The 141415-nt window shown below is 31.4% G+C and overlaps 17 protein-coding genes and 1 non-coding gene across 30 annotated transcripts in view; 6 read left to right on the top strand and 12 right to left on the bottom strand.

Moving 5' to 3' along the window:
* The window catches only part of TUDOR1 (TUDOR-SN protein 1), a 6830-nt gene extending 2177 nt beyond the window's left edge, over window positions 1-4653 (top strand). For all 3 annotated transcript variants that reach the window (XM_020377900.3, XM_020377899.3, XM_020377901.3), the window contains 12 exons: window positions 1-64; window positions 139-351; window positions 435-542; window positions 1248-1418; window positions 1648-1845; window positions 1930-2292; window positions 2375-2605; window positions 2684-2872; window positions 2951-3028; window positions 3116-3310; window positions 3779-4156; window positions 4267-4653. The exon at window positions 1-64 is cut by the window's left edge and continues 143 nt beyond it. In XM_020377900.3, the coding sequence (XP_020233489.1) occupies window positions 1-64; window positions 139-351; window positions 435-542; window positions 1248-1418; window positions 1648-1845; window positions 1930-2292; window positions 2375-2605; window positions 2684-2872; window positions 2951-3028; window positions 3116-3310; window positions 3779-4156; window positions 4267-4455 (2377 nt within the window). In that variant the 3' untranslated portion in view covers window positions 4456-4653. The remainder of the gene's footprint in view (window positions 65-138; window positions 352-434; window positions 543-1247; window positions 1419-1647; window positions 1846-1929; window positions 2293-2374; window positions 2606-2683; window positions 2873-2950; window positions 3029-3115; window positions 3311-3778; window positions 4157-4266) is intronic.
* A 2776-nt stretch (window positions 4654-7429) lies between these two features.
* LOC109813683 (Calreticulin family protein) lies at window positions 7430-11306 on the bottom strand. The gene is made up of 6 exons (XM_020377915.3): window positions 11122-11306; window positions 10935-11004; window positions 8333-9459; window positions 8139-8210; window positions 7943-8059; window positions 7430-7845 (listed from the first exon to the last, which is right to left on the bottom strand). Exons 1-6 carry the CDS (start codon window positions 11224-11226, stop codon window positions 7711-7713), a joined length of 1626 nt encoding a protein of 541 aa, XP_020233504.2. The 5' UTR covers window positions 11227-11306; the 3' UTR covers window positions 7430-7710.
* Window positions 11307-13964: 2658 nt separating this feature from the next.
* On the bottom strand, window positions 13965-14860 carry LOC109813701 (NFU1 iron-sulfur cluster protein). Its single transcript, XM_020377941.3, has 2 exons — window positions 14703-14860; window positions 13965-14600 (listed from the first exon to the last, which is right to left on the bottom strand). Exons 1-2 carry the CDS (start codon window positions 14718-14720, stop codon window positions 14133-14135), a joined length of 486 nt encoding a protein of 161 aa, XP_020233530.1. The 5' UTR covers window positions 14721-14860; the 3' UTR covers window positions 13965-14132.
* Window positions 14861-15643: 783 nt separating this feature from the next.
* LOC109813700 (Pentatricopeptide repeat (PPR) superfamily protein) lies at window positions 15644-17729 on the bottom strand. Its single transcript, XM_020377940.3, has one exon. The coding sequence runs from the start codon at window positions 17503-17505 to the stop codon at window positions 16015-16017; it is 1491 nt and encodes a 496-aa protein (XP_020233529.2). The 5' UTR covers window positions 17506-17729; the 3' UTR covers window positions 15644-16014.
* TRNAS-AGA (transfer RNA serine (anticodon AGA)) lies at window positions 17700-17781 on the bottom strand. Its single transcript has one exon. It is a non-coding gene; the product is annotated as a tRNA-Ser (tRNA).
* Window positions 17782-22471: 4690 nt separating this feature from the next.
* On the bottom strand, window positions 22472-25909 carry APC3 (Mitochondrial substrate carrier family protein). Its single transcript, XM_020377909.3, has 5 exons — window positions 25656-25909; window positions 24913-25515; window positions 23315-24097; window positions 23081-23171; window positions 22472-22908 (listed from the first exon to the last, which is right to left on the bottom strand). The coding sequence occupies exons 2-5, from the start codon at window positions 25346-25348 to the stop codon at window positions 22716-22718; spliced, it is 1503 nt and encodes a 500-aa protein (XP_020233498.1). The 5' UTR covers window positions 25349-25515; window positions 25656-25909; the 3' UTR covers window positions 22472-22715.
* Window positions 25910-32381: 6472 nt separating this feature from the next.
* Window positions 32382-36459, top strand: LOC109813662 (short-chain dehydrogenase/reductase 1). Of its 4 annotated transcripts, XM_083069155.1 has the most exons (8): window positions 32382-32617; window positions 33029-33290; window positions 33383-33577; window positions 33910-34841; window positions 34907-34977; window positions 35103-35125; window positions 35760-35960; window positions 36069-36459. In XM_083069155.1, exons 1-4 carry the CDS (start codon window positions 32526-32528, stop codon window positions 34303-34305), a joined length of 945 nt encoding a protein of 314 aa, XP_082925281.1. In that variant the 5' UTR covers window positions 32382-32525; the 3' UTR covers window positions 34306-34841; window positions 34907-34977; window positions 35103-35125; window positions 35760-35960; window positions 36069-36459. The 4 variants fall into 4 exon arrangements, with proteins under 4 accessions (XP_082925281.1, XP_029130265.1, XP_082925280.1 ...); XM_029274432.2 differs by lacking the exon at window positions 35103-35125; XM_083069154.1 differs by having other exon boundaries at window positions 33910-34977.
* Window positions 34807-36200, top strand: LOC145955205 (succinate dehydrogenase assembly factor 2, mitochondrial). Its single transcript, XM_083069914.1, has 4 exons — window positions 34807-34841; window positions 34897-34977; window positions 35783-35960; window positions 36069-36200. The coding sequence occupies exons 1-4, from the start codon at window positions 34807-34809 to the stop codon at window positions 36198-36200; spliced, it is 426 nt and encodes a 141-aa protein (XP_082926040.1).
* Window positions 36460-37264: 805 nt separating the features above from the next.
* Window positions 37265-41690, top strand: LOC109813684 (uncharacterized protein At4g14100). Of its 4 annotated transcripts, XR_014431821.1 has the most exons (5): window positions 37690-37829; window positions 38192-38604; window positions 39138-39228; window positions 39321-40348; window positions 41202-41341. XR_014431821.1 is itself a non-coding variant. In XM_083069156.1 (3 exons), exons 1-3 carry the CDS (start codon window positions 37749-37751, stop codon window positions 41372-41374), a joined length of 345 nt encoding a protein of 114 aa, XP_082925282.1. In that variant the 5' UTR covers window positions 37697-37748; the 3' UTR covers window positions 41375-41690. The 4 variants fall into 4 exon arrangements, 2 of the variants coding, with proteins under 2 accessions (XP_020233505.1, XP_082925282.1); XR_014431822.1 differs by lacking the exon at window positions 39321-40348 and having other exon boundaries at window positions 41202-41339; XM_083069156.1 differs by lacking the exons at window positions 38192-38604; window positions 39321-40348 and having other exon boundaries at window positions 37697-37829; window positions 41202-41690.
* Window positions 41691-42477: 787 nt separating this feature from the next.
* On the bottom strand, window positions 42478-43795 carry LOC109813697 (uncharacterized). Its single transcript, XM_020377938.3, has 4 exons — window positions 43528-43795; window positions 43390-43448; window positions 42910-43027; window positions 42478-42818 (listed from the first exon to the last, which is right to left on the bottom strand). The coding sequence occupies exons 1-4, from the start codon at window positions 43719-43721 to the stop codon at window positions 42740-42742; spliced, it is 450 nt and encodes a 149-aa protein (XP_020233527.1). The 5' UTR covers window positions 43722-43795; the 3' UTR covers window positions 42478-42739.
* A 965-nt stretch (window positions 43796-44760) lies between these two features.
* On the bottom strand, window positions 44761-47949 carry LOC109813681 (uncharacterized). Of its 2 annotated transcripts, none has more exons than XM_020377914.3 (7): window positions 47819-47949; window positions 47458-47647; window positions 47308-47357; window positions 46510-46810; window positions 46238-46426; window positions 45472-45654; window positions 44761-45333 (listed from the first exon to the last, which is right to left on the bottom strand). In XM_020377914.3, the coding sequence occupies exons 1-7, from the start codon at window positions 47872-47874 to the stop codon at window positions 45082-45084; spliced, it is 1221 nt and encodes a 406-aa protein (XP_020233503.1). In that variant the 5' UTR covers window positions 47875-47949; the 3' UTR covers window positions 44761-45081. The 2 variants fall into 2 exon arrangements, with proteins under 2 accessions (XP_020233503.1, XP_082925279.1); XM_083069153.1 differs by having other exon boundaries at window positions 47458-47641; window positions 47819-47903.
* Window positions 47950-50651: 2702 nt separating this feature from the next.
* LOC109813710 (putative beta-1,4-xylosyltransferase IRX10L) lies at window positions 50652-54368 on the bottom strand. Its single transcript, XM_020377953.3, has 5 exons — window positions 54146-54368; window positions 53849-54039; window positions 52241-52629; window positions 51849-52090; window positions 50652-51365 (listed from the first exon to the last, which is right to left on the bottom strand). The coding sequence occupies exons 2-5, from the start codon at window positions 53985-53987 to the stop codon at window positions 50852-50854; spliced, it is 1284 nt and encodes a 427-aa protein (XP_020233542.1). The 5' UTR covers window positions 53988-54039; window positions 54146-54368; the 3' UTR covers window positions 50652-50851.
* A 12203-nt stretch (window positions 54369-66571) lies between these two features.
* Window positions 66572-75029, top strand: LOC109813695 (sec14 cytosolic factor). The gene is made up of 6 exons (XM_020377936.3): window positions 66572-66857; window positions 73613-73871; window positions 73977-74013; window positions 74123-74228; window positions 74397-74507; window positions 74598-75029. Exons 1-6 carry the CDS (start codon window positions 66714-66716, stop codon window positions 74712-74714), a joined length of 774 nt encoding a protein of 257 aa, XP_020233525.1. The 5' UTR covers window positions 66572-66713; the 3' UTR covers window positions 74715-75029.
* Window positions 75030-81889: 6860 nt separating this feature from the next.
* LOC109813696 (ethylene-responsive transcription factor ERF114) lies at window positions 81890-84899 on the bottom strand. Its single transcript, XM_020377937.3, has 2 exons — window positions 84377-84899; window positions 81890-82512 (listed from the first exon to the last, which is right to left on the bottom strand). Exons 1-2 carry the CDS (start codon window positions 84504-84506, stop codon window positions 82220-82222), a joined length of 423 nt encoding a protein of 140 aa, XP_020233526.1. The 5' UTR covers window positions 84507-84899; the 3' UTR covers window positions 81890-82219.
* A 6281-nt stretch (window positions 84900-91180) lies between these two features.
* On the bottom strand, window positions 91181-98616 carry LOC109813676 (protein BONZAI 1). Of its 2 annotated transcripts, XM_020377907.3 has the most exons (16): window positions 98353-98616; window positions 98186-98233; window positions 96681-96829; window positions 96537-96585; window positions 95771-95827; window positions 95320-95505; window positions 95098-95232; window positions 94116-94177; window positions 93915-94017; window positions 93721-93835; window positions 92707-92783; window positions 92492-92629; window positions 92244-92408; window positions 91692-91805; window positions 91476-91572; window positions 91181-91393 (listed from the first exon to the last, which is right to left on the bottom strand). In XM_020377907.3, exons 1-16 carry the CDS (start codon window positions 98500-98502, stop codon window positions 91299-91301), a joined length of 1740 nt encoding a protein of 579 aa, XP_020233496.1. In that variant the 5' UTR covers window positions 98503-98616; the 3' UTR covers window positions 91181-91298. The 2 variants fall into 2 exon arrangements, with proteins under 2 accessions (XP_020233496.1, XP_020233497.1); XM_020377908.3 differs by lacking the exon at window positions 98353-98616 and having other exon boundaries at window positions 96761-96829.
* Window positions 98617-105555: 6939 nt separating this feature from the next.
* On the top strand, window positions 105556-108024 carry LOC145955204 (uncharacterized). Its single transcript, XM_083069913.1, has one exon. The coding sequence runs from the start codon at window positions 105556-105558 to the stop codon at window positions 108022-108024; it is 2469 nt and encodes an 822-aa protein (XP_082926039.1).
* A 6809-nt stretch (window positions 108025-114833) lies between these two features.
* Window positions 114834-119171, bottom strand: LOC109813667 (uncharacterized). Of its 2 annotated transcripts, XM_029274436.2 has the most exons (7): window positions 118893-119170; window positions 118355-118724; window positions 118083-118239; window positions 117251-117295; window positions 116682-116853; window positions 116201-116568; window positions 114834-115345 (listed from the first exon to the last, which is right to left on the bottom strand). In XM_029274436.2, exons 1-7 carry the CDS (start codon window positions 119151-119153, stop codon window positions 115027-115029), a joined length of 1692 nt encoding a protein of 563 aa, XP_029130269.2. In that variant the 5' UTR covers window positions 119154-119170; the 3' UTR covers window positions 114834-115026. The 2 variants fall into 2 exon arrangements, with proteins under 2 accessions (XP_029130269.2, XP_082925278.1); XM_083069152.1 differs by lacking the exon at window positions 117251-117295 and having other exon boundaries at window positions 118893-119171.
* Window positions 119172-126151: 6980 nt separating this feature from the next.
* On the bottom strand, window positions 126152-134094 carry ML1 (MEI2-like protein 1). Of its 2 annotated transcripts, none has more exons than XM_083069151.1 (15): window positions 133500-134094; window positions 132636-132807; window positions 132354-132405; window positions 131217-131498; window positions 130583-130995; window positions 130316-130474; window positions 130008-130124; window positions 129777-129913; window positions 129366-129445; window positions 128939-129283; window positions 127819-128455; window positions 127394-127478; window positions 127242-127310; window positions 126977-127156; window positions 126152-126827 (listed from the first exon to the last, which is right to left on the bottom strand). In XM_083069151.1, the coding sequence occupies exons 2-15, from the start codon at window positions 132711-132713 to the stop codon at window positions 126687-126689; spliced, it is 2775 nt and encodes a 924-aa protein (XP_082925277.1). In that variant the 5' UTR covers window positions 132714-132807; window positions 133500-134094; the 3' UTR covers window positions 126152-126686. The 2 variants fall into 2 exon arrangements, with proteins under 2 accessions (XP_082925277.1, XP_020233486.1); XM_020377897.3 differs by having other exon boundaries at window positions 128939-129289; window positions 133500-134091.
* Window positions 134095-141415: the final 7321 nt, after the last annotated feature.

The raw sequence follows: 141415 nt of genomic DNA, 5'->3' as shown, positions 1-141415 counted from the left end.
TACCCTGCGTGTCTATTTGCTCCCAGAGTTTCAGTTTGTCCAAGTTTTTGTTGCTGGAATTCAGGTATACATCATGAATGCTGCTGCTATTTCTACCCTTTTCTAAGCATGCAAATAATTGGTTTTCCTCTAAATTAGGCCCCTCAAATGGGAAGAAGAGCTGTATCTGAAAGTGTTGTTGAACCAGAGGTGACAGCTGATGAGACTAATGGAGATGTTCCTGGGGAACCTCGAGCCCCACTTACATCTGCCCAAAGACTTGCAGCCTCAGCATCCGTTGTTGAAACTACTGCTGATCCTTTTGCACCTGAAGCTAAATTCTACACTGAGATGAGAGTATTGAATCGAGATGTGGGTAATCTGCTTCTGTATTCTATAATTTATATTGCTTGTTTCCTTTCTGCATGTTTTGTAAATCCCAAGTGGACATGTAGGTTCGGATTGTCCTGGAAAGTGTTGACAAGTTTAGCAATTTGATTGGGTCAGTGTATTATCCTGATGGTGATTCAGCAAAAGACCTGGCATCGGAGCTTGTGGAAAATGTAAGTGCTTCACTCTTGCAGTGATATTACAGTGGGTTAATTTGTTTATTCTTAATGGACTTCTAATATTTCCCGCAATAATTTTCCACTTTTGCATGATTACACTGGCAACAAACTTGTTGCCACCTAAATACTTAATTTGAGGTGGTGTCCTTTATTAGGATCTATCTGCAATTGACATATATGGTTAACATGATACAGTACATATTGAACCTTCAAAAAAGTATTTTGTTAACTATATACCAACTATGGATTTGACATGAAACATTGTGCTATTATTCGTGCAGGCTTTTGGGTTCATAGTAGTGAGTGGCCCATCAAAAGAAGGCATCAATACTATTTGTATGGGTAGAATATTGTCTCCAAAGATTGGCTAATTTGTCCTTTGTATAAGAAACTAAGATTTAGTAGAGTATATCTGTTTTATTTATTGTCAATTTTAGCTGCTTTATTCTTGTTTATTTTTAATTTAAATGCAATAAGCCAATAACCCTTGTACAATGTCTACTCCCTGACATTTTAATTGGAGTTTCTGTCTGGTTTCTTAGCCAGTAGCTTTGGTAATTGTGCTGAATTGATGTGCAACTATGCATTATAATTCTCTGGAGGGAGATTTGAATGTGTCTCCTTGTCTCTTCATCTGATGAGATATCACTTAAAAGAAGCCTTAAATTCTCTAGCATTTTAATTTCTTCAATCATACAGGGTTTTGCCAAATATGTTGAATGGAGTGCAAATATGATGGAAGAGGAGCCAAAGAGGAAACTGAAGACTTTAGAGCTTCAGGCAAAGAAAGACAGGTTAAGAATTTGGACAAACTATGTACCACCGGCAACAAATTCAAAGGCAATACATGACCAGAATTTTACAGGAAAGGTAAAATTTACTCTAATCATTGGTTTATCATGAATTAAAGGGATCTTGTGGTGAATATATCCCTGCAAATTGGGTTTTTAACCAAGCCCAATGGTGTTGTGTGATCCATATAACCAGTCTCACTCAAAGGGATAAGTCTATTGTTGTTCTTCTTGTCATTATTGTATTAGTTTATCTCAAATATTCAATCTTCATTCAAGTCTATAATTTTGGACTTATCTTTTTCCAGGTGGTTGAGGTTGTTAGTGGAGATTGCATCATTGTTGCCGATGACTCGATTCCGTATGGCAGTCCACTAGCTGAGCGGCGAGTCAACCTTTCAAGTATCAGATGTCCAAAAATGGGCAATCCTCGTCGAGATGAAAAACCAGCTCCATATGCTCGTGAAGCAAAGGAGTTTTTGAGAACACGGCTCATTGGCCGTCAAGTATGGAAATATAATAAATATGTAAGCTTTTATTGATACCATTGGTGAATACGTTTATAATTTGATCGATTACCCCATTTTCAGGTAAGTGTTCAAATGGAGTATTCTAGAAAGGTTGGTCCAGCTGATGGATCTGCTGTTCCATCTGGAGCTCCTGAAGCTAGAGCAATGGATTTTGGATCAGTATTCCTAATCAGCACTGTTAAGGCTGATGGTGATGATGCCCCTTCATCTGTTCCACCAACCGGAAGTCAGCAAAATGGGGCGAATGTTGCTGAGTTGGTAGTTAGCCGTGGCTTTGGAACTGTCATTAGGCATCGTGACTTTGAAGAGAGATCAAACTACTATGATGCTCTTCTTACAGCAGAATCACGTGCTATTTCTGGAAGAAAAGGGATCCATTCTGCCAAGGATTCTCCAGTCATGCACATAACTGACTTGACCACAGTGAGAAAATTGATAATTGTACTAAAATTTACTTTTAATCTAACATATTCTTAAGCTTTTCCTCCCTTTTGATTCATTCTAGGCATCAGCAAAGAAGGCCAAAGATTTCTTGCCTTTCCTGCACAGAAGTAGAAAAATCCCTGCTGTTGTGGAATATGTCCTCAGTGGCCACCGTTTTAAATTGTTAATTCCAAAGGAAACTTGCAGTATTGCTTTCTCATTTTCTGGTGTCAGATGTCCTGGTCGTGATGAGCAATATTCTGATGAAGCCATCGCACTCATGAGGCGGAAAATAATGCAGAGAGATGTTGAGGTAATTAGGTGTTCCTCTCAAACTTAATTTTTCTTCATGTTAATTTTTTTTTCATAATTGTATTTTCATAATTTTCAGATTGAGGTAGAGACTGTAGATAGAACTGGAACCTTCTTGGGTTCCTTATGGGAGTCAAGAACCAATATGGCAGTTACACTGCTTGAATCTGGTCTTGCAAAGCTGCAAACCTCCTTTGGCACTGACAGAATTCCTGATTTTCACCTTCTGGAGCAAGCCGAACAATCTGCAAAGAAGCAAAAACTGAAAGTAAGAAGGGGTCCCAAATCATGCTCGACATTATCACTGTTATTCTTTTTTACTGTTCTAAAGTTATTTATATTACAGATTTGGGAGAATTACGTTGAAGGGGAAGAAGTATCTAATGGTGCACCTGTCGAGAACAAACAGCAAGAAGTGCTCAAGGTTATTATTATACTGTTGTATTATAAATGGCCTTTCTTTTTGTATAAAAAACGCGGAATGATTTGCCCCATTGTTATATGTTCTTAGGTGACAGTAACAGAAGTCTTGGGTGGGGGTAAATTCTATGTCCAGCCTGTTGAGGATCAAAGGATAGCATCCATTCAGCAAAAGCTTTCTTTTCTGAACCTTCAAGAAGCTCCTCTGCTTGGAGCTTTCAATCCTAAGAAGGGTGACACAGTCCTTTGTCTTTTTGGTGCTGATAAATCTTGGTACCGGGCAATGGTAAGTTCTTAATTTTAGTTCTGTACCATACTATTGAGAAGACATTGCCATGCCATGCATGACAAAATTGATTAGAAATATCTTATTTTATAACTCATAGAAACCTATTTCTTCCATTAATCAACCTGTTGATACTTTTAATTGCATAATTAAAGCCAGCTAGAGAGTTTTAAACCCACGTATTACTGTTGAGTGGTTTTATCTCATTAAGCATTATTTCACCTTGAACACAATCCTTTAGATTTTGAACATTCTTTTTTACTGCCAGGATCTGAGGTGTGACTGTATTTGGTCAGATATTTCCTTATATGGCCAGCACTTTGTACACATGCTATTTATCACCGCATTATGTAAACTGTCAGTATTATGAATAAGGTTGATGAGATGCAAATAGTTAAGAACATCACTTGTATCACCTAGTCTGTTCACTCAGACTTACTTCCTTATGAAATGTATGGAATTGTGCAGGTAGTCAATGGACCTCGAGGACCTATTGAATCTCCCAACGATATGTTTGAAGTATTCTACATTGATTATGGAAATCAAGAAGAAGTACCTTACTCTCAGCTACGGCCTATTGATCCATCTGTATCTGCTGCTCCTGGTCTTGCACAATTGTGTAGCCTTGCATATGTCAAGGTTCCAAACTTGGAAGAGGACTTTGGCCAAGAAGCAGCTGAATATTTGAGCGAACTCACTTTAAACAGTGGAAAAGAGTTTAGGGCCAAGATCGAGGAGAAAGATACGTCAGGAGGAAAAATGAAAGGGCAAGGTACTGGGACAGTGCTTGCCGTAACTCTAGTTGCTGCGGATTCTGAGACCAGTGTTAATGCCGCCATACTACAGGTTTTAATTGATACTCACTCCTTTGCTTAAATTGTTTTCAATGCCATATACTTCGATATGTGCATTCAGAGATACTTGTCTGACTTTGTTTTCTTGATGAAAATTTTCAGGAAGGACTTGGTAGGCTAGAAAAGAGAAACAGGCGGGACAGAAAAGAAAGGCAACAGGCCCTTGATACTTTGGAAACATTCCAGGGTGAAGCTCGGACCAGTAGGCGTGGAATGTGGCAGTATGGAGATATCCAATCAGATGATGAGGAAACTTCTCTTCCTGCCAGAAAGGGTGGTAACAGGAAGTGAGTGTAATCTAAGAGAGGAAGTAAATTATAACAGACATTTTCAAAGAAAATGAGCAATTTATAAGCATCAGCGTTTTACTTCAACGTAGAGGGGGAAAATGCCGTATGTAATCCTTATTTTGTTTTAAATTTTGTTGGTAGGCTGAGACAATTTTTTATACAGATCTTACAATAAAACATGCATATGGCAGATGTTTCATACCGTCGGGACAGCAGAGCTTTTGTTTCAAAAAAACGTACTAATAATTTTAAAGATGAAAAACATATTTAAACTTTGTGTAAAACAAATGTAAACTACCGATGGAAAATAAAACCAAATCCTCTCTAAAATTAGTTTTCCTTTCCCCATTTAGCGATTGGTTGTTGGACCATGCTCATTCGTACCTGCAGGCTGCAGTGATATGGGTTAGAATGTTAGATGTTTTTTACAACCTTTGAGTGAGCTACCCTATCCTCTTTGAAGAGAAAACAAATTTTAAATAGTAATTTGACTATTAATAAAAATGTTTCTTTGAAATTTTGATAACCGTAACTAATTTAATTTTGAAATCCTTTTGCTCAAGTTGTGAACCTTGGGAACCCAATTAAGTTTTGTTTGAAGTTTTAACTTGCTTTTAATTTTAGATTTATTATTTGAATTGACGATTTTGTTATAAATTTACCTATTTGACATATTCTAAAATGAAACGAATGACTTAAATGAATTTAATTTATTTTAGCGGTTTTTCAAATATATTATTTTGATTTAAATACCAAGTCAAATCTTATATTTTAAAAATGATTTTAAATGTAGAAATTGATTTTTATAGCCAAACCGATTTCATGCTGATGGTTTCTAATGCGAATGATGGTAGACTACATTCTTAGATATAAAATAATTCTCAGTGTGAAGGTAAAAAATAACATGACTTTTTGTGCCGATTGTAACACGAGTGATAAAATGAGTCAATTTATTTTACAATTGACCTATTTAAAATAGGGCGGGACACACTGCATCATATTGAAAAACTGAGTCAAAATTCTCAATATGTTAATTTTTTTTTATAGAAATGTATTAGAATTTATTTGGATACAAATTTAGAAACACTTCTAAAAATATTTTTTATGGAAAAACAAATTGTAATATTGCTGTGTTTTGACTTTTGACTTACAAAAAAGTCATGCACATGTAATATTGGAGCGTGCCTGCCCCCATTTTCTTGACAGACTAAGAAGTATCGGTCAAAATGATTGTAGGTTAAAATCTCAACTTAGAGCGTGTTTGCCACCACTTTTCACGTTGAATCAGAAATTAATAATTATAACTTTCACATTCTAAGATGAATTACGTGATTTTCATGTTTTTAACTTATTTCCAAACACGCATTTACTCTACCAAAAGAATGAGTTAAAGGGGTTGAGCCGTTGGATTCAACTCGTTTTAATATTTCTAATATTTGAAGTCCAGAAAATAGAATCTGCAAAACCTCTATTTTGCCTCTATTATAATTGAGAGTAAAGATATGGGTCAAGTAGTCAAAAAGAAATTTGTGAAACAAGATGGGTGTTGAGAGTATTGATAATGTAAAGATTGTTAGCCACATTTTTTAATAAAGTTGGTGAAACTCTGTACTAATAATATAATTATAATTTTTTTTGGGAAGATTAGATTGAAAAGGCAATGCTTGAACCACATTTATAATACATGTTTATGCTTCCTCTCAAGTTCTCAACAACTAAAGGAGTTTCCATCTAAGAAATGTAATGCACAATTAAAAATGGAAAATTACATATTGAACTCGTTGCTATTATTAGACTTGGTTATCTTGATTATGCAACCAAACTGGGTGATAGCTAACTGAACAAACTTTGAAATAATATCACGAGTTCCAACCTTAGAGTGAATAAGAAACTACCATGCATATCTAGTGTGGTCTTCAAATATAGTAAGAAAATAACGGCGACGATAAGTAAATAATGGGAAGGGGATCTCAAATGTCCATATGGACTAGATCAAATGCAACAATTGTCTTATGTATTATGCTAAAAAGGAATAATAACTTTTGTTGTTTAGAAAGGTGACAAAAATCACAAATTTTATTAGAATTAGAAGTAACATATCGAAACAATCATATAAGTTAGTTCTATATGGAAAGAGTTTCTTGACTTAAATACGCGCAATATTATCAATGCACATAATTAGTAAATAAAAATTGTGGTATAATTAGAAAAATGTGATAACACATATAAGTTTCATTGAATTCTAGCACAACTAATATTATTGAAGTCCAAAATGAGACAAAGCAAAAGAAGGTTCTACTTGCAATCAAGTGTGGTGTATAGCTTTGTAATAAAAATCAGATTAAATTTGAATCTAAGAATAGAAAAAAGCATAATGTAATAAAAGGAAATCAAAGAAAATTAAGGTTCCAAAATGTGAGTTGATGTAAGAACTTGTTTTGGTATTTTAACATGAATGGGAGAGTTTGGGATAAAAGGAAGAAAAAAACTAACAAATACATATGGTATTTTAATTAATATTTTAAACATTTTTTATTTTTATTTTCTCATAATTAACCAACAAAAGCTTCATCTCGCGAACACAAGTCAGTTTTGATACAGGCATAAACCATTTTCATAAATTAAAAAAATAATAATAAAAGATGTAAACATTCAAAGAGAAACACTTGATCAATACGTTGAACAGAAATATTAAATGAAGAAATTGAAAGCATTTTCCTGTAAGAGTAGTTGCTTATTAATACCCCCAAAGAAGCCACTTAAAAAAATAATGCACTTGAAAAGATAACATGCAAATATTTAAAATAAATCCATAAATGGCATTTCCAAAAGATACGAGTGAAGCTCAAGTCTGACTGATTGCAGTCAAGAATCACACAACAGAAACAAGTTAGATTCGAGGATGGCTACCTATTCTCTATGTATTGGATCATGTGACGCATGTACTCAAATCAGTATTCTAGAAAAACGATGGATTGAAAATGTAACATGTGAATTGATTTCTGTGCTACATTACTAGAAAAATAATTGTACAGCCTCAATTAGCTTAAAATACTCAAGTCTCCAAAGTGACCAACACAACACAACACAAGACAAAATATCTGATTTACACTCCTTATACATATCATCTTTCAAAAGGCGAAGGAGAAAAATGGTAACAAAGTGCTACTACGAAATTGGCCTAATGTCCAACTATGCTCAAAATTTATGTGCGGTAGTGTTCTTCAATGGCCGCCCCTTTCAAGTTTCAATCCCTTCAATTATCTCGCCTTGTTGACCTCCGACGTGGAGGAGCAGCTGCTGATTCGTCCTCTTTGTTTTCCTCATTCTCAGCACTGCCTTGGCTAGTGGAAGTTTCTGCAGGTTCTACGTTTGTCCTCTCCACCCTTGTCTGTAATAGAACATGCAAGGTCCAGAGATGAACATCCATTCGAAGGAAAAGAATATAACAGAATAAGAGTCAGCTATTAAACTGTTTCACTACTTACGGGCTTCTTCTTCCCACCAAATATGATCCTGAAGAAGATCGATACCACCACAACCACAAAGGCTACAAGAATTCCAACAGTGAGATTTGGTTGCTTTTCAAGCTTCTCAATGACATCCTACAGACAAGGATAGAATTCAAGTCATATTCCACCAAGATACTATTCCGAATGAAGAAACATTTGTTTTGATACTTACATATATTTTAAGTTTGTAGTCACTCAGCAAGGGAATGTCTGCGGCCTTGTACAACAGGTCAAATATCTTCTTCTGCAAGGACAAAAAGAAACATTTTAGCATAAGAAAGGAGTGAAGGACATGATACTGGAAAGTAAAATTATGAGAGATGACATTGGGGAGGGAGGGAAAGTTGAAATGAAAAAAGACATTACCTGGAAGCCAGCTAGACCACTTGATCCAGTTTCCAATTCTTCTTCCTTCTGTTTTTCTTTTTCAACGGTAAACTTGGGCTTCCATGTAGTCTCCCGATAGGATGCAGCAATTTTATCATCATTAGCTATCAAGATATTGTCGAACAATATGCCATCTTGCATGGTCCAAATCTCGATACCAATAGCAGCGATAGGCTCGAAATCAGGTTTTTTAAGTTCAAAGTATTCAGGGTTTGGAATATCCCGAGGCTTCCATATACCCTTATAAGCAGGATTTTCAATAAGTGGAGCATGCCATTTTCCTTTATAAGCTGGATTCCTCTTCATTGGCCTCTTCCACTCACCACAACCAGGGGATGCTTCACATTTTGGGTTATCAATCTTTGGGGCTTCCCATTCACCATCCTCCTCATCGTCCCAATCTTCTGGTTTTGTTGCCTCTGGATCATCTATCTCCTCCGGTTCATCATCTAACCATCCTTCAGGTTTCTCCGCTTCCTCATCGAGAATTTCCAAGGGTGCATCCTCATCCCAGTCATCTGGCTTTACGGCATTTGGGTCTGGAATTTTCTCTCTCTCATCCCAGTCCTCTGGTTTCTTATCATCAGGATCTGGGATTGTCTTGGGAGGGATAAGAGGAGGTTCAAAATCATCAGCAGATAAGAAGTTTGCTTTCTTCTTCTGTTCCCCATCAATCAAAATTTGCAATTCATTGTCAGACTTCAAAATGGCCGTGTACACATGAGATAATTTGTCAGATGGGACAGATGGGGGATGCTTCAAATGGTGTTCAACATATTCCCCACTCTTGGGATTCTTGTGTTTGAAAATGAAGTGTACTTTGTTAGTGGCACCGCACTTGTCAGGACCAAACATGATAGAATATGGAGATTCATTATCAAATTCCTTGGGTTTCCATCCAGCCTCTTGTGGTCGGAGATATTTTAGATATGCACCACCACATTCAAGGCCGTTCTGAAGCCGAGTTTCAAACTGAAGAACAACTGTTTCATCCTTGAGTTTCACAGTCTCATCAAGTTCTTTTACTATAGCATATTTCCGTGCTTTGTCGCTGACAAGAAGCCCATAATCATCATGCCCTTCACTCTTGGCATGTTTCCAGACACCTAGAATCCAAAAGACATATCAAATATTATTTCTAATTCCATTGTTGGAAAAATATGTAAAAGGCTACTCAAACCTCTGTTTTCAATGTACTAGCAAAAAAGGTAAAAACTAAAGTATCTATCATCCTCTGATGTAATAGATTTGATTATTAATTTATTATATGCACCGACTTTAATTCTAAATAAATATGGCTACTCTTTACAAGTACCCAAACGGCATTAGTTAAGGAATAAAATTTAATGAATACAGCATATATTTAATATATTGAAAAGCTAAAGGCTTTCACTTTTCAATTTATATATGGTTGTATGACCAATATATGTTCTCTAATACAAATAGTTCTCTCACCTCACTTGATACATTCCTTATACTTCCTCCGTTCCATTTAAATTCACATTTAAAGTTTTGGCACAGGACAATACAATTAATACATCCGATTTCATAAAATAAATCATGTAATTTCTCAATATACCCTTAAATATTATGAATTCTCACCGATAATTATAGATAATATTTAATGTTGCATTGATATTGTAAAGCCACAATCAAATTGGAAAAAAAAAAAAAATCTTAAACCGTCAAACAAAATGGAATGAAGGAAGTACATATATTATACATGTCCTTAATTAGTGACCACGGAACACTTGTTAGCAAAATCCTCATTATTTGCAAGAAAATGCCAATTAGTACCTTAAAAGGTACTACTTAATACTTAATGTTACTGTTTACTGAATGGAAAAGAAAGCATTTATCACAGTAATAACACAATATTATAATTCAACGGGTGATAGATGTCATGTCATGAGCATTAATAATGCAAGGGGAGTTGAATTAAACAATATTATTAACAAGCTAACAAGTGCTTTCTTAATTAAATGTCTTTAATTACTTAAAAAAAAAACAAAAATTGAAAGAAAAAAATTGCTTTGAATACAACAAATGTTCTTTCAATAAAAACTTTCAATTTTTGTTCTCTTAACTGGTGCCCCTCTTTACATCAAGATAAATGCTAACCAACACCCTAGAGGAAATAGATAGTACTAAAACAATAGTAAAAAATAATTACTGGAGAGAAAAAAAATTCATGATATGAAAACATTTTTGAAACTAATTGTAAGAAACTAACTCCTTAACCAGAGCAGTTAGGCCATCATTAGTGGAGCCATCTAATTATTGCTCAAACTAATAAGACCACCACTCTACTAACTTTTCAGGATTCTTTTGCTCGTCCAGAATCATAGATCTAGAAAGATTATCAATTTCGTCCAATTATGTTAATAGATTTTGATTTCCTAGTTATTTGTGATATGTTGAGTGACACTCATCTCCCGTGTGAGTGAGTGATTAAAAATGGACTTGGAATGCGTAAGAAACTCTATTGAAACTAACCACATCAAACAAAGTATAGTATCAATCATCACAAGAGAAACATTTCGATTTCACAAAGAGAGAAAACAGTGAATGTATTAGTTACCAGTATAGTCATCTTTCTGAGACACGATCCAACGGCCTTCAAAAGCCTCGTCAAACGACTCGTAGAAGATCTAAACGACATCCGCAAACAACAATTCGTCAGATACAGTTTGGCGAAAACAGAGATCCATTCATCCAACGCACGCAAAACAAAAACTGAAAGGAACGAAAAGGAGAAGATGAATTACCGCGTCATCGGCGTCTTCGGAAGCGTAGAGAATCTGAAACGCAGAGGTAGAAATCAAAAGGAGGAGCGCGAAGATCCGCAGAGGAATTCGCTTTGGTTCTTCCATGTTTCTCTGTTACGGAGAAACCCTAGCTCCGAAATGGAAGAAAATATTGCTGTGTAGAAAGTGTTTAAATCTCAGTGATGTTCGAAGACGAGGCTACTTATATACACACTTGCCTTGGAGCTGTTTCAACCAATGATTTTATGCGCCACGTGACACTACCCAATAGTATCTCGCCACGTTGTCCTTTAGCATCATAACTCATAACCCTTCCCCCACGGCTTCACCGTAAAAAATCAGAACTTGTAAGACTACCAATACCATAGTTCGGAAGATAAATATATAAAAGAAATGTGATATAAAAATAACATTTAAATATATAAATATGTGAAATTATTAAAAATTTATTCATTTATAGCTTATTATAAATTATTATTCTTAAAGAAAGCTTACTTTAAATCATTTAATGTAAATAATATGTTAAAGATAACGTCCGTATTTTTCTGATAAGATTTATAGTATGAATTGAGAACTTCTTTTACTGAAACTATGGTTGAAAATTAAAATAAACTATAATAATATGTTAAATGTTTCTCTGTTGACTATATATTTAATAAGTTTCAAACTTGAAATATTATAAATAAAATTGGCTGTCAAATAACATTAAATATAACATACAGTCAAAATAAATAATACAATTAAATGTTTAAAATATTATACTTATTAAATACAATATATTTTAATATTTATTATTTGTAATATACATTTAAAATGGATAAATCTAGATATTTATTATTTTGAATATACATATATTTTTGTAAAATAATCATTTTTCAAAATGAGATTCAACATTGATGTAATGACAAAGTTGTTGCTTCAAGATTTGAAGGTCACGGTCAAATTTTTAAAACTGATTATTTGTTTTGGGGAGCTTTACTTGCAAAAGAAGGCTGTTTGCACTTATCTTTCTCAAATTTCATAATTAACTTGTGTATTGTGCTTCTTTAATCAATTTTAAAATAATATTATTCTCAAATGTGTGCTAACTCCATTAACTTTCTCACGGATGACAAATGCTTAATTTACATTTAAATTTAGGAGCCACTTTCACTGAAATTTTTTTATAAAACCTTCAGTTTCGTTAGGTAGACATCGTCTATGCTTGTGATGCAAGTTATACAAAATTATGTTGTTCATATTAGTTTAATTTCAATTACCGTGGATTTTATTTATTTATTTTTTTATAGTAAATAGTATTTGTAACTATTCTTGTACATTAAAGAAGTTTCACATCACTTAAATATTAAAACTAAGGATAGCTTTATAAATATATTTTTTCTTTTTTCTTTAATTTATTAAGGTGCCTAATCGTATGACTTTTTCAAATCAAAATATTTTTATATCATTAATCAATAAAAATTTGTGATGCATATTTAGATTAAGCCGCATAAATTAAAATCATATATCGCTAAAAAAAATCATACTAAACTTAACTTTCCATCTTTTATGTTAGTTATGAATTTGGCATACCCGTTTGTAATCTTTCTTAATAAATGTGGTACGTAGAAATCTAACTCAAGTTCTCTCCTATAAATTTAAAAAAATTAATTATTCTGAATAAAAATCTTATAAAATGGGGAATATCTAGGAAACATTCAAACTTGCATAAAAACCTAAAATTAATTTTATTAATAAAAAATTCAAATAACTTAGAAAATGTTAAATTGAAAAAAGAAAATAATCAAATTTGATCCAATAATTATAAAGTTTATCCTTTTTCTTTTTGGTTGAGTATCCACAGCCGATATAAATAACAGAACTTGCTGGAGACATTATGAGTGATCCTGAAACAAAAGAGTCGTATATAAATTTGACTAGTAGAAATTGAACACCTCCAAGCGAAAAATGAAGGAAATAGCGATACTCTGTGGACACAAATCCTGCAGAAGCTAGTATGCAGTTGTTTTGTCTGATGAACAATGCAATAGCATGATGCAGTTCCTTACCCAAATACTTATGCCACAAGATAAGATACTGGACGCATAATAATGCATATACGAAGAAGACAAATTAAATGACAACGTTACGAGTGAATTTTGCAAACTGATTTCTGCAAAGGTTTTTGGTTGTAAATAAAATTTGGAAACTAAACGGCTTCCGAACCCTCAACCCCCAAGAGCTTCTTACGAAAGAAGAGCAACAGAAATGATTGTATCTGTAGTAGTGAGTATTGAGGGAGAGAGTTCAGAAGACTTTTAATTTCCAAAATTATTGTATTACGGCAGAGCATACAGAGAAACAAATTTAAGCAGTGTGGTCGAGTAGTTGGGGGCTAAGTATTCCATGCATTTGGTACCAGCAAAATTTGGAAGCAACTTAGACTTTCATAATCAAACTTCATTGGAAGCACCGCGTGAACTAGAAGAAGAACCCTCGTGGACATCCAACATTGGAACTACTCTATTTCTTGTGCTGTCCCTAGATCTTGCATAACTTGTGTGTACTAACTTGTGTGTACTAACTATTTTATTTTTACGTACATAAACTTGTACTAATGTATTTACAGTAATTAACGTCCTAAGTGTATTATTATTTATTTTTTCTGTTTATGGTGAATTTAGAAGGTAGTCATGGTCTGAAAGTTTCAGTTTAAGGAGGTGAAGATGGGTAGCGTAGCACGTGGAGACAGAAAGCGTTGCCATCTTGGGCTATCCTCAAAGCCTTTGAGGCGTAAATAACTAACTAACGCAACATTGTTACTCCTTCTCACTCCAATTTACAATAAAACTAGGTGTAGCCGGTGATCCGAATTTAATATTAATAATACATTGATATAATGTAGTGAAAAATAGATTTATACAATACAGATAATTTGTACAATATGTCCTTAACGAGACAGAGTTGAAAAGGTAGCGAGTAGAGTGGTATTTAAAAGCTAGTGTTTATATTAAAAAAGAAAATGATTTAGTTTAGAGATGGGAGGGGTCAACTCCAACGGACTTGAGAGTTTGAAGACGGGGAGTATAAGCATAAGCATCTCTACGGATGGGATTAGGGATTTGGTTGTGATCGGGGTAGCTACGCTCTTGCACGTGCGCCACTTTCCTGAAGAAGGATTGCTTGATGAACTTGTCGGACTCCTCCGCCACGTGGTCGGGCTCCACCACTTCCGGCAGCGTCTCCCTCCGCTGCTTCTTCACGTGCACCCCTGGGGAATTCCTGAGGTGGTGCCACGCAGTGTGCGCACCAAGCCCTGTGGACAAGCCGATCATCCCAATCGCCACGTAAATCGGCACAAAGTCCTGCTTCGCCGACTTCCCATGTTGCTCAACGTGCCCGTAATCACCTGCACCTGCACACGCTTTCATCTTTCCCACCGTTGAGGTTGTGTACGCACCCTTACCTCCGTTTCTTAACACTGCTAACCAATTACCCCTCTGCACCATATCCATATGCATCATACATAAATTATAAATAATAAATAAATAAAATACAAAGGAAAACTCAATTCATAGAGTCTAGAGAAGAAGAAACTCTACCAAAGGCCTCAAAAACATGATTAGTTTGTGTTGGTTGCTTGCTTGATGCTGTCGGTGTTACTCATTTTTCTAGTGCCGCGCTTATATATCTGATGGATAGGATTGCGTTCGAGCTTGTGCAGTAAGAGTGATTAGAGAAAGAAGGTTCCGGAGCCACGTAGCAGAATGTGGAAGCCACGGGACACGTGTCACTTTCTACGTTCGACACGCTACTCGTGGAAGCCTCAGGAAGTGCCACGCTCTGTTTGTAGCCACTAGCCAGCAAATATATGCATACATTAAAATGAATTACTCCAATTTAAGAAATTCATATTCAATAACTAGTAAAATTAAATCTTGAATCGCAGTCAACGAGTCTTCAAATGTAAGAGAATATTTCTAAAGACTCAATTAAATCTTGGTTTCGTCTTTTTCAACTGCTTCACTGCATAACACCGCCTCTATTTTGTGTTCAACTTTTAATGATTTAATTTTTTGTAACTAGAATTAATAGAAACATAAACTCACTGTTTGTATAATTTGTATGGGATTTTAAATTCAAACCTACTCCGTTGCAGCAAGATTGAATGTGAGGATGAAGAAAGTAATTTTGAGTCTTTGACCAGGTTTGATAATGTAATTTTTTTCCTTCCAAACCAAGATAACGTTGTGTATGGGGGGAAGAAAGTGACTCGACTCATGCATCTAACGTCAATTTTAATTAGCCTCAATTAACGCAGAGACTAATTTAGTTGACAGTGTATATTCAGAGATTTTTCATCCTCCCAAGAGTGGAAATAATCGAGACCTAATATCTTCCAAGAACTAATTTACTCGACTGAATTAAGCGACACGTTTATTGTGATGCACTGCCATGAATTACCAAAAGAGGCTCTTGGGTGGCACTCCAGTATCACAAAGTTCTCAAGCTGTTTGCACAACTACAAACTCAAGTGTAAAGATACAATTCCAAACAATAATATTTTATAAGTTACTACTAATAATAAATTATTCACCCAAAAAATATGTAAATGGCAATCAGCCACAATTAAATCTATCATATGTCGTAATCTAACATCCAATTAATCTATACACTTTACTCCCTCTCCATTTCCATTACATTGACCTTCGACATTAGAAGGTTGATTGGCATTAGCTATACAACCAATCATGAAAGATTGATTAGTTGGTAAAGATAGATCTCACATCTCACCAAGAGTTCGAATTTCGCTATTAATGTGAGAACTTGTGAGTGGATAATCTGTAATGCATGAAACCTGTCGTGGCTACGAGGAACGTGAGAACATTAGCTATATAACACCATGATTGGCAACTAGGTATCCTCCGTCAGTCTAATGAAACTACAACCAGTAATCTTCTTGGCCCTCTTGTTAGCACTCAACGATCTCCTAACCATGACTAAATCATCCCATTGCTCAGCGTGAGCATATATATTAGCCAAAACCGAATACACCCCACCATCCTCAGGCTTTATCTCCATCACATGCTGCGCTGCTTCCTTCGCAACCTCGACATTCCCATGAATCCTACACCCTCCAAGCAACCCTCCCCACGCAAACACATCGCCCCCACTCGGCATCCCTTTCACCATCTCCACCGCCTCCTCAATCAACCCAGCCCTCGCCAACATATCAGCCATGCACCCATAATGCTTCCCCTCCCGAGCCACCCCATACACACTTTCCATCTCACGAAAAACCCTCCGAGCTTCACTAACCAAACCCGCATGGCTACACCCCACCAACACCCCCAACAAGGTCACCCCATCAGGCCTAACCCCCTCCGCAATCATTCTAGAGAAATAGCTCATCACCATGGAACCCTCCCCGTGAATCGCAAAGCCAACAAGCATGGCATTCCACGTGAACAGTTTTTTATCCGTGCATGACTCAAACACATCCCTCGCAGTCTCAACACACCCACATTTGGCGTACAAGTCCACCAACCCGGTCGCCAAAAAAGAATCAATTTTTATCCTGTTTCTTCTAATGTAATCATGAACGGTGCTACCTTGTTGTAACTCCCCTAATTGGGCACAGGCAGAGAGAACCGACACCAACGCTGTATTATCAGGTTTAACATTTAACCTCATCATTTGATTAAAGAGTTGAATGGATTGGTTAAAGAGTTTGGAGTGAGTATAGCCGGCTATCATGGTGCCCCAGGAGACTTGATCTCGCAGGGGCATTTCGTCGAAGAGTTGGCGGGCGCGGGGGATGTGGCGGGTTTTGATGAGGCCCTGAAGCAAGGCGTTGTAAGAGACGACGTCTCTGTGAGGGGATTCGGAGAAGAGTTTGTGGGCATCGTTGATGAGGTGGTGGAGGGAGTAAGCGCGGATGAGGGTGTTGAGGGTGAATGTATGGGTTAAAAAACCGAACTTGAGGACTTGGGAGTGGAGGGTTTGGGCGAGGGGGAGGGAGGGGGAGGGGAGTTGGGCGGAGGCTTTGAGGAGGAAGGGGAAGGTGTGGAAGTCTGGGGGGAGGGAGCGGCGGCGGAGGGAGGAGAAGAGGCGGAGGGCGGGGAGGGGGGAGAGGAGGAGGGCGTGGATTCTGATGAGGGTGTTGAAGGTGAATGTGGTGGGGTTTGGGATGGAGCGGAGGAGGGAGAGGGCGTAGGTGGTAATTGAGTGGGGAAAAGGGGTGGTGGTGGTGGTGAGAATGGAGGTGAGGGTGGAGAGAATGTTGTTGAGGATTGGCAGTGTGTGGAGAGGTAAGAGACCGGTGGTGATGCTATGGCCGTGGACTTGGTGAAGTTGGGAAATGGTTTTGCATCGATTTATCACTTGCAAGGTCTTCGGACGCATTGGGTGCTGTAATTTGTCTTGTTAGGAATGGAAACTCCTGGCTTCTTCATACTTGTGTTTGTTAGAAAATGAAGAGAAAACTGAAAAGAATTGGATTTGGAGTTGCAAAGAAAAAAAGGAATCAAAAACTTAAACCCTAACCCTAACCCCTAGAAGTAGAAAGCTTAAAAACTTGAAATGCAAATATTAAAACACGTGAACGGCAGGATTCGAACCTGCGCGGGCAGAGCCCACATGATTTCTAGTCATGCCCGATAACCACTCCGGCACGTCCACCTACTTGTTAGTGTTTTCAATTATATTATATTTAAATAATAATTTCGGATATAAAAGAAACACATTATCATCCATGCGTAGGGATGACAATGGGGTCCTATGGATGGAAAATAGTAAATTCACCCAGTCCCGCTAGATGAAAATTGGCTCCATACCTATCCCATATCTGCGTAGGCATTCATGAATTTCTTAAATACCCACGGATATCCATGGATATTTATAAATTTTTTAAAAAATTAAAAAAATTATATTATAAATAATTTTAAGTCTATATTTAATGTCATTAAAATATTAAGAATAAAAATTCAATGTTAATTTTGAACTTGTATTTAACGTTAATTTTGTTGAAATAATAATAAAAATGTAAAATAATCAATGACTTAAAATATATCAATCTTACAAGTAAGTTAAAGTCTCATCACAAAGCTACAATAATTCAATCTCATAATTCCAAATGAAAGTAAACAACTTAAAATACATAAATTTTATTGATCCAATCAAAGCTAGAAAATTAATCAAATTATATCCAACATAATTCTATAACATGTTTAACACATGTTGATAACTTCATCAACCCCACTTTTGCAAAAAAATAAGACGAGAAAGTGTAGTTTTAGGGTTATGTGGTACAAGAATAATTAGGATATTTAATAAATATTATTAAACGGGTACCTGCGGCTATGAATATCATCATACCCGCCCCCACCCCATTTATAAACGGTAAAAAATTATCCGTCTTTATTATCCGCGGGTACTCAATTAGCCTATCCATTTATTATTCGTAGCAGATTTTACCCGCAGATATCCGCGATTGCGAGTATTTTTGCCATCCCTATCTATGAGTATCGTCTACATGATCTAATTATAATTTTGTGTTTCTTAAAATATTTTTTCAAATTTATTTGCATATACTACACATTAAAAAACATGTTTGTAGGTTATGCCGAATGTTACGTTCCCAAATATTTTCTCATGTATAATTTATTAACTTATATTATTATTCACCAGCAAAAAGAAAGTCACTGCCCGTATTAAACAAGGAAAAATAATAAAAATACTTTTTATTTATGAACGGTTCTAAAATAAAATTACAAAATTACAAAATATAAATAAAAACAAAAAATGTCCATATAAAAGTGGACACAAATAAGGTACTAAAAAAAAGCATCATCTTAATTTATTAATACTATTTTTTTTAACTATAACATAAATACAAGGTGTCTACTGTCGTTACTAATTTGTATCGAAATTTATTAATAGTATAAATTATCTTTTACCTTCTCTATTTTATTTCTCTGCATTCGTTTTTTCCACATTTATTAATAATTATATTATATCATCACCATTTCTTTTTCATATCTCGTTAATCTTTATCCTCTTATTTCACATTTATTATATTTATTCAAGGCGTAATCAGTATTCAATTCCAAACTATTGTTTGTTTACGTTTGTTTTAGCACATTTTTACATATGCACGGTTCATTCATGTTCAACGGGTTGTAACAATAAGACAAATATAATATAGTAAATTTATTAATTTTTATCATAATTATTTTAAAACTTATATTAATGACGGTTTTTTTTTTATTTGATGGAATAAAAACTTTTACATGAAAAATGCATATAAATTGAAGTGACTAAACAAATAACTATCCTTAAATCAGATAGTGACATGATCTCACGAAATTATTCCCATGTTTATATTATTAAACCTCTTATATTGTTTTTTTGCTTAGGACTTGCATGGTATGAAGTATTCGGGTGCAAAGCAAAAGAAAAAGGGACAATAAGAGCATGTTTATCTATACTATTACACATTACTTAACAATTATTTCACGTCCAAAATCTATCGAAGTTTACAGATAAAAAACAAGTGTTTCAAAAAACCAAATAATAGAAATAACTAGAAAATATGTTCTTCTATTTTCTTCAAGTACTCAAGGAGCAAATTCAGAGAAATAATATTTTCAAATATACATTTTAGAAAACAATATATATATATTGAAAATAGTAAACAACAAAACTTAATTTTTTCACCCCTTGTTTATTTGATATGTATTTATAGATGACTAGAGAAACTTAATTTTCATACCGTAGCATAAAACTATGGAAAGAATGACAACCCTAAATAAGAGAGGTGATGCAATAAGGAATACTCAAAAAAGCAAACTCGAGGATCAATGCAATAAGGATTACTATATAGAGAACCATCCATTACCAGAAGTGGCCACCTAACCTTAGGGGAATTATTTTATTATGAGGGGTTCCAATAATTGCTATTCCTCTCCGAACAAAAAGGATGAGGCTAAATTGAACAATATCTATATGTTAATCCTTATGTAATGGCTTGTGCTATCCTATGAGGAAGCCTCCCTCATGCCCTAAAAAGTAATGAGAAAAAGTAGAGCATTGGCTTTCTTTAATTATAGTACACTCACTACTTAATTTAGAAAGCCAAGCCCACTGAACAAGTAGTGCCCATTTGATTTAGCACATATACTCTGAACCATTTGCTCCTCCCACCATCCCCATGCATACGAATCGGATGGTGCCAACCCATTGTGCCACATTTTTTTAAATGCCAAGTGCTTATCCACAACCCTATTCTATCTTTACACTTGGCTCTTTTGTCCCTATAAATTACTTTAACCACCTTTTTATTATTATACCATTTTTTCCACTTCTTTTTACCTCATTTTTCAAAGCCTCCTTCCCCATCTTTAATCTTTTATTATCCCTTGCTTGTTGGTGTGAAACGTGGAATGACAAGGCTCCATGAAAGTATTATGACAAATTGTCTAAAACAGAACAATAATATTCTTGTATGCGTGTGACAGAATACATGCGAGGTTGAAATGTTATTTGATTCTTTCTTTTTTATGCCTATGTGCCTACCTGTTCTCTTCCATGTTTCGTTTTTTCTATTCCCTAATTTGTCGGAATGTGAAGGTAATCCTTCCACGTGTCTGTGCTTTGGAGTGATTATATATGCTTGATGTAAGGTAGCTGCGAAACCACCCTTGTCCATCACTCCAATCTACTAGCCAAGTACATTGTGATATGGAGAAAGAAGAAAGTGAAGAGGAAGGTGACAACAAAGTACACCTCTTGAACACTATGCTACTCTCCTTTTGAAGAGAGGAGTATCAAAAGGCAAATCATAAAGGCTAAGGGAAGGCAAAGCCTTTCTTCCAGGTTCCTTTCATGAAACTGTACCTGCACTGGTCATTTAGCAAGCTAAGCCAGAGACAGACTGCAGTTTCATCTTAAATAGTGTTTGTGTATGTTTCTATGGAACTCATGTACTGTTCTGTTTCTATTTCTTTTCCATCTATTCTTGTCAGTTTGTATGGTTGACTCAGGTAGGACGGTAGCGTTTGATTTGAGATATAGGAAATGTAATGTTTTCCTGTGTTTTTGTTGGAATCCATGAATAAAGTTGCCTACTGTTTGTTGGCATCTAGGAAAAAAATGAATAGCCACATTTACGGATTTACTTTATTCAGTTTATTACCGTATTTTAAATAACCATGATATTAATATAAATAATCAATCACTCCACGTATAAGATAAATATTCATCTCTTAACATAATTTATTTTATATTTAAAATTTAAAACTTGGACAACTTAATTATAGAACATAAGTTATCGACACTTGTATCAACAAGTGCTGGTGTTGTTTATTAGTATATGTATTTGTTCTATCTGTTACATGTGACCATGTTTCAAAAATGCAAACTGTAAGTGTGTAATTTACGCGTAGAAGTACCAATACAGGAGCATCTCCACTATGCTAATGACATGAAGTCATGACAGATCTTGGTGCTGCATATCACATGGGAAGTTTATGCAATCTATAATTCATTCATGTACATCGTAAAACCATGATATTACACCTAACCCAACAACCAAACCTGATGTGATGTCAAAAACAGAAATGAATGCATTATGCATTGCACCGTGCATGCTTCCACAAACTTAGTGACAATAACGGGGTCAGATAAATGACATTAGAACGAGGTTCAATGTATTACGATACTACATAAAAGGTGATTATTCATTTCTAGAAAATACTTGAGAAACAGTAATCTTTCCTCCGCTCTCATCGGTCTAAAAAGATTCTCAAACATGTCTTTAAGGATTTATCTGCCCAATCACCACACAAAACAGTGGCATAATTTTGGGATATAAAAATTGTAGTGATTCATGAAATCCACTAGGCTACAAGCAAGAAATCTTTTTCTCCTCTAGCAGACAAAAACAATCACGAGAGACAAGCTATTACTTTATTCAGCAGCATGAGTTCCTAACTATCAGAGTCCAAGGTTTACTCTATAAGCAATTCTATGTACTGAACTCAAGTACGATAATTATCTTTATTTCGTTTCCAACCCATGTTCCTTAAATTTGCATGTATAGTTAGATACATAGTAATTTCAACAGGATGAAATCTGAACAACCGAATCTTCTTCACTGATGAATTGATAAGTATTCATTTTATCATCATTCAGAATTTTATTCTAGGTATTGCGGTTTCGTAAATGCAGAAGGGATAGCATCTATCAATTTTATTCTCATAAAAATCTATGTCAATTTCAAAGTAAATGGTATTTCAAGTAACGTGAAAATAGAGGAGAAACACAATTATGTACCTTCGCTTTTGACTATAGGAAATAGTGGAAAAAGTACTGATTGAAAATGATAACACCTATTACCTTGGTATAGCTAAAATACAACCTAATTTCTCAATATTTTAGTTCAGATAAGCATGGGGAAAAACTTTCTGACTACAAAATCGTGATTTACGATATCCTCAGAAGAATGACTATTTTTAATAGTGCCTACAGGACTAGTAGGCTCTATTCTTTTTCGTCACCATCAACAATTCAAGACTTTATAATATTTGAAATTAGCTAGTTTTAACTATGACACTCTATTCAAGATCGAGACTCTTCTTCATACTTTCATAAACCATGTATGTAATGCTCGCAGCTGGCACAACTTTGAGGAGATTAGGAATGAGTCCTTTGTAGAAACCTCTGAAGCCTTCATCCTTAAGAGTTTTCCAGAATACGTCAGACATTCCCTTGTAAGCACTAGACTTATTCATAGGTTGTGCCTGCAGTCTGAGAATCATGATAAAGTTGTGTCAACAAAGCATACACACAGTATTAATAACAAAAAAAAAAAAAAAAAAAACTAGCTTAAAAGAACAAAACTTATACCATCCACCACTACGTATTTTCTTTTGGGGAAGGAGAACAGAAAAATAACATTACAACTGACACAACCTTATACCTTGTTCGAATAACCTGCAGCGGATAGACACAAGTAGCCCCAAGAGCACCTGAAACTGTCCCACATCCGAGTTGGACTAGAGGACCAGGATCTGTGTAGGAGAAAAAATAATAAATTGTTTAAAGTTTCAAAGGATGAATGCTTTAGAAGTGTTAATTTATCATTAAAAATAATCATGCTGGAAAAAAAAGATCACTAAGTTCAAGAAATAATGTGGTTGCAATCATATCGTACCACTGTCATAAAGAACATATCTCTTGGATAGATCTTTCAAGGTGTCATATGCAGTGAGATCAATCCCTGCATAAGGAATCATACCAAGAAGCGACGGAACAAGCCCTCTGTAGAAAGCCCGAGGTCCCTCATGGACCCATATATCCTTTGTAAGTGTTCCAAGCTTAGGAACCCTTCCACCATCAGAAGCACAAGTCTGTAGCCTAGTTTTGACAAGATCCATTGGATATATAGCAATCTGTGCAACTGCACCAGCCATACCACCTGCAAAAAGTCTTCCTGCAGTACCAATATCTGCCTTGCCCTCTTCACCACCTCCAATTACATTTTTCAGCATTTCATAAGCATAAAACTTGATGGCACTCTCTGGAGCTACCTTCACAACATTCAATCCATTTCCTCGGAAAAACCCTAATAAACCATCTTGTTGCCATATCTTCATCACTGCTGGCATAATAGAAGCTCGTCCGGTTTGAACTTGTAAGACCACCTTTAGACGATCAAGAGGAGCAGTTGCTGTACGAGAAGCAGCTCCTGCTATCCCCCCTGCAATAAAATATCTGCTCCTGTGCACATGCTTGCTGATGCCTTCAGGAATGACAGCTTGTTCTCCAATGTCAACAAGGCATACCCTCTCCCAATGATGATATATATTTTCAATAGTTGCTTCATGAGGATACAGTAGGAGAAAATCTCTCCACTCTTCAAAAGTGATAATTCCATTATTGTCTTTATCAACATGCTCCACAAAGCGAGCAAGCTCCACCTCATCAATTTCAATCCCTGCAACAAAGAAGCTGAATATGCTTACGATAAATACTACAGATAAAATGGAACAACAGTAAAAGTTTCCACAAAAGGCAACAAGGAATACCATCAAAGATCGAAGTTGAACTAGGTTTCACTAAACCAAAGCACCATGCATACTCATAGAATTATTCCAAAAATTTTCTCCCTTTTATTTCAAATGAATATACAATGCGGCAGCACATCTTCAAAAGAGACACATTCAGAAATCACAAGGATTCACCAAATTTATGAACAAATGTAGAACCCTTCCTTCTCTCAAGAGTCAAGACCGAACCTTTTTCTCACACATAACTTTTATGACTACAACTATAAATGTCCTATTATAAACTCGTCTCGCCACAATTATAGAATCTACAAATAATCCCACCCCATCACAACCACGACCAAAGGCAATGCAAGTTTAAGGAACAACATTGAATGTCAGCATGTCCTGGCCCACTCGCAGAAAATTAACAGCCAACAACATACTTACAACACTACAAGCACAGAAAAGATGCAGAGGACAGATAGCAAACAACAACTCTGACAACACAAACAATAAAATAATTTAATTTTCACGCATTATGAATGTAAAAATTTACCCTATCTACCAATCAGAAATCATCTGAGGTATGGCTTTTAAGGTAATTATTACAAATTTCAACATACTTGCCATACATGGTGATTACTATACATGGCAATATATGATTGAATTAGGAAACTTGACATGCAATAATAAGATGGCACAAGGTATGAAACACGATGAAGAAAGTGAGTAGCAGCATTGAAGGGAGTAAAAGAATACCAACCAGCCTTGACAAGTGCATCCCAAAGCTCCTCAGGGAGAATGCAGCCGTTGTGCTCCACATCAATGGCCTGAAATATGCGGTAAAGCTCCAACTCCTTGTCATCCATGTAACGCCTAAAGTCATGGTAATCGATCCTGCCATCCCTGTCAGCATCACACACCTTGAAAAGCTCCTTGGCGTACTTGTACTCAGGGGGTATCTGAAGTGCAGACAAACCAGCCTCAATGTGAGCATAGTCCAAGTAGCCGTTATTGGCAGCATCGAAGAAATTGAAGAGGCTCCGAATTCGAAGATCCCTCTCCTCCTTGGTCTCACGCAGAGCAAGAAGCACGTGATCCATGGAAACCGGTCCCGTTTTCTTGCCACGGCCGTGATCGGCTTTGGCTTTCGGAAACCCCACGTGCTCCATGTCTATGGCTTGGCCTGCCCCGGACATGTTCTTCGCTCTAGAATCTCAGAATCTCTATTGAACTGGGAATACCCAATGGGGCATTTGAATTTGGAAGGGGCGAAAGATGCTAACTTTGGCCTCAGATCTACGCAGCAATTTGGTGGGGTTGGATGGGTCAAAATCTCGATACTCGAAAAGTCGCAAACCACCCACTGAAAGAAGAAAACCAGCAATGGAATTTAAGGGAGGGTCAAAGGAGAGAGGAAAGCAACGAAAGGCATTAACCAGAAGCTAATTGGACTAAGCACAGTGTGTGTGTGTGGAGACCATATGAAGAAGAAGGAGAAGGTACCTGAAATTGCAATTGATGAGGACGGTTCCAATTTTATGCAAACAAATATGTGCATATAAATGAGGCAATGCGTTTGAGTTTTTGCGCTGTGGAAAGCGAATCAGAGTATTTAAGAGGGCAGAGAGGTTCTTGACATTGTGATTGAGGAGGGTACTTGTCTGATAAGGAAATCAATCAATTCTGATTCTGATTGTGTTATCCCTCTTTGCTAAACAAGTAGAGAAGAAAAGGGGATATTATGTTATTGTTATTATTTTTTTTTGTTTGTTTGAAAGAAAGGATATTATGTTATTATTGGATATTCCTTTCTACCTATCTCAATTGTATTTGCCCTTCTTTTATCAAAGATTTTCTTTTTATCATCTTGCTGCTAGGTCTATATATATATATATATGATCTTCTAGGACTATCTCTAAAGTTTAAATAAAATATACATAATTAGTTATGATAAAAACAAATTTTAAATTCAAATAATGATAAATGTTTGGGCAATATTGTGTTCTTAATAAGTATATAAATAATTCATTCAAATAGATAATTTTTGAATTTTTAAAAAATAATGATAATATCTCATTTATAATTTAAAATAACAATTTTTTATTATTATTTTATCAGCGTTTAATATTTTAAATAAGATAAGTTTCTAATAAGATTTTGAAAAGATTAGACTTCAGATTTAAAAGAAACTCGTTATTCTTTTATTGTATCATTTAAAAGTTTCAATGAATTAGTAATAAGAGATTAAAAATATAATTTAAATAATATTTTAATCTGTATATTATATTATATAAGATAATTTTTTTATATAATTAAAATTTATAACAAATAAATATTTTGAATATATAAATTATGTTGTAGTTAAAATTTATAATAAATAATTTAAGATAAATGTTATATTTTGAGTTTATAATAAATACTTTAAATTGTGATATGAGATTATTTTTTATTATTAATAAAAAAATAAAAAAAATTGAAATTCAATTCATGGATAGAGATAAAAGAAAAAATATAAATAAAAAATATATATGTGTGATTACATAAGTATACTAATAAAGATAAAATGTTGATCAATTTGGATGGTTGAGAATTGAGAGAAAAAAAAAATATTTTTAAAGATAGTGCGTGAAATATATGTTAAATATAATACTCAATGAGTCAATGTTCAACAAAATAGGGAGAATTAAAGTTTGGGTCTTCAAATTGTGCATTTTAAATTTATAAGATTTAATTATATTATTAGTTGTTCATATGCTCATCATGAGATTTAATTTTCAATATTTTAATTGTGTCAATTTGATCTTTCAAATTCTATAAGATTATTCCATCATGATTTTATTCGATATGTACCAACTGAAAAACAGAGTATTTAAACTACAGTGCCCTAAAAACGTGTTTTAACTGTATTGACTTAATTGTCGTGTTATTAATGTTTGTGGATAAATTAATTTTTTTATAACAAACAATAAAAGTAATGTATTTCCATCATATGTTAATTAATAACTTAAATATCAAATGAAATTAGAATGGATGGGCCTGTAAATGGCAGAAAACTTGAGAGACTATTATAATATAAGAAACCATAATATCTCAATATCTAAACTCTATATCTAAAGAGTTAAGGATTTGTCTAATAGGATATGATAAGATATAGAAGCATGATAAAAATACGATTAGATAAAAGCATAATGATATTTAATTATTTGATATTCATGTGATAATAAACCAGATAATGATAAAATAAAATATAAATTATATTCAAATAATAAAATTACTGTTTCTTTAAAATTACATATAATTAATATTTTAGTCTATGCATATACAAAGTATTTATTATGATGACTAAAATTTATAATAAATTATATATAAATAAATATTATATATGAATATATATATTATATTTAAATTTTGTATAAGTTATTTTTTAACATATAAATTATATTTTAGTATAATATCATTTTTATTTATTGATAATTTATATTATATAATATTATTTTTATTTATTAGTAATTTATTTTAAAATATTAAAATTTAATTCATAAATAATTATAATAAATAAAAATTAAATTAAATAAAAAAATTGTTAAAACAAAATCCTAAAAATATTATCGCACAAAACAAAGATTTATATTTAATATATAAAAATTAATATTATAACATAATATTAATTTTATTTATTGATAATTTATTTTTAAATATTAAATTTTAATTTATAAATAATTATGATAAATAAAGACTAAATTAGATAAGAAATTAAAAAAAAATTAAAATCTTCTCATAAAAGAAAATTTATTAAAATACTATCATGTAAGATAAAAATTCATATTTAATATATATGGATTGATTATTTAAAGTAAGATCTTAAAAATTTTACAATTTTTATAAAATTGAAAAGATTATATTTTTAACTAAATTATTCATTCATTCATAAATTTATATATAACTAATATTTAAATACTTTAGTAAAAGAATATATATATATATATATATATATATTATGTTTTAGAATTTATTGATATATTTATTATTATTTTAAGAATAAATCTTGATTGATCTATACTTTATTTAATAATATAATAAAAAAGATATATTTATTATTATTTTAAGAATAAGTCTTGATTAATCTATTTTATTTAATAATATAATAAAACAGATTTTGAACCATATTTTTAATATATATATATATATATATATATATATATATATATATATATATATATTCAAGTATTATAATTTGCTCGGGTGTCTCATTTTAACCTCTAAGTTTAATTACATTGTTAAGGAAACCATACCCAAACTACGTACTAACCTTCAAGGCATGGTGTACCTATTTTCAGGCTAGCACACTATAAAATTCTCATTAATATAAAAATAATTTTAAAAAATCCTTTATATTATGATGATTCTGTCTTCTGGAAATGTCGGGGCACTATGATAAGGATTTAACTTTTTTAAAGAAACCCAACTGACTAATTAATTAATAAATATCATACTTAGGGATTAACTTTTTCATGATATTATTCTTTTGTATCTTAACTAATAGTAAGTAGTTAGAAAAATCTTAACAAAATTGTTTCTAATACTCTTTTGTTGACATTTTTATTATTTGAGTTATAAATCATAAATTTTATATTTAAATTTATTTTTAATCCTTAAATTTAAAATTATTATTTTTAATATTTGTATTTAAAAAAAAAAGTATTTTAGTCTTTTAAGTCATTAATAGTATATTAACTAAGTTCAATGTGATTGTTTTCATTAATAAGGATACTAGTAGATAAATTTGATGAATAGTATTTAATAACTTTTTTAATAAAATTTGAGTATAAAAATTAAAATAATATTTTTTTTAAAATTACTGGGACTAAAAAGACTTATTTCAAATTTGATGAATCAAAAATAAATTTACCTTAAATTTGAAAGACTAACAATATATTTAAACTTAAATTTTATCACTTAATTAAAGACATAATAGGATTTTTAGTCCATCTTTTAATAAAAAAGAAAAAAGAAAAATGCACATTAAATAATATGCAAAACTCATAAAAAATTTTATATCCAACAAATTTATTTTAGAAAATAATTAAAAGTATTAAAAAAATGTTGCTAATATTTCTTCCCTTTTATAATAATTACAATTTTAATATTTAAAAAATATTTTAAAATGAATATTTTTACTTTGTAATATAATATTAATTATTATTTTCTTAATTTATTTTTTCATAAATTATTCAACTTCCATATTTTAAAGACTACTTTAGTAAAATTGTTTAAAAAAATTGTATATTTATTATTGCCCACATGTGTAAAAACTTTTAATTATTGTGAGACGTAAGGAGTCATAGTTTTAAAATCCGGACCGTTCGTCGAACCGGTTAAGATACTGGGTCAGTGGGTCAAAGGTTGAACTGGCGGGTCACTAGTTGAACCGCATAACTCGATTTTTATTTATTTTTATTAAAAAATATTCATATTAATTAAATATATTTTATACTTATAAATTTTAATAAATTCATATCTTATTTTAAATTCAATTTTTCTATCTTATTTTAAATATTTAAATTAAAATATAATAATTAGCATAAATAAATGTTATAAAAAATTATTTACAGCATAGCTATATTATACGGTACATCTTAAAATCACACGATTGAATTAACGTATGTATTGACATTTCCATCAAATTTTTTTCTCTTACATAATCAGTATAGTGTGTGATAAAATATATTACTTTAGTTGGAAGTTGGAATAATTTGTTCTCTTATATGTTTCAATCCGTATTTTTTATGTATTAATAATTTTTAGATTAAAATATATTATCCCAATTTTATGATATATATTAATTATAATTTTTTTTATAAAAAAACTATACACTTTAACTAGTTAAAAGACAACATTATTAATTAGACAAGATAAGTAATATATAAAACACGTATTTTAATTGATTAAAAAAGAGTATAAAATAATATTAATAAAGAGAGAAAAATTATATAAGAATAACTTTGAAAAAAATTCTAAAAATATGATAAATTTATTGTTATTAATTATATTAATTATTTTTCTTAATTTTAATGAATTAAATATTTAAGTCTTATATATAAAAACATGACAATAATAAAATATATTTTTATTCTTTTATTCTAATCGAAAGTTTGATATAGTTCCAAATTATAATCAAGTTATTCAATTACATATAGTTTATCTTCTTGTGTTAGTCTAAGTTTTATAAAATCAAATTAAAATTAAATTTGAAACATGTAATACACACATATAATATTACTGAAAATAATACTATGTATAAAGAGTTATAAAATGATATAAATAGTGTTAGAGAAGGATTATAGGACTCAAATATTAAGGAAAGATTGAGTTCCAATATCCCCTACTAACATATTTCACTAATTTATTAATATTTATCGATAATATATATATATATATATATATATATATATATATATAAAAGGAGGGTTCAAACGACACCGGTGTAACTTTTACTAAGTGTTACACCGCTCAATAATTTTATATTAAATGTGAATTTTGAAAATTCAACCGTTAGATTGAAAGTTCATATCTCTTAGATCATATATATCAAATTTTATATTAATCTAAGATGATTTGATACTTCATTCTCATAAAACAAAATTGACGTAATATATACATTTCAAAATATACTAAAATATGAACACTTTGATTACCTTCAAGTTGTTGTTCAATTTTAACAAAATTTGACATATATGATCTAAGAGATATGAACTTTCAATCTAACGGTTGAATTTTCAAAATTCACATTTAATATAAAGTTATTGAGCGGTGTAACACTTAGTAAAAGTTACACCGGTGTCGTTTGAACCCTCCTCTATATATATATATATATATATATATATATATATATGGGGAATGCTAATGTACTCCCACCTATTTTTTAGTGGGAGTATGTTAGCAACCTACACCAATTTTTTAGGACAAAAAAACCACTCATTTATTTTGATTTGGTTAATTCGTACAAAGGATATTATAGTAATTTAATTTAATTTTAAATGAAAACAAAATAATTTCTCTCTCTTATTAATTTCATTCTCTAAATCATTTCTCTCTCTTATTAAATTTCTTCTCCAACTCATTTATCTTTTTTATTAAATTCTTTCTCTAACTTATTTATCTCTCTCATATTAAATTCTTTCTTTAACTCATTTCTCTTTTATCTCTCATGATGTCTCTCTCCTCTCTCTCTCTGAACAAATAAAATTTTATTAATAGAAAAAATAAATGAATTGGAGAATGAAATTAATAAGAGAGAGAAAATATTTTTATTTTCATTTAAAATTAAATTAAATTACTATAAATCCTTTGTACGAATTAACCAAATCAAAATAAATGAGTGATTTTTTTGTCCTAAAAAATTGGTGTAGGTTGCTAACATACTCCCACTAAAAAATAGGTGGGAGTACATTAGCATTCCCCTATATATATATATATATATATATATATATATATATATATATATATATATATATATATATATATATATAGGAGGGTTATAATCATATAATGTAATTTTTACTAAGTATTACACCATTCAATAATTTTATATTAAATATAAAATTTGTAAATCCAACCGTTAGATCGAAAGTTCTTTACTTTTAGATCATATATACAAAATTTTATATCAATGCAAGATGATTTGATACTTCATTCTTATAAAACAAAATTGACGTAATATATTCATTTCAAAATATACTAAAATATGAACACTTTGATTACCTTCAAGTTGTTTAATTTTAACAAAATTTGATATACACATATAAAGTGATATGAATTTTCAATCTAACAGTTATATTTACAAAATTCACAATTAATATAAAGTTATTGAGTGATGTAATACTAAGTAAAAATTACACTGGTGTAATTATAACCCTCCTCATATATATATATATATATATATATATAAGAAATTAAGAAGGCATGCATGATGCATTCTTCAATCTTGTAGAGTACTGATGCATTACTACTATTGTTGTTCGCATAACATCTAAGTAATAACAAAAATTGTTTTGGTGCAACTTGCAGGTGTTCGCTACCTTGGTTCAACATAGAGGAATTAATTTTGCGTTAAAAGTCGTCGGAACAAAAACAAAAGTTGGTTGATCTTTTGCCTGAAGTCTAGTTCTACACATTTGACCGAAAGGCCAACATACATGCTTAGACCAACAACGTGGCATGCATGCATTGCCACCCATTTTGCTCCTTTGCATCTCGTGTCTGTGTCTGGCTGTGTCATACAATCTCATCTCTTTCAACTTCAATACCCCAAAGCTCCTAGCAATTCAGCTTTCCCAGTTCAAATTGGTGCCGAATCAACATAGGTAGAAAGTCATGGGGCACAAAGCAAAATCCAAAGAGCGGAAAGAGAAAAGATTGCAAGAGATATCTCTTCTCAGGACCATTCCATATGCTGATCACCAGAGGTTGCATTTTCTACCTATTTACTCTCTCATAGGTTCATATTCTCTCATTTTTATTTTCATCTAGTTTTCCTTTCTCCTCATAAGGATAGCCCTTTGATCATAGAATGCCACCGATTGCAACAGTGAAATAACTGCATATTGTTTAATTTATTGAAATGAAAAATCTACCGGTAGAAAATTTGATTGATCACTTTAATGTATCTCATCTAAATCACAATTTTATTTAAGGAGATCGAGTCCATTACATATCGTAACAACACATTAATTGTCAAAACTCAAAACTAGTCATTGGTCAAGGCAAATCCTAATGATTATTAGCTAATTAGGTAAGGATTTAAATATGAAAACAAACGACAACAACCTTTAATTCATGGAACTAGAGATGGCGTTTAATGTTGTGCTTATGCATAGGTGGTGGTCTAAGGAAACAATTGCCGTGGTCACGGGAGGAAACAGAGGAATTGGGTTCGAGATCTCTAGACAACTTGCTGATCATGGAGTAACAGTAATACTAACATCAAGAGATGCTAGTGTTGGCGTTGAATCGATTAAGGTCTTGCAAGAGGGTGGTCTGCAGGAGGTGGCATGTCATCAACTTGATATTCTAGATAATTCTTCAATCAACCAATTTTGTGAGTGGTTGAAGGAGAATTATGGTGGCTTGGATATTCTCGTAAGTTTCTAAAGCACACACATAGCTACTTGTTAGGAACTTATGTTCAAGGTAACATGCATGAATTAAGCAGTAATATGATATGTCTGCAGGTAAACAACGCCGGTGTTAATTTCAATCTGGGGTCTGATAATTCCGTTGAAAATGCTAGTTTGGTCATTGAAACAAATTATTATGGTACCAAACGTATGATTCAAGCGATGGTTCCATTGATGAAGCCATCCTCTCCTGGTGGACGTATTGTAAATTTGAGCTCGCGTCTAGGTCGACTAAACGGCAAACGAAATGTAAGTAAAAAATATGATGTTTTCTGAATATAAATTTGTATTCATTCATGACTAAATATAGTTAATCCAATATCCATTCACTAGGGATACACTATAAGCTTACTGTTTCCCTTCATAAATTATGTAATGTAAGTTTGTTGACTTTTATAATAACTATCTTAAAAGTTATATAAAGAATGATTTCTGATTCAGAGTATATGACCATTAAAGTCTTTGTAAAATAGTTAATCGTAAAAGTGAACATATACAGATTTGTAATTAGATGATTTACACAATCAGTAAAAAGAGTGTTTACTCAAAAATGAATGTAAGATTGTAAGTTATACATGCAGAGATTGGAGAATGAATCATTGAGGGAGCAACTAAGTGATGTGGAATCCCTGACAGAGGAAGTGATAGATGGTATGGTGTCAACTTTTCTGCAACAAGTGGAAGATGGAAGTTGGGAATCAGGAGGGTGGCCTCCATCGTTCACTGACTACTCAGTGTCAAAGCTAGCAGTGAATGCTTACACAAGGTTCATAGCAAAAAAGTTTTCTGAGAGGCCCGATGGTGAAAAGATTTACATCAACAGCTATTGCCCCGGTTGGGTGAAAACCGCTCTCACAGGCTATGCAGGAAGTATCTCAGTTGAGGATGGTGCTGATACTGGTGTCTGGCTTTCCCTTCTTCCTGACCAAGCTATCTCGGGCAAGTTCTTTGCAGAGAGACGGGAAATTAACTTTTGATTGATGTGTCAATTTGGAACCAACTTCATCTGCTTCATGTTCCATGTTTTCAGATTGAGAATGATAGATTCATAGGTTACCCAAACAAAAGATTCACTTGGAACTCTTAATACCACCCTACGTCTTCAATGTTATTATTTTAAGTCACCACTTCATTCTTTTGTTAGATATTTACCGAGGAAAGGAAGTTACTGCATGTTTCTTAATTGTTACTTTAACTGTGCTATCTTCCAGTTGCTAAATTCATTAATGCATGTTACAAATAGAGCAAAAGAGGAAACAGTTCTTCTTTCCCCTATCAATCAATTTGCGATGTCAGGCAGGGAACCTTTTTCTATTTTCTTTTTTTACATTATAATTAAGAAAAAGAGGAGACAGAATTATCTATAACAAAGGGTACAATTGATGCTCAAAAGAAACTGTGTAGGGTAAGATATTAGGAATGTATTTATCATTGTTTCTGAAGTGAATTAAGTTTATTAGGCCTTTTAATACAAACAAATGAGGAAGGCTCCGCATCCCGTTATCACTTTCAGGTACTTATTTTTCACCTCTTCTCTTCTCTTCTTTTTCTTTCCAACGTGATTGTAGCGTTTCCCAGGCCCCTTTCACTGGTAACTCCCTCTCCCTCGATTTATCCGACGAAGAAACCAAAAGACGCTTGTTCAACAGGTTCCCCTTCTCAATCTCAATCTCTTTGCTATTTGACTATTTGGATTTGCTTCTTAGACTGCCATATTTCAATAAAAACTATGATCAATCAGAGTGCTTAGTTTCTTTTGGTGTTTCATTGCTAGGGACCTTACTTCCACTTTGATCAGTTAAGCAAGTTTGTTTTTATCACTCCAATCTTGTCAAACCCCAAATATAGGAGAACAATACAGTACAGTAAAAGTTTTTATTTTTTTATTTTTTTTTATCTACCTGGTTTAAGAGGATCACCTTATAACTCCATGTCCAAATTCAGATTTTAGTTCGGCTACTTTTCCTGTTAACTTTTGATGTAACTCCTTTAAGAGGGCCTTTTTATGTTTCCAAATTTTAGCTTATTAGTACAATAATTGGCATATTGCTAATTCATGAGATTAATCCAAAAGAAGTTGAAGAGATTATTAGACTCTATTTGGTTAAACTTTTTCAGAAGCACCTTTAAGAGTAAAAAGAAACAAAATATGATACATTGAACTTCTCCATAAGTTAAAATCCTTTTATCCACCTTACTTTTTCGACAAGTTAAATGGAAAGAGTTTTTATAAAAGTTAAGTGCACAAGTTGATTTTAACCTATGCAAGAAACTCTATTCATTTTATCTTCTATAAGTGCTTTTATTGAACTTTATCTAAACAGTAACCGAGACTAATTTATTTAGTGTCTCTGGAACTTAACTACTTTGTACACTTTTTATGAGCAATTAGATGTTGGCAGTAAATTGAAAACGTTATTGACAAATATAGGTCATTTGATGATTTTGTTGGAGGATTTACTTTGCAAGTTCTGATAAAAATGGAAATGAGAAAGCAACTAGTAGCTTAACTTTGAGAGACAGATCCGTTGATTTGTGTTCATGTCACTTCAAAAATCAAAATCCTATTCCAGATTTATGGAAGTGGATATCTGGGCAAGAGCAACCCCCAGAATCAATCAGCATCAACCCAGTGAGTCTCATTTCATTATTTCAATGATGAAATTGCGATTTGGCTATTTCTTTGGATTTTGTTTTTCTTTGAGGGTTACAAATCTCATGTCCGTTGTTTGTTGCATAGGTCTTTGCTGCAGTGCGAGAAGGAGTTACGAACAATCTTGAGGGTCATTCTGCTCCTGAAACAAGAGCAACACCTGGCCAACCATGGGTGAGAGGCTGGGATGATATTAAGAAATTTCGATCAGTAGCTTGAGAATAAACAATCTTTTTATTTGTTACAATGAAAAAAAAAAAACATCTTGTCTACCATATTTTTCACTATAAATAAGGGCTGGGTAACTGCAACATAAAGGTTTGTATTAGCCCCTAGAGATCAATAAATGGGTGAAAAGTGAAAACTAGAAGAATGTGATCGACTTTCTTTGAACCTTCTGCATTCGCATTGTATACCGATTGTGAGTGGCTTGAAATGCCTGATTCTTGATTATTCTTTTTCCACTCTAACTTTCTAACTATGTGTCTCATTGTTTGGTACTTTCTTTGTTCAATATATTTTGAACACTTTTACGGTTTTAGTTCCTTTATATGTTAATATTGTATACTACTACAGAATTGGTTTGTTATATTGAGAGAGAAAACAATCAGATAAGCTACACTAATAAAACAAAGGGTATCATACGTTCACGTTTTGTATAGAGAAATGTTAAATTCAACATAACCTAAGTTAGCTTCAATGATGAAAAGTGGTTTTTTTTTTTCTTTTTCCGTTTATTGCTTTGAAAATTGCTAATTTTTGAGAGAAGTTTTGAAATGTTAATCAAAACACAATTCCAATGCTAATCCAACACTTTCTCTCGGTCACATTATGTTGCATCGAAATGTTGGAAAACGTAAAACATATCACACCTACAGAACCCACCTATATGATACCAGTTACAACCTCATGGCGAAACTTTGTTGGAAATTAAAAGTGAAAAGGGAAGGTGCCAACTTTGTTTTGAGTCGAAGGTGGTTGCTCGTGGGTGTTTGGTTTGGTTAGATTTTTTTTTACAAGTTATAAGATTAGCTTTCGGATTAGACTTGAAGTAAGGTAAAAAAAATTATTAAAAAACTAATAAATCAGAGGGCATTTATTAGATAATCGAGTCATGTGGAGATAATCTGAATTTTAATCTTTTGTTAGAGAAAAAAATTGTTGAAAAAAGTAAAATTTATTTGAAATAACTTCTACATTCCAAACTCCTGGTATACACTAATAAAGATTAAAAAAAATGGTATATATAAATATAAAAATAGGTTATTTTGGGTTTGCGAGCGTGGACCGCGAGATTGTATATTTATGGCGGGCAATGAAGTTGGACCTCAAAGTCACAGTGACAGGCACATTCCTTAATTCTTATCTTCTTAGCAATGGCCTCTGCGAGAGAAGTAAGCATTGATTTGTTCTTGTTATTATTATTCCTCTTTGTTCAACATTCCTCATCCATGGCGGAAGATCCCGTTCCCGCCGATTGGCCGGAGCAGTTCCACTCAGTGCTGTTCATCAACCGAAGCGGGTCTCTCCAGAAAACGGACCTATGGTACGACTGGCCCAACGGCCGCAACTTCAACATCATCCAACACCAACTCGGTGTCCTCAAGTACGACCTCGAGTGGGACAATGGCACATCCTTTTACTACACCCTCCAACCCTTCGACAAAACCTGCAAAATTATCCATTTCGAGGTCGGCATTCTCCGTCCTGATTGGCTCCACGGTGCCACCTACCTAGGCCAGGAGTACGTCGACAATTTCCTCTGCAATGTCTGGGAGAAAGTTGACTTCATCTGGTACTACGAGGATGTCCTCACTCGCAGACCCGTCAAGTGGATCTTCTACTCCGGTTAGTTACTTGTTTCCGTGCACGTTACAAGTAATTTTGAAAGTTTCTTTATCAAAAATAAGAAGTACTTTTCAGTAGACAAGATCCCAAAAGCATTTTTTAGTTTGTATTCTGGTTAAGTCTAATTTTTATTATCTTGTTTCTTTGGTATTCAAAATATAATATATAAATGATGAACAAGTCTCATCTTAGTAACTCTGATCTCAGAATTTAGATTCATAAGGTTTAGTAAGTTCCAAACTAAGCTAGTGGATGGTATTTGGTATACTCGGAGGAACAAAATAAACTTGTTAGCTCAAAAGGCGCGAGTTCGTTGGGAGTAAATATGGTGATTTAAATTTCAAATACTTTCATGCTATCAGGGGAAGGCAGCGATGTAACCAGATTATTGCTTTGAAGATAGGTGAGCATATGGTAGAGGAGGTTTATGAGATTAAAGAGGTGGTGAGTTCATATTTTGAGGAGCATTTCAAAGCCAGAAGTTGGCTTAGCCCGCGAGTGTCACTTACTGGTTTTCCTGTGTTGTCTAATGCACAAAATGCAAGGTTGGTTGGTGACTTTACTGAGGAGGAGGTGTGTTGTTTGATTAAGGAGAGTGATGGTGACAAAAGCCCAGGAACTGATGGGTTTAATTTTGCTTTCTTGAAGAGATTTTGGCCTCTTATGAAGGTGGATGTGATGGATTTGCTTGCTGAGTTTCATACTAACTTGAAGGTTCCAAAGGCTCTTTTGTCTTATTTTGTGGCTTTGGTCCCCAAAGTTCCCTGCCCTCAAGGTATGACTGATTTTTGTCCTATTTCGTTGCTTGGGTGCTTGTATAAAATTATTTCTAAGGTATTGGTGAATAGATTACGTGGTATTCTTCCATCAATTATCGCAGAGAATTAGTCTGCTTTTATTCCTGGTAGACATATGTTAGATAGTGTTCTAGTTGCTGCCGAGGCTATTGATTATGCTAAAAAATATAAGAAGCCGGTTTTTGTTATGAAGATTGATTATGAGAAGGCATATGACTCTGTGGAATGGGATTACTTGTTGTTCATGCTCCGAGGGTGTGTTTTTGATGAGAGATGGGTCCGGTGGATGGAAGGTTGTGTATGTGGGGGTAGTCTATCAGCCCTAGTGAATGGGAGTCCTACGACGGACGTAGCTATTGGTAGGGGATTAAAGCAGGGTGATCCATTAGCACCATCTTTGTTCCTAATTGCTGCAGAAAGTCTCAGATTGTTGATGACTAGGGCTTTAGATATGAATCTATTTACGAGATTACACTTGGGTGGTGAAGGTCTGACGATTTCTCTTTTGCAGTTCGCTGATGATACTTTGATCATTGGAGAAGTTACTATGCAAAATCTGTGGTGTTTAAAGGACATCTTGCGCTGTTTTGAGTTAATTTCAGGTATGAAAATTAATTTTCACATGATTTGCGTGGTTGACATTCATTCAGGGGTAGATTTCATTGATTTGGCGGCTTCTTTTTTACATTGTAAGGTGGGTCAACTACCGTTTAAGCATTTGGGCTTACCTCTTGGTGCAAATCCTAGGAAGTTGTCTACTTGGAAATCAATGCTTGATGGCTTACGCAAGCGTCTATCCTCTTGGAAGCATAGGCATTTGTCCATTGGGGGGAGGATGACCTTAATTAATTCGGTTTTGAATGCTATGCCCATCCATTTTCTGTCATTTTTTAAAGTACCGAACTCAGTGATTAAGGAAATTGTGGCCATTTAACGTGATTTCTTGTGGAGAGGTGTCAAGGATGGCTCAAAGATTCCTTGGGTAAAATGGAAACGGTGTGTAAGTCAAAGGTTGAGGGTGAACTAAGAATCAAGAATGTCAAATTGTTCAATTGGGCACTGCTAGGGAAATGGGTGTGGAGGTGCATGCTCTCTCCAGGTATGTTGTGGGCTAAAGTTCTTCATGGTAGGTATGGGCGCATTGAGTCCTTTTCTAATTGTTCAAATGTGGATAGGAGGGCTTCTTGGTGATGGAAGGATATAGTGTGGGTGCTACAACAAGGAAATTTTTGGTTGGATGAAAAGATTGAGCGTTGTATTGGCGATGACACTATGACCCGATTTTGGGAAGATAAGTGGATAGGTGGTTTGCGCTTGTTGGATGTCTTTCCTTCTTTGTACTCCTTTGCCTTTGATCCATTGTCAGTGGTGGCACATAATGGAACTTGGGAGGGATCTAGGTGGGTGTGACAGGTTAATTGGAAAAGAGAACCTTTTGTCCATGAAGTTAGGAGTGTGAATACCTTGTTGAAATTGCTTCAGGGTTTGCAGATTTTCTCTTCTAAGCAAGATTATTGGAGATGGATTTGTGATAAGGACGGTGTATTCTCGGTGAAAAGTATGTACCTTTGGCTGCAGCGCTTGCTGGGTGGAGAACTCAGATATTCTTTAGATTTTCATCTATTTATAAAAAGTCTTTGGAAATGCAAGGCTCCGATCAAGTGTTTGGTGTTCTGTTGGCAGGTGTTCATGAATGTGTTTCCGTGCAAATCATTGTTACAAGTACGTGATGTGGAGTTGGATAACAATTTATGTTCTTTTTGCTCTTTGTTTGTCGAAGACCCTCTTCATCTCTTTCTAATGTACCCTATGACTTTTAATACTTGGTTAGCTGTTGCTAATTGGTTGGATGTTGCGGTGGTTCTTCCTAATTCGTTAATTTCTCTTTATTTATATTGGACGAATTTTGGTATACATAAAAAACGTTCTCAGTGTTTTCTAGTGGTTTGGGTTTTTGTTATCTGGTCACTATGGCTTCATCGGAATGTTATTATCTTTTAGTAAGGTGTTACGGATTGCAAGGAAGTGTTGGACAGTATTAAACTTCATTCATAGAAGTGGATTACTAGTTCTGTCCCTAGTTGTTCTTTTAGTTACATTAGTTGGTATTATAACTCGGGTTTGTGTTTCTCATAACTTCTGCTTTGGTTTTGAATTCTAATTATGTCTGTGTCTCTTGTAACGGGTTAGAGTACCCCTTATACTTCCTTTAATTTAAATCTCTTTTGTTTATCAAAAAATAAAAAAGTTCCAAAACCCATATAATAGTATTAAAATTCATTCTAGTGATTGGAATTGGGCCTACAAGCCACCTGGTCTCATATCAAATCACTTGCAGATTATGACTCTACAAATGTTTATTCTAACAGACTTCACATTCCAGGTGGCCAATTCCAACACTTAGAAGTGTTGGAGATTCTCACATCTAGGAGTGACATGATTAAAATAGGATATATATAATTGGTGAACAATCATCTTACATGCATGCACAATGCTTACATTTCTTAGGATGGTGTTTAATTTAATTATGAATAATGAGTGTAGCATTCATTCCTTATTGTTATGGTGGGTGTAGGGATGGTTGCTCATGTGATGACATTTGAGGTTGGTGCGGTGCTGGAGGATGAAAACTGGCAGGCTCCTGTCTACTGTTTTAACGAAACGAGTACGGCCCTCTTAGATTCACAAGATGCTTCTTCTCATGGGATGTTAATGAGAGAGATACCGCGTTCTTCATATTCTAACTAATCGTGACAATGGAGTATGTTCTTTATGTTTTAAAGAGAGAAAGTAACACGTATGGTAAGAAAATAAGAGAGATAAAAAAAATGTGGTGGAAATAAGATGGAAGAGATGTATGAATGTAATTGCTCTTTTATAATTTATTTCTTTATTTAGTTATGAGTATGTTTTAATGTTAATATAAATCAAGATTATCGTTTTATCTTGTGTGTAACACATCTATTATTTTTCCTTTGGCCTTGTCACAGCCGAGGTACCTTCCTTGAATGTATATTCTGTTCAGTAGGTTGATTTTATGGAACTCCATTACCCCCAAACTCGAGTGTTTTTATTTGCTCTCAATTTTCCATCTATGACTTTTTTCCTTTTTAGATTTTAGTCTCAAGCATGTCTTTACCGTCGTTCCAGCTTCTTGCCTCCATTTTGATCTATCTTTTTGCAAATTGGTTGTTTCCAGCATGTTCTCTTTCATTAATTAGCCATCCTTTCCAATTCTACATAGATACTCTCCATCATTGATTCTTGAAAGACACAATTAGGCCCTCATAGATGTGTAGTTTGGCCATTCTTGTACTCAATTTGTCTTTAATCCCAAATTCAGTCCAACCATCCTACCCTCGCTGGTGTATGGTCTAATCTATCTTTTATTTGTTCTATCTTTGATCCTTGATGCAGTGTAACTTGTCTTTAATTTGCTTGGTCTTGCCTTTCGATTTTACAACGCAATTTGGCTCTCCTTGATGTGTAGTGTGGGTTGTTTCTTATTTTCTGTCTCCAATGTCATATGCAGTTTGGCATTCTTAGTTTCATCCTCTTACCCATTACCTATCCTCTTTACCTCTAATTTCAGATACAATCTCCCTCTTTTTTTTGGGGGGGTAGGATTCATATACAATTTGTTTCTGTCTAAGTTAATTATAGTTTGTTTTCATTTAGCATGTTCAATTTCCCCTGCAATACTTAAATCTCAATATTTCAATTGATCTTGTTGTAGTGGATACTCGTTTACAAACTCCAAACTGTTGTTTAATTATAACTGCATTATCGTTCAACTTTCAATCTTGACATCATTTTCTTAGAAAATTCTGCTACCTTTCATTTTGATGACATTGTTGAAAATATAAGATGCTTCTTATCAAGTTTAATGGCAACAAAGTAAATACAAATTATCCCCTCTATAACTACATTGCATTCTTCACCCGCCAGGGTTGATAAACAATTAAACATGACCATTCTTCTCTCTCAAAATAATTGTACCATTTATTGTATGGCCATTCTGAGCGCTTAGAACAGAATGAACAAAAGAAAATGAAAGATCGGGAATAAACTACACCCCTTATTAAAGGGCATGCAATGGAACACTCATTCAGCCTAGTATTGGTTGTTGAGATAGAAATATAATCCAGCAAGCACTGCAATTCCCACGACAATTGCAATAGGAAGTGCCTTCCTGTGGAAATTTTATTTCATAATGTTAATGCCAAAACAATGGTAGGAGATATAATGACAGACATAGAAACAGATAAAGATTTATGGCTCACCCAATTGCTTCATCTCTCTGCAATTCTGCTTTTCGTGCCTTTCTAACAGATGTGTCATTGGCATCTCTTGTGACAGCCGGTGCATATGACCTAAATCTTCTTTTTGGAGCACCACAAACTGCAAAACACTAGTCATTAATGGCAATAGCAATGATAATGCACTTGTTTCAATTCTTTTGCTTCTACCAGGTTCTAACAAGAGCTGCCTAATCATTAACCATTCCAAAACCTCATGTTTCTATCTTATCATCAGTAAGTGTGTGTTTGAGTGAGTGTTTACAATTGACTTCAACGAGATGTGATTTATGGCTAGATTTTTTATTCTAAAAGCAAGCTATTATTAGTAAAACTTAGTATAAAATGCTTTTATTTAATGCAAAAGTTATCTAAAACTATTTAGACTCACAAATAAAATACGAAGATTTAGTTAAAATTATATTATCTAGTATTTGAATGTAACGTGAATCCAAACATGGTTACCAGGGCAGAAGTAGTTATCAGGCAACTTGTCAAAGGGAGTCCTGTCGTTGTAAATATACCTGCATGGATGAATTAACATAAAATTGCAGCACACAAAAAAAGAAATAGCTTAATGGTGTTAAATGAAAGGGTACTAACCCGCAATCGCGACAGATATAGGCCTGTTTGGAAGCGACGCGCATGGAAATCCTGGGGGGTGCGGAAGTAATAGGGTGAAGGTGAAGGTTGAAGTTGAAGGAACCAGAGAAGAAGGTTGACTTTAGAGCAAAAGGGTTCATCAAGGGTCGTCGGAGACCGGCATTGACGGTAAGGCTCGGTGCCTGCAAGGCCATCTCTGTGTTCAATGTTCAGGATCACACACACACACACAGAGAAGAAGAAGAAGAAGAAGAAGAAGAAGATAAGAGAAGAATGAAAGAAATGGCTGTGAAACAAACATGTGCAAACGTGTCCCCGTCCTACGTGGCATCTAATTTCTCACTCTTGTTTTATTTTTATGTTTTTATTATACTATTGGTCGTGTTAAATATTTAACAGATTACTCACAATATCGACTTTATAAAGTTCTGCCCTCTCCAACTTCTTCGCCTACTTTTTTTTTCTTCTCAATTGATATCTCTTTCAATGTACTCCCAAAAATATGATCGGCTACTAAAATTTAAATATTTCTTTTACATTATATTTTAAGAGATTTAAGACTAGTTTTACTGATATCTTAAAATATTATTCTCTCTTAAACAATATTTGAAGTAAAGAAGTTATATAAATAGTTTTTAGGATTTTAAAAGTTATATTATATATTTCTTTAAGCATTGAAAAATATTTTAAATTAATTCTCCAACATTAGTATTTAGTAAAGTATATTAGGAGCTAAATTAAAAAAAAATTAACATTTTATGAGCTATTTATGTTATTTTATTATTTTAATGATTATTTAAGAGAAAAAGTAATGCTTGAGGAATCAAATTAATATTTCATTTATAACAAACAATGTGTTGCTGTTGAAAAAAAAATTATTCTCTTTGATTAAATCAATAACATTTCTAGAATAAGTTAGTAAACTATGCGATGAATTGGAATTTTTTTTTATTGATCTTACCTTTTTTATGAACAAAATGACTTTTTTTTTTACTGAAAATAATATATAAATAAAAAAACCAAACCTCTCAAATCTAAAGGGACTTCTAAAATTAATTTATGTCGATATTAAAATAATATTTGATCAATAAAAATATTTTTTCACAAATAATAATTAATTTTTAATTATTAATTTTAGAATACTATCAAGACCATATTTATAATAAATAAATAAACTACTCTCCTAAAAACTATTAGAAATATCCAAAAACATAAAATAGTGACATTTGTTAGTATCAAAGCAAGAGTCACTCAATATGATTATTGAATAATAACTTCCAAAAACATTCTCATTCAACATAATTATTCTAATTTATATTAACATATATATATATATATATATATATATATATATATATATATATATATATATTATGTTTAATCATCTGGTTCACAATATTATTTTAGTTACACGCCTAAGTTCTAAGCTTCGGTAGCATCAAGCGCATGCTGCATATGCAACCAGTGTCACAGAAAGAAAGAAAGAAAAAAAGGTGTGGGGGTGGGAGGGAAATATTTTTGGCTTAGGCTTGTGCTAGTTAACCTTAGCACGGTTTATAATTTTATGCTGATGAAATCCGCAGTCTTGGTCTTCTTCTGCATGCATTCAAGCACATTGTGAAAGCTTTTTGTGAAAGAATCCAGCACCTCACGTTCCAGTTGTGATCCAACTTCATTCCAATCAATACCCAACTTCTCAATTGCATTGTAAATGTCTTCAGCCTCTGATACTTGTTCATCAAGACTCCTTGAAACAATACCATGGTCCATGAATGCATTAAGAGCTTGCTCTGGTATGGTTGAAATCTATAGAGGCACCAAATAAAGGCAAGGTTATTTAATTAAGCAACCTAATAATGAATTGTCTCAATTTTAAGCTTTTTGCACACCAACATTAATCTATATTAGATCATATGATAATCCAGTAAATGTAACATGGCTTACTGTATCTGGTCCAATAAGAGAATCAACATAAAATGTGTCCGGGTAAGATGGATTTTTCACATTTGTTGAAGCCCACATCAACCTCTGCTTCTTGGCACCTCTCTTCTCCAAGTGTTCCCATCTGGGACCAGAAAACTTTTTCTGGTAAAGTTGGTAAGCTAAGACAGCTTGAGCAACCGCACCCTAAAACAATTATTGTAACATTTTCAGGCAAAAGTAAAAGAACAAGACTCCCCTCCCCCAAACAGAATAAGAGTTGACTATCCTGCACAAACTTTTGTAACCAGAAAATAAAGTGACATTTTTTTTTTGCACTTTTTTCATCCAAATTTTAAAATTTGTACATATTTTGTCACACTGATAGTTGATAGATCGACACCAATAATTAAAATTGATATAATATGTTTATCCTTGATACAACATGTTGAACCTAACATTGATGGTCAACAACTCAACATGATACTTTATATTACATCATTTATATGTTACATTAATAATTCATGTGACATCATTTGTATGTTACATTAATAATTCATGTGACATGTGAATGATAAATGTATTATGTCAAGAGTTAATTAACAATGTTTGATGATCAAGATGATGAAATATACAATTTCAAAAGTTAGGTGATAAAATTCACAAAATCGTCTTCGGTAACAAAAGGTGCAATTAAGCCTTATAATTAAAAGTTAAAACAAAAAAATTAAAATAAGAAACACTTTCTCAAATGAAACGGCCTTAAAGTTAAAAACAAAATGCTTCACACCTTTCCTTTGAGTTCAAGAGCCTCAGAGGTACCAATTTGCTCAAGTTTCTTGTCAATTGTAACATCCACTCTACTGATGTAGAAAGCTGCTGCACTAGAAACCTTAAAGAGATCAGTCATGCCACAAGCCTCAAGCCCATCCAAATAAGCATCAATTACTGCTTCATATTTAGGGAGACAGAATATGAGCTGTTCAAATACACAGTCACAAACTATCAGCATATTGCTATTGCATCCTACTGGATAAAATTTCGTGACATCAGAAAACTTACAGTGGCATTTACACTTATCCCCGAAGAAATAACCTCTTTTATTGAAAGAATGGATTCATCAGTGGCTGGAATTTTAATATAGACATTTGGACAGCCAACCATTTTATGAAGCCATTTTGCTGCCTCAATTGTCCCCTTGGTATCATTTGCTATCTTGGGGGAAACTGCAACAGAAACATAACCATCTACACCATCTTTTTCATTGTAAATTGGCTCAAAGAGTTTGCAAGTATCTTGTATGTCCTTCACAACCATTTCCCAGTAGCCACTTTCTACGTCCTTCCCTGCCTCCACCAAGTTCCTGTTTGGTTGCTAATCAAATTAATACTTTTATTTTCAGTGTATGGAATTAATGATGAGTGTTAGTGATATACTGTACTCTCTAATATTTTTTTAAAATGTATTTTATTATTAATAAAAAAATATTAAAAATTATAAAATTACAAGTAAAACTTCTTAAATGAGACTATAATTTTGTGATTTTAATAAATTTTTAACTAAAATTATGATATTAAATTCAATTTCCGTGAACAGAAAAAAGAAAAGCAATTTTGCTTTTCGTTCACAACAACAATAAAAGTCTTTTCCGATTAAGTGAAGTGAGCAACATGCATGAAACACAACTATGTTTTCTTATATGCCATTTAGATATAAGTATTGGTTAGTGCTTTCTTGTACGGTTCTAAGTCTACTTATTGGGGAAAAAGGGTTCCAAATGCAAGAAGATAAGAACAAAAGTGAGGACTTCCTTTTCAATTTTTGGAAACAAGTAATCTATAGCTAAACGTTAAAAACTACCTCAACTGCTCATCGTAACCATTTGAGGATGAAATAGCTCTTTCAAAAATCTGCAATGTGAGAAGATTGTACAATAATTAAAAGAAATACACAATAAAACAAAATCCAACATAAAAGTAAAAGAAGAAGATGAAGAAAAGATGTGAGTACCGCTGGATTGGTAGTGACACCTCTGATTCCATTGGCAATGAATGGAAGCAAATCTGAAACAGGGCGACAGAGATTGTCATAGTAAGGACTCTGTCTCTGCTTCTCATAGAGATGGTGTAGAATTCTACTACTTTTAATCTTTGCCCCGTTACTGTTATGACTCATTCTTCCCCTTAAACTTAAACTGAGGCTACAAAATGAAAATAAAGAAAAAGGATAAGATGAGAGAGAGCAAGTGTTGGTTAGTTATACGTGGCTATGGTGCAAGAGTGCAACAAGTACAACTTTTTCTGTAGCTGAAAAGGTATAATGAATAATGAATGATGTGAGTTTGAATGTTTTATGAGATGAGGGGAGTAACCTTGTCCTTAATGACCCTGGTAATGGAAAACCAGTGCCACTCTTTAAACAACTCATCAAGGGGCTGCTTCAACTTCAACCCATGCCAATACTCATCCACTGCAAAACTTATTGCAACCAATGCTCAATTTCTTTATTGCCTCAACTTGAATGACTATCAAGTTAAAATAATTGTAAAATAACTCTCAACAAATTAACAATAACATTGCCTCAAAATTCAAAAGGATTAAATAAAATATATAACTAAACTGATGATATTGATACAAACTTAAAAATTAAAATAATGGTAGATAGTTAAATTTAAAAATTTATTTGATGATTTCTTAATTTTGTGGATCAACATCACCATATTTTCTTAATTTAATGATAAAAATAGATGTTTACTCATTTTATTTATTTTTACTTATTATTAAGATTAATAATACACATTTAATTTGTTTGACATTCAAGATTTTTACAAAAATATTAAGTAATATAATTAATATTTTTAAATTTTATAAAATTATTATATAATTTTCTAATATATATTTTATTTTTCATATTAATAAGATTCGTTCTCATTTATACTTTTTTATGCCATTATGAGTAAAACATATTTATTTTAGGAGATCTTTTAACATTAGAAATGAAATTTCTCTAATTATGTTAACCTTTCCTTCGGTAAGTAAAATTTCACGTCAAATTAAGTATTACTAAATTTTAATTAATCACTAAATCTTGAGTTAAGAATTCTAACATATCATTAGTTTATCCGATAGTTTTGAGGGTGTCATTCTCAATTTATCATTTTAATTGAAAAAATGCATTTAATACTTCATTAATATGTTTAAATAAAAATAAAAATTAAATAAAAAATTATTGAAATGTCAAATTAAATGAAACTTAGAGTATATGACCACCTTATCGCAGTTCACACCTACAAAATTATTACATGACATAAGATAATCTCCTTTTTAAATATAATCAATATTTAATATTTTTATAAATGAAAATATAATTTATATCACGTGGAAATGGATGAATATCATATTCACATATTCCAGAAGCATTTAATAATTTCTGGTCTTGTTCATTATGGTCTGTACTCATAATTTTCTAATCATTAAGGGTATGTTTAAAAAGAGGCAAGTTGTAGAGAAGGAAGAGAAAGTGTAGGAGAAGTGAAAAAAAGTTTTAAAAAAATGGAGTGTGTTTGATATTAGGGAAGAGGGAAGTATTTTGAGATGAGTTCCATTGAGTAAAACTTCTTTAAAATGAGGGGAAGAGTGAGGAATTTTACTTTTTGAATAAATAAGGATCAGTTATGTATAATATATGAATTATAATATTAAAAATAAATTTTATTTATTATTTTTAAATAATTTTTTCATAAAAATTAAACTTTCAACGCCACTACCAACAATAATAATAAATAAATTGTTTTTAAGTAAAATTACTTTTTTATTTATTATTTATAGATAAAATTATTAATAAAAACAATTTTTTATTTTATTATTCATCTATTTCTTTTTTATTAAATAATATTTATTTTTATTCTATTTCTTACTTATTTCTCTACATTTCTTCACATTTCTCTCCTTTTCTCTTTTTTTTTTCTTTAGTTCTTTCCACTTTATCAAACAGAGAATAAATGAACTAAAATTTGTGGAAAGGCAACGCATCCGGACGGCTCATCAATATTCGTAAATGTTTACTAAATTATTAAAAAAAAAAAAGTCATACAATATAATTTACAACAACACTTTTTTATTTTATTGTTTTGCTGAATAAGGAACATTATTTTTTTTCTTCAAATACGTAGCTAGAAAAGAATGGGAAAGGGTGTGTGGGGAGCACAGTGGGGACAGAAGGGGAGAGTTGCATAAAATAAATACTGCAAATTTTCATATTACTTCTTTTAAAAGTCATCCACTAATCTCAAGCGTGTAGTTCAGCAGTAGGGGTTGATCCACGCTTAAGCAAGGTCAGGGGTTTGAATCTTGCCTTGTGTATGCAGCCGCGTTAAATCTTGGGACCAGCTATCCCACCCTTTGAAGTGCCTCCAACGTAGCAAGGAGATTAGTCACTGCTGTCGGCGGTGGATACTCCAGGAACGAACAAAAAAAAAAAGTCATCCACTATACTTATTTAATGAGTCATACATTATAAACATTTTAACGAGTCAAATGTGATATTCTCATCAATTTAACTGTTGCCATAAATAAATTAAATTTATTATATTACTATGTTTATTTTTTTTTTAATATACTTATTGTTTTAAAGTGAAATTTGTGAATAATTATTAAAAAATTTAACAAAATAATTTTGAATATATATATATATATATATATATATATAGTAAAATCTATTGTTGAATACATATAAGTGAAGAAAGAATTTGAGTTAGGTTCTTGCCTTCCTGGAGTGAAAAAAATAGAAGAAAATAAAAAGTTCTTAAATTCTACTCAATAGACTTACAAAAATTACATCAGGAACTCAAAATTGAAGATAAATTAAAAGTGTGTTTGTTTTGTGGTTAAAAATTTGAAAACTTACATTAAACGAGAAAGATAGAAAACCTTACTTTGTATTTTAGTGCTTTGAAAAGAATTATTTTATGTTTTCGTTAAAAAAATGGATTTCCAAACACGTTCTAAATAATTTTGGATAAATTATACCGTAATTTTTTTATCTTTATTTTGTTCAGGAAATACTTTATCATTATTTTTTTATTGTACAATTTGACAGTTTATTGCGTTGTATATTCCTCAGTCGTGACTCATTACCGACTGGTCCGACTCTAGAATCAGTACACAGGACGACACACTTTAATTATACAAGGGAAACAAGAACCATGAGCATATTATGAGACTTTCACTTCATTCATGTTGCAAAATGGATTACATGATCTAAAGAATTGTCTATGAAAACACCAAGATTTACAACACAAAAAGAAAAGAAAAGGTATCTCAATTACCAGCCCCTATGAACACTTTGGGAGGATTGAGCAAGAACTATAAAGAATCTTAATGCCCTCAGAAAAGTAATATGATTTTTACCAAGGTTTAAGGTCACCAACAGGTCCAGCAGTCCAGTTCAAGATCTTCTCCCCTGGCTTCAAGAACACAGTGCTGCCATGTGGCAACTTCCGTGCGAGTCCATTTAAAACTTGATGGAACGCGTCACCCGGTTGAGCAGGTTGTGGGAACAGCATTGCTTGCTTCATGGAAGGGTTGGCAAGCAATCTCTGCTTCCTTAATATGACATCTGGTGGAATAGATGTGAGTATGGTATCCAGCTTAGGAACATCCTCCTCATCAACAAACACACCTATATCTTCCCATGGGATTGCATCAGCAAATGGCAGAACAATGTCATCTGCAATAATAACAGGGATACAGCCAAATATCACAGCCTCTACCAATCTTGGGCTCCAAGGGGCCCATCCAAGTGGGCATAGACAAAACACAGCCCGTTGCATGTCCTCGTAGTATGTGGTTGGATGTTCAGTGGAGATGTCAAATAGGGGATTGTCCTTAAAGTTCTCCCACACTGCTGCCCTTGCACCTCTGTGAGATTGCAAAACATGGTCAGTTTGATCAATTGGGATTATTTGTTGGTCTAAGTTTTTGTTATGAAAGCATCATGGCATGCACCAAACTTCATGCATACTTGATTTCCAATAAGAATTTTAGAAGGCACCAATTTTAGGTCATGAAAATTGAAAATTTTAATCTCAATATGCTTGACATGTTTTGATAGTTACACAAGATACAGTAATTATATAAATAGAAGTTATCATTTATTGCATTTTTAAAAGTCAACTTTCTTGTGCAGATATATGATGAGCTTGGATAAACTTCTCTAAAAACACTTATAGGAGAATAAAATAGGAAGGAAAAATGAAATTAGTTTTTTCATAAACTAAAATTAACTTATATATTAACTAATTTGTAGAAATTATCTCATATTAACTTCTCCAGTATCTTTTTTAACTTGTGTAAAAGGCCACACACTCAGACTGGCTCCTTTAAACTTGTAATAACACCTACCTTGCATAGTAACCACCTTCAGGGTCATTGCCAACATCATAAAAGAGTCCTCGGAAGTATACAAAAATGGACCTGGGAGTCTTGTCAGGAATTAGGTGGGTATGCATTTTCTGTGGTGGAGCATATGGAGGAATGGTAATTGAACCCTCTTTCAAGCACACGTGATTCCTCTGTCCAAATGTTTGAACCAATGTAGCACGCCAAAGCAGTTGAAGAATCCCTCTTTCAATTGCCTTCTCTTCCTGGAACAAAATAATACAATGAAAGTGCATGTCATGTGATCTATGTGTGGCATTAATAATGGAACAGGAGTAACTTCTCAAGACAGCATATAATTGGTTCAAATACTTAAGTTACAATGAAAATTTAACATCATATACTAAATATTACACCTGGTAATGGAAACATGCCCCAAAGTCATGAGGAACTACAAAGAAGTGATCTGCCCCCTCTGTCCGGTTCCAATAAGGCCAGTTTGAAGAAATAAGCTGTATGGCACTTCTCATCATTCGTGGGGACTTAAAAGGTAAAGGGAGGCCATTTGGTGTCAAGTCACAAGTGGTGTATACAGGGGTATAAAACCAATCAGCTTCTTCAGGATTAAGGGTTCGGACAGGGCTAGACAAGAGAAACCGGTGCATAAAGATTTCAGCAGCAAACATATGGTTGAGACATCTTGGGTCTTTCTGCAAAATTTTCTTATTATATTTACTTGGAAGTTCATAAACAAAAACCTTCAATCTTCCCACTGGATCATCTTCCAATACATCACCAGCACTACCTGCAATTAGTTCAACCACAATATGCTTACAACCTCACACAGAATTTAAAAAGTATAGTTGAATACAGTGTATCTCCAGACATAGAGTTGCCTAATAATGTAAGTCATTGAGAAATAGTACACAAAACTGCTTATAAACACCTTAAAATCTCAAGGGACCATGGATATGCATTGGTTTGAATATATCTTCCTTTACCTAATGCCCATTTCAGCTACTTCCCCAGCAAATTGAAATCCAAACTCGAATTTTCAAAATCTATATACCACTGTAGTCAGATGATATTAATGTCTTCATAACATTTAAACATATGTACTGTTAGGAGCAGCGTTCATATTTTGGTTACACTTTTCCCCCGATCTGGCTTTATAAGGTTCAAAAGTAAGGTGTTACAAAAGAAAAGGTATTTAGCAGATTGTAGAGTTAATATTTAGATTCCATTATCAAAATTGAAACTTAGAACTCAGAAGCCAGCAGGAAAGCACCGAGATCCAGCAAGAAAATCTTAAAGTGTCTTACTATACATTGTATTCACACCTAATAGACCTTTGGATGTATCAGATTACCAATCTAAAGAAATAAGAGCCTATAGACACAAGATTACCAATCTACAATGTTCTGGTGTGAGCAAGTCCAACGGGGGGAGGGTGGCAAACTAATACGTCTCAGATACTCTAAGTAATTTTCATACGTTCATCGAAATCAAGCACAACCTATTATCTTCTAAGGCGTCATTTTGCATGCATTATTATTAAGGTTCACAGCCTATGAAATCATTCATGTTCCAAGCTCTTATCCTTATCACAAGCATTGGACCCAAGGAAGCATCTCAAAAAGCAACAAACGAAAAACAAAGCTCCCAAATTCCAGTATTAGTAGCATCTATAACTACAAGGCTTAGTACTTAAAAATTTGGATCTTGAGCAAAACCACCAATGTTCAATCCTGAAGAACCAATGCTTTGTGGTTGAAATAATAACATCACAAGCAAAACAAGTACAAATATCCTAATCAACCTCAATCCAAAGCAGATCTTAATCAAGCTCAAACACAAAGACACAACACTGAAGATCGAAACACAAAGCGGTTAGACCAACACCTCACCTAACCGGAAACAAATCGATCACAATCAAAAGATTCAAAACCCCAAATCAACAAGGACAAGGCAAGCAAAGAGAGAAGCTAAAAAACTAAAATCAACGACAACAAACAAAAAGGCACCTGAAATTCTTTCAGTGGGTTGACTCCTGCCCAGCTCCACAGCACCAATTGCAAAGAGAAAATCAGCGCAAAGAAGCCCCAAAAAGCCCCATTTCCACATGCCCATTTTCGCTCCCCCAAAAAAGAAACGATTTTTCATTGAGGGAACCTCAATGATCGGAAGAGGGAGGTGGTGGCGGTGAAGGGTGCAACTGCAAAACAAGGAAAGTAAGTGTTATAAGGAAGTCAATTGTGGTCAGCAGAAGAAGGTGAAGGTTGAGAAGTCACGGAGTAAAGTAGTTGTGAGAGGTTTCTTGCCAATGGGGCTTCACAGGATGAGCTTGAAGAAGGAAAGGGACATGGGTTCTTCTCAGCAGCAACAGAGAGAGACAGATTTGAACATTGAAGGACCAACAAACACAGTGTGGATTCACTTTGAAGAAAAAATGTTGAAGATTGAAGAAGAAGATGAATTTGCAAAATTTTCAGGTTTAGTGAGGTTTTCTTTGTGTGAGGTTTGATGACAAGTCCATCTCAGACAACCATTTAGGCACCAAAATCCAATTACGTCACGCTCTTCGGTTCAACTTTAACTAGGTAAGTAAGTAAGTAAAAAATAAAAACCAATCCTCTCTTTTATTTTGTAAGTACGTGTTTGGTTTCACGTTTGAAATGTGAAAAATCACGTTTAACGTGGAAGCTACAATGTGTAGCTTCATGTTAAACGTGATTTTTCACGTTTCAAACGTGAAACCAAATATAGGCTAAATGAAACCTGTTTATTATTTTTTTTTCTTATTTTATAAATATAATATATAATGTACTTAAATTTAAAACTTATATGTTTATATAAAATTTTTAAAATTATATTTATTAAAAATTTGACTGATCAGATAAAATTTCTTCTATTTCTTAAACACTTTATAAACTATATTACACTTTATATACATTACATTAAAATAAATTATATATAATAGTATTAAAAATTGACATTATTGGTTTTTTAAATTTTAAAACTACGTTAGATAATAGAATATAATAAATAAATGATGTGTTAATGATAAAATTACCAATAATAGGGATTATAAAAAAAATAAAGTAACAAAAAATCAGTGAAAAAATTTTATCATACTAACTATTAATAATTACATTACTAGAATGTGATTTTTTTAGTAAAATTTATGTGAGAATATTCTTATTATAAAAAAATAAAGTATTTTTTTGTTTTGAATATGAAACGGAAATTTATTTTATTATTTATTACTTTATGTTACTTTGATGTTATTCCTGAAAAAATTATATTGAGAATTTAATAATTTCAAAATTTCTATAATAAGAGATTTAATTGCAATATATTTTAAAAAAAAACAAAATTTATAAAGAATTTTGTGTAGTGTTTAATAAATGGAGAGGTTTTGCATAAGGAGACAAAATCTATAATAAGGATGTTTTCCAATTTTTATAAAGAAATAAAGATTTTGTTTATTAAAATAGAAAATTTTATAACATAAGAGTGATTTTCCGTAGATTGTATAAACAAGTGATTTTTTTTATTTTATTAAAAAATTTAAAAAGTGAAGGGAGGTTGAAACTTGGAAATTGGAATTGCATGCTTATAATATACTATCATTGAATGTATAAGTTAATTTGGATGAGGTTGTTTTAATTTTTACTAGTAGTATAAAGTTTTATAGTTAAGTCTTAATTATAAAGTTATGAGAGGAAGAATTTTCTTTTTCTAATGGTCCTAAGACTCCTAACGTAACATTGTGTTGTGAGTTTTATATTTATTTTAATATTTAATTAATTTATATTGATGTGATTTTTTTTATGTTTTTAAAATTTTAAGGATTTAAGAATTTTAATAATTATTTGTTTAAATTTGTTTTGTATTAAAGTCAAAATTAACCCTGGGAGAAGATGTATAAGATTTTTAGAGAATTTGAATTTCTATAGTTTATGAATTCTTAAGTAAATTGTCTTTTGAAGTGGAGTATTGAGTCTCTTCTAAATTCTTAGTTGATATATTATAGAGTTAGATCAAGTCACACTATTTATGTTGTGATATTTTGAGTAAGATACGAGGTTGAGAGGTAAAATCTTTAACTAGTTACTAGAAAGGTGCAGGGTATCGAGAAGATAGTCAACGAACTAAATCTACATGTGACTTGGTTAACGCATGTCAATGTTGTGATGAACTCATATTCAAGCTATAGTATACTTGACAATGGTACTAAACTTTTATGGTTTAAGTGGTGAAATCTAAGAAATCATTTATGCATTAATATTATATTGGTATCCAAAATTATGTTGTATGACTTATATATTATGGTCTTTCTTTGTTATTGATTTGATAAGGTCAAACAACTTAAATTATTCATTTGTGTTGTAAAAGATATCTTGATTGAAATGTGTGACAATGTATAAAAATATTATGTTGTGAAGATTTTGTGTTGTTAAGTTGTTAAATTATACGTTGAGATGTGAAATGATTGATCTTACATGATTAATTATTTGTGTTGTTCCTGCATTGCTTATAAGTTGAGCATATTGTTACTATGTTGATTGTTGTGATGTTTTTTTATAGTTAGCTTATGCCTTCTATATTTTTTGTTTCTTTATATACAAGCTTACTCTTACTTTTTTTTTGTTTGTTGAACTATGATGATCATATTATTATAGAAGCATAGTAGGATTAGGTTGGAGGGCGAGTAAGATATTATGTTATACGAGAGATAACATGTTTTGATAAAGGTTGTTTTGATATAACTATTTTTTTTATTGAAAACTTAAAATTTTATTTCTTTTAGTTTTATAACTTATATATATACACACACACACATATATATATATATATATATATATATATATATATATATATATATGTAGAGGATTATGTTGCAATTCTATTAAAGGAATTTTATATTTTAAGTTGTTATAAGCATGAACTATTTTTATGTTTTATGTCCTATACATATATTGTATGAATATCCAAGTACTACTTGCATGATAATCCTAAATTAATTGATGTTTATGTTTTTCGTTGTTCGGTCATTGAGTTGTAACAAATGTAAAGACTTGTCGAGTTATTACACCAACTGCTAACTGGAATATGATTTCTATACTAAAATAAAATATTAATTAATAAAATGAAAATAATAACCCAATTAGTAAAGGTGTGTTTATGACATTTAAAATATTAAAGGTGTGTTTGATTTAAAATTATCATATATTTTATTTTCATTTTTTTTACTTTTAGTATAAAAAAATATGTTTAGTTTAATTTTTTATTTTCATCAAAAGATAAAAATATTAAAACATATTTAGTTTACCTACTTCAACAAATTAAAAGGTCTAAAAATTTCCATGTGAAGTTTGAAACAATTTTTTTAGAAAAATACTTTTTTTAATAAATACTTAATGAATAAAAGAATTATATATATTATTTATATATGTATGCCTAATAATATATTCACAACACTGTTTATTTTTTAAAAAATCCAAATATCAATGTTAATATAAGGATTTTTATATTTGTATATAATCAAAAACTAGTATATATCATAAGATAATATATATATATATATATATATATATATATATATATATATATTATAATAATTATTTTAAAAGTAATATCAACAATATTTTTAATTAATAAAATATTTAATTTAGTTAGTATACGTTACACACAGCTATCAGTTTGCCTCAACCATTTGTCTTATCTAAAAGAAGAATAAAAATACATCGTCCACATATGAATTAATAAAAGTGATATCAAGGTATGTGGTAACTTTCTTATATTTGATTTGCATATTTTCTTAAACTTGTGTCATTTCTGATACTTAAATAGCATTTATATGAAAACTTTATCAATCTACTCTTAACCCTTGTTCATCTAAAACCAAGTCTTGTGTAGAGCAATAGGAGCATCAACAAAAGAGACACACCAACAGAATGGTGCAATTGCAAGACTGGGGAGGGATGGCCAAGAGTGAAACAAACAAGGGTTTAGAAAACCAAACTTGAATTAGGCTAGCTTAAGTTTTAATCAATTCTCTGAGATTACGATTACCATAATTTTAATGTTTTATTGTTTCCCAAAATTTAATTTGAAAAGAAAAAACTAAAAATATATGTTTTTCAGTTTTAAGAGATGTTTGCTTTGAAAACAATATAAACTTCAATCAAACACACTTTAGAGCTATTTTCAGTTTTTATTAAACAAAACCTAATCAACCGAACACGGCCTAAGAGTCTCAAACTTTGGGAATTCGTCATTTTCTTAAACTCTCCCAAAAGGGTTAATGATCAGTTTTGGTGAGGCCTAATGTTTAATAATGTGTTTCCTCTAGTTTATTGCACCCATGTGATTATGGACAGTTTGGTACCATATTTATAGTGCCGGAGAATTTCTAGGCTCTAATTAAAATGTGGCTTTCTTTATGGATTTCTTAGTAGCATCATTGTGTCTTGTAAACTAAAAGAATTATAAAGCTTCTCTTTTAAAACTAACACGTTACCCATAAGCTTTCTTTTAAAATAGCTTCATAAAATACATATACGCATATATATATATTAATGGTGTCAAACTAAAAAAATAATATTTTCAATATTTTTTTATGAAATATAAATTTAATCAATCAACCATTGTATTTAATGATAATACACTTATAATCATGCATATTTTTAAATGATTTAGACTCTTCTAAATATGTTATCTAATAATAGATATTTACATATTTTTAAATATTATTTTATAGATCAAAATAAAGTGAAATGAAGAGCTACCAAATAATTGTAGAATTGTATACAATTTTGTATACTTAACCTAATTAGTTATATCGTCAAATACAATAATTGGATTAGTTGAATTTGTATTCATAAAAAAAATTATTGAATCTGTCATATTGTGTCGACCGATCCTAATTATATAGAGATAAGAGATTTACTTATTCTAAAAGTAAATCTACCTAAACTTACTCTACTCAATAATTTTTATTTTATATTAAATTTTAAAGATTTAACCGTTGAATTAAAAATTTTCAATGCATAAATTAAGTTTCTGCAAATTTTTTAAAAATTTAAAAATTATTTGATACCTTATTTCATTAATTCAAATCAGTGTCTTAAAATATTTTTATGATTATCTATTAATTTAAATTAATAAAATGAAGTATTAATTTTTTTAAAAAAATTATAGACTTAATTTATATAATAAAATTTTTTTATTTAAAGGTTGATTCGTTAAAATTTAATATAAAATATAAATTATTAAATAAAATAAATCTCTCAAAAAAATATACTTTAGAGTAAATAAATTTATTTTCTTTCTTTGTCTATATATATAAGCATTGTAAACATATGAGTCTCGTGTCTTGTTTATGTTTACTATAACTAGTAAAAAAAATTAGCATAAAAGATAATAGATAAAAAAAAATAAAACTTTATGAATACTAAATAGAAAGTAAATAAGATGATAAAAGTTTTGGGATTAGGTAGCGTGTCCAAATAATTGTTTAGAGATAATGTAGCGCTGGCCAACGAAACCCGCAGGCTTTAATCCGTGAAATGGAGCGCTGGCCAATAAAAGTATAAAACCTGCAAACTTTAATCCTTCACGGATTAACTTCAATTCTTTACCCCCCTTCATTCCATTATTAATTATAATTTCTTTCTTTTTTACTTTAGTTGAGTGTTTACTCGTATATTAATAAATTGATCGATGTTTGATAGATTAAATTTGTATTATACAACAAATTATTTAAGGTATAAGATTTTGTGTAAGTTTTTAGACATATATTTTATACTTACATTTAGTGTTAACGGATCATAACTCATATATTTAAAGTCAGGTTTCGTTGACTCTGTACATAAGTCTAGAAGCTTATAGAAAATCTTAAATCTTCAATAATTTTTTTGTATAATATAAATTTATTTGATTTAATTGTTGAATTATGTGATATTATATTTAATATAATGTATATCAATTTTCAATTCATTCAAAAATTAGTTAGTAATTTGACACATTTCTTTATTTTAACGTTATAATATAATATTCAAAATATGTGTAAATAGTAATTTTTAGATAAAAATGTCTAGAAAAGTTTAAATCATGTAAAATTTGATATACATGATCTTAAATAACTATCGCATAATTCATAGTTGGACTAGTTAATTTGTATTTATACAAAAAGTTATACAAGATATAAGATTTGGTGTAAGTTTTTAGATTTATACTTGTAACATCCTATTATTTTATTATTATTATTTGACATTTTCGTAATTTTATTAAAGTTATATGGGTATTTTTGTAACTTGGAACGGGTTGTTCCAAAAGTGGAACGGGCCGTTTCAAGCAACAAAAATAAGCTAAATTTTTAAGTTGGGAACGAGCCTAGAACGAGCCGTTCTAACAAGGAGAACAAGTCGTTCTGATTTTGGAATGAGCCATTCCAAAGGGAGAACGGGCCGTTCTGCTGAGATTGAGAACGAGCCGTTTTGGTTTTAGAACGAGTCGTTCTGCTTTTTGGAAACGGGCCGTTCCGATTTTAGAACGGGCCGTTCCAGTTGAAAAATTTGCACAGATTCGAAGGATCCGGAACGGGCCGTTCCGAATTCAATACGAGTCGTTCTGGGTACCCTAGGTTGCCTATAAATTGGAGGCATGAGGGGGGTGAAAAATTATAACTAAGAAGGGTGAAAAATTTTAGAGAGAGAGAGAGAGAGAGAGGAGTGAGAGAGAGAGGAATCTCGAGGAGAAGATTTTGCCCTAGTTCCGGTTATTGTTTAAGGAAAGAGAGGAGGAGGTTCTGCCCAAGTTCCTATTTATCCAGGTACGGGGGAAAATAGAATTATTTATATGTAGAGTACATGAGGGAATTGGGTAGAGGAAGAATTTTTTAGGATTATGATTAATTTTATAATTATTTAATTTGGAGAATTATTAGTTCCATTAAAATTATCTGTTTTGAGGTTTATAAATATGCCTAAGTGTAGGAATGATGATCTGGGAAAAAGAATGAATTGTAAGGAAAATGCGGTGAGCTAGATTTTAGAATAATTAGGGGTTTTACTGTTTATATTAATTATTTTATTGATTATTATATTAATGAAATTTATTGCTATATTACTTGTTAAGAATGAATGATCTTGATGTAAATTACTTGAGGGGTGTGTAAACCCTTATTTTGTTGAGCTTATCTATTGTATATGTGAGGTGGAATTGTGTACGTAATGTGAATTTGAATAATGAGATGAGATGTTGTATGGATGTGATTATGATTGTAATTGTGATGCCTCACATCGATGACTAGGGATGGCACGACCCTAGGTAAGTGGTGCTACAGGGAGGGCGTGACCCTAGCATGGTGTGGGATGAATAAGACAGTTAACACCACCATTTATGTCGCTTATGGCAGCTCTGGCATAGGGTTAATTGCAAGAGATTGTATTGATTGTAATGTGATTGTGGTTCCTCACACCAAATGACTAGGGATGGCACGGCCCCTGGGTAAGTGATGCTACAGGGAGGGCGTGACCCTGGTCTGGTGTGGGTTGAGTGAGACAGTTAACCTGTATCACTTGTGTCAGATGTGGGGAAGTCTTGGCATAGTATTAATTGTGAGATTGGCATGAATTATGGATGTTGAAATAATTGTAAGATTGGTGTGAATTGTGGATGTGAAAATGATGAATGATTGATATATATATATATATATATATACACGCTTGTATATATTTTATTAAATAATGAGTTATGATGAGATTATATTTTGATGTGTTTGTATGTACTTCGCATATAGATATTTTCTTTTCTCACCGTATAAATTGTGGATGTTTTAGGTGAAGAAGATCCTGCTACGAGTGGCATCTAGAATGCCAACAGTTAAATTATAGGAATGCTCTGATAGTTTGGCATCGGGGCAGAGGATTTCTAGGATAGAATATTTATATGGATTTGGTATTGTAATGAATGTAATTTCTTTGAAAATATGTAAACTCTTAAATTTTACCTTTCAAGTTTTATTTTTCAGTCATTTGAGAAAGAACAGTTATAAAGTTTTATGTGAACCATTTTACCAACTTTGATTAAGTTTATTCTTCTTAATTTTATTATATTATTTCGATGTATGTGTTGGGGTAGTAAGGGTGTCACAATACTTAATTTGAAAAGATCTTAATTCATATATATATGTGTGTATGTGTGTGGAGAGAGAGAGAAAAAAAATGTATTTACTCAAAAAATAAGTTTTAATAGACTTATTCAACTATATAACTCACATTTTATATCAAATTTCAACAAAAAAGTGTTAAGTTAAAAGTTTTTAATTCATAATTTGATATTTTGTTTTATTAATTCAAATTCATATATAATCATAAAAGTATTTTATACGTTGATCTAAATTAATAAAAAAAAAATTTAATTTTTTTAAAACTTTGTAAACTTAATATATATATTAAAAAATTTTAATTCAACGATTAGATCGTTAAAATTTAATGTTAATCACATAAGTTATCGAGTAAAACAAGTAAATTTCTCCTTTTTATATATTATATAATATATATATATATAATCTTTTTATCTCCCTCTAAATTGAGTCTCCAAACTTAGGCTTATCAACTTGAACCTTCCGCTTTCATGACAAACTTCTCATTTTTGTTTTCCTTCAAAAAGTTGACTTCAAAAATGTCGGGTTAAGTTCTGATTTACGTCAACCATCAACACAAACTTTATTAATTCAAGGCATTTTTACGTAAATTTTTTTGGGTTTAGATAAATTTATTTTTAGTCTTTCAAAATTAAAAAATCATCCACCTTTTTAATTTTTTAGTTTTAATAAATTTTATTTTAATTTTTATATTTATATTTTGTTGCAAAATTTATTAAATATTATTACATAAAATTTATTTATTGTATTTTTATTAGTAAAAATATTATATTAAATTTAGTTAATACTACATAATTATCTATCGTAATTTGTTTAAATATATTATTAGTATTCTAAAAAATTAAGATAATATTTTTAAAAATTATAAAAATTAAAAATAATAATATTAAATTTGAAAAATTAAAAATAAATTTAACTTAAAATTAAAAGATTAAAAATATATTTAAAGCTTATTATTATTATTATATGAATATGAATATGTATCTTATATAATAATCTTCAATTGCGTCAATAAATTAAATTTATATTGTTGAGAAGAAGTGCAAGGCAGCAGGCACCCACCCATGTTCCTAAGCAAATTGCCACGCTAATAGAAGTCGACATTTTGATGTGATTGAACGTTAGCCCAATAATATCGCGAAGGAAAATGATTTAACGTCCGAAACTTTTATCCGAAACTTCCTCCGAATAATTAAAATAATAATATATTTTAGTAAATTTATTATAAAATCATTATTATTTAATAAATTTATTATAAAATATTATTATTTTAATTATTCGGAGGAAGTTTCGGATAAAATCTTGGCCTATGTATCAATGCTCTATGGCGAAATATTATGCAATTAAAACTATGATATAGAGTAGAGACAACCTTACGTGCATGACGATGGTCACTGAATTTATACTATATATATCAGTGATGTCACTTTGTACCTTTATTAAAAATAAAAATTAGATAATAAAAATATATTGATTTAATTAGTGTTATGATTAATTTATTAGTTTTAAGTTCTTAAATTTGATAAAAAAAATATTTTTTAAAATTTTTAAAAATAAAAGGGTATAATGGTCATAAAATGTAGAGACCAAGGTGGTTACTAAAAATGGTATCCTTTTTATATATTAACTAGCAGAAAAAAGACACTCCGTGCCTGTATTGTATTAAAAAAAATGAGAAGTTACTCATAAAAAAAAGTAGCTATTGAAAAATAAATAAAAGATAAAATGATTCATATAAAATAAAATAAAAATAAAAATTAAATAATAAAAGTATATTAATCTAATTAGTGTTATGATTAATCTATTAGCTTTAAGTTCTTAAATTTGATAAAAAAAATATATTTTTCTAATTTTTTTAAAATAAAAGGGTATAATGGTCCAAAAATTGTGAAGACCAAGGTGGTTACTAAAAAGGGTATCCTCTTTATATATTAGTATAGATATAGTTAAAAGAAATATATTAACCGTTTTTTCATTTTCACATTTTTTGATAATTTTATTTTTAAATTATTAAATAATAAAAATAATATTAAAAACTAATTATTTGTATAACTACTTAAACGAATTAATTGTCTTTAATCACTAGAATTCTTAAAAATCTTTATTATTTAATATCAAATTTTAATTTATTTTAATTTTTTAAAAATATTTATACAGTTATATTAATATATAAAGGAAATGTCTCTTTTAATATAATCTTTAATCTTCATATTTGATAGGCTATTATACTCTTTTACTATAAAAAATAATATTTTTATTAAAAACAAGATCTTAAGATTCAAAACCTAACGACAATATCAGTTAGATCAATATATTTTTATTACTTAACTCAAATTTTTATTTTATTTTTAATAAAAATACAAAATATCTTAATTCACTAATATATATAAAAAGATATATGAGATTATAATCATTTTTTTATTTCCACATTTTTTTAAGATATTACTCTTATATTTTAAATAATAAAAAATAATAGTGAAAAATTAACTACTCCTATAACCACTCAAATAACTTAATTATCTCAAGTTATTCAAAATTTCAAACACATTTATTATTTAATCTCAAATTTTATTTAACTTAAATTTTTTTAAATAAAATAGGAAGATACAATTACAAACTGTCTCAAAATTTCCTAGTCAAAATAATGGGATTCGGTTTCTGGCACGAACAGTAGTTGTAGTTACTTTGTTGACACGAACAACAAAGAAATGGGATATATTATTAAAATAAATGAGTAATTAAATTGAGTTATTCTTTTTTATATTAGGTTTAAATATATTTTTAATTTTTTAATTTTGACATAAATTTATTTTTAATCCCTTAAATTTAAATTTAAACTTTTAATTAGTTTTTCTAATTTTAAAAAATTTTATTTTAATTTTTATACTTAAATTTTGTTAACAAATCTGTTAAATATTATTACATGTAATCTACCTACTGATATATCTGTTAATGAAAATGTCACATTAAATTCAAATGATAATGTATAATTATTTTAACTTGTCACTTATAGATATGTTATTAGTGACTTAAGGGACTAAAATAAAATTTTTGAAAATTATAGAAGCTAAAATTAATAATTTTAAATTTGAGGAACAAAAATAAAAATAGTTAATTAATTTATAAAAAATAATTTAAAAAATAAAATAGTTATACTTCCCTTGATCTTTTATATACAAACATAAATAATTAATTTATAAAAAATAATTTAAAAAATAAAATAGTTAACGTTTATAAATAATATCATAAATTTATATTTTATTTTTCAAAATATCCTTTAAATTAAGTAGTTTAAATAGTAGTTTTATTTAATGATCCTACATTTAACTCGAGAGATATTTTTTTTTCTATGAGAATTTTATTATATTGAGGATATAAAAAAATAGTAACTAATGCTACTATATTTTAAAACTCTCTCTCTCTCGACACTCATAAACAAACAAAAATATTTAAATGCATATATATTAAAGAAATTAGTCAAATTCATATAATTTTATTGATTTCATGTAAAAATTAAACTTTACTTTCTAAACTATCCTTAATAATATTTATTTGAAATAAAAATTACATTTAATTTAATGATAATTTTTTAAATAATAATATTAAATAAAGTTAAATTAGCTAAAGTTTATTTATATTTAAATCCAAAAATTTTAGGTACCTTTTTATATATACACAAGTCCAGAGGGAGTAGGTTTTGTTTCTTATAATTATAACAATAAATACACATTTGCTTCTTATATAAAATACTTGAGAGAATAATTATTTATTTATTTTAATAATATATCCCATAGTTAAAATTAATTATACGTGCGAGGTTCTTTTATATTAAAATTTACCAAATTGATTATCTAATAAAATAAAGGCCACAAATTTTGAGAACTATTATAGATCTTTTATAGACTTGTCTTATGTTTGACTCAAGTTACTCTCATTTCTTTTTCTACACGCTACATCTTTTGACACATGGATCGAAGGAAAAAAAATCGAAGATAAAGAAAGAAAGAAAGAAAGAAAATTTAGTAAAATTCATTCCGAAATTATTGTAAATACTATCGTGAAGAAGACATTTCATGTCTCAACATATATATTTTTTTTAAATAGAAATAAAATAAATAATAAAAATCTATGAAATTAAATATGTGCGAGTAATAATTAGAGAATCTGAACGGGTTTGAGTAATTATTTATAGAAGAGTGTGAGAAAATTTAAAAGTAAATTTAAGGAGAAATAAAGAAAAAATAAAACTAAATAAAATATTTTGTCCCCTTTAAAATGGGATAGATGTTTATCTTTTTTTATTAATGATCTGATAAAAAAAGAATAGAATAGAGATTAATTAGATAAAAGATTTGATTAAAGTTAATATATTTAATAGTGAAAAGTAATTGGGGCAATCGATGCATGAATAATGACAAAAAAGTCCTTAATAAATGTTGATGTGGGAAAACATAAGCATAACAAGAGGCACAGGGAGGTGGTTTGGCATTTGTCGTGAAGTGGTGAATTATTGTGGAAAATTAAATAAACGCCAAATATATAGGTGTTGGAAATCAATGTCTAGAGAGGGTGGGCGCAGGCAACAAAACTCAAAACTCAAAACTCAAAACTCAAAACTCAAAACTCAACTGAGATCCTACTAACTACCTTTGGTTAATGGTTAAGAGTTTAGATACTCCTATATATATATATTGCATCAACCATAGTCATAGATCATGGATCATACATCAACAATGGCTATGCAACTTGTGGTTGTGGACACCAACACCACCGTTACAGAACAACACGTCACTCCCACCGAACTCACCAAAATTTCTCTCCTCAGACCCATTCTTCAACCTCTACATCCCTCTTCTAAGGTAACACACCCTCCTCTTCTTCACCCGCAACTAACACTTTCTTATACTTCAACTTCTTTGTTGCTCCACCTTTGCCATTTAACCTATATTCATTCATTCTTCATTTCAACTTTGGTTAAATACGAGGCTATAATTAAGAAAATCATAAATTATTATATCAATTCTTTATTAATTTATATGCATTTTTAAGGGCATTATTCTGCGGTGTGTTAAATTTAAAATAAAAACATATCATTTTTTTTCTTCTTCTTTCATTTCTTCCATAATCTTTACACCCAAACTTACAATAATAAGATTGTTTGTGCGTATAAGAACCCAAGTCAAGGTTTTAAAACTTGGGTTTGTGTCTTATCTCCCATTTATAAACACGTGACTTTAATTATATTACTAGAATTTCAAACAATATTTTATATTGAGGATAAATTAATGATAAGTTGATAGGTTATGACATAAAACTGGTTGACTTAATTCAATAAGAGAATAATTAAAATAGACTTTGATATTATTTTAAAATTTAAATTTAACGAAACTAGTATCACTAGTAACCAGTAAGATCACTGGGAAATGTAACTATTGTACTGCACATGCACCTCTTTTCATGAAGGCTATGTTTATATGCTTTGACGTTCAAAACAGGGGAAAGTTGAATGACTTTAAAATTGAACGTAGTTAACGAAAGCGAATTCAAAAAAAAAAAAAAAAAAAAACTTGTAAAATTGTTTAGAATTTTATTGATAAAATATGTGAAATATATTTTTTCCTCATTTGAAAGGTTTTATTTTTATTTTTTTATTTTTTGACAAGTAAAGTTTTCTTTTTCTTTGTTAACACGGAAAGTTGTAAAAGTCAATAAAATGACAAAAAACTTATAATTTTATCGTGCTAAATAGTAGAACGAGTCCCTCCATTCCATTCCTTTCAATATCTTTGCTAGATATCTAAATAATGACGTCTTTTATGATCTACATCATTTATATTTAAGAAATATTATTTGAACCTGCCATGAGACACTTCATTTTTTTAATGATGATGTGTGACAAGACTTTTGCACATTAATTATTAAAAAGAAAGGTTGTTGTACATACTCTTTTTGCATTAAATATTTTGTAACTACATGATGACCATAAAACCGGAAAACCTAACAACCAATTTCAAATTCATGCAATTTATCAACACAAACAAAATCATTCAACAACTATATCATACACTGCAACTCAAAGATTGACAAGGAATTATGTTATGACTTCTCTTACCTTTAAATCGAAGAGAAATGAGTTAGAAAGAAGAAGATGAGTTCCAAGCTCTCTTTTAGCAACTCCGCACAATATATTAAAAGCCTAGATTCTCAACTTTTTTGAGTTTTGAATCACCCAATCGCTACTCAACTAGAATTTTCAAACTCTCGATAAGGCTAGGAAACAAAAGAATAAGTTTGAAAACTAGAATCCTTCTCGTTAACTTTTCTCTAATTTTTTTTATAAAGAAAATGAACTTATGAGGCACTCCTAAACAACTAAAAATTTATAAAAAATTCTCTAATTCATGAGTTTCTCAACAATTTAGCAATAAATCAACACAATACTAATTCAATAAAATTCATAATAACTACTAAAAATATAGTGTTATAGAAATAATTATTCTCAAATATACTATTAATGATACTTTAGAAATAGACTTGATCAAGCTAGAATTTATTAAGCCTAAAACTAATTTTGATCGAAAATATATGACTAGAGTCTAGCTTCTTTATTTGTCATCGGCTATTTTTATAATTAAACTTGACTTGTATAATAGTTTAGCCTAATTTATAAGTTTGTTTAAGAGCCTATTTTATTTATACTATTAATAAAGGTGATAGCCTATTTGATATACACATTTTGTTAATTATTTTGTCCCTTGACTTCTAAAATACTTTTTTCTGTATTTTTTATTTAGTTTTTTTTCTTCTATTTTTTCATAAATTTATTTTTCAAACTTCTCACACCCTCTAAATAATTACTCAAATCTCTTCACATTGATTATTAACCACTCACATATATTTAGTTTTAGTTATTTTTTATCATTGATTTTGTTTTTATTTTTTAAATTAAAAAATACACAGAGTCATAAATTACTTTTTTATTCCTCTAGCAATAATATAACACCAATACAAAAGTAAAAATAAACATTTTTGATTTTATAAAAATTGAACATTACTTATTTATTATAAGCTCAAATATGTTTTTTAGTTCCTACAAATAAGTAAGTTTTCATTATGATGCATGCAAAAAAATTATTTATTTTTTATCCCTCTAAAATTTAAAATTATTTGTTTTAGTCCCTACTATTAGGTGATTATTTTTAACTACTTATGTGTTAATTAGAAGATTATATGACGATTTCAAGTGATATTCACAATTGTCTATAATACTTTATTTGCATGTGACACTTAATTTTTTTTTTATTTATAAATCTTTAAAATAAGTGTTATATATATATATATATATATACTTTAAAATAGTCTTTAAGATATAAAATTAATGAATTTAAATTTGAGAGGAATGAAAAAACAAATTACAGAAACCAAAATCAAAATTTACCGTATTTAACATAAATCAAAAACATTATTTACAAATTTTAAAAGAATGAAAAACAAATTTTCTTTTACAGGAATCAAAATCAAAATTCACTTATTTACAAGAACTAAAAACATACCTAAACGTTTATTGTAATATAAATAAATTTTTAAGAATTAATATAAAATTTATGATAATAATTTATTTAAAATATATTTTATAATAATATCTTTGAAATTCACCCATACTTATAAATTATCCATGGCTAATCAATAATCACACTTTTGCTTCTTAAAAACAAAATTCTACTAATTAGTAATTACTAAGTTGCTGTGATTTTTATCCCTATTTTATATTAAAAATTAATATTTTTCAAATATAATATCCTTAACTGTCAAAATAGTTTTATGATCAAATTACTCTTACTTTGATAATTAAAAATTGCTCCAAACTATTTTAAATTTACATATATTAAAAAATAAAATAAAATAATTAAAAACAACATATGTAATTCTATTTTGGAAGCAAAAATAGTCATATAAACTATTTGTTATATACCAAATATATGTAGAAAATATACATAAAAAATACTAGTGCTCATTAAATTCTCATTAATATCGTTTATTTAACTTACCTAATACGTAATATTAACTATTAATAATTTATTGAAAATAAAAGAATATTTAATACAAATTATGTTAGTGCATTAATTTATTTATTTTTTTAGTTCTATTAATTAGTTAATTGCTAAGTTACTTTAATTTTTACCTCTTATTTTGTATTTGAAATCATGTTTTTAAAATATAGTTTAATGATTAAATTTCCTTTACTACATGTAGAAATATTTTTTTACACTATTTTATTTTTATGAGGAATGTTAAAAACACACTTTCTAACACACTTTTTTGAACATATTTTTTTTATTTGTTTGAAATTTATTCAAAAACACAAAAGTTGGCGAGTCTAATCTTATTTAATGACCATCTCTTTTGATTTTGTGATTTTCAATAAATTGTAACAAATGAAAGAAATTGTATGAAGGATAGTACATTAAAGAGTGTATTACTAGCATTCCTTTACTTTAATATATTAAGATAAGATTTGACACGTCAAAATTATCTTTTAAATTAAAAAATAAATATATTATCTATCACCATTATTGAGCAATTATCTCCATCACTATCATTATTATTATCACCACTATTATTATTACTACTATGATGATAACTATTGTTATTGATATTCTAACCACTAGTTATAGTTCCTACACTTAACAATTCTTACTTGAAGTGAAATAAAATAACATCTAACTACCTTGGATTCATATATAAGCAATACCTGAATATATGTACAATAATGTATACCTGTAAAATTTAAAACAACAACTAAAGATATAGAATAACTACACAATTATATAAACTATGTACAATAATTCAATACTAAATACTAATCCTAAGTTGTTAGTCAAACAACTCTACTAAAAGTAGCTGAGTAGTATCAACAAATTAGCTTTGCCATCACTAGTATAGCCATACAAAATTATGCCTTGCTTCTAGCTAACCCTATCCTATTCTCATGAAAATATAATCATCACAGTCTTACCAGTAAGAAAACATGTAAGGATACGCTGGATTTTCAAAAGTAGCAACATATAACAAGTATAGATGTAACACAAATATATTACCAACAACAACATGTAAACCATCCAACATGCACCTTATGACTTACATCATACAACACATGGCATCAATAAGTATGAAAAACACATAATTCAAGCAAATCAAACTTACACCACAACCATGCCATGCAACCATGTAATCACCAAATCATATGAACAACACCAAGTAACACTGCATCATATGCATACACCTCAACTAATGCATTGTCACACATTCACTTACGAAGATCTCTTACACCAAAACGAGCAGTCTAAATGGATTAATTCTACCGAACCAACCAATTTTTTTCATGCCTTTCACGCCTACTAGATCAACAACTAGTTGAGATACCTATCACTGCACATGATTTCTTGGGCTTCATTAATTAAACTAGAAAAGTTCGATACCACCATTAGGTATAATATAGCTTGGGTATGAGCTTACCACGATATTAACAAGCATTAACCAAGTCCCCTATGAATTACAAACTAACTAACTATCCTCGTGATACCACACACCTCTACAATAATCAGTAAAGGATTGTAACCCTCGTTCATACCTTACTCCCAACTAAGGATCTAGAAGAGATTCAACAATCTACTCCAAGAGATAATGCCTACTCAATGAGGGTTTTCAACAAATGGATTCGTAGAGCATCACACCAATATCCACACAATAGGATATTCAACTTTCAAAAAACAACTTCTCTTCTAGTCTTAAGTCAATCAACATGCCTAAATATTTGTAGCACTCTCAGCATCAACACTTCAAAAGATCAACAAATCAAGCCTAAATGCTTGAATTATTCTCAGCATCACACCTCAATAATATTCACCTATATGTATTACCCCAAGTCAATGAATATAGATCTCACAACACTAATTCATTTACGACATAATTGCACCTCAATAATCGATTGGTATAACATCTATACATATTATCCCATATCAATATCTATAGAACTAATAACATCCATCATCATACAACATGCAATAGATTCACCTAACCTATTCATGTTCACCATTTAATCATACAAATAACAAGAATTTTCAAAGTAACCCACACTCGACACCAAAGCCCTCTGCCTTGCCCACGCTTGACATCATTCAAATTGCACCCGACGTGGATTAGGTAAAGACCCCTAAGTTCTCGCACTTGGCGTGTTAAAGTCCCATGGCCGACCCCAACGCCAATGCAAATAGAGTGAGTTCTCTCTTCTCATGTTTGATGCCACTCCTTTGACGTCCAACACCAATCTAGATAGAGCCAATTCTCCCATCTCATGTCCGATGTCATTCAAACCATGTCTGACGTGACCAAGTTAGAAACCTTCCCCTATCACACTTGACACTACCAATCTTGTACCCAATGTAGGAGAGGCAGAAAGCCTTTAACATGAGCCATGTTCGATGCCATGAAGGTACGTCCAACATGATGTAAATTATGCACTTTAGTAGGCCATGAATTTGGCTCAAACTACCTAAAAACCATGAAATCCCAAACATACAATGCAATATATCATACATAAACATCATCTGCAATTCATTCTACATCAAAATGGCAACATGCAACAACAATTAGACTCAAATCACCAAAATTCACCTTCATGAACTCCAAATACCAAAACTTAACATGCATCATATTCCACCTCAAATTCATCAATACGACCATAAAATTAAAGAATCCTAGGCACCAACAACCCAACCATTCAACAAGGATCAAGTCTAATTTCCCCTACCTCATCTCTGAATAAAGAGAGGAAGGAGAGGAAGAACGAGGACGATTTTGAGCTAACACTGAAGCTCCATACAAGATCACTACCACTGCCCGATTCTCAGCCAAATGCCTCAAATCACAGTTCTAAGATTCCCAAGAAGCTATGAAAAGAAGAAAGGTTTAGGAACTAGAGTCTCCCTCTATCTCTCAACTTATCTCTCTAAGTTCTCTATGAATGAGTTTATGAGACTCAGTTTTTAAAAGAAACTTTATATAATCTCCCCCTCAATGTCAAATTGGACCTCTATCTTGAAAAACTCTCTAAAACACCTAAAGACTTCTCAGGAATTTCTTAACTCCTAGAGCCTCTCAACACCACAACATACAATTAGTGTTAAAAACACAATAATTAAAAAATATCCCCTATGTCACCACCTTGTTGCCATCATAATCATACCATGTGGTGATGATAATAATGACAATAATAGTCGAATATATTATCTATGACCACTATTATTATCCTTCATCTCGCTATATAATTTTTTTAAAATAATAATAAAATAAAGAAATATGATATTTTTATAATAAAAATAAAATAAGATAGCAATTTTTTTCAAAATATACGTGTGCTGATATTTTCTATCAAACAAGTTTAATTTTTTTTATTATTTTAAATTATTGTAGTTTGTTATATTTTAATTATTTTTCACCAACACTCAATATCTTGGTTCCACGGTGAAGATGACTCTCACTCTCACGACACAAGATGATAATAACGGTCGACAAGTTTTTTCACAAAATCACTCGTTTGATTCCTTGGGTGCAGGATGAGGATGATTTGACGCTTAGAAGATTCCTGCGTGCTCGTGAGTTAGATGTGGAGAAGGCTTCAGCAATGTTCCTGAAGTACTTGAAATGGAGACATTCTTTTGTTCCAAACGGTTCTATATCTATCTCAGACATTCCTAACGAACTTGCACAGGACAAGGTATTCGTGCAAGGACACGACAAGACAGGTCGACCTATATTCATTGTCTTCGGTAGAAAACACTTTCAGAACAAAGATGGTCTAGATGAATTCAAACGTATGTTTATTTCCAATTAATGCGCTTAATTTTGCCATTTCATTTCTGTTATACTCAAACAAGTTTGTTTCTCAATGACAAATATACAACTTCTCTATAATGCAGGGTTTGTAGTCTATGTTCTTGATAAATTATGTGCTAGGTATAGTCCCATTTCTATTTTAAATAATGCTTTCAGAACTATGAATTCGATTGGAAGCTTTGCATATTATGGATGGTCATAGTAATTAACACAGCATTTGGTGTATCAGTATGCCACCTGGGCAAGAAAAGTTTGTTGGTATAGCAGAACTTAAAGGTTGGGGATACTCTAACAGTGACGTGCGTGGATACGTTAGTGCTCTAAGCATTTTGCAGGTATGCCACCATTTCTTGTTTGTGTCAGTGTTTTGTTATGGTAGAAGGTAGAACATATTGCATGGTATGTTAGTTAAGAATATGACCAAGACTTGACAATTCTTTTTCTTGTTTGTGAAGTTGCAATTAAACTTCATACGTTCTTATGGTTGTAATATTTGGATGCAGGATTACTACCCCGAAAGATTGGGGAAGTTGTTTATTGTCAATGCACCATACATTTTTATGAAAGTGTGGCAAATTGTTTACCCGTTCATTGACAACAAAACCAAGAAGAAGGTAATGTCTCAGATTTAGTTTGTATTGATATATCAGTATGTGTTCGTGATATTGGAGAAAAATATTTAGAAAGTTGGATTTGGTTTGTAGATAGTATTTGTGGAGAAAAATAAAGTGAAATCAACCCTGCTAGAAGAAATAGACCACAGTCAGCTCCCAGAGATATACGGTGGCCAACTGTCATTAGTCCCGATTCAAGATAGCTAATTAAGAGTATGTTTAAAGGTATCTTGGAAGTGTTTTTAGAAATTTTTTTTGAGAAATTTTAAAAAACACTTCCAATCTTATATATAAACATACTCTTAAGTAACACAAATACAAGGAAAGGCCATTCATTGTTGTTTAATATTTATGTTTGTATGTCATTTTCTTTTTATCCAAATATTTTACACTTGTATCATTGTATCAATATTCAATAAACCCACTATGATGGGCTTAATAGTGAGATTTTAAGTACCATCATTGTACACAAAAAAATATATCAATATTTAATAATAGAAAATTGGAATAATTCTAAGATGATGAGGGTTGTCTCAGAAGATTCAAATTGGTACTGCTTGTGGTTTACAACATTAAATGGTGAAATTTGATGAATGCTCTTATTTCACACCAGCCTAGTCGTTCTTTACCACAAATTTCATTATTAAATTGCCAATCATATCTTAGAACAAAAGTTCTTCTTTTTAAAAACTATTACGTGATGAGAAGCAGAATGAGGAACCAGTCAGTTAGTTAGTTACTGCAGGTGGTTAATCAAGTTGTTAATTAGATGGTTTTCTCATGTAACTTATCAGTATAAAAGGCTGCATTGGAGACACATGAATTAGATTGCCATAGTATTCTTCTGATCATTATTAGCTTTCCCCTAATTTCCTGAGTCATTAGAAAAACTAACTCAAAACCCTCAAAACGAAAAATTCAGCTCTATAAATTAAGAATCTACTTTGCGTCATCCATGCTTCTTAGATATAATACATTTCTATGATAAAGTATATATAGGATTATAGATTTTATTGACGCATCTATTTGTCGTTACATCCCATGGCATTGCGATGAAACTCATGGGAGTAAGGTAGACTAGTTGAAAACACTATGTATACCTGATATTATATATTAATTATATATATATATATATATATATATATATATATATATATATGTATATGTTATATGTCTGTATGTATATATAATTTTTTTTTAAGATTCTCAATCTATAATTCATATTATATTTTGATTAATTTGTGTTAAAATGTTATAAAACTCTTTAAAACTTTTTTATTACTCAATTTGATTCATAAAACTAACCCAAACTCACCCAATATCTTAACCGAGTGTTTGGTATATGAAATATATATTTTTACTTTTTTAGAAATCAGAAATTTACAAAGTTAATTTTTCATGTTTGGTTCATTAATTTTGAATAAAAAAATATTCATAATAAAAATTATTTTCTATAAACGCTTTTTACCTATGTTTCCAATGAAATCATTTTTATGGAGTATTGGTAAAAATTTAACATTTTTGAGTTAAATAAAATGTTTTATTATGGTAATATTACTTTTATTTGTTTATTTAATATAGTAAAATATTAATTGAGTAACATATATAAATATTTGTATAACATTTATAACCAATCAAACACATTTTTATAACATTTTTATTAATCTTCTTGCCACTTTTTTTTTATTTTATTTTTTTACAGCAATGTTCTTGCCAGTTAAACTATGAACATTGATGTCATGTCATGTACAAAAGTTTGATATAAGTAGTTTTTTCTTCTTCTTAATTTGTAACTTAACTCTCAATGAAAATAAATAGTTACTTTCCCAAACTCTTTTTTACTTATATTTTTTTTTGTATTTTTGTATTTTTTTTCCAAAGTACTGAGAAATCAATTTCTAGAGGTTATTTTTAGGAATTAATAAATATTCTGAAATTTAGTTTTCAAAATGTAGTTAATACATTTTGAAAATTAAATTTTGAAAAAAAAATTATCTTTGTAATCTTCTTTATATATCTTTACAAAAAAAAACATTTATAAAAAATTAAATTTCAAAACTAATTAAATTTTAGCATTTCTAGTAACTAAATTTCAAAAAAGTGGAAATTTAAGGTGTACCTTCCTTTTTTTTATTTTACCATTATTTTATATGTAATAATTGAATTAAATCATCTTTAGTTTAAAACTAAATAAACTTTAGAAATTTAACTACTTTAATCACTACAAATTTATGTTACAGTTAATTCCAAATCATCATACACATATTTACAACTACCAGCCATTCAAATTCACAGTACCGTCATTCATAATTCTTATTATACCAAAAAAATCAAATTATTTATTTTCAATCACGTTCAACAAACACAAGATTATATAAAACTTTTCCCATAAAATATACCAAGTATTTTCCCATTTTCTAATTCCGAAATTAAGACTTTTATAGAAAATTAACGTACAGGGATTTATACAAACTTTGATCCAAAGCAAAATCTATTATTTAAAATTCATGATGCACGATATGGGTGATCCATTAATCCATTCACGCTTGAATTACAACTTTTTTACAATACATTAACGGATTCCAAAATAAATAAATAAAAGCATCATTAATTAAAAACCGCGATGCATATACCATCTAATCCATTAATGCATGAATATGCAATTTTCTAAAATCTGATTCTAAAGCCATTTTGAAAATTTTCAAATTTTGAAAGTTCATTATCATGTGCATACTTTCAGGGAAAGAAAAAACAAAATCCCTAAATTTCATAATTAGGATTTATATATAATTAGAATAAAAATTATCATTCATTACGAATCATATAATTTTGCAATATATATTTTGATACCACATATAAATCCATAGTTTTCTAAGACTAATAATGGTAGAGAACTAAAAGGATTTTTGAAATTTATTATTCTCACATAATAAAGAAATAATACATTTTCTCTATAACAAAAATATCTTGAACCTTAGAATAATTTGATCTTCGTGAGCAATAAAGGTTTCACTCTTTTTAACTCTTTCTTCTATTCTCTATCTTACATGATGACTAAGATTTGAGAGAATATTTTTCTATCAAAGAGAATCTTATTTTAAGTTACTACAATTTGATCTTCCTAAGTGAAGAGAGAAATAAAGATTTCAATCCCTTTCATTAACTCTTCCTTCTATTCTTTATGATGGTTAGGGTTTAAAAGAATATTTGTCTATTAGAGAAGGCCTTGTTTCAAATTAGTGGGTATTTATAACTCTTTAAAATTATTCCTCATATCAAATAACAATTATACTAAAAAAATATGTTCATTAAACTTATTTATAATTTAATTTTTAATTATTTACTCATTGATCTCTTTATATGCCACATGTCAATCATATGAGACATAATAATCATCCATCATATACATGAAAAAACATTTTTTTAGCTATCTCGACTCATTAATTAAATAAATTTTAGTTGCTGAAGGAATTAATAGAAAATTATAAATCAATCAATTATGATATTTATGAAAAACAGAAAAAGTTGTCAACGATGATGATTAATGGAGGAAGTTGAAAATTGGTATGAATTGTGCAGTTGTAGATATAGGGTTGGTGGCCGCAAAGTTTGACATTAGAGGAACATATAACATCCTTGATTTGAATGAATAAGGTGATTCCAAATTCAGTTCAACTTAAGACCTCAACTTGTTTCACCTAGACCACTGACTTGGTCTACCGTAACTTACATGCTGCAAGTAAGAGGATTCCTCAATCTTATTATTGTTTTCCAAATACATATTATGTTCACTTCATTTGGTATCCAATTTCGAAAGTTTCGGCAGCCAAAGGGAGAAAGTAATCAAAATCAGAATGTATAACATGTAGAGTTTGGCAAAACCCTGTTTGAAATGCACATTAATTATATATTCACGACTAAGTTGTTGCTAAAGTACTCACAAATCATTCAAATAAATAAGTTTTGTTGGGATTATATTGCCTTGTGTTGCACTTCTTAATTAATTACATATATCATTATACTTTTTATTTATTTATTATAAAAACCAATATCTTATCAGATAATGGTATAAAATTACTTCTTTTATCCAAACAAATTTTATTTTCAGTTTTAAATTTAAAATCTGAAAACTTACGACCATCATGAACGATGCCTAAATTATCAACTATTCGATAGTAAAACTTATTCATAAATTCACATCATAAAAACTTCTTATTGAGTTAAAATCAGTCTAGCCGCTATACATATCAGTTACTTCATAATTTGAATCTGGATAATAGCTATGTGGAATAAAATGGTGTATGTTTCCAGAACAAAGAAAAGCTCTTCTGAAAGGAAGGAAGACTCATTCCACAGTCAACAAAAGGAGGATACATCATACATGCACGGTCTTATCTCTTTGAGGAATTCTCAGTAAGAGATCGATATGTATAAAATTAAATATTGAAATTGCTATCAAAGTCTTCACATACATTACAAATGTTCTCTGACAAATTCATTTGACTAAACTACTGATAGCCAAGTTGATGGAAATCGTTTCTCTATGGAAATCGTGTATTTTTTTTAATATTTAATTGATATGATTTTATTTATAATTAGAGTTTAGTAAATATATGGGATATAAAAATATTTATGTTATCAACTAATAAAAATCATATTTAGTATGACTTTAAAGAAAATTATTATAGAAATTTAAAATTATTATTCACATAATTTTTTTTGTACTATTATAATATTTATTTATAGAGAAAAAATATATGCGATGATATTGTAAAGTTTTTCTTTGCATTTAATCACATAAAAATTGATTTCTAATTAATTAAGAAGGTAAAACGTTTATACTAATAAAACATACTTATTAAATTATCATTTGTAAATAAAATGATAAAATCTATACTAATATATAAAAGGGATACACTTTTTCGTAACCACCTTGGTCTCCACTTTTTTGGACCATTATACCTTTTTATTTTAAAAAATTAAAAAAAATATTTTTAATCAAATTTAAAATCTTGAAACTAATGAATTTATACTAATAATATATAAAGGGATTTCACTTTTAATAATTATTTTTAATTTTTATTTTTATATGGACTATTTTATCCTTTATTTATTTTTAATAACTACTTTTTTATGAATAATTTCTCATTTTTTTATTTTTTTTATTTTTTTAATAAAATATAGGCACGAAGTACCTTTTTCCTACTAGTTAATTATAAGAGGGACTGATAACATACATGAGTCGTCTTCAATCATTTTGACCAAACAACGGTTTGATTCACACAAACTACTTTTTGAAAAGTTGACTCATTATTTGTGGTTGTTTGCGAAGTTGGTATAAATATTTTGGAGATTTATAAAAGAGGAAGAATTCGTTTATTTTAGAAATAAGTCTATTTAAATTTATTGCGTTTAATAACTCATGTTTTAGTTCTATTTCAAATTTTAATATTCAATTATTGAATTTAAAGTTCTTATATCATAGATCAAGTTGGTAAATTTTTTAAAAAATTAAAAACTATTTGATACTTCATTTCATTAATTCAAATCAACGTATAAAATGATTTTATGATTATCTATCAATTTTAATTGATAAATCGAAGTATCAAATGATTTTTAAATTTTTAAAAAATTTACAGGCTTGATTTATGCATTAAAAAATTTAAATTTAACTGTTTAATCATTGAAATTTATCGTAAAACATAAGTTATCAAACAAAATAATAAATTTAACTAGATAAACTTACTCGTCCAACAAACATTTGTTCCTTTTGTGTCCAAAGACTTATGCTGTTTGGGTCAAATTATACGCTTTGTGGGGAGTGTTAGGAGTGCTTATCAACGAACTTAGGGATTTTTGTCATCAATATATGGAATTGGTGAGTGGCAGTAAGGGTATTAAGCGAGTTTGGTCCTTTGTTTGGTTTGCAGGTATATGGCAGTTATGGAAGGCTCGAAATGAGAACATTTTCAAAGGCAAGCTCTTTAAGGTGGAAGAGATCGTGTTCATGGCTCAGTTGCGATCGTGAGAGTGGTGTACGACTGCTAGAATGATGTCTTCTTCTTTTCCAGAATGGTTGATGAACCCCTTGTCCTGTGCAAGTGTCCCTTAAATTTGTTTTTTCTTATTTTTGGGTCTTCTTATTTTTAATTATGACTTGCACTTCTTGTACACAATTTTCTTGGGATTAATAAATTCTTGGCTTATCAAAAAAAAAACTAGATAAACTTACTCTTGAAATAAAAAAAAATGTCTTTAACTTAAAATAAAATACAAAGCAAACGACTTAAACACATACGTTTAAGTTGCTTCAAAAAAAACTTTTTGATCAATTAAAAATATAAATAAAATAACATTAAATTTATTATAATACTTTTTTTTAATACTATATTAGTTATCTTAATAAACTTTTATTAATCATGTTAACAGTTAACATAGTGTTGATGATTACGAAAATAATAATAATAACAACAACTTTCAAAATTAAATATAAGGGGGCTTATTCTTTTGAAAAATATATACTTATCAATTATTTTTCTCATACAATATCTAAATTATTAATTACATTAATAATTTGTTGATATATATATATATATAAAGGAAAATAAATTTATTTTTTATTATAAAAATTAGTATTATGTTCCTAAACTTTTAGGAAAACATTCTACTAATTATTTTTATAAAGTATATTAAATTAGAATGAATTATATAATTCTCTAGAAAATAATAATAATAAATGATTTAAAAATAAATATATTTTAAGATTTGATAATCATGTAATATAAAATTTTCTAAAGAGATTTTAGATGTTAGGGAGTTTTAGTACATTGGTGTGAATAATATAGTTGTGTTACTTTTATACTTATTTTTTGTTTATACTTATTTTTTTGTTGTATTCTTTTATACTCTATCTTACTTTTATATGTTTTCTTGATGGTGAGATTGCAATTAATGATCATATTTCCATGAGACAGGACAGGGATAAACATGAGGAGTCAAGTAAGGAGAGCCATGCAATTGAATGACAACGTAGCTGGAAATTACTTTTATATAAATTTTGTTAAGTTGTTTAACTAACAACCTAGACTTATATATTATGATTTTGAATTATTGTATATATACATATATACCTTTAATTCACTTGTAGTTGAAAAAATTTATTGCATGTATGTATATATTATTACTGTTTTTCAAAAATTATATATATGAACTTCAGGTAATTAATTATCGGTGCAAAATAGTTGAACCTTTAAATATAATAATCAAACCATTACAGATAACAATGTAAAATTACTTATATAATCAATGTGTAGTTTTTTTTCATCTATATTTACAATAAAATTATAAAAAGAGAATAAAACAGTTTATTATAAAATAAAAAAGGAAAAATGACACTTGTCATGAATTAATTTACTATAAAATATAAAAATTCTTTTAATATTAATATATGATATAAAAATAAATAAATAAATAAATAAATAAATAATTAAAAAGTTAGGGGCCAATTCCCTTTAATTACATAAATCATCCGTGTGTGGTGACAATCACAATATAGCGGTAAATGATGACCAGATTATTAACTGGTGGAAGGCAACATTATTAGATTCTCACGCGCTTTTCGCCGTATCTTTCCAAATGTTCCAGCCTCAGCGTTCAAACCTCCTTTTTCTTTGAGTTTGTCGTACATGAACATGATATATATAAGGGTTGGCTCAACGTTTGGGTTTGGCATGGAAAGAAGAAGAATTGGAAGAAGAAGGTGCGGATTGGGATTGCATAGTGAGGTAAGGAGAGTCCCCTGAGACTGAGACCCTTTCTGGAAAATTAAGCTTAGCTTTGGATCCTTTGAATCTGAGAGCAGCTTCATCGTAAGCATGTGCGGCAGCCTCGACGGTGTCAAAGGTTCCCAGCCAAACACGTCTTGCTTTATTTGGGTCGCGAATTTCTGCGGCCCACTTCCCCCATGGTCGCTGTCTCACTCCTCTATAATGTCTTCTTAGGTTTCCTTCACAAACAATTTTCATCATATACAAACTCTTTCCTTTTACTTCCATCATTCTATCTCTCTTTTTCACCACTTAATTATTTATATTCTCATTCCATATTTTATAAAGAATATAAAAAGGACTCTAAAATAGGAGATGTCAATTCAAACATTCTATTTTCTTAATAATATTTTTTTATAATTATAATCTTTTTACAGCTTCTCTACGCCTAATTCAGGCACCTGCTTCTCTTGTCTCCAGGATGGACTGATTTCAATTTGTTTAGATTGTGTAAGCCTTTTTTATATCATCAGTTTTGGGGGATTTTAAGAATTTGTGTATTAGATTGTTTAGCCATGTCTCATGCTAAGGTAAGCTTTTTTTTTACAAAAATAAGGATCGCGTAACAAAATAATTATTGATTTTTGTTACTCACAAAAACATGGAACAACCTTTTGTCTTGTACCACAACTATACAAAAATGAATTACCCTTACCTACTCTCTTTTACCTCCCACGTTGATAATTACATGCGACGACAATTTCAAATGCTACGTTCTAAAACTTGTAATTGTTGCATAGTTTTGTTCGCACTAATAACATCTGTCCAAACTTCATTCACTCTAATCTTTTATTTTAATGTACAATATATTATGTATTTTATTAGCAAGAATTAATATATATTACACGTAACATATACTGTATATTATGCTATTATGTGACAAAATAATATATATATATATATATATATATATATATATATATTACATTATATTTCATTTACTTTTTGTAGCACATAAACACGTCAAACACTACATATATAACACAATAAATTTTGTATTTGTGCATTGACTACCAAAGTATAAGTAGAACAAAATACTGTGACTCATCTACTTATACTTGTACTATCCTACAGTATGCATATACCAAACACATAATAAGTGTATATGTTGTATCAAATTTAATTTGAAGAAAGAAAAAGAAGAAGACGTTAAGGGATGATCAATTTTTCATCATTTTTTTCCTCAAAAATGAAAAAGTGTGGGTAAAAGATGATTTTAGAGAACTGCGGTGTCTATATTAATAGCATTGTGAAATTTAAAATAACTCCAATAATTTTCATTTTAACACTTTTACACTTGCATTACATGAGTCTCCTTTACATAAAATAATCCAATTATTTAATTTCATTTCCTTTATTTTCCTTTCTCTTTCTTATTCATATATATCATTTGCATTTTATTGGATATAATTAAGAAGGGTATATATAAAGAGAGGTGTGTAAAAAAAATAACAAAAACTATACATTTTTGTATCCAATACTATAAAAGTGCATGGGAAAAACAACATCGAGAAAACAATGATCAAACAACACTTTTTAACGTAAGCAAACAAAATTCATGTATGAAACAAATTAAGAAACCCTAAAGATTTCTCAAGCTACACAATTAATGTAACATGAAATATCATTCTCAGGTTTGACCAGGATCGATGGGAAAGATCATATAAAAGAATACAACATCAAGAGATCAGTTGGTTGTGCATCAAGTCATCAACCCTAAATTGCCTAATTTTCAATTAGAGAAATATTAACAACACACTTTCTGGAATAGATTCTTTTTAATTAGTCAAAATTTATTAAAAAAAACAAAAAATTTAGTGAAACTCATACGTTATTTAAGTTTTATTTCTTGATTTTGTAATTTTTAATAAATTTTAATCTATGAAAATAAGTGTTTTAAAACAAGTGTGTTATAGAAAATTTATCGATAACATTTTTCTTCCCAATTAATATTCTACATGGTCCTTTTATTACCCGTCAAATATATTAATCTATATATGAGGAAAGAAGGTAGCATAAATTTGTAATAGCACGAGGAAATACCTTGATGTTGGGGTGGTTGTGATTGTTGATGTTGATTCCCAACAACACTGGACTGAGAAACTGTTAGTGGTTCTTGATGCACTGGATTTCCACCAAGGACTTGAACAAGTGCCGATACCACAGCCGACATGTCTTGCTGGGACCGATTCGAATAAATGGGAAACGGTTTCTCTTCCGTTTCTTCTTCCAAAGGAAGTGCCCTCTTTCCATGTCTTCGGTCCACTTTACCAACTCACGTCAAACCTATATTTAGTGAAACAACTCTTCACTTCGTCTTCCTATAATGATTCTAATGAGTATAAACAACGCAAGGTGATTGTATCTAACTAAATAGCAGTATTGTGTTTAGGTCGATCGAACGTAAAGGCGATTAGGGAAAGGAAGGAAAAATATTGGAGCTAAGATGAGAAGTGGCGAAGAAGCTAGGGTTTGGCATTTGTCAACGAATTTTGTAGATGAAAAGGCAGGGTAACAAAAAAGTCTTCAGTTTTCCAGTATTCTTCTTCCTTTTCTTTCTTTATTTTTGTACGTTTACTTTAAATACATATAGAGGTACTGAGGTAGGTGACATCTATATATCGTGAAAGATACATTTTTTAGTATATAGAAAGAGTAATTCCAGACCAAATAATTATGAATGGGTGATATAATCTATGTCATGACTACTTTAGAGTTATGTATTTTTTAAAAATTAATATAACTTATTTATTTTAATCTTAATTATTCATATAAAATTTAAGAGTTCATATATTTTTTTTTACTCTCACATATAAGCATATAAATTCTTTGAATTTTATTACATAGAATTAAGATTAAAACAAGTTATTTAGACATAGAAATTAAATGTGATACATGTTTAGACATTCATTCATGGCGTCTGTCTTTCAACGTAATTACATCAAGTTAAGGAGATGAGAAATAAAGTTAAGTGGGTAAGTTGGGATAAGGTTTTTTATCCAAAAAGTCAAGGTCTAAGAGTAAAAAAATTAGTTTTTTAACATGACACTTCTAGCAAAATGGAGATGGCAAATGCATAAGTATGAATATTTTTTGGAGGAAAATAATGGAGTCAAAATATAATAGTTGGCCGAGAGGGTTATAATGAGAGAAGAAAAAGATAAAACTAAATCAATTTAATGAAGAGATTTAAGAACTGTTTGTGGGGTGCTCAATGAATCAAAATGGTATGATAAAATGATGGTTTAAAAAGTGGGAAGAGAAGATAAGACTAAATTTTGGATAGATAAATAGTTGGAGGAAGAGAATTTGGCAGCAATGTATCCTAGATTTGGGTGTGGGATTTAAATTGGAGAAGATGGTTTGATTGGGAGGAAAATATATTGCAAAGTATGCTACAAAAATTAGTAAGGATAAGCTTACAAAAGGGAAATGAAAGATGTATAGATTTGGTTGGAGAATTTTGATGGTACATTTAACGTGAGTTTATTTTATAAGACACTACATGAAGAAGCTATGAAGAGTTAGGAGGATCAATTTTATTAAAATTAGTGTGGACCTTAAAAATCCCTCCAAAAGGTGGCATTTTTATCTAAAGAATATTCCTCAACATATTGCTCACTAGGAATTAATTTAACAAGAAGAGGAATTAATTTGGATGTTACTGAAACACTTTACCCTTTTTGTCAAGATAAAGAAGAAATAATTTCACATATCTTTTTCTCTGAGAAAGCCTCTAAAATGTGGATGATTTGTTACTCTTAGTTGAATGAAAAAATTGTACTGCCACATTGTCGCAAATCTCACTTATGGTAACATATGCTAAAGTCAAGTTTGAAAGTATGCATTAATAGATGAAGAGTTATACAATGTTTGTGGCTACATAGGAATAATTTTATATTTAAAAGAGAGATGTTTGATAGAGAAAAAATATTGGATGAAATCCTGTGTTATACTTGGACATGGATGAAAGGCCTAAAAAAAATATATGGACCATTCATTTCCTAATATGGGTTATGAATATAAGGGTGTGTTTGGAGAATTGTTGAATGAAAGTGGATGGTATGGATAAATTAATAATGAAAGGATGTATTGAGACCTTGTGGATAAAGAGCACGATGTGGTATGAAAATATTACAATTTAGATTTGTATTTAATTTATTATCTATGATAGAAAAAAAATATTTTATAAATGATATATGATAAAAAATTTAGTATTATTATGGGTAATGATACTATTAGGGGAAAATAATACCTAAGTACTTATATTTTTTTGATAACTTTAATAACTTTATATTTATACTACTTGCAAAGGATATTAATAAAAAGTAACCAAGGTCTTAACATTTGTAGATGGTGATACATGCTATTTATAAATAGGATTTCCGTACCCTTTATACTATATAATAATACACATCCAAATGATTCATAAGTAATATTTTTGTTCCTTCTAAATTTTGAAGAGAGAATGATAATGTGAGTTCATGATTTATTTTTTATCATGTACATCATAAAAGATATAATATCCATAAAAAAAATCTTATGAACAATGATAATAATAGATTATCCATTCAATTAAACATTAATTCTTTTAGTTCTTATAAAGAATTTAATTCCTTTAGGTTTGATTATTTTCTATACATATCAAATTAATGCAATTTTTTTTATTGATAACATATTTGACCAAATTTTTAAAAAAGGAAATCACTTTTTTAATTTGAATCTTAATGGTTAATTTTTTTAAAAGAGAGTTAATCTTAAAAATTTATATTAATATTAAAGAATTCACATTGTAATAATCACTAGTATTTTAGTCTATCAAATGTCCAAACATGTTTATTATATATAATTAAAATTTATATACTATATTTAAATATATAAATTATATTTAAAATTTATATAAATAAATATTTTTAAATATATAAATTATATTTTAGATTTATGATGAAGAATTTATATTATAGTATAAAAATATTTTTATTCATTAATAATTTATTTTAAAATATTAATATTTAATTTATAAATAATATGATAAATATAAACTGAATTAGATAAGAAATTAATTTTTTTATAAATTCTTTTGTCAAATAAAAATTCTTTTTGTGTAATGAGAAGAAAACAAAAAGGCCTAAGCTAAGATAACTTCTAACTTGTCAACCCCCTACAACTCATAAATATGATGAGGCGAACTTCAAATTTTTTTACTGAAATAATATTATTTTAAAAAAATTACCTAAATAGAAACTGTGCGAATTTATTTACCAAACTAGCACTATTTACTATTTACGTTCAGAACGGACCGTTCCAGATGCAAAAATAACACATGACGAATGAATCAGAATGACCCGTTTCGGATTCAAAATTAACACATGATCAGTCAAATTAGAACGGGACGTTCTGAATCTGGAATGAGTCGTTCTAGCCACTTCTAATGGGCCGACATATGGAACAATAGACGTGAACACATATTGATGGGTCATCCAATGCAAGACCCATTATTTCACACACAAGAATACATGGAATGGTACATGGCCAATTCCATATATTTCCTATCTGTGCCACGACTACTACAATGCAAGCTCCGACATGAGGATTATTGGCTAATAATGACAAGCCTATATAACCTGCACATCACACTAGAAAGACATGTCCAAATAATATATAATTATAATAGTTTATAAGCGACATAGTGCATTAAAAGTAAAAAATGCATAACATTAAAATTCATATTACATTGATAAAGAGACATATTGCATTAAAAGTAAAAAATGATAACATTAAGATAGAGTGAATTATATAAGTTTTTTAATATTCGTAATGGTGTCCAGTTCCACAATGAGGGCGACGTCTATTACGGCCTGGATTACGTCGTGGAGGTTGTTGCTCATAAGGATTTGGTTCATCATCAAGCACTGGTTGTTGAAAAGATGTTGAAGAACTACCAGGTTCATTAACGAATGTCGGTTGGTAAAGAGATTGCATGTATGAATGTGTTGAAGATGGAGTTCTAAAATCTACTCCAAATAAATTTGTAAAAAAATCCTCTGAAGTTGTTGCAAACGAATGTCTTCTGTCAATTATGTTTTCTTGTGTGAAAGTTGCACTAGTTTCAAATATTGTGGAAGTCCTTCATTGTTGATGGGTCCTTGGATCTTGTAGTAGTCTTGACACAGATAGGAAATAGATGGAATTGGCTATGTACCATTCCATGTATTATCGTGTTTGAAACAATGGGCCTTGCATTGAATGACCCATCAATATATGTTCACGTCTATTGTTCCATATGTCGGCCCATCAAAAGTAGCTAGAATGGCCCATTTCGTATTCAGAATGACTCGTTTTAGTTTCACTAATCATGTGTTAATTTGAATCCGGAATGGCCTGTTCTGAATCCGGAACGGGCAGTTTTGATTCATTCATCATGTGTTATTTTTTCATCTGGAACGGTCCGTTCTGAACGTGAACAGTAAACAATGCTAGTTTGGTAAATAAATTCGTACAGTTTCTATTTGGGTAATTTTTTTATAAATAATATTATTTTGATAAAAAATTTGCAAACTTCTAAGAACATCTAGAAGGCCGTGGAAGTCGCTCCTATCTTCGTCAACATATATACATGATTATTTATTTTTTTTATACATAATACTTAATTTATATTATTTTATATGTAAAAAATTTTAGACTAAAATATTCTTAATTAAAGTGTATTCTTTTATGTTGGTAAAATGTATTAATTAGAAACTCTTAAAAGAGTATTTATTTTAATTAATTAAGAAAAAAATGAGTATTAATCGAGAAAAAAAATATACTATAAGACATACATTCTAATTAATTAAAAAGTATATAAATATTAAACAAGGAAGAGGATCGATATAAAGATAGTTTTAGAATAAAAATGATATCACATTCCTTTATGATACTCGTTTAAGGTTATTTTACATAAATTAAGAAACATAATAAAAAATTTATTTTTTAGAATGATTTTAATATTTTTTATTATATCTTATTTCATTTTTGTTTCATAATAAATGCATATTAGTTGTCATTTGTAGATCAATTAAAGGTTAGGTGAAATATAAGAGTATAATTGATAACATAATAATTAATGTTGTCTTAAACTTTGAAAATGACAAGTAAATAGAAACAAAATTTTACTTAGAATCTAACATATTATAGGAACGAAAGGAATATATAAATAAAATATATTTATTATTATCAATTAAATTAAATTTTTTTAATATTGATGAATTAAATATTTAAGTCTTATTTATAAGAATAGAGATAATATAATAACTTTTTTCATCCTAAATTAAAGTTAGTGAACAAAGTACTGACAACAACCAAAAAATTGTCGTATTAGAAGTATTAAATTATACTAAAATTAATTATTTTAGTGCATTTAATATTTATAAAATATTATTAATGATAATTGTAATTATTGTTATAAGTAAAAAAAAAATCATAGACGGCTAGGTCGAGATACAAAGTTTCAAATAAAATTTAGATTTTTTGTTTGAAGAAAACATTATTTTTCATAGGATTTTACGGACTAAATCTTAATCAAACTAAAACATAATAAATTTAATTCGTATTCAAAATTTTAGACACAGCCGATGCTTTATCGAGCGGGTTTAAGTCCGGTCAAACACAAACTTAATACAAGTTGATCATAAATCCAAATTTAATTCAAACTTATAAAATGAGATGTCCAATAAAATCTTAATTTGTATGGACTTTTGGAGACCAATCCTAAAATTAAGCATGATCAAATCAAATTAAAAAAGATACCAACTTAATTCATGCTTAGGTTTAAATCTAAATCATACATTTTGTCATGCATGTTTGAACTAGGTTGAACAAAAGTTTGATGCAAGTTAGAAGCTATAGCGATTAAAGCAAAATAAATAAATAATAATTCAATTTTGAGTTTTAAAATGAGGCCTTAGTTCAATAAAAGCCTAGTTTTGTACATGATTTTGCGAGCTAAACTCGAATGAAGATATGATTGGATTAAATTATTGATGCCCAAATTTTAACTTTTGCTAAAAATTTAAAGTCACGTTTCATCATATAATAAGATCAGTTTGAGTCAGCTAGCTCTACTCATTTTGCCACCTTTAGCAAAGCGAGTGGGAGGTAAAAAGTACTAGGCAAAAAATGAAAAATGTAAAGGAAGTATCAAAAGAAATGTGACAACGGTAACAATTCGTAATGACCCTTGACTAAATATTTTGATCTCTCAGCTAAAAGAGCAGCATGCATCCTCACAATTTTAGTCTGTTCAATATATAAATAAAATTTATAATAACGCTCTCTTAGACTCTTAGAAAAGAAACCGCTAAAAACGCTCTCCATTCAAATTTAGTGGGTGATTTTACAGTTTTAAGTAATTTTTTGAAATACAAATTAAAAATATTTACAATTTTAAAAATAAACAATTTGTTAAAATAAATTAACAAAAGAATAAGTGCCTCATTTAACAGTAAAAAAATTAAAAATATGAAAATAATCATCAATAGATAAAATAAAAATAGTAAATGCTAATGAATCCACATGCATTAAAAAATAAAATAAGAAATGTCTAACTCGATAAAGAATATTTTATGAAGTATTAAAAATAAATATATTTAATATGTCGAAACTTGAAAACATAAAATGAAGAATAGACTTTCTCTTTTTGGGGCCGAACCAACTAGAAAATGAAAAGTCTAAAAACATCAGAAGAAAAGGCTTGATCGGACACTGACGAACTCATCTTGACCCGTTAATAAACATTTGGTACAAACCATGAGTTCTCATCCCTTAAGCCTCTCTCTCTATCTCTCTCTCTATCTCTCTCTCTCTCTCTTTTTCTTTCTTTTTTTTTTTTTTTCCTTTTCTGTTTAAGATATCGAAAATGAAAGGGGCAAGAAAATTGCACAATATCAATGAATGGAACATTTTGAAATGTACACTCTTTACATGACTAGAGACTAGGTTGGATATTTCTGCTCCGCGTGTAAGTTAAAAATTGAGTAGGTAATTCAGCTAGAAGTGCTTGAACTACTGAAATTTCTCCACCTGCCAGAGGAATAAGTTTAAAAGAGATTGTTAAGTGAGAAGTCATTTGACAAAAAGTCATGATTTGCAAACTAATACCTACTTTGCACGTCACGAAATGGAACAAACTGGACTATATCACGCGAAGCAACGCGACCAGATGAACTTTCAAGCCTCTCTCCTTTGTCTGCATCCAAAACCTGTGAAATTGAACAAAAAAAACTTCATAAAGCCCTGCGGTGGTGTGAAATTGACTATATCACGCGATGCCAAATAATTATGATTTATTGTGTAAAGTGCAACACGTTAAACTAAATACCTCCATTTCTTTGAAATCTGCTCCTCCTACGCCAACAATAAGGATTGATAACGGTAGATCAGATGCTTTAACGAGAGCATCTTTGGTTTCTTGGAGATCTGTCACTACTCCATCCTAAAAGGATATCAAATAAATTTCAGCGCCGCAGTCGAAAAAGACAATGTGATGCAAAAACTTCCAGTGTTTTCAGGAGGCAGGATGGATGATTTTCTTTTTAGTGTGGAACGCAAATATATTGCTATGCCTCAGTTATGCATAACATGGATACAATACAAACAAAGTCATGATGAAAACATAAAAGAAAAACAAGAGAAGCACTAGTCATATTTGGTACACAGAATGATGATTTTACAAAATTAGGATTCAAATGGAATGGGTTAAAATGGAATCAACATTCCCAATCCAATATTTAAGCTTTCCAAATATGGTTAAGTACCTCGTGAACTTAATCCACTTTAAATCATGAGTAAATGCACCCTTTCTCACTTAAACTAATATACTTTCAGAGATAAGAAAGCAATAGTACTGAAAACTGCATATTCTAACTCTTACCGTGATGATTAACAAAACAAAGTACTTTCTTCCTCCATTTGCTACAGATTGGCTGGCAATCAGTGCAGCGTTGCTTATGACAGGTCCAAAAAGAGTTGGTCCTGCAAGAGAAACGTTAAGCAGGGCACTTGTGTATGCCATCATAATTCCTTGAATGCCTTCCACCTGCAAAAGGACAGAAAATTATATTTTATTGAACAACTATTTCAATATGAAAATAGAAGCATGATCAGATTTAGCATTTCTACCTCACAGTAATGGCTGCTTCCATTCAAGTTGAAACAATGGGAGACAGGACCATCAATTGGTCGTGCTCCAAATCCCCACGTAGGAAATCGTTTGTCTGAATCATAATACTGTAACACCTCCCCAACCTCTATTATTGCCTGGAAATAAATATTCATACAACATAGATCAGTAACAAATCAAGTTGTGAAATTGCAAACCAAGAATCATTTCTCACCCTCTGGTATGCATTTGGCCGTCCCGAAGGATCAATATAATGCAAAGAATCTGGAAGGCGTGGATTTCCATTCGAAGCTGGTAGACAAAGAGAATCTAAGTTATATATAAAAGAAAAGGAAAACCAAGAAAATATTGAAAAACACTCCACGTATGGATAAATTCAAGTGACAAGACTGAAATCCTACACAAGATACATAGGAGACTCAACTAAAATTTTACCGAACGCAACCTAAACTCAAAAATTCCAAATCTAAAATAGGAATAGAATATGCAATTTTCAAATAAAAATAAACATATTCTAAGACTGAAACAACTAAAAAGTTAAAAAAAAATTAAAAAAAAATTCAATGTTACAAATACAATAAACAAATATATTATTATCCATCACTTGATTAATTTATGAGTATATTAACTCCTATATATTAAATAGGAACCTTTATGTTGCACGAGGATGTTTTTGAAGACTTTTCTTTGATGAAAGAGTTTTTAGAGATTTCTTAACTTCTATCTAATTCAGTTTTTAGTTATCATAATTATTTATGAATCAACTTTTAATATTTTTAAAATAAATTATCAATAAATAAAAAATATATTATACTACAATATAAATTATTTATTATAAATCTAAAATATAATTTATAAGTTTAAAAGTATTTATTTAAGTGGTCCCAAGTTCGTCTTCTGTCTTTGTTATAATATTAGTAGAAACCATGTTCCATAAGAATAAATTAGTTATTGGTTGTCAACTTTTGAATACTGTGTGTACCATGTTTATAAATAAAAATATATATATCTATTTATACAAATTTTAAATATAATTTATACATTCAAACATAAATTTATTCCTGCATATAATTTATTATAATTTTTAGTTTCATATAATAAATATTTAACTTATATATTACACAGGCTAAAATACTAGTATAATTATATACACAGAACAATGATGAAGACACTTGTTGCAATCTAGAAAATAATTTATTAGGCACAACTGAAGATAGATGTGATATACCTGTAAAATCAATGGCCACCATAAAGTTCAACTCATATCCCCCAGTCAAGTAATCCAAGAAAGTATATTGGACACTTTCAGCAAATTTATCCACAAATAACCGGCTCTTTAACATCTGCATTATTGTTAAACATGCTTTTAGGAAAATATAGAGGAATTTTGATTGAAATCAACTTATTTTAATATAATAAAACCTTGTTTTGAGAATTATGACCCGCAGCGGCAGACGAAAAAAAGTTTTCTCCTTGGCCAACAGAATAAAGCTTCTCCAACTCCACCAAAGATTTCTGCACTTTTCTGATAAAAAAAGAATAAACAACCCTAATATGCATTTAATCCTATAAATTGCTAAGGGGCAATAGGACAAACAGCTGAAAAAAGTAACTGCTGATTACCCCATCAAATCATGTTTGCCATTGCTATTAAAGTTGTAGCACTCTATTATCAAAGGACTTTCCTGTATACAATAGAAAGGAAAATTGAATAGCTTCCACGATATCAACATGTCTAGCTTTGTTCAAAAAAGTATCCCAAAAGGGAAGATAAAACGATGTAATAAAGTATAGGCAAATTTCCTTATGGTAACAATAAAAAACATAATGACCCTTGCAGCAACGCACTCTGACTTGGTGGTCACTTTAATCACAGAAATCTCTCCCCTTACACAATAAGGCTGTGTAGATCTATCATCCCAGACCCTATAGTGGTGGACATCCATGCATTGGACCACCCTTAGTACGTTAGGAGCATTATCGGGTTGTACAATTTATATTAAACTTGTGTACGATATAAAATATTGGTATAAATAGTAGTACTAGCCTATTAGGTCAGTGCTTTTCATAATAACAATAATATTACTTAGAGTCGCATTAGTAACCAGATCTCTGATTTATTTTCTCTTTTCCATCTAACCCTTATATTTCAAAATGGTATTCTAACCCCTGCCCATGGTTGAATACCATGGAGTTTTCAGAAAAATAGAACTGCCAGGATCCAATTGAGTCTCAGATTAGAAATATGGGATTCTAGCATGGGGTTAGGCCTGGGACTCACCAACCACAACAATGGCTAGCTTTTGGTGTGGTTCTCCCAAGGTTCTTATCTAGAACTCAAAATTTTCTTGTTTGCAGTTTAGAATTGTGATTTTCCTGACTGGTTTTTCAGATTCCTCCCCATGTTCTTATGATAGTCAACTAAGTTCTTCTATCTTGCAGAGTTTTTCTTTTCCATTGGTTCTGCCTTGTCTTTGGGAATTGAGTGTTTTTATATCACATTTGTTTACAGCACTAATACTTGGTAAATGAGTCTCCTTTTTCTCTATTCCATATACTCCCTATATTTCAACAGACAAAACATCACCGTATGTTGGTTTTATACCTTGCTTCCTACTTGTTGAATATTTAAGAACACTGGCTTCCATATTGGGTTGTGATCATTCTTTATAACTTCTGTTTTGCAAATTGGAATATGGTTACCACCTTCCACAACTTTTGATACCAATAGAAAGGGATCCTGCATGGCAAACAAAAGCGTGTCATATATAATAATTGGTGTTCCTTGGAAATGGCTAACAGAAAGGGAGGGGAGGAGGCAACATACACTTTTTGAGAAGAGATCCCTATACTCCAAATCTGAACACCTGAGTATCATCTCTATTGTAGTCTTTGAGCTAACACTTTCCTCAGCATGCACCAAGAGCTTTCCACAGTTTTGGGACTGGGTAGATCTGATAGAATCTTCTCTGTGTAAATCTAATGTCACCGATCGATCAAGCTTTGTAATTATCTGCACAGGCCAAATTTGTAACTGTGGATAGGTACATCTGTTGGGATGCTATTTTATTTTCAGAAATGGATAGGACAGCGTAATTTGAATATATATTTCTTGGATTAAAAATTTTTCAATATGTTTAGTACTTACCAATTAACCACCGAGAAAAGCAGTATAGTGCGGGATAGAGATTAGTTGTAAAAAATATAGCTTCATTGAGTGTGTAATGAATTTTCTTTTAGTTGTCAGACATCAATCAACAAAACAGTCTCTACTTTACCTCAGATAATGCACAGGTTGCCTCACCTAGATATTGTTGTTCTTCTAGCTTAAGCATCTGCACAAGTCACCCAAATAGTTACAATGTGGACTTCTATACCCGTGCTCTTATCAACATGTTATCATTTATCACATCTGATCTGATGAACAAGCAAGTAATAAGGTCCAGATAGCAAATAAATAAGTTTACAGGGAAAGAACGTCTAAATTATTTTTGCAGAACCTCGTGAGGAGATTGTGCAGAATCTGAACCATTAGAAAAAAATTAAGTGGGGTTCAACTGTTATCCGGTGGAACACAAAGAAGGCTGGGAGAAATCTGATTGCATAAATAGAAGCAACTAAAAAAGGCTCATCCAATGATCCATGTTATCAAGCATGCACAAAATTTTGCTTCTCTCCTAAAATGCTTCAGAACTGTGAATTTACATATTCATAGAAAAAAGGTAGCAGTGCAGCAAATAGCACGTAAATTTTCCTTATGAAACAAAAACTTGAACTAAAAATTGAATGTAGGAATCTCAGAGGAAAAACAATTAAAATGTAACTGACATGCCACAACAAACAATGAAGTATGACATAATTTTGAAGTCTAAACAGTTAGATTTGAAAGCTCAAGCCAGATAACCTCAATATCAATATTTTTATACAATTTGTCTTAACTAAGTTAACCCACATAAGATAGCAAGATTCTCAGAATCACTGAGCAGTCTTTTCAGTAAATAAATCAAATCTCTGGAACAGGAAATGGTAGACTATTATCTATACCTTTACATCTACATTGTGAAACTGAGTATCAACATCATACACACGAAACCTGTTATGAAAGAAAGTTTAGAAAACAATTCCTGGCGAAACAACAAAATGCCCATATGCCTTGTTAGAAATAAAAACATCACCATTTAAACTTACACTAAAACCTGAACAACCTCAAAATGATAAATGAGAGTGTGTTTAGTAATCCATGTAGGATTTAATGAATTCAGAATTACTTCTGTCCGGCCAAGTTCCTCGAGTGCTCCATTTTTTCCTCTTGCATAAAGAACCATCATTGGATCACTCTACAGAAATGAACCATTCCGCAATAATCATGCAACTGATTGATGAGAATATAAGCTATTAAAAGCATAACATTTTATTTAAAGGATGACAATCAGTACATCCAAGTGGACAATTGACAGTGGTCTCATTGATCCATGTAGTATGTATGCTGAATTATGTTAACAAGGTCTGGTTCAATATGCCTTCATCTTTTACAACAATTAAGGATGAGTTACAAGCTTACTTTCTTTTTATCTGAAACAAAAAGGAAGTATTAAAGTTTTCCATGTTTGAGATTATCTGTTTCCGTCATGCCCACTACAAATTATTTAGTTAAAAAGGAAAAAAAATCATTTGTTAGCATATAAATGAGTTAGGGAAACATTTTTTATGCATCTTTTACTTGAGAGAATCACCTTCACTAGGCCAGAATTTTCTTTTTGATATGGATTTTCTGTGGTCCTCACACGATAAGGGCAATTCCAAATAACTTTTTTTTTTTTTTTAACAAAAGGCATATATCAAATCATAATCTGGGATTGTCTCGTTCAAGAAAGACATCGACTCATATGAATGCACTCCATCACCACTTTGTCACTCTTTCAGTCATATTTTGATCCTTCAGAGATGTTTCTCTTTCAGAGAGTAAGTACTGATGACAGTTTGATACAATTATACAACTAAAACACATAACACGACCCTTGTTCAGACTTCACAAGTTCACAACAACCTTCTCGGCATTGGAGACATCGTGCTCTGTGACAATCTCCCTGGTAGATGGCAAATAAAAAATGCATGACCCGAGAGCTACATGCTCCTCCCCTATTTCTAGAAGTAAAATACAATTATTCATTACCGAAAGTACTTCAGAATTTTTCTAAAACGTTGATATATAGACACGTATAAACACTCTTTTGACACTAGTCATATCTTTCTCTTGTCACATCATGTTACTTCTCACATTTACATTTCTTTTCTCTCTCTCTCTGGGCGCACAACGAGGTTCTTATCAAATAAATAGTTCAAACAAGAGATAATTAAACCGGTATTAACATCCGTGAAGAAAGTAATCAAAATAAAAACATAAATAATTAGCTATTTAACAAAAATACAGAAACAGAGGAAAAAAATGAATGAAGTAAAATTAAAAAAAATAAAATTATCATCTCCTCTTTCAAATCATACGAATAACTTGATGAAAATAATTGAGCATTGGATTTTTCAGAGACTGAAAATTGGAAAACCGTTTTCTCACATGCACACGGAAGAAAATTGGATTTCCCTAACGGTCCAGAATTTCCCTTGTTAACAAAAGAAACTACAGAATAAATGCGTTACACGAGCTTGAGATTCATAAAACGTTTAAAACGACAAACCTTGGAGAGCACATCCCGATCACGCAAGCCAGAAGCAGAAAACGACAACTGCGAGAGAGAAAAAAAAGAGTTACTAAAAAAATCTAGTAAAGTAAATGCGAATTGAAGTGGTAGCGGAGTGAAAGGACTCAAGTATAGGAAGAGAGAGCGGAGATAAAAGTGAGAACCTCGATCTGAGAGTAGAGGCCTTGGTAGCCGCGAGACCTGAGGAAGCGATCGACGGCGTCGTTGGGAGCGTTGGCCGGATTAAGGTGGCTGTTGGCGGTGGCGCCGATGGCGGTTTGTCCGCCGGCGACGTCGGAGCAGCAATTGCCCATAGGCGTTGAAGTAGGTGACCGGGAAGACCACAGACTCACTCAGAAATTGAAAGGAAAATCGAGAAAACGAGACACTCAATATCCTTTTATTTATCTACTTTCCCAACTTTTCTTTTCTTTTTCTTTTCCTCCTTCAACCTTTCTGCATTATCACTCTTTTATTTTCTGTAAAAATTAAAACCAAAACTAAATTTCTATTTCACACGTAATGTCATGTAAATATATAATTTTATAACTAATTGTATACTATATTTTATTTAAATTAAAAATACCTTGATCACCTTACTTAAAAAAACATGACTTGTGCTTTAATATTTTTTTAACTCAAATTAATATAAGTCATGTTTCCGGACATTTGAGTTTCTTAAATTATTTATATTTTAAATATAAGTTGTGTTTTTAATTTTCTCCACAAATTTATTTCTTTACTTTTTCTTTAAATATAAGTTTTTTCACTTTTGTCGCATAAAAAAATACCAATGCTCACATGGAAACCATACAGGCCTAAAATATCATAGCAAGTTTTTGCAAGTAATGCTGCAAAAGGTGATTAATGTTATTAGTGGCTCATTGAACTTAACAGTAATTAATGATTTTTTTAATTAATTTATAATGTTTCATCGAGAGTGAGTCAGTACATATTTTACCAAATTGAATTTTAAAACGTTAATTATTATTTTAGAAGGAAAAAAGTGATAAAATTCTCATAATATATCCCATCTAGACCGTCAAATATTATTTCTTCATTTATAACTAAAAAATGCCACTGAATTTATTTCTTTTATTTTTTGTCAGAATTTTTTTTTAGAGATCAATGTCATTTAAAAAAAAGTAGAAAAAATTATAAAAATGATTCAAATAGAGATTAACTTGTCTTTGTATTTCTAATTACTTCAACTTCTTATGTTCTAACCACTAAACTAATTATAATGGTGTTGATAAGTATTATGTTGATTGAGTTTTGGATTGGATGCACAAGTGATACTTATCAACCTTTTTTTTTCATCTAATAAACTTTTTTAAATTTGATCAAATTATTTTTGTCTTATTATTAAATATCATTCTTTATAACATTACAGGAGTAATACTCAATTTTAAATAATTATCGTTTGACGTTTTTTTTATTATAATAATTGATAAAGGAAAGCTAGATTTGGCGCGCCTTAATATGATATTCCTTTTTTTTTTTCATTTTAATTAATACATATTTTATTTGCGACTATAAACTAATAGAAGTAGCACATTATTTATTATTTCCCTGATTATTATTATTTTTCACTAAAGATGTTTTTTAATTGGTAGTTAGAGAATATTTTCTTTCAAAATATATAGATTATTGAAGTAAATTTTATCTTTCTCAATAAAATATTTCTTATATACACTACCAAAAATTTAAATTATTTTTGACATATTTAAGAAATACAGTTATCTATCTAATAAATGTATTAAAACTTATTGATTCTTGTTATCGCGTGTACTATAGTAAAGAAATATTTTCGTTGTTTTTTAAATATTTAAAATATTAATTAAAATAAATTATATAATATTCCGGAGTAATTATTTTAACCTTTCCTGAAATTCATAATAATTACACTCAATTTTTTATATAAGCATGGTCCATATATAAAATCAGAAAATTATGCGCAATTTTTTTTCTAAATTACGAAAAATAATATATAAAACAAAACAAAGTAAAATAATGCAGTATCCGAATCAAATAGAATTTAAATATAATTATTAATAAACTAATAACAAAGTGCAATTAACCTTTGCGTCATTATTAACAAAAAATATAAAGTCTAAATAAAAATAATATGTTCTTGATTATTTTTTAAAATATAAAACCAAGCATCATCAATCTTAAAATTACATTTTCTGAATAGGAAAGTATCCAAAATAAAGTTTAGTTAAAAAAATTAAGATGGTATTTATCAAATCAATAAATAACTTTTTTTATTTCTTGAAATTGTCATTTCTGATACACGCATGATGATTTATGAGCAATGAAAATGTAATGATTCTACAATCATTTTTTTTTTATATCTCATATTTATATCTACTTTATAGTATAATCTATTTATCTCTTTCTTTTTTCTTGGTAATATCGACCACTACTTTGATCCAGAAAGGCTTTAATGATAAAAATAAAAATAAAAATAAAAACTACCAAACTTACCTCGATAAATTTGAAATATTTAATACCAACATTGAATTCATAAAAAAAATTAAAAACACTAACAAATCCCATCCACCATCATGCCGAATAATGTCAACGTCACCACGCTTTTTTTTTTTTGTTTAATGATGTTCTTACATTATATTACGTGCTAAGCACGACTTCAACGTAGCGGATTCTACAAGAATGAGGTCATTTACCATTATAATCAACAATTTAATCTGAATATATTAACAATTCAAATCGCATATTATATAAGATAAGTTTTAATTTTTTTATAAGTATTTTAAAAATTACATTAAAACTACACTGCGTGTATTATTCATATCATTTTTGAAAGATTTTCAGCAAACAACCAAATCTAACATCCTTTGAACATGTTGCTTCTAAAAGTAGTATATGTCATCATGTTTCTTTTTATATATATATATATATATATATAGGTAGCTACTAGCTAAACGAGAGGTCGAAGACAGATGATTATGAACTATGAAATAGTAAAAAGGGAGCTAACGTTTTAATTAGTAATTACAGTAATTTTAGGACAATATATTGTTGTTTTATTTTTCGCAAAATATTTTTGTGATATGTATACATAAAAAGATAAAAATTAAATGGATCATCCACACAAAAATGAGCCTATGTTACTTAATCATTATGCTTCAAGTTTGGATTTTTCTTCTTTGATCCTACACAAATTGAAATTGCACCGTTAAGGTACTGGCAATTTAGAAGCAATTAATTCCTTATAATCGTTTTTCCATTTTGTTCTCCAAATGGTTTTTAAAAAACTGAAGGAATCAACCTCCAATGATTGTAATCGATAGGCCTACATGTCTATATGGTGTAGCAAAATAATTAATGTGAAGAATGGATTAGTTTTGACTTGCCATTTGAGACATTCTTTTACTTATACATGAACAATGGTTTTTTATATCCCGACTCGTAATAAATGTGTTAATATTTTAATTTTAAAATAAGTGTTAGTATTTTAATTTTTTTAATGTAATGTTAATTATTATTTTTATTGATCAATTTTATAAAAATCAACATTTAATTTTCTTCATCTTTTTTCTTTATTGATTTTCACCTTTTTCTTGGTATCTAAAAAAAATAAACTGACATTTATTATGAAACCTTAAAAGTATTTTTAGCTTTTGACACTTTCTTTTAATCTATTTATTCTTTCTTTTTCACACTACCAAGAACAATGTCTCATTCATTCCTTTTTTATTTATATTCTTGTCTCTTAGAGAATGTTTGGTATGCTAGAAAGCAGAAGTGAGGGAAGAAATTAAGATTGTAAAATTATTAAGGATTAAAATGGGGGAAAAATGTATCTTATATATAAATGAACAAAATATCCTTGTTTTTGCAAAATTAAAATAAAAATTATTAAAATATTTATGACATTTTATATTTATATTCTCTTTTTTTTTTCATTTTCTTTCTTATCAGACAATCCACGATAATCATTTTTAAAATATTTGCATTTTGAGATTTTTATCATTTATAATAATATTACTTAGTTCAAACATAACTATTTTCAATAGATAATATTTGTGATATATATAAAAAAAAATCATTTCATTTTCCTTTTTTTTCTTTCATTCCTTAAACTAAACTTATTCTTAGGTTGTATTTGATTCAAGGATTCAACAAAGATTTTAAAAAAAGTGAATTAAAAAATATCCCATTATCATGTTTAGTATGAATTTTAAAATAATAAATAAATAAATTCTTATAAATTAATGATTTCTAAAATATAAAATAATCATGTATATATTACATTTATTTTCATGATAAAAGATACCTTATATTTCCATGGCAAAAGTTACTCCTTTTTTTTGTCAAAACTTCGCGCCTTTGGATGGAAGTAAGAAAATAATGAATATCTCAATCAGCTCAGATAAATAAAGTTTGGTTACTAAATAAACTGTATATAACATTTGATTTAGATGATCCATAATTCACATATTTGATATTAGATATAACTGTCGCAAACTTTCTCAATCTACAAAAGTTCACTAAAAACAAGTATTCAAAATTATGTAACTTCAATATATTCCCTTTCTGATTTCCATATCTTCTTATCTCAACATTGGGCTACATAAATAAAGTTGGGTACAACTTCTCAATGCTCATGATATGGCATAACATAACTCTTTTTATCCTCAATGATCCAAAATATGCATATTTCACATGATTTTGTTGGACACACATGCTTGACTCAATGGTTAATTTTTACATTTCAACTAGGTGTCACTTTGGTAAACTAATCACTTAATAATATGATCATATTTATTTTCATTGTATTTTATCAAAACCTTTTCTCTTATTTTTACATACCTTTGTGATCAATGATTATCTCTATATTCACTCATTGCTCACATAATTTTTCTTTTTTATTTATATAAAATACAAAAAGACGTGATATTGCAGAATAATGCTTTTAAGCATTTTGTTTTTCTTTATGCATAGGCATGATAATTTTAGACATGTGATTCCTAGAAATAATAATATTATAGCTTGAAAGGCAGTGTGTTGAAGCATCTTTTCCTACCTAGCTACATATAATACCTAGCAAAAAGTGAGACAAGTCTAAGAGAAGCAACAAATATTGCAGAGAAGAGGGCCATGCATGTCTATGGTGAAGGAGCATCCATAGGCTGCAATGCTTGACTAGTTTTTCATCTGACCCCCTTAAAGTATAACACCAAGCATGATCGTGACTCAAATCTTTCTTTCAATATTCATGAACGTGTTTCATCACTGCACCCCACGTCCCCCAACTACCATTTCCTCACACGACCCCACCCCTTCTCTCTCTATACTCTCATCACATAATGCATGGCTAAGATATTAATGGTGTATTTGAAAAAGGAAATTTAGTAAGATTTGGAGAAGAAAGGAAGGGATTATTAAGGAATTAAAAAGAAAAAGATATATTTAGATAAGATGATTTTAGTGGATTTATGAGAAATTGTTATTAGACTCGTGAATTTTAGTAGAGATGATTTTATGTAAAATTTTTCACTAAAAAATGTATGAACAGGACTATCCCTACACTCTTGTTTAAATAATTAGTTAGTAAAAGATAAAAAAATAATTATCTAAATAATATACTTTACATAAAAATCTAGTTATATAAAATACATTTTAAAAATATTAATTTCTGACCTAATTTCACTTTATCAAATAACTACAAGTTTCACATTATTTTTTATCTATTTTCTATTAAATAAATTCTCACCATTTCTCTTCCATTCTCCTCGATTCTTTTCCCACTCTCAAACAAATCATAAATGATTTCTCATGATTATTGCAAGTTTAATGACTATATTTCTTTTTTAGTTAAAGAAGAAAGTATAACTTCTCTCATCAACAATTAAACCCACAATTAGAAATAAAGTAATATTTTTATTTACAAATACATCATAATTAAAAATTGAAATCTAAACTTTAATTAAGGACTACACAATCACTAGTAATAAGTATACCTTTAATAAAATCAACAAATTTATTATACTTATAGTTAATGATTGGATGATAGTGCAAATGCATGACCTATTTTCTCAATTGATTATTAGGTACAAGACACTTTTGAGGGAATGTTAATTTTAGAAATTATATTCTTTTCAAATCTTTTATATCTAGAAATGTAGTCCAGAATATATTTGATTATATCCTTATAAATAATTAAAAAATATATATTTTTCTCTCCTGCCATTATCCATTTTGTAAATCTTCGATCATTCTCATGAAAATGAATTACTCTCACCTCCTCTATGTATGAAAGGATGAGTGGTGCTGGAAAAAATGTCTAGATATACTTTTTGCTGTGGGAATAACATTTCAAAAAGATACAAATACAACATCTTTTTTAATGTTCAAATACAATTAATATTTTGCAACTACGTCAGCATAAATTTTCCAAGAATAGAAAAGCAAATATTAAACAAATTAACACCGCATTAAGTTGCAAGGTATTTGTTGGATATTATAAATGTTTAGAATTTAATTCAAAACAAACAACTAACAAAATATTTTTGGATGATATTAAAAAAAATAAATGAGTACTAAAATTATATAGTTCAATTGATCCGTGCTTAAAATATCCCTAACTCTCATGTTCACTAAAAAATTATATAGTTCAATTGATCCATGTTTTAACATAACAATTAGCAAACCAATATGTACCGGAAGGTCCCTATCGGTCACGTTGACCAACACGTGCCATTTCGTCAGACACCCGTGCATAGCCACGTACAAGCATCATCATCAACATCGGCTCGGCATGAGGCCGAGAACCTACATCAGTCTGGTTAATGCAAATATGGACCATCATCATTCATCGAGTCGGCTCGGTCAGGTGCCGCGCCGACATATAACATACCGGAAGTATACAGGCTGCCGTGTACGGACTGGACGGTTCGGTCATTTGCCGCTCCGACTAGTATTGATTAGACGGCTCGGCCTCTTGCCGAAGGGTTAGGCGAGTCATAACAAGTAATCACAGTCAAGAAAGGTAAGTACATGATTAAAGCCTAAACGACCAATTAGTACCGTATTACCTAATTTGGTAAACATCTGATAGGGCCCATCACGCTCAGGCCCATGTCAGATGCTATAAATAGGTCTCACGTAACAAGGTATGTCACTGTTCATTTTTAACCTAGATACTCGTGCATATACTAACTTGAGCGTCGGAGTACCTTTTGCAGGTACCTCCCCCCACTTTTGAAGACATCGTTGGAGCTCTTATTCGGTCCCCTTTCACTAGGAAGAACAGGAGTGTGCCCTCAGACAGGTACATTTTGGCGCCCACCGTGGGGCCGAACCGAGAGCAAATTCGAGATTTATTGTTAGAAGAAAGCATGGTGAAAACGAGGAAGAATAACGTGGAAGAACACCAGTCCGAAGACGAGCATCAGTCAGGGGCCGAGACGACAGAAGAAACAAACTTGAATAGTATGGTGCGACAGATGAAGGAGGAGATGGCCGCCATGAAGCAACAACGGGAGAAAGACGCGGCCGAAATGGCTGCACTACGGGCGGAAAACATCGCCCTCAAGAACCAGTACCGTGATCCTACGTGGAAGCCCTCCGAGACGACCCATACTCAAGGATCGTTCCATTCGCATGGCCAGCACACCTCGGTCCCTTACACCTCTGTTGCCCCTGCCGCCCATGCCTCGGCTAGCCGACCGTTACAGCCCATGCCGACAGCATCCCACCGGCACCCCTTTACACCCAATATCATGCAATCCGCCCTCCTTGACAACTGGAAGTCCTTGTCTCTCGACAAATACGATGGAACCACCGATCCAGATGAACACGTTGACGTGTTCCTAACTCAGGTGACCTTAAACACCACCGACGACGCCGCCCTGTGCCGAATCTTCCCGACGTCGCTGAAAGGACGAGCGTTGAGCTGGTTCACCCGGCTCCCGGCCAACTCGATCGACTCGTTTGGCACCCTAGCTTCCCAGTTTACCATCCAGTTCGCTACAAGTCGACCACACCAGTTGACTTCTCTATCACTGGTTAGTATCCGTCAGGAGAGGAAGGAATCACTTCGGGCGTTCATGACCCGTTTCAACAAAGCAGCACTGGAAATTCGCGATCTGAACCCTGCGGTTGCTCTTCATCATCTAACTACCGCCCTAAAACCAGGCCCCTTTGCCAATAGCATCTGTAAAAAACCGCCGACAGACATGGATGACTTGCGCCGACGCGCTGACAAATATATGCAAATGGAAGAATTGGCGGAATTCCGAAGCCAAGCCCGAGCGGAAACGTCAGCAAAACTTGAGAAAACGACCGAGACGACCTTTCGAAGCCGTCCTAAAGAACCTCTTCCTCGTGAGAAACATCCACGAGGGCCGAGGTACTCCCAGTATACACCGCTCAATACGAGCAGGACAGCTGTGTTGGAACAAGCACTCGCTTCGGAAATACTCACAGTTCCGAAACGGGCGTCCACCCCCCCGAGGGCCGATACGACCAAATCCTGCAGATACCATCGCAACAGAGGACATTCGACAGAGGAGTGTGCAGCCTTGAGAGATAAGATCGAGGATTTAATCAAACAGGGGCAACTCCAAGCGTTCGTAGGCCAACCCAACTCGACCAGGCATGTTGATCGTCCTAGGCAGTATGAACAACCCAGCCAAAGGAGGGCCGAAACACGTTCGTACCGCGAACGTAGCCGGTCTAGGGAACGGAGAGAGCGAAGAGAGGAAGAACCCTCGACACAGCCTAGACGGGTAATCAATACCATAGCTGGTGGTTTCGCAGGCGGAGGCTCTACCTCATCGGCGCGACGCAGACATCTACGAGCCGTTCGGCATGTACACTCGGTTGAGACATCCCGACCCCACCTACCTACTATCACTTTCACAAAAGATGATTTTAAAGGTATTGATCCAGACCAGGATGATCCAATGGTCATTAGCGTTGAGATTCACAACTGTATTGTACGTAAAACGCTAGTGGACCAGGGCAGTTCAGCCGACATTCTTTATTGGAATACATTCAAGCAGTTGGGGATTCCGGAATCCGAGCTGTTCCCCTATGACGAACCTCTGGTTGGGTTCTCTGGCGAACGAGTACACACGAAGGGATACATCAAGCTGACAACACGGTTCGGGTTTGATGGGGATGAGTACAGTGATATCCCGGTTAAATATGTGGTGGTGCATGCCAATACATCATATAACATCCTGCTTGGTAGGCCGTCACTGAACCGACTCGGCGCAATTGTATCCACACCACATCTGGCAATGAAATTCCCAGGCCGGTCCGGACAAATAGTCACCATCCATGCCGATCAAAAAACCGCCCGAGAATGTTACTTTACCAGCTTACGTTTGCCAAAAATACAGGAAGAAGAGTCAAAGGAGCCGAGAAGAGTGCATTCGGTCTCGCAGCAATCGGTTATGGACCTCGACCCCCGAATCAACCAGGATGAAAGGGTAGAGCCCACGGAAGAAAAGCAACCATTTCGAGTCGGCACATCTGATCTTCAAGTCACTTACCTAGGCGCCAACCTGTCTCACAAGGTGCAGCTTGCCATTAAACAAGTGGTCTTGGAAAACAATGACTTATTCGCATGGCAGCCATCCGATATGCCTGGCATCGACCCCAATTTCTTGTGCCACAAACTATCCGTCAGTAAGGAAGCTAGACCGATTGCTCAACGGCGTCGAAAAACTGGTGAAGAGCGTAAAGCAGCTATCGAAGAGGAGGTGTCAAAATTACTTGATGCTCGGTTCATCCGAGAAGTGCACTATACAACATGGTTAGCCAATGTTGTTATGGTCCGCAAGCCGAATGGGAAGTGACGCATGTGTACCGACTACACTAACCTGAATAAAGCCTGCCCAAAAGATGCCTACCCACTGCCAAACATTGACCGACTTGTTGATGGAGCGTCGGGACACCAGTTCTTGTCTTTCTTAGACGCATACTCCGGATATAATCAAATCCGGATGCACCCCCAAGATGAAGACAAGACGGCCTTCATCACTGAATCGGCCAATTATTGCTACCGGGTCATGCCGTTCGGGTTGAAAAATGCCGGAGCAACTTATCAACGTTTGATGAATAAAGTTTTTCATGACCAGATTGGTCGAAGCATGGAGGTGTATGTCGATGACATGGTGGTAAAATCAAGTACCGTGTCGGCACATACTCGAGATCTGACCGACGTTTTTAGAGCCCTTCGGCATCATCAAATGCGATTGAACCCCGAAAAATGTGTATTTGGGGTCTCAGGCGGCAAATTTTTAGGGTTCATGCTGTCCAGTCGAGGCATTGAAGCAAACCCCGACAAGTGCCAAGCCATTTTGAATATGAAGAGCCCAAGCACTTTAAAGGATGTACAAAAATTAGCCGGCCGCCTCACCTCCCTGTCCCGATTCCTTCCATGTATGGCCGAAATAGCCAAGCCTATTCTCGTTTTGCTCAAAAAGACTGAAAAATTTAAATGGACTCAGGAGTGTGAGGAGTCATTCCAGCAGTTCAAGACACGCCTTGGGGCTCCTCCAATCTTGTCTAAACCAATCGGTCAACTAGATATGATTGTGTATTTGGCTATCTCGAGCAGTTCCATCAGTGCCGTTCTGGTACAAGAAAATCAGGAGCAGCAACAGCTGGTATATTTTATCAGTCGGACTCTTCAGGATGCCGAACGACGCTACCAGCTGATAGAAAAGGTAGCCCTGGGCCTCATCTACACGGCTCGTCGACTTCGGCAATATTTTCAGAGCCACAAGATCATTATCCGAACCGACTGCCCAGTAGCCAGAATCTTACGCAAACCAGAGATCGCCGGCCGAATGGTAGCATGGTCGGTCGAACTCTCAGAGTTTGATTTGTCCTTCGAACCGAGAGGTCCCGTCAAATCACAGCATCTGGCAGATTTTGTTAACGAGCTTACCCCCCCAGGACATTTTGAAGATGAGCCGTGGACTATGCACGTCGACGGCTCCTCTAATGGTCAAGGTAGTGGAGCAGGGATAATTCTGGCTAGTCTGTCGGGCATCACAGTCGAACAGTCTCTTCGGTTCGGTTTTCGGGCCTCTAATAACCAAGCAGAGTACGAAGCGTTGCTGGCCGGAATGCGGTTGGCAACCGAAATGGGCATAAAAAGAATTATATGCTGCACTGATTCAAAGATTGTGGCCGAGCAAGTTAATGACAATTTTCAAGTCAAGGACTCAAACCTACTGCAATATTACCATCTTTTTCAAAGGCTAAAAGACAACTTCAGCGAAGTACAGGTTCGGCATATCTTGCGCAATAATAATGAACGAGCTGATCAGTTGGCTCGACTCGCCAGTAGCCGAAAACCGGGACAATTGCGAACCACCATTCACCTTGAGGTTCCTTCCCCAAGTGTAACCACCGAATGCATGACAATAGATGAAGCACCCTCATGGATCACACCCATTCGGAAATACATCACTCACGGCGAATTACCAACCGACCCGGTGGAAGCAAAGAAGTTGCGCACTCGCGCGGCTAGATACTCAATGATTGCCGAGGATCTCTACAGACGAGGTTTCTCATCCCCGATGCTCAAATGTATAGATAGCCACCAAGCTGACTATGTAATGCGAGAAATCCACGAGGGCATTTGTGGATCTCATTCCGGAGGACGAACGCTAGCAGTCAAGGTTCTGCGTGCAGGTTACTTCTGGCCGACCCTGAAGGGGGATTGTGCAGATTTTGCAAAAAAATGCATTCAATGTCAGAAGTATGGGAACCTCATTCATGCATCGGCCACCGAGCTGCACACCATCAGCTCTCCTTGGCCGTTTGCCATATGGGGAATTGACGTATTGGGACCATTTCCGGTTGCAAAGGGGCAAGTTAAGTTCCTCCTTGTAGCAGTAGACTATTTCACAAAGTGGATAGAGGCTGAGCCACTTGCTTGCATCTCTGCTGCCAACGTCCAGAAGTTCGTCTGGAAAAACATGGTTACTCGGTTCGGCATTCCATATGCCATAATCTCCGACAACGGTTTACAGTTCACGGATAAAAAATTCAACTCTTTCCTGCAAAACCTTGGCATTCGGCACAGATTCACATCAGTTGAACATCCTCAGTCGAATGGACAGGCCGAAGCTGCTAACAAAGTCATACTCACAGAATTGAAGAAACGACTCGGATCAGCAAAGGGAGCGTGGGCTGAAGAGTTGCCGGAAGTTTTGTGGGCATATCGGTGCACACCGCAGTCTACTACTAAAGAAACCCCTTTTCGCCTAACATACGGTGCCGACGCAATGATACCGGTTGAAATAGGGGAACCATCATTCAGACGGCAACATTTTCAGGAGGACTTCAATGACACATCTCTTCGGGCTGAACTAGATGTTCTTGATGAGGTGCGGGACAAGTCGCAGGTAGTAGCCGAAGCATGCAAGCAACGCATGAGTCGGCGCTTCAATTCTAACCTCAAACCAAGAATATTTCATGAAGGAGACCTTGTATGGAGAGCAACCGGATCGGCAAGGCGCAAACCGTCTGAAGGCAAACTGGCAGCTAATTGGGACGGTCCGTTTCGAGTACGACACGCTCTAGACAACGGAGCATATAAGTTGGAAGAGCTATCCGGCAAAGTTCTCCCGCGAACATGGAACTCTACACACTTGAAGACTTACTATAGCTAGTTGTCTATTTCACAAATTTGTAAACGTTTTAAGGGTGCACTCTTTTCCTTGAACTGGTCTTTTTCCCTCTTAAAAAATAGTGAAAAGAGGTTTTGGCCGGCAAGGTTTTTAACGAGGCATCCATTTATCAATGACAACACGATTCAATCATACTTTATTTTTACAATCATGCTTTAAATTATTTAACAAGTCTTCCCTCCCGAGATGTCTCTCGGCTAAGGATGTGACTTCCAATTATTTAACAAGTCTTCCCTCCCGAGATGTCTCTCGGCTAAGGATGTGACTTCCAATTATTTAACAAGTCTTCCCTCCCGAGATGTCTCTCGGCTAAGGATGTGACTTCCAATTATTTAACAAGTCTTCCCTCCCGAGATGTCTCTCGGCTAAGGATGTGACTTCCAATTATTTAACAAGTCTTCCCTCCCGAGATGTCTCTCGGCTAAGGATGTGACTTCCAATTATTTAACAAGTCTTCCCTCCCGAGATGTCTCTCGGCTAAGGATGTGATTTCCAATTATTTAACAAGTCTCCCCTCCCGAGACACCTCTCGGTCTGGGACAACAAATTTTATCAATTCAATAGTACACAAGATAAATTGGAAAATTAAAAGATGATTTCATTCAGGCGCTATCGGCCTCAGAAAGTACATTCATTGGAGGGCACTACTGGCCCATTCATACAACAAAAACATTCAAACAAAATCCTACTAGCCCATCATTCAAGATTGCACCTCAACCTCCCCCTGCACTGGACCATCTTCCGGGGCACCTTCCTCGCACACCGTCTCCTCGTTCGGTCCGGCAACCCGTGCTGGGGCCTCCTCATCCGGTTGCTGGTCCGGGGGGATGGCAGTCATGTCCACTAACTTCCCCTCAAAGAAATCCTTGGACATATCTAGGTGGAAGTCAGGAGGAAAATCGCCGAAGTAGCAGGCTTGACGAGCACATTGGGCGAAACCGGCCTGATGCTGACTGAGAACCTTGGCACGTGCCTTTTCCTGATAAGCTCCAAAGGCAATCTTCTCAGCTTCCAGCTCCTTGCGCAGAACTGTCACCTTCTCAGTCTCGCCCTTTAGAGCAAGTTCGAGACGCTGTACCTTTAAAGCCAAGTCATCGGCGGTCCTTCCGCGGCGGTCCATCTCGGCCTGGTACTTACTGCTAGCCGTTTGGGCGTCAGTCAAAGCAGCCAATGTCTCTTGAAGAGACTTTTCCTGATCAGCTAGCTGTTTGCGCAGCTCATCAGCCTCACCGTTTGGCTGCATGACAATGCTTTGTGCCATGGCCACAGCACGCACTTGGAACTCACAAAAGAAGCTCCATTTTTGCGCCGAACTCATCCGGCTCAGCAGCCCCTGGCCTGCCTCAGAGGTCAGGTCTTGACTCAGGAAATCCTGAGCGTTCACATTGCCAGCCAAGAAACTTGGTGCCGACAAGCTTTCGGGAACAGGGAGGCTGGCCACTCGGCGCTGTTTCGCCCGGCGACTCTCCTCCTCGGCCCTAGAATCAGGCCTTCTTTTTTCTAGTTGGGGCCGGGTGGTCTTCTTTGGCCGAGGCGCAGGCCCGACCCCGCTACCTTGACCAGCTGGATTCACGGGCGCGGCGGGCGTAGGCCTATTCGCGGTATTCGACGCCAAGTGGTTTCGAAGCAAGTTGCGAATATCCAAATCATCATGACCCGCCATTATACCTGCACATCATTAGTCAAAATCAATGATAACACTTGAATTCAAACAAGTAGGAAAAATACCATACCAATTAATTCTTCGACTACGTCAGCCGAATCAAACAATCGGACAAGAGGACGGCATGGGAGAGGCCGAGGCAACTTGTCTAAAAATTCAAGACTTCGTCTCTCCTCCGGAGACAAGCGTGATGTGGAAACCGTGTCATATTTGCGCGGCTTCCGGGTCCAGTAGAAGGGAAACAGTGGATCCCCCTCAGTGTCAAAAAAATATTTCTTTCCTGGTTCCGGCCGAATCATCACCTTCATAAATCCCACTTTAAATTTTTTGTAGGAAGTGGTAAAAGGTTGTAGTAGACAGTCACTGTGGCGAATCAAAGACAGCCACTTGGCCTTCCTTGTCGGCCGAGAAGTGTAGAAACGTAAAAATAGATGTGGAGTGGGAGAAAGGCCGAGACCCAGACACAAATGCCTGAACCCTTGCATAGCGGCCCAGGTGTTCGGATGCAGTTGACTTGGCGCCACATTCAGAAGCCGAAGTATACCCATGAAGTAATCGTCAAACGGGAGAGATATCTTCAAATCCCGGAACATATAATCATAAACATAGAAAAAAGGGTACTTAGAAGTCCCCTGACCCAAATAAACAAAGTCTGGATTTGACACCCCGTCGCCTCGGCACGGTTGAAAGAAGATGGCAGAAGGTTCCTCATCTTCAGGAAAATCTAAAAACTTCACAGCTGATACAAAATCCACAAGAGATTTCTTACTCGTATACCGAGAGTATACACTGCCAACCTCACCATGCACCCATGAGTACCCCGGAGTTGATATGGACGGGAACGTTCTTGACGATTCTCCACCCCGGCTCGGCTGCTCATCAGAACCTACAGCCGATGCAGAACCACTCCCACTTTGAGAATGACCGGACCCAGAAGCCGACCCCACGGAGTTGTCCCCATTAGATGCCGAAGCCGAAGGCGTATCCCGGTTCGGCGTCGCCCTTAACCTAGATTCCCCTTCGTCCCCAGAAGAGTCAATGTTAACAACGTCTAAATTAGCCATTACGTACCTGATGGTTGAGCTTGACCTATCGTTGAGAACACTCGCAAACAGCTTCGGCTCAGAGCAACTAATAAACTTGCACGAAAAAACCCTCCTCTTTGCACCTATTTATAGGCGCCTCCAATAAGCACCTGAAACGACACCCCCTTGTGCATACCGTTGGATCATTTAAATCCAACGGTCCAAAGATATGAAACTCTTCGCATGCGTCACTAAAGCCCAACGGATACAACTTTTCGTGTTCCACACCTCCTAGCATGCGCCGTTAAACGCATAATGATGGCAACCCTTCACATCCCATCAGCAGTTGTAACCCCTCACGCGTAATTAATGTGTCAGTTATGCACCAGAGCAATCAATGCTTACCAGCTACGCCTCAGATAGGTACTTTAATCATAACCCTACACATTCCTGAGTCTTTCGTTGTACCCCATTCAGATCAATTAACCCTTTGCGTCGCTTCCCTCCTCAAGGCTGGGGGGCTTGTGTACCGGAAGGTCCCTATCGGTCACGTTGACCAACACGTGCCATTTCGTCAGACACCCGTGCATAGCCACGTACAAGCATCATCATCAACATCGGCTCGGCATGAGGCCGAGAACCTACATCAGTCTGGTTAATGCAAATATGGACCATCATCATTCATCGAGTCGGCTCGGTCAGGTGCCGCGCCGACATATAACATACCGGAAGTATACAGGCTGCCGTGTACGGACTGGACGGTTCGGTCATTTGCCGCTCCGACTAGTATTGATTAGACGGCTCGGCCTCTTGCCGAAGGGTTAGGCGAGTCATAACAAGTAATCACAGTCAAGAAAGGTAAGTACATGATTAAAGCCTAAACGACCAATTAGTACCGTATTACCTAATTTGGTAAACATCTGATAGGGCCCATCACGCTCAGGCCCATGTCAGATGCTATAAATAGGTCTCACGTAACAAGGTATGTCACTGTTCATTTTTAACCTAGATACTCGTGCATATACTAACTTGAGCGTCGGAGTACCTTTTGCAGGTACCTCCCCCCACTTTTGAAGACATCGTTGGAGCTCTTATTCGGTCCCCTTTCACTAGGAAGAACAGGAGTGTGCCCTCAGACAGGTACACAATACATTCCCTAACTCTCATATTATTCGGTTTTGGATATCATACACAATGGTTATCAGTTTTGAATTATACAGAAATCGGAATTTTCTTACTCCTTAGAATAAATTGTTGCGAATAAGAGCATGTTGGCAAATACAATGGAAATACACTCGTCGCATTATTAAGTGATTAGTATACCAAAGTGTCACCTAGTCTACATGCAAAAATTGACCATTGAGTTATGCAATGTGTCCAACAAAATCATGTGAAATATGCATATTATGGACCATTAACAATAAAAAGAGTTATGTTATGTTATATTATGAGCGTTGACAAGTTCTATCCAACCTTGTGTAACCCAATGTTGAGATCAGAAGATATGGAAACCAGAAAAGGAATAGACTGAAGCCACATGGCTCTGAAGACTCGTTTCTGATGAGCTTCTATAGATTGAGAAGGCATGTGACCGTTATATCTCATATCAAATATGTGAATTGTGGGATCAGCTGAACCAGATGATATATACAGTCCATTGGGGGACCAAGCCTGATTTATCAAAGCTGACTGAGATTCACTGCTTTCTTGCTTCCATCCAAAGGCATGAAGTTCTGTCCTTTTTGATCTAATATCGAATAATCGAAGCTGCCTCTCAGGGGTCCTGCAACAAATAAAAGTAAAGAAAAACAGTTAGTGTCTCCTTTAAACTTGTGCAACAAAAAAATACGATCAAAGCCAAATTCATGGCTATACTTTGTATGTCACACCCAAGTATATGAATAACAGAAGGACAAAGCTGAAAAAACACTGATTGAATTGTGAGAATAAAACCTATATATCCTGGTTGAAAATTTAGAAGAAAAAAAATCCTTACTAAATTATGGGCAATATTCTTGTTTTTTATCCTTAACTAGTTAGCTATATTGTCACCAACTTAGATTGACATGAGTGATGTGTGACTCTCATCACTTAAACAAGTAGTAGTTTTTGCGCACATATGCAAAAAATTTAAGATGGAATATTTGGTGCATGTCAAACTCCCAAAGAATATTAGTCTCCATATTCAATAAAGATACTCCTAGGTAAAAAATATTCACAAGGTGTTGATCAACCGCTCAAGTACCCGAGCTGTGAAGAAGTGTTTGTTCGAGTGTTCATCTGGTTTTTAACTTCTAGATCAAATCTTATATTCCATTTTCAAACATACACAAATTTCCATAAAGAAAACATCCAAGACGCAACAAAAATAAGAGGCATGTTAAGAAGCCTAGTATAGAATTTAACTCTTCTAAAGAGAGTAATTCACTTTAGATAGAAAGTGAGGTATCTCAACTCTTAATGAGGAAAACCCCTCAAGTAGAATTTAACAAGACAATGATTGTCATGCACATGCATATAATATCAACCATTGATTGAGATTCCTTCTTTTTTGCACTAAAGTAAGAGGAGCCAAATCCGGCTAAAATTAATAAAATGAATTCAGTGACAGTGAATTCCAAAGGCAGATAAAAATTACCCGGTTTGAACCATGAATAAATTGAAGTCACACGGATTTGGCAGGACACTCAAACATTTACTATCAACTTGATGCAAAAAGTCTTCTTTTCCTACACGAGCATCATACCCCAAAATTCTCTTGTCTCTACCAGCAGACAACACAACTTGCTTATGCTGCATCCCAGCTACTCCCATGACAGCAGAAGAATGAAGATTCCTATGCAATCGTTCTGGCTTCCAATTGTTCTCACCATTCTCATTCCATAGTATGACAGTATGGTCAGTTCCCCCAGTTACAAAACTGGTATTTTCCCAGGGCAGAAAAACAATGCTATTTATAACACCCTTAACATGAGGCTTCTCCTCTAAGAATTTGACACGTGCTCTCTGTAATTACATGCATAGCATAGTTGGCATAATATGAATCAATTAACTATAAAAGAAAGCAAATTCTAAAAGTGCTACATCTATGCCAGCATGTGTCAAAAGTTGTATCTTACCACTCCCCCTTGTACTCTACTCAAATCTGTAACTGATATTTGAGAGTCTTGACTATCAGCAGTATATACTGAAAACAGGCTATTTCCCTCAGGGTGCCAAGCTATATCTTCTGGCCATCTCCTCTGATTTGGGGATATACAATCTGTTGTTCTAAGCAGAGAAGCTCTTGATCTACAAATCAAGATGGAGAGAAATAAAATGTGAAATATATAATATGGGTAAGAATATTTAAAATATTTTGAAGTTCCAAAGTTATAACATTTTCTACTACAAAACTTAATATATGCCGAGTTATAAACCGTCACCGGTGGAATATATTCGTGTAATTTTAAACATGAATGTCCTTATTATAGATAGGAAAGAACCATATAATAAAATCCAAAGACATTCAAAAGTGCCTGGCATGCATTAGATCTGCCTCAATATTACAATCGGATTCCATTATCTTGCAGACCCATATTTTAAATTCATTTCTACGGTGATCTCAAGTATTATTTGATTTTTTGATAGTCAACCTACATGAAGGTATAACAATATAAAGAATTTATTTAAAAAGGCTAAGATATACCCTGAAGATTGAACTTCCCACAGGTTGACCAATCCATCCAAAGCACTGCAAACATTCTCAAAAAAATAAAAATACAAACATCAAATTGTAATAGACTTGCCATAAAAGTATTTTATCAGACTGTAATTTAATATGAGGATGGATAAAGCATAACACATAAGTCATGCTTCCATGTATTTATATAGACAGGTCTCTAATTATAAGAGGAGCTTTCAAATCACTAATTGAAAAAAATGCATGAAATGCATTTGACCAAAATTTGGTACTTGTGAAGCACCGAATCTGGCGCGAACACTAGACACAACATATAGATACACCAAAAAATAGTTAATGTCCAAAATATGTGACATGGGGACACAACATGTATATATAAACTTTATAATTTGTACATGATAATGACTCTTAATAGATGAATCATATTTAAAATGAGTTAATTTTTAATTTATTTTTATATAATAAGAGTATTAGATAAGTGTTTAATTAAGAAATGATATTGGTTTATTCTATTATATTAGCTCGTGTCCAACTCGTGTTAGAGAGGAGTTCGAACCAAAAAGATTAATAATTTAAAATTGTGACTCAGTGAAGAAATATCGTCCGGCGATATGTTTGTGCTTCACATAGGCTGCCCGAAGAATTAAAAAAGAGACAATTTTTATATTGAGTCAACTTTCAACAATATCGTATTTAAACATGATTTTATTAGAAGATTCTATGGGGAAACAATGGTTTGCAAACTAAAATCCAATCACACCCATAACCCTTTCATTAAAAAAAATCTATGATCAAAACATATACATAATCTTTTGCCATGAAGAAATGATTCCATTACCTCGTCACAAAACGTTGATCATTCAAAGGACACAAAGCAATACATCGCAATTTCCTCTTGTGTTGACTTGAGAAGTGATTGCTCATTTGATAAGGCACTGATCCTGGTGAAGAACTCCCACATATTAAAGGAATCAATTCCTCGTGTCTTTTCTGTCCTGTGAAGCAAATAAAATTCTTGCCAAAGTTAACTTTATTTTAGTCATTGATTATGGTCTCATGAGGTGGCCAAATTCACATAATAATAATAATAATAATAATAAAGAAGGCTACCAAGCTTCCTTTTGCTCCTTCTATCCTTGATTTCAACATTTTCTTGTTGAACCCTCTTCATGGTTGAAGGAGCACTTGAACCTACAATTGAATCTTTTGTTGTCGCATTTGCACGAGAAGTAGAAGATGGCAGTGTAGGTATGCACTGCGAGATTTTCGAACTCGCAGCAGGAACAAGAAGGTGTGGCTTATTAGATAGACGATGATTCTTGAAAAAATCATCACTTTCTTGAGTGAAACCGTTCTTTGATCCATGTTCTGTCTTCACATGTTTAGATTCAACATCTGATAATAAAGTTGCACTTGTTTTGCCCCGAAGTTTAGCCAATTTGGATTTAGATTCTTGCAACTTTCTTTCCGCTTCATCAAGCTGCAATTTTTTGTCCAAGCATGCAATCAGCTTATAATTCCCACACAAAGATTATACTTTTAGGCTTTTCTTGGAATAAAAATAACGTCTTTCACGTAAAACTTGTGTGTGTCGATCTGTTTTCACTGAAAAGAAAAAAGAAAATAGTATTGAAGAGAAAGGAGTAACCTGGGTCGTGTAATGAGAGATGTAGTAACGTAGGTTTTTGACTTCACGGGTACGATGTTGGACGAGGGCCACCAGTGCTTCCTCGTGTTCTTCCCTGACATTGACGACGCCGTTTTCTTGGTGTTTCTTGGTTCGGTTCATGTCCTTTCTTCTTCTGGCATCGCATGTTGCTTCAAATTTTTGAAAGAAATGAAGAGGCGCTAAAGGGTCATTACTCATAATTCGAAGAGGTAACTGCCAACTAAGAACCATTGGCAACATAATCGCCACCTACACCTACGTCCAATTATTCATTCTTTTTTTTTTTTTCCGCCAATTTCTTTTTTATTGTTATTAGTTGCCGATTAAAATAGTTAACAATATATGAATATTTTTTCACACAAAAAGTATGTTGAACTGAGTCAAGGGATAACAGAAAATTATCTTTTTTTAACCTATATCCATATCTATATACCTATCTAGATATGTATTTATATATATTTTTATTTTATATTTATATTTATCTATTTTATATCTACTAGCCGGAAAAAAGTATTCGTACATGCATTGTATTAAAAGAAAAAGATAAATAAAAAGAAAAAAATTAAAAAAATTATTCATAAAAAAGGTAATTATTGAAAATAGAAACATAAAGTAGTTATTAAAAGTGATATCTCTTTTATATATTAGTATTAGTATAGATTCATTAATTTCAAGTTCTTAAATTTGATTAAAAAATATTTTTTTATCATTTTTTAAAATAAAAGAGTATAATGGTCAAAAAAAGTGGAAACCAAGGTGGTTACAGAAAAGGGTATAGATAATATTTATCTATTTTATCTATACTAGCAGGAAAAAGGCACTTCGTGCCTATATTATATTAAAAAATAAATAAATAAATAAAATGAGAAGTTACGCATAAAAAAGTAATTATTAAAAAATAAATAAAAGATAAAATCGTCCATATAAAAATGAAAATTAAAAGATATTATTGAAAGTGAAATCCCTTTATATATTAGTATAAATTCATTAGTTTCAAGATTTTAAATTTGATTAAAAATATTTTTTCTAATTTTTTAAAATAAAAAGGTATAATGATCCAAAAAAGTAGAGACTAAGGTGATTATCAAAAAGTGTATTCCTTTTATATATTAGTATGGATCTATATTCTTAAATGTGAAGAGAAAAAAAAATTATCATTTACTTTAAATAATTACTTACAACTGGTCAACCATCTATTTTATTATCTTTTTATTTTATTATTAATTTTTTAAAATTAAGAGACACATTTTGTAACTTTTAATTAATAAAGCAAAGATGAGAAGGTAATATTTACTAGAATTGAAAAATCCAAATCCAAATTGACTTTAAAGTCAAATTAGTCAAAATTTATCGGATGCTGAAAATGGGACAAATATGAATTAGGTGCAAGATACTCTAATGTGCATCGAATTTTCCTATCTCTTCATGCAATTCAAAACATGATTAGTATTTAAATCTTTACACTAACAAAAAGGAAGAACTAAATGCTTGTTACAAGAAATGATATACTTTGGAGTGACGAGGCAAAAAAAAAAATATAACAACGATACTATGATAATAAGATGTAAATAAAGAAGTGTGATATTTATCAATATTTATAATTTTTAATAAAAGGAATATATTTTTAAATAAATACTTTGATTTTTATATTTTTAAATTTTTTTGTCCATTCAATTATATGATAACTCCTTATAGATAAATGATAAAATTGAGAAAATTTATATATAAAAAAATTGTAATCGTCTATGTAAGTTAAAGACACAAAATATCTCAACTCCTCTAGTAATTTTTAAATTTTATTATAAAAAAAGATATTGTAATGAGAAAAAACACTATCCATTGAGAAGGAAAAGAGTCACTCATTACTACTTTATGTGAGAGGAAAATTTTGTAATGAGAATAGTTTTCCAAATTTGTCTAAACAAAATTTTATTGTGATTTGATATAATGAATATTTGTTGAGATGTTTCGTGATATAAGCAACATTGTTGAATGACATTAGATTCATTTTTCCCTTATTTATATTTATAATGTTATTTGGGTGTCCATATATTTTATTTTCATTGTAAATGAAATAAATTTTTTTCTAACAATACAATTAGATAAAAGTTGCTCAAAATTCTCCCCACCCCTATGATAAGTTAGATGAAGATAAAATAAAATAATAATTTGAAAATATTATTTTCATTTTTTTAATAAAATAAACAATAAATAACCTAACCTCTATATTATCCATAAAACAATATAAAAAAAACTATTTATAATAATAATCACTTTTGGTCTATAGATTGTATAAAGAGGTTGCAATAGTACAACAACATGCAAAAGGACATGTGAATATTAAGTGAATATATGTAAATAAATTCTCATAGGGTTTGTTAAAAACTTGTTTTTTTATAAGGTACATTTTGATGTTGTTAAAATACACTTTTGTTAGAATATTTAAATTTAAAACCAACTATACTTTTACTCTATATAAATATTTAGGATACATTATATTTTGGTCCTTCTATTTATTTATAAGATTCAACTTGATTTTACTATTTTTAAATGATTTAATTTGGTCATTTTATTTTTTTAAAATGTTTAATATTACTTTTTTATTTAAATTTACATTAACAACGTTAATGAAACTCGATGAAACAACAATATTGAACATCGTTTAAATGATTAAATCAAATCATTTAAAATGTTCAATTTGATCTCATTATTTTTTAAAAGGTTAAATTTGGTCCTTTAGTTTTAAGAGAGAGAAAAATCAATGTTATCATTTAACTTAATTTCATTAAAGTGACAATTTGGTTGAAAAATAATAAAATCCTGAAATAATATCGTCTATAGGAACAAACTCACAATCACATGATTAAAATAACATCATTTTAAAATTAGATAATCAAAATTGAATCATTTAATTTTAAAAAAAATTAACATTACTCTTTTAACATAACAATTTGGTTAAACAATAATGGAATTCTAAAATAATACTTTAAAATCAAACCAAAATCGTGACTACGTAGTTAAATAACAATTTGGTTAGATTACTAGGGTTAACTTAGTGATTGAGTGAGGAGAGGTTGAGATAGTTAGAAGCATGAGGACCTAGGTTCAATTTTCATTGCGATCATCTTTGTAATATTTCTTATCTTTACTATAAAAAAAATGACATATTTTTACTATTGAACTAAGAAAGCTTTATATATTATTTTTAAGTTTTATAATTAAAATATATCAGATGAAGACATTCACTTCTAGATTGAACTTAATTTATTTTTTTTTATTTTAGAAAATAAAGTGCTTAAATTGTAAATAATAATAATAATAATAATCCATATGATTATAAATATTTTACTTTCGAATTCTAAATTTTCAAGACATTAGGAATTTTTTTCATCATCATTAATATTTGTCGTAAAAATGTTGATTTAGTTGACACATGTCTATTAACGATACTGTTATTGAGTTGCACATCATCATAAAAATAAAATAAAATAAAATATTATTTTAATCTTTTAGCTTTCTTATTTTATTTTTAGTTTTTATAATTTCAAAATATAAATTTTTAATCTTTTTATTTATCTTTTTAATATTTTTAGTTCTTCTAGTTTAAAATAGATTTTTTTAAATTTTATACTTATAATTTTTTAATCTTTTTAATTTTTACTTATTTTATATTGACATGACAAAAGTATTAATTCAACTTTTTTATTTATATAAAATTTATTTACTAGAGTTACACTAAATTAAATCATTTTTTTTAATTCTAACTTGCAATGTGGAAAACATTTTTTTTACGTTTATAAAATTAAAGACCTAACACGTTAACACAAAATTTATAACCTTACAAAAAAAATAGGGATTAAAGGATTAAAGATTAAAAATTTGCAACTATAAAAATTAAAAAAATTATCTTAATCTATAAAGATTTAAAAGTATTGAAAAGATAAATATATAAATTAAAATAATTATTTTAAACTATAAATATTACAAGGTAAAATAAGTGAAACTGTAAGAACTAAAAAATTATTTTAACAAATAAAATATCACCAATTGTTACATAATTTAAAGTGTTACCTCATTTTTATTTATATCTTATTTCAATTTCAATATAACTTTATACAATTATGTTAATACATTATATTTTGATTTTTTTATTTTTTTTTAAATATGTCTGATTTGGTCCTCTATATTTTTAAATAAGTTTTAATTTAATGTTTTATGTTTTCAATTGAATTTAATTTCGTCATTCAATATATTAGAAGTTAAAGTCTACGATTAATGATAAACTTAATTTTTTTTAAAGTTTGACCATTAGGAACTTAAAGAAAAGAATCATCCTGACTCACTTTATAAATACAAGTGCAGAGCACGATCATATCGCATTGCGAAACTGAAGAAATTTCTGTTCTTGATCCATCTAGGTTTTCTCAATCTCTTTCTTTCTTCCTCCGGGAGAGTTTTTTAAATATAGATACTTTTCGATTTTTTACTCATGCACCGACTTGTTTTCTTTTATTTTTTAAAATTAAAATAAATTAGAAATTTGTGAATTTATTTAGATTTTAAGATTCTTTTTAATTTTTTATTATGGTGTTAAAAAACAAATCTTTTATTTTCTAAAACGTTTAAAAATCATGTTGTTACAAAAGACAGGAAGTTAAATAGAACATGCAGTTACAAATTTATAAAATACCGGAGAAGTGGGTTAATACCAAAATTTTTAATTTTCTATTTATGTCCCAAGTAACCACACAAATAAAGTATTGAATAACAAATTATTAAAGGCTAAAACAGTATTAAAAATTATGGAGACGAAATTGAAGTATTTTTTTTATATAGTTATAAATAAAGACTGAATTAATTTTTTTAAAATAAAAGATTAAATTAAATCTATATTAATATATAAAGAAATGTTTTTTTTAGTAATTACCTTGGTCTCTATATTTAGTTGACCATTATACTCTTTTATTTTAAAAAATTATAAAAAATATTTTTCTAATCAAATTTAAGAATTCAAATTAATGAACTAATTATAATTATATCAACATATTTTTATTACTTAATTTTTATTTTTATTTTATTTTTAATAGAAGCACGAAGTACCTTAATCCTACTAGTTTAAATAAAGAAGATAAAGAATTAAAAATATAACTTTACTTTTATTTTTTATACTTGAAAAAATTATTCAACTATAATATACCCATTTATTTGGTAGAATAAACGACTTAATAAAAACTTATTAAATAAGTGCTTGTTATTATGTAATTATTTATATATTTTTATAATTAAAGAGAAAAAAATTATTTTCATATATATATATATATATATATATTTACAAGTTATATTAGCTAACTTATTAAAAATAAGTTAAAAATATTTTATGGATATGCCAAGTTGTTGGTGTAAGTAATTTGATATTTGTATTATTTAAATACAGATTGAAATTTGATCCACTATATATATATATATATATATATATATATATATATATATATATATATATATATATTCACAAGTTATATTAGATAAGTTATTAAAAATAAGTTAAAAACATTTTATAGATATGAAAAGTTGTTAGTATAAAAAAATTGACATTTGTGTTATTTAAATATGAATTGAGATTTGATCCATAGTTTAAATATAAAATTACAACTAAAAGTATTACATTTGTCCATATATATAGGACCATTTTTACTTTTTTAGTTATTATTTTTATAAGATAATTTTCTAATTATTAGTTGCATTAATTATATATTTTCTAATATATTCTTAATTTATTAATAATAATACTTTTAGATAAAGAAGAATGTTTAAAATTAAGAGGATAAAGCTCCCTTTTTTTTAAGATTGAAGAAGATAAATAAACACATACATATCTATTTTTTAAACATTAATTAATTAAATGAAATAAAAAATATTTTTTAAAAAGTAATTTAAATTAAAATCATTGGCAAATTTAATATTTTTAACTAAATTCATTAATTTTTTAAGTGTGTTATTTAGTTAAAAAAATATTTATGTCCAAGTTGGCGGACGATTAAAAAAGACTTATGCCTTCTATTTATACCAACAAAAAGAACATGTTATAAGTTATTTTCATGAACTTTTAAACAGTTACACAAATGTTTATATCGTTGGTAAGTCAAAAGAAATTGTAGATAAACAATTCTAAACAAGTTCAAATCCCACAGCAAAATTCTTCTGCGCAAGACTGCGAAGAAATTGACATTGTCACATACAAAAAAACAAATAATAGCATCACAGATACTCATTACTTCAGAAAGTAATAAATTGCTAATTTCTTGAAATGGATTCAACAAAATTATTAAATCTCATTTTCTGTAATATAAAATTGTCAAAATAATCAGATATTTTATTTATATAATCTCATTTCATTTAATAAAAGTATTTATATATAAAATTAAAACATTTTTATTCTAATTTTAAGATCATAAATAATTAAAAAATGAAATTTATAATTATTTAAAAAATTTGTTACAAAATAAAAACATTTTATATCATGACACAGTAATTAATTATGTAATTGTTTATAGTTTTACCTTTGTGTAACTGATCAAACAAAAATCACATTTTACAAATATAAATTAGTCAATTTTAAAACGCTGTCTAGACCATGTTCTAAAAAACAATTCAAGTGCTCAACTACTCATTTTATCAAGAGATGTGATAACACAACATTATTTTTATATTTATGTCTCTTTCTCTCTTAGTGCAATTTATGCAAAATAACATTTCTTTTCTTATCAAACAATCGTTTTAATTTAATCAAATTATTTATCAACATATTTTATCTTTCAGCTAATTTTTCACCCCTCGATAAAATTTGTCAAACACATCCTTGTCTAGTGCACTGGTGGTTATCGAGTTCAAGGAGTTGGAATCTTTAGTTTTTTTTTTTTAATCTGATCTACAAATCTGTGTATAAAAAAAATTAAAATCACCCCCATTTCATGGATTCGTCTTAAGCCTCTGAACAAAGGAAGAAATAACCAAGGAAGATTTTTTTTAAAATAATAAAAATTATATTGTTTATTGATTTTTAAAATTCTTTATTAGAACTTTCATTTAAAAAATAATAATAATAATAATAAATAAATAAAAAGATCCTGTTCTTCGTTTTCTTCAGATTCAAAAGAAGTGCTAAGAAAGTCAGCACTATTGATGGCTTAGAAAACAAATCACTGGTAAGCGCAATTAAGGCCATGAGAATTTCAGAGAACTGCAACAGAAATAAAAATGTTCTAAATATAAGTGTAAAACTAAGATGTTCCTCAACATTCACTTAATCACTTTTTATAGACAAAAATTGATCCCTTAAGGGCACAAACGCCCCAGAATTTTTTTAAAAAAAATTTAAAAAAATACATATGAACAACATGACAACAATAATGAAACACAATCCACAATAGTTCCTTTGAACCCCGCAATTCTGAAGGGAACTTAATGCACATGGTGGTGACATCGTCCCTTCACAGCTAACAAAAAATTTGAGCTTCAGTTAAGCCATTCTCTAAATTGTGAGAAGGTAGAAGGACTCCATGCAAAAATTTAGGAAATTACAGAATGTTACTACAATCAGTGACTTGATTCTGGTTATGTACCTAAGCCTCAAAAAACTTGTGTTTAAGGCTCCTCTATAGGCAAAAAAATTGTGAGCCCCTTTTCCATGCTGGCTCTAAGAAAATGTCAATATACAGACATGGGGACATTATGGTGCAATATTGAACAGTTAGTGCCCAAGGAAGGCTAGATCAGTTAAGAGTTTCTTGAAGGGTCTATCCCATTAGCACACTCTTCTCCACTTTCCAAAGTTGACGGACTCCCTTGGCCATCGTTGCCACCGGTGCGAGATTTTCCAGGTCTCAGTCTAATATTGGCACCCATGGGGAATGGCTCCTGCATAGACAAAACACTGTCATTTTTATTGTAAAATGCACATCATGCAAGAAAAGGTTTAAACCACCAAACTCTGCAATCTTAGCTCCTTGGTAAACAGCAGTTGACAATTGGAAAATAAGTATAACTAAAGAACAAGTCTGATTTACCGGATCACCAGCATTTGGACCATCTGTATGGAAGAGAATAGGACGGCATCGTTTGTCTTCGTTCATCAGGCTTGAGTTCTGGAAATGAGCTATAAGAGAAGCTTTTCCTTGAATTCGGGCATATGCAAGTGAGGCTACTTTTTCACTATTAAACTTCTCCCATTTTTTCCCATCAAAAGCCTGCAAAATAGTTCTTATTTAGTTCAAATTCATAGTATATAGATAAATAGCTGAAATTAATATTACATAAGAACGTCCGAATAACCTGGTGGAAAGGAATAATTTGACCAGGATCAATCATGTTTATGAAGGCATAGCCAACATTACATTTGTTCTGCAACCATTGTAGAATTGATTTAGTAACATATTTATGATTTATTCTCTAAAGCAAAGAATCAACCAACCAAAAATACTTACCTTGAAATCAATCGGTAAATACAGAAAATCATAAGTTCCCTTACATTGCTCATCTATGGCAGCAAGAAGCATCTTTGAAGTATATCTAACAAAAAAACAAATAAAAAAACAAAAACAGGTCAAATCAGGAGAATGTCAAATGAGCACAGGCATGCATAAGTGAATCCATGGAAGCATTAGCAAGCAAGAACTCTAGTACTTCAAAATTAAAAAGTCAAGAATCAAACGATAACTGCTAACCTGGATAAAACCATTAAATGTAAAACATATGTTTATGTTAATATTTACCGGCTCTTAAAATAATCAATAAAAATAAAATAATGCCTTCAAAGTAACTAAGTTTTACCAGAGTGACATTCAACTGAAGACAGAAAATTAAGTAAACAGCAAGAAGATCCAAAAAGCTGGGGAGACAATTAACATACTTGTTGGGAATATTTTTTATCATAAGTGTAGTCCGGCTGTCTTCCCCACGCAATATGCGACCCAAGTCGAGTTCATATTGTTTTTTATCCACATTGTTGGGGCTTGCTTCATTTCTACGGTGATAAAGGTTTCTCATTCGTTCACTGGTAGCATCGAACTTTGACATTGAAGACATGGGATGCCTCACAGGGAAAACATGAGATATCTGCTTAGGAGAGTTCTGTCCAGCAGTGGATGCTAGATCAGTGCCATTCCCACCAACATGAGAAAACACATTGTGAGAAGGAAAATCCAGTGGACGAAATTGCCAGGAACCATGAAAACCTCCTCCACTTCCTAGAGAACCCAAGCGAAAACCAGAAGCCTCAGGGGATCCTCCCAAGTAAGAATTTTGCCTTTCCCAGGGTGAGGCTGTAACAACTGGTGCTGATCCAACATGATGGTCCATATGTGGTGTTCTCAGCATATGAGGCGGTGTTCTAGCAAAACTTGACATCTGTGGAATGCCTGGAGGACAAGCATCATTAACAAATGATGCCGATTTCTGCCAAAGCATGGTACTTGATGATGGTTGCTGTTGCAAACTGGAGCCATTCCACATATGATAAAGTCCATGAGGTGGGCGTATCCCATTTCCTGATGAACCAAAATAAAACAAAGATGTCACATCAAGATTTAAATGTCAAACTGTTAACTCCACATTACAAATGTGTTGCATTCAGCCTACAATTACCCAGCTCAAACCACTTAGAAATTGGTACAATAGCTGAAGTGAAGACCCATATTTAATTAGAAAGTCTTAATCATCTATAGCCTGGCAACTCTAAATTCATTCAAACCAACAGTTAGATTTTTAATCATGATTAACACTTTTGCTGTATTTCCAAAAAAGAAAGAAGATTTCTGGGCTTATTAAAATACTATGCGTATGCATATTCCTTAACAACCAAGCCCATTATTGTAAAGTTTTAAATTGCTAGGATGCTGTCAAATAAACAATTTTACCCTCTAGTCTTCAAGTAACAATTTTCTGTAGACAGTAATTAATTTAAAAACTGTTACCCAAAAAAAAAATTATACATTGAGCTTTCTTAGCACATAATCATATGATGCACTAACCTCCCGCATTAAACTCTGCTATGCTCCCAGATGAGCTCATTCCCTGAATATGCCTGCCATCAGAGGCTTCTGTTGCTCCAGCACCTATATTGTTAGCCATGTTGCTAATGGAGCTAGAGAAGTTATAAGGACTACCATTAGCTAAACTGTCACGATACTCAGGTAATGAATGAGGATGAAATCTTGAACTAGGTGCAGATGCCCCTCTCACAGTGTTGTGAATGCCAGAATTCGCATGAATGAATGCATTATCAATAAATGTATTCAAAGGTTGTCGAACTGTAGATTGAAATCTCTGATTATATCCATTTTCCAAGCAGCCAGATCCAATTACTCCAGAAGACACTGTTGCTGTAAATGATGACTAGTGAGACCAAGAGCATTTGCTTCCTGGGAAAAAAATAAGTGTAGGCAGGTAAAACCTTACCCTTTTGTCTTAATGATAAGTTGTCAATAATACTTTGACCAAGATCTCGCTCATCTTGCCCCTTAGACTGGTGCATCAAACTACAAAAGCAAGGTTTCCATGGTTATTAACAGAAGAAAATAGTTTCTTAGAAGGAAAGTGTAACTAGTTTTGCATCAAGGTGATCTATAACAACTTTGCATTCCATTAACCATAAAATAATAAAAAAAATAAAAAAGACAGCAATCAAAGGTGATAACAATTAGATATGCATATTCAAAATATTATATAAAAAAATCTACATAATATCATTTTTAGAAAGGCACATGTAAAATATAGAAAACCATTACAAGAGCTTCTACAAATTATTGAAGAAATTCAATTTATAAAAATAAAATAAAATAAAGTGGGTCTAGCCACCATGTTTCAAACCTTGGATGGCCAGGTTCAAGCTTGATCTGCTTCCCAGCAATGTCAATCTTGTTCAGTGCACGGAGAGCAGCTTCAGCAGCTCGGACATCATAATACTCTATAAATTTGTGATGCTTCATTTCTGGATATTCATAGATCTGCAATGAAAGTCATAATATTCAAGGAACATTGTATTATCTAAATAAAACACGAGCAACTAAAACAGGGGAAAACCAACAATGAACAACTTACTTCTTTAATTTCTCCATAAAATCCAAAAATCTGTTTAAGGTCATCATTTAAAATGGATGAATCAAGTCCAGATAACATCAGTGTGCCATGGCCAATATCCTTTTCTGGAGCATTGACCTAACATGTCTTCAAGTTAAAATACATCTATAACCAAAGCATAAAAGCAGGAAGACAAAGCAATTGAAAAGGCAGATCACATCATTGTAATACTAACTGCTAAGAAGATAAAAACAACAATAATAACCAACTTTATCCAAATCATAGCAATGGAAACGGAATTATGCATACTGGAGTTACTAATATTATACCTTTGGAATTGAATAATGTATATCAAGTTCCCTAGATCTCAATGTCCTATTTTGAAGTGCTTGCATTGCATTTTGTGCTGCCCTTAGATCATGATAAGAAATCATAACAAACCCGCGATGCTTACAAGCTGTATAAATGGTTCGGATATCTCCATATTGCTGCCATAACAAACATAATAGTCCATTTACATTTTATGATTAATGGTATGAAATGCTTCCTGGGAATTCTAAGATAACATCTTGCAGCAAGGAAGAATGTAGACGCACCTCAAAGAGAGCCTTTAGCTCAGAGTCTTCTACATTGCTATTAATGTTTCTAACAAAAAGTGTTCTAGAAGGCTGTTCACCAAAAGGAAGTTTTCCTTTACAACCTCCAAAGAAACCAAAATCACCATCGAGACCACTCAATCTTTTTCCTGAACTTAAATGTTCATCTCCTTCCATCTCCATGCCTCCACCACTGCTAAACAGATCAAAATCTTCAAAATCATCATTTGTTATGGCATGAGAACTGCATCCTAACTCATCAACAACACCAGAAAACAGATCATCTTCATCAGGTAGGAGATTCCCTATAGTGTCAGCTTCCATTTCTTCAAGAGATTTATATGGTTCTTCTTCAGGATGAGAACCCGCAGTAATGGGCTGATCAGACAGAACATCATTCCCAAATAACCTTACTGCACCAAAATAAGCAAATAAGCAGACAGATAAGGATATCAATTTAACAAAAGTAAAATCATAAAACCTTAAAAAGATATTATAAAAAAATTAAAAAAAAAACTTAAACAGATAAGAAATAACTTCATAAACAGGTGAAAGGACATTAGTACTTATCACTTAACTATGCCACAATACCCATCATACATGCAAGCTCAGAAGGCATGAAACACAGACTTACACTTTTGGCTAAATATCTCAGACATGGAGCTAGAGAATAAACTACTTTCACAAGGGGCAGCATTGGTCACAATCTTGCTTCCAATTAAACCATGTGAGGTAGGTGCTGAATGCAGACATGCATCAGACAATGATCTGGGACGATAATGAGACGATTCCTTGGAATCTATATTAACCCCAGGTAGACTAGCCTGTGACATCAGCAAGCCAGATTTTGCATTTACATCAATGGGTGGTGTAGCATTCAAAATGGTGCCAGGTGATGCTACCATTCCATTGCTTCCTGATAAAATGAAAATAGCACAACTTACACATCCAGTAATTACTAACATGTTTTGCAGATAAAGTAATATAGTAATTGACATACATGTATGACACACAAATATGGACACAAAAAATAAAAACCATGAAATCACAAATAATATCACAATAACAAAAGCACATGTATGAGTTTCAATGCAGCAGAATGCTGTATCTATCTTCATGAAACAACCTTTATTTTCTCTGCTGCTAAAAGCAATGCCACTAATTACAAAGTTGCAAGAACATGATGCAGACTGGTGCATGCATTATTTCGGTAAAATTTGCAGCAATATGGTGTTAACCACAAACAGGAAAAATAGTTTTTGGCTTGACATCAATCAACCATTTAAAGTACTTTACTATATTGATTGATACTGATAATCATCATATCAGATTCAGGAGCAACCAAACATCTATATATTGTTGAAAGCAAAAAGTGAGAGGAAACTTGACTCAAACGTCCTAAAATGCTCAAGTATAATCAATTAATCACCATAAATGGAAATAATATTATTTTTAGGATTTCAGTTTTGACAATTACTCATATTATAGCCAATTGCTTGTTAACATTGATAATCACTTGCTCCATGGGCACCCAAACATTTACAAGAAGTCCAAAGCAGAAGGGAAAGAAATATTGGCTGGAAAGTCCTAAAATGGAAATGTACAGAATTGAGAGCTGAGGTACCATATAAAATATGCAGAAGTAAAATTTGAATAATCCATTCAATGTCTCAAGAATAATAAATATGTTAGAAATATTGGGTGATTATACAGTCAACCAGTACAATGTATAGAACAACGTTGAACAAATAATAGATGGATCGGTCCTCACCTTGTGGGTAATGGTCATTAATGGATTTTGGCTTTCGTAATCCAACATTCCTCTGCCCCAAAAAAAGAGTTCAGGACAAGTTTAGAAAACCAACGAGTCATAAAGGCAATAGCATTGAAGGTCAGAGAGAAGTTAAAATAGTAACATTTTGAAAACAAGACCCCAAGTTTAATAAAACTGTACAGTGTTTTATGGATCCGAAGATCATTAAATTCTTGGGGTCACATTTTAGAAGTTCAAGAAACTAAATTGAGAAAGACAGGGAAATAAACAGTAAAATACCTCAGAACGAAAGGAAATGTCATCAAAAAAATGGGATGAAGCTGAAACACCCCTCTGATCCATGATTTGAAAAGGCATCCTGCAGGCTCCGTCCAGTGAATTTGGAAACTGGAAAAATAGTAATATTGCTCAAAAAATCCCCACTTGCTAGCTTCCTCGGGCTCTACTCATCCTTATATATTAGAAATAAATTTAAGGTCATTTGCTTCACAAGGGAAAGTGCAGATAACAGCAAGAAAAAAAATAAAAAAATAAAAATAAACTTGATGCCATGTCAAACCCAGAACATCTCAGTTGTCCCAAGTTCTTGACTATCAGGAGAAAAAAAAAAGTATGCTACCTAGATTCTACATGCCAAAAATCCAAAGAGATCAATGCAAAATTAGTTGCATCTCCAACTAAATACCACCGGAAAGGGATGATATTGGGGAAAGAAGAAAGGTCGTTGCTTACCTACCAAAGACCTAAAACAATTGAACCCAAGAAAATGTAGGAAATTGATACAAAACCATCCATACAAATTAGGAAAATCTTATTCAACTGCACATAAGGAATAACCGGCAGCTTCAAACCAACAAAATAATGAAAATAAAAAGACATCAGCCTCAAAACATTCAATATTGCAACTTTGCCTCCTAAGGGGACAAAGAAAAACTAGGAGAAAAGCCTTAAACATGTACAGATCAAGCGCAAAAACCCATTTTTTCAAAGGAGGAATCAATGATGATGAACATAAACAGGTTATAATCCCAAACTCAGAAACACCAAGGCAATATTACTCAAAAAAAAAAAAATTGTTATTTAATCGAAAGCAAAAATAAAAATAAACAGATTATAATATTTTAAACCAGACAAAATTCTCACCTCAATTTAAACACACAAAAAATCCAAAATCTTTCTTCCTGTTTTTCTCCACGGAATTCAACCACCTTCTCATACGAAACTTTTGAAAGGGAACACGGAGAGGAAGAAAAAATTGAATCTTGAAAGAGGTCTATAACATAAGGAATTCAGAAATAGGATCTCATTTTTTTTCTAAAAAATCTCATCACTCTCTCTGCATTGCTTACCCAGAAATCTCAGCCCAAGATAAAAAGAAGAAAAACAAATTCTTTTTTACGTTTGGTTGTTTTTGAAGAGTCAAGGGTACAAAAAAAATACAAGAGAGGGAAAACAGAATCGGAATTCAGAGCTAAAGTCAAAAAGGTTGCAGATTCCGGCCAGCGTAGGGCAATTTTCCGGCGAGATTAAGCTCGCCGGTAACGGTGTGTGGTTCAGAGAGAATCAGACAAGGCAAGAACAGAGTTTTGAGACTTGTGACAGAGAAAGAGAGAAAGAGAGAAGAAAGGAGAGAGAGAAAAAGTGTGTTAGTTGGCTTTAATTAAAATAATTAAACAAATAAAAAATAAAATATGTAAGAATCAACAATAAATACTAAATACGCGCAGGTCGTGTTTTGCGTGTATATTTTTGGGTTTGGAAATAAAATGAAAATTAAAGACCGCACATGACACGGAAACCTTTGGTGAAACAAATGTTACAAAACGGACACTTATCTATATATAAGATGATAATTTTTTTTTTTTTAATATAGAACCTATTCAATAAGTTCACGTATTCTTTTTTCTTTTTATTTTAACTTCTTTTGTTGCCCTCTCATGAAAATTTATTTGATTCTTTGATTCATTTCTTTCCTTGTTCGATAAAGTTTGTAAACTAGTTTTATATACGATTTCATTTAGTTCTTTAAACAACTGATTTTCTGATTTTATGATTAAAAGTTTAGCACAAATATTTTGATATTTTTTTATTAGAGATTGAGTTTGAATTTATTATAAATATAAAATTTTATTTTAAACAAAAATTCATAATTAAAGATATCACCTTACTTTTTAACATAATCAATTTATTTGGAGAAGTTATACCTCCTAATTATTAAAAAAAAATTAAAAAAAAATACAACTAATTTTATGAGATTTCTCTTTTCCCGGTTCTTCGTTATAATATTTTTGTTTTCATCCGCATACAAGCAAAAATATGTATCTATTTGTCATTTACATGCATGTATTATGTCAATTGTTATTGATAAAAAAAAATATATGTCATTTGTTTGCCTAACACGTGAAACAATTAACAACCGGTTGTAAAATTTAGAATGGCGATATTAATTTTGAATATTTTATTAAAAATTATATCTAAAAAATTCTATAAAGATAATTGTTTCATTTACATATAAAAAAAATCATGTTGTGAATATATCAAGTTTGTAGAAGAAAGAAGTACATATGAATATAAGTATAAAAGTTAAACACATGTACAAATCTAAATTAGTTATATAAACTTGCGTACAGTAATCTCAAAATAAATTGTATACTCTAATATTGGTTAAGCACGCATATACAAGTTACACAAGGTAGCATCGACACTAACAATGTCTAATATTGGTTAAGCACGCATACACAAGTTAACAAAGCCACCTCCATTGCCAATTGGGCCTCACTTACATCTTCTCAAGTCTAACCCTGTTTTATTCTCATATCATGTATGATCATCAAGTTCAAAGCACATGGAAACAAAAGGATCAATTAGAGTTCAAAAACATGTAAACATAAAAAAATAATTATATATCATGCAACGTCACACTACAACCATATATGCGAGCTAGACACTCCCAAAGCCAACATATATCTATCCAAACCATATCACACAAAACATGTAATAATGCATATGAACACACCAAAGCATACATTATATGCATATATCTTAACTAATGTGTCATCACACATTTATCTATGAAGATCTCCTAACAGCATAAGCAGCTTAAGTGATTTCATCCTACCAAACTAACTCAATTATTTTCGCACCCGAAGTGTCAGCTCGATCACAACAAAATGGGATAACAAATTTTCATTTGATTTCTTGGATTTTGTCACTTACATTAGGAAAGTACGATTTCACCATTAGGAATTGTACATTTGGGTATAGGCGTACCACAACTTTGACATACATTACCAAGTTACATGTGAAGTTAACTCATTGGTCTTCCTCAAGGGACCACACAACCTTTTCAAATACTTGGCTAAGGGTTATAGTCATCGACCCCCTACCTTACTCAACTACTAATTAAGGACCTAAAAGAAACATCAATACACCTTAGAAACTCACTCCAAGAGACACAACTACCTAAGGAAGGTTTTTCAATACTGACCTACTTGAGCACCACTCAAAGATTCCCTATATGAGATCTTCAATTTTCAAAATAATTTATTTTCCTTAAGTCCTAAGTTAGCCAACATGCCTTAATATCATATCGTGTTCTTAGTATTTACACCTCACCGTATATCATCTATATACATCACATTTAATCAATATATGTAGAGATCAACAACATCATACATACATACAACATACATATGCTCATCACCATCCAACACCATATAAACATCTACATATGTCATATCCAATCAACATACATAGAACTACAACTTTCATTTTTCATACAACATCCAATTCCTTAAGTCCTAAATTAGCCAACATGCCTTAATATCATATCGTGTTCTTAGTATTCACACCTCACCATACATTATCTATATACATCACATTTAATCAATATATGTAGAGATCAACAGCATCATACATACATACAACATACATATGCTCATCATCATCCAACACCATATAAACATCTACATATGTCATATGCAATCAACATACATAGAACTACAACTTTCATTTTTCATACAACATCCAATAAAACGCGTACATCTAATCATGTTCATCATGCAACATTCCCCTCTACTGATTTTGGATACATATAGAGACAAAGAAGAAAGAATTTGCTTATCCTCTCCAACAACCAAGTTATAGTATAGTTAGATAACTCTTATATAGTTGATTGTTTTGAATTACTAATTTACTATTTCATGTTTCCTCGTGATTGGACTGCAATGATTATACTTAGCATGTGAGCGGGGCAAGGATAAACTAAAGGAGTTTGAATTGGAAGCCATGTTAAATGGCAATATTGTTATGTATTACCCTTGTGTAGTATTTCTTTTGAAATTGTTATTTGACTGGAAGCCTAGATTTACATTTCAAGTTTTGAATTAGTCTCTCTTTGTGTGTGTGTGTGTATATATATATATATATGTGTGTGTGTGTGTGTGTGTGTGTGTGTGTGTGTGTGTGTGTGTGTGTGTGTGTGTGTGTGTGTGTGTGTGTGTGTGTGTGTGTGTGTGTGTGTGTGTGTGTGTGTGTGTGTATATATATATATGTGTGTGTGTGTGTGTGTGTGTGTGTGTGTGTGTGTGTGTGTGTGTGTGTGTGTGTGTGTGTGTGTGTGTGTGTGTGTGTGTGTGTGTGTGTGTGTGTGTGTGTGTGTGTGTGTGTGTGTGTGTGTGTGTGTGTGTGTGTGTGTGTGTGTGTGTGTGTGTGTGTCTGTCTGTGTCTGTCTGTGTCTGTGTCTGTGTCTGTGTCTGTGTCTGTGTCTGTGTCTGTGTCTGTGTCTGTGTCTGTGTCTGTGTCTGTGTCTGTGTCTGTGTCTGTGTCTGTGTCTGTGTCTGTGTCTGTGTCTGTGTCTGTGTGTGTGTGTGTGTGTGTGTGTGTGTGTGTGTGTGTGTGTGTGTGTGTGTGTGTGTGTGTGTGTGTGTGTGTGTGTGTGTGTGTGTGTGTGTGTGTGTGTGTGTGTGTGTGTGTGTGTGTGTGTGTGTGTGTGTGTGTGTGTGTGTGTGTGTGTGTGTGTGTGTGTGTGTGTGTGTGTGTGTGTGTGTGTGTGTGTGTGTGTGTGTGTGTGTGTGTGTGTGTGTGTGTGTGTGTGTGTGTGTGTGTGTGTGTGTGTGTGTGTGTGTGTGTGTGTGTGTGTGTGTGTGTGTGTGTGTGTGTGTGTGTGTGTGTGTGTGTGTGTGTGTGTGTGTGTGTGTGTGTGTGTGTGTGTGTGTGTGTGTGTGTGTGTGTGTGTGTGTGTGTGTGTGTGTGTGTGTGTGTGTGTGTGTGTGTGTGTGTGTGTGTGTGTGTGTGTGTGTGTGTGTGTGTGTGTGTGTGTGTGTGTGTGTGTGTGTGTGTGTGTGTGTGTGTGTGTGTGTGTGTGTGTGTGTGTGTGTGTGTGTGTGTGTGTGTGTGTGTGTGTGTGTGTGTGTGTGTGTGTGTGTGTGTGTGTGTGTGTGTGTGTGTGTGTGTGTGTGTGTGTGTGTGTGTGTGTGTGTGTGTGTGTGTGTGTGTGTGTGTGTGTGTGTGTGTGATGCATAGTTATAGTTGCGATCACATGGAAGAGTTTATTTTATTATTACAATTGTTAGTGAAACTTTTACACACATGTATATATTATCGAATGTATATCCAAACATTACTTACATGTTAACTTTAGATAGTAATATTTATGTTTTCTGCCGCAGATAGCTGAGTTGTAAAGTGTGGCTTAACTGGTGATTATATATTTTTTTTATAATTTGAGTGACTTTTAAATGTATGTATTATATTTATTATTATTACAAAATTAATTTTTCAATTAAATACTTTTATAATTTTTAATTTCATATTTTTTTCACATTTTTATCGATATAGAATGTAGGCGTGCATTGAACGAGAAGCTTGCTAGTTAAAATATTAATTCACACATATACATATATATATATATATATATAATATATTAATTTTATTGACATTATTTTTCGAGAAGAATGTATTGAACTGAAATTTAAAAAATTAAATTATCATAAAACAAGTTTTTTTAAGTTTCCAATAAATGCTTTTAAATAAAAATAAATAAGTTTTATGATATTCAATCAAGATTATTAAGATTTTGTTAATTATTATTCAATTTTGTCTCATTATTTTTAAAATGTTTAATTTATTTTTTTATTTAAAAAAGTTCAATGTTAACTTTTTGTCTCATTTCATTAAGATTGTTATAAATGAAAGATGATAAATATGTATATTATTTAATTACTAATTATTTATATTAATTTAAAAATTCTTAAATAGTTTAAAATTGACTATTTTTTTGGTAAAAATATAAATTTATTTTTAAACATATATCTATTAAAAATTGTATATGGTGAAATTTTATTTGTTTTAAGAAATTTAAATTAATTTATCAAAAAAATTCTAAAAGTAGAAAAATTTAAATAAAAAACAATTCAAAATTCAAGCATTTAAAATTCTTTGAAAATTTTAATTTTTTTAGTCAAATACAACTAAAGGAAAAATAATAATTATACTATTTACATTATTAACATGTGAAATGTATTTTTGAAAGAGAGAAAAAAAATATTTAGAGCATCAAATAAGAGAGTGAAAGTTTCTCTCACTAAATTACAAAAGTCATGTTTGATGTTGGCTTGAAAATAATTTTGATAGTCTAATACACACAGTAATATATAGTGTTAATATTTTCACAACTTACCATGACCGTTATACTTTGTGAAATCACCAACTAACAACGAAAAATCTACTACTTACATATCCTTAAATACTTAGATATGTATTATAAACATTCATATACGTTTAAAAATAACTATACAAATATAATAGTATAAGTACAGTCATTTAGTAAGAGTCAAAAGTATGACCTAAGTGTCCATGAGCTCCGCAACCATCTAACTCAGATTCTCAACTTTTAAATCTTTGAATCACCATACTAAGGATCAAAGGAACTTCTCACACCTCAAAGGAGTCTAGTTGGAAGAAATATAAGTTTCTGAATTCATGTGTTTCTCACTGTACTATCTCTCAAAGGTCTCTAAGATATTAAGTTTATGAAGTGTAGTTCTTAGAATAAAACTTATATACTTCCTTTATTCATGGTCAACTGAACCTATGATTTATCACCCTCAAAATTAATCAAACTCTTGAAAATCCCTCAATTCTTAGAACCACACAATACACCTCAAACACCATATAAGTAAATAATTGTTATTAAAAGATAATAATTAAAAACTTACAATGTTACAAATATCACTACCAATAATTATCTCTCTCTCTCTCTCTCTCTCTCTCTCTCTCTCTCTCTATATATATATATATATATATATATATATATATATATATATATATATATATATATATATATATATATACATTTAAATTGAATAGAATTCAAATAGTTAATACAACTTTGTATGGATATTTTAAAAGTCATACATAAATGTCTTAAATTTAAAAATATTTTATTTTTATATCGATCACAAAATATACAATTTTTTTTTAATAGAATTCAAATAGTTCATACAACTTTGTATGAATATTTTAAAAGTCATACATAAATGTCTTAAATTCAATAATATTTTATTTTTATATCGATCACAAAATATACAATTTTTTTTTCAAATTCAACACTTTTTTTATTGTGGTTGTTCATCCTCTTATGGAAGTGGAATTTTAAATTCATTTAGCAAAACTAAATTAAAAGATTAACAATTAAAAATTGAATCAATTTTATTTTTCTTTATCTAAATTTTATAATTTTTTTCTTGTTATATTTTCATTAACTCTTGTAACTTTGAATGTTTGCTAAAAAATTTATGGAGTCCTTTCAAATGTTACAATTTTTTATTATATAAAATAATTAAAATCTAAACTACAAATATTGATTATAAAAATTTTAGAAAAATCTTATTAAACATTACATTTTTTTGTCTTTTTAAAATCTACAATATTTATTTATTTAAAAATTATCTTTTAAAAATTCAATCCAATACATGAAAGAGTAAAATATGAGTTACACTGAATCAAGTTTATCTTTGATCTAACTTGCTTTCATTCAAAATTTTGATCGAATCATTTATTTGAACTCAATTTCACCTGATTAAAATTTGAAATAAACGAAATGAAACTAGATCAACCCTAATATTTTAAGATAATATATCAATATTATCACTATGTATAATTAAATCGTATAACAAAAAATGTATTAAATTAAGGTATATTTTATAATATTAATTTTAAAATAAATAATATTATTATAAATATAATAATATAATATAAAACTATTATTTATTGAATAAGATATTTTTATTATTAATACACAATTGCTCATGTAAGATTATGTATATTTTTTGAAAGAATGTGAACATCGAATTAAATTACGATGGTCCGAAGAATAACTTAAACAAATACTAAAATATACATCATGTATAATTTTAAATCCAAATATATTCTATCCTTTTTGGATTAGGTTGAATCAATAAACCAAATTGAATCTTACCCATCCCCAAATACATCCTACAAGACTAACTTCAAGCATTTACCTTTTCTTTTAGTGCAAAATCATTTACACTTTCAATATATATATATATATATATATATATATATATATATATATATATATATATATATATATTAAACTCTCTGTCAAAAGTGTGAGGATCATGAACATAATGGTATTTAGAATTATCTTTTGTGAACTTTTTTAGCAATTTCAATGGGTGAGTAAGTGTGGACTGAGGATGACCCTTCATCACTCAAAAACAAAAAACTTACCATGTACGATCAATGTATTAGGCCTCAGTGCCACTATTCATGTTTGATTTAATATATATAATTTATTTATGTAAAAGTAAGAAAATAAATAAAAATTATTTTAATCATGTGAATTTTGAAAATTACCCACAAAGGTTTAAAACTAGTTGTCTATAAAGTGTTTTGTCCGTGTGTCATAAATAACTTGATTGGAATATTTTAATCTATTTACAATCCGCTAACTAATTAATTAATAGCAAGTTGCGAACTTTTGAAGGAAAAGAATCCACAAAAAATAAGGAAATTAATTGTTTTCCCTGATAAAC

Source organism: Cajanus cajan, chromosome 2 (genome assembly GCF_000230855.2).
Source record: "Cajanus cajan strain Asha chromosome 2, NIPB_CcT2T_4, whole genome shotgun sequence".
Taxonomy (NCBI): Eukaryota; Viridiplantae; Streptophyta; class Magnoliopsida; order Fabales; family Fabaceae; genus Cajanus; species Cajanus cajan.
Note: the sequence above shows the minus strand (reverse complement) of the source record. Positions and strands in the feature narration are given on the sequence as shown.

Excerpts from the sequence above, each read along its gene's own strand:
- LOC109813683 (XM_020377915.3), bottom strand. The coding sequence starts at position 11,226 with ATGGAAGAACCAAAGCGAATTCCTCTGCGGATCTTCGCGCTCCTCCTT. Across the intron at positions 8,060-8,138 it reads ACTACAAACTTAAAATATAT|GATGTCATTGAGAAGCTTGA; the intron begins GTAAGTATCAAA and ends CCTTGTCTGTAG. Across the intron at positions 7,846-7,942 it reads TTGGTGGGAAGAAGAAGCCC|ACAAGGGTGGAGAGGACAAA; the intron begins GTAAGTAGTGAA and ends GTTCTATTACAG.
- LOC109813700 (XM_020377940.3), bottom strand. The coding sequence starts at position 17,505 with ATGCGTCCGAAGACCTTGCAAGTGATAAATCGATGCAAAACCATTTCC.
- APC3 (XM_020377909.3), bottom strand. The coding sequence starts at position 25,348 with ATGTCCGGGGCAGGCCAAGCCATAGACATGGAGCACGTGGGGTTTCCG. Across the intron at positions 24,098-24,912 it reads GGATGCACTTGTCAAGGCTG|GGATTGAAATTGATGAGGTG; the intron begins GTTGGTATTCTT and ends TCTTTGTTGCAG. Across the intron at positions 23,172-23,314 it reads ATATGTTCTTTATGACAGTG|ATCCTGGTCCTCTAGTCCAA; the intron begins GTACGATATGAT and ends TCTCCTACACAG.
- LOC109813662 (XM_029274432.2), top strand. The coding sequence starts at position 32,526 with ATGGGGCACAAAGCAAAATCCAAAGAGCGGAAAGAGAAAAGATTGCAA. Across the intron at positions 33,291-33,382 it reads ATGGTGGCTTGGATATTCTC|GTAAACAACGCCGGTGTTAA; the intron begins GTAAGTTTCTAA and ends ATATGTCTGCAG. Across the intron at positions 33,578-33,909 it reads GACTAAACGGCAAACGAAAT|AGATTGGAGAATGAATCATT; the intron begins GTAAGTAAAAAA and ends TTATACATGCAG.
- LOC145955205 (XM_083069914.1), top strand. The coding sequence starts at position 34,807 with ATGAGGAAGGCTCCGCATCCCGTTATCACTTTCAG. Across the intron at positions 34,842-34,896 it reads CATCCCGTTATCACTTTCAG|CGTTTCCCAGGCCCCTTTCA; the intron begins GTACTTATTTTT and ends ACGTGATTGTAG. Across the intron at positions 34,978-35,782 it reads AAAAGACGCTTGTTCAACAG|GATTTACTTTGCAAGTTCTG; the intron begins GTTCCCCTTCTC and ends ATTTTGTTGGAG.
- LOC109813684 (XM_020377916.3), top strand. The coding sequence starts at position 37,358 with ATGGCCTCTGCGAGAGAAGTAAGCATTGATTTGTTCTTGTTATTATTA. Across the intron at positions 37,830-41,201 it reads CAAGTGGATCTTCTACTCCG|GGATGGTTGCTCATGTGATG; the intron begins GTTAGTTACTTG and ends TGGTGGGTGTAG.
- LOC109813697 (XM_020377938.3), bottom strand. The coding sequence starts at position 43,721 with ATGGCCTTGCAGGCACCGAGCCTTACCGTCAATGCCGGTCTCCGACGA. Across the intron at positions 43,449-43,527 it reads TATATCTGTCGCGATTGCGG|GTATATTTACAACGACAGGA; the intron begins GTTAGTACCCTT and ends TCATCCATGCAG. Across the intron at positions 43,028-43,389 it reads TGATAACTACTTCTGCCCTG|TTTGTGGTGCTCCAAAAAGA; the intron begins GTAACCATGTTT and ends AGTGTTTTGCAG.
- LOC109813681 (XM_020377914.3), bottom strand. The coding sequence starts at position 47,874 with ATGAGTTGTTTAAAGAGTGGCACTGGTTTTCCATTACCAGGGTCATTA. Across the intron at positions 47,358-47,457 it reads GTGTCACTACCAATCCAGCG|ATTTTTGAAAGAGCTATTTC; the intron begins GTACTCACATCT and ends CTCACATTGCAG. Across the intron at positions 45,655-46,237 it reads CTCTTGAACTCAAAGGAAAG|GGTGCGGTTGCTCAAGCTGT; the intron begins GTGTGAAGCATT and ends TAATTGTTTTAG.
- LOC109813710 (XM_020377953.3), bottom strand. The coding sequence starts at position 53,987 with ATGAAAAATCGTTTCTTTTTTGGGGGAGCGAAAATGGGCATGTGGAAA. Across the intron at positions 52,630-53,848 it reads ACCCACTGAAAGAATTTCAG|GTAGTGCTGGTGATGTATTG; the intron begins GTGCCTTTTTGT and ends AACTAATTGCAG. Across the intron at positions 52,091-52,240 it reads GGGCATGTTTCCATTACCAG|GAAGAGAAGGCAATTGAAAG; the intron begins GTGTAATATTTA and ends ATTTTGTTCCAG.
- LOC109813695 (XM_020377936.3), top strand. The coding sequence starts at position 66,714 with ATGGATCATACATCAACAATGGCTATGCAACTTGTGGTTGTGGACACC. Across the intron at positions 66,858-73,612 it reads CTCTACATCCCTCTTCTAAG|GATGAGGATGATTTGACGCT; the intron begins GTAACACACCCT and ends CCTTGGGTGCAG. Across the intron at positions 74,229-74,396 it reads GTGCTCTAAGCATTTTGCAG|GATTACTACCCCGAAAGATT; the intron begins GTATGCCACCAT and ends ATTTGGATGCAG.
- LOC109813696 (XM_020377937.3), bottom strand. The coding sequence starts at position 84,506 with ATGTCGGCTGTGGTATCGGCACTTGTTCAAGTCCTTGGTGGAAATCCA. Across the intron at positions 82,513-84,376 it reads ACAACCACCCCAACATCAAG|GAAACCTAAGAAGACATTAT; the intron begins GTATTTCCTCGT and ends TTGTTTGTGAAG.
- LOC109813676 (XM_020377907.3), bottom strand. The coding sequence starts at position 98,502 with ATGGGCAATTGCTGCTCCGACGTCGCCGGCGGACAAACCGCCATCGGC. Across the intron at positions 96,830-98,185 it reads ATCGGGATGTGCTCTCCAAG|AGTGATCCAATGATGGTTCT; the intron begins GTTTGTCGTTTT and ends TCATTTCTGTAG. Across the intron at positions 91,806-92,243 it reads TTGTTTTGTTAATCATCACG|GATGGAGTAGTGACAGATCT; the intron begins GTAAGAGTTAGA and ends ATATCCTTTTAG.
- LOC145955204 (XM_083069913.1), top strand. The coding sequence starts at position 105,556 with ATGGTGAAAACGAGGAAGAATAACGTGGAAGAACACCAGTCCGAAGAC.
- LOC109813667 (XM_029274436.2), bottom strand. The coding sequence starts at position 119,153 with ATGTTGCCAATGGTTCTTAGTTGGCAGTTACCTCTTCGAATTATGAGT. Across the intron at positions 118,240-118,354 it reads AAGGAGCAAAAGGAAGCTTG|GACAGAAAAGACACGAGGAA; the intron begins GTAGCCTTCTTT and ends TTTGCTTCACAG. Across the intron at positions 115,346-116,200 it reads TTATTCATGGTTCAAACCGG|GACCCCTGAGAGGCAGCTTC; the intron begins GTAATTTTTATC and ends TATTTGTTGCAG.
- ML1 (XM_020377897.3), bottom strand. The coding sequence starts at position 132,713 with ATGCCTTTTCAAATCATGGATCAGAGGGGTGTTTCAGCTTCATCCCAT. Across the intron at positions 130,475-130,582 it reads AGCTAAAGGCTCTCTTTGAG|CAATATGGAGATATCCGAAC; the intron begins GTGCGTCTACAT and ends TTGTTATGGCAG. Across the intron at positions 127,311-127,393 it reads ATTTACCGATTGATTTCAAG|AACAAATGTAATGTTGGCTA; the intron begins GTAAGTATTTTT and ends CAATGGTTGCAG.